General features: G+C 46.8%; 2 protein-coding genes across 3 annotated transcripts; both read right to left on the minus strand.

Annotated features, from left to right (window-relative positions):
• Positions 1-2,056: 2,056 nt before the first annotated feature.
• Positions 2,057-18,207, minus strand: CABLES2 (Cdk5 and Abl enzyme substrate 2). Of its 2 annotated transcripts, XM_066586516.1 has the most exons (10): positions 17,796-18,207; positions 16,662-16,733; positions 15,824-15,916; positions 14,598-14,675; positions 12,467-12,575; positions 8,789-8,945; positions 6,752-6,852; positions 6,491-6,597; positions 6,187-6,391; positions 2,057-4,362 (listed from the first exon to the last, which is right to left on the minus strand). In XM_066586516.1, the coding sequence occupies exons 1-10, from the start codon at positions 18,185-18,187 to the stop codon at positions 4,222-4,224; spliced, it is 1,455 nt and encodes a 484-aa protein (XP_066442613.1). In that variant the 5' UTR covers positions 18,188-18,207; the 3' UTR covers positions 2,057-4,221. The 2 variants fall into 2 exon arrangements, with proteins under 2 accessions (XP_066442613.1, XP_066442614.1); XM_066586517.1 differs by lacking the exon at positions 16,662-16,733.
• Positions 18,208-35,238: 17,031 nt separating this feature from the next.
• RBBP8NL (RBBP8 N-terminal like) lies at positions 35,239-84,184 on the minus strand. The gene is made up of 14 exons (XM_066586198.1): positions 84,057-84,184; positions 73,168-73,300; positions 60,509-60,551; positions 59,181-59,276; positions 58,922-59,034; positions 55,015-55,099; positions 50,581-50,729; positions 49,251-49,333; positions 47,740-47,897; positions 45,623-46,430; positions 44,389-44,473; positions 43,803-43,873; positions 42,575-42,680; positions 35,239-36,176 (listed from the first exon to the last, which is right to left on the minus strand). The coding sequence occupies exons 2-14, from the start codon at positions 73,286-73,288 to the stop codon at positions 36,079-36,081; spliced, it is 2,016 nt and encodes a 671-aa protein (XP_066442295.1). The 5' UTR covers positions 73,289-73,300; positions 84,057-84,184; the 3' UTR covers positions 35,239-36,078.
• Between the last annotated feature and the right edge of the window lie 59,995 nt (positions 84,185-144,179).

Genomic DNA, 144,179 nt, shown 5'->3' on the forward strand with positions numbered 1-144,179 from the left:
GCCTGTTTACTGTGAATGGCGGCGGGCGTTTGGAAGACATCACCGCCCCGCTCTGCCCCATTCGCAGAGCGACTATCGCTTCTGTGTGAGAGCACCCTTTTACATAAATCGTTCCAATCTAGAGAATCTGAACGATAACGCTGCGCAACACAATTATTGTAACAGATCAGCAGATCGGCGGCTCATAGTAACTTTAGCGCGCTGAATTCAAATATGAGATCCGTTTTTTTTTCTGCCACATAAAGGTTTTCCAGTTATGCGGAATAATGTCATCCAATTGCTATTGTGCTATTTTTTTTTTTTAAATCTGCCTCTACAATTACTTCAGTCGGCTCGCCATTAACCTTGCTTAACCCCTTCCCGCTCCAGGGCGCACGTTTACGTCCTGGCAGTGGGGTACTTCCCACAACAGGGCGTAAACTTACGTCCTGGGATAGCGCAAGATCACTTATGATCCCTGTCAGTCACAGCCAGGCTCCAGCTGCAACAGCGGGGGTGCATCGGAGATGCTCCCCCTGCTCTTAACCCCTTCGCTGCCGCGATCTATGTAGGGGTTCACAGAGGGAGCGCGCTCCCTCTGAAGTTGCAGGGCCCTCGCGATATAATTGCAGAGAGCCCAGCCTGTTGTCATGGCAACAGGATGCCAAACACTGGCATCCTGTATTGCCAGTGTCTGTGATTGCTGCCATGTCTTATCATAGCGATCAGCAGTGCAGTGTTGTAAGTCCCCCAGAGGGACAGAAATTGTGTAAAAAAAAAAAAAAAAAAAAAAGATAATAAAACTGAATAAAAAAGTAAAATGTAAAAAAAATAAAAAAAGTTACATTAGCATAAAAAAAAGGTAAAAAAAAAAACAACAAAACCCCACATATTTGGTATTGGCGAGTCTGTAACGACGTGTACAATAAGCTGCACATGCTTTTGACTGTGCGCGGAAAAAGGCATTAAAAAAAAAAAAAAAACACTAAAAAACTGAGGCAAAATGCTAATTTTATAACGCAATAAAAGTGATCAAAAAAGCCGTATGTACCCCAAAATGGTACCAATAAAAACTACAGATCGTCTCGCAAAAAATAAGCCCTCACAGAGCTCCGTACATAAAGAAAATAAAAAGTTATAGGACTTTGAATGAAGCGATTTAGAAAAAAAAAAGATTTCCAAAGTGGAAAAACATTAAAAAAAAATGTAAGAATTTTGGTCTGTTGTAATCATAACGGTCCGCAGAAAAAAATGTAGTGCGTCATTTATGCTGCATGATTAACGCTGTAAAATAATCTATGGCAGAATTGATGCGTTTTCTCTCCCTGCTATCATAAAAAAAATAAAAGTTTTACAATATAGTCTATGTACCCAAAAGTGGCACCATCAAAAACTACAATTCGCCACGCAAAAAAACAAGCCCTCATACGGCCGCGTCAACGGAAAAGTAAAAAAGTTATCGCTTTTGATAAAAATGGAGAAGAAAATCCGGCAAAAACTGTTGCGTCCTTAAGCCCAAAATAGGCCGTGTCATGAAGGGGTTAAAAAAAAGAATAACCAAAGGGATTGCACAACTATTACGCTGACTGAACACTAAGGGTCGGTTTATGTAACATATAGGGGATGTTTCCACATAGTGAAAACACAGCGGATCATCCACCAGGAAGTTGTAATTAATGAACTGGGTTCTTACAGGTCATTGGGTAGACTAAATCATAAAACAAGAATACATGTTTAGTATCGCTGCGTCCGTAAAAGTTCGAACTATCAAAGTAGCGCATTATTTACCCCGCACAGTGAACGTCGTTCGAAAAAAACATTTAAGAACGCCAGGAATGCCCTTTTTTGATCACCCCATCTCTAAGAAAAAAATGCAATAAAAAGTAATCAAAAAGTCGTATGTATTCCACAATGGTACTAATGCAAACTGCAGGACGTCCCGTACAAAATAAGCCCTCGCACAACTATGTGGACAGAAAAAAAAGTTATTGCACGCAGAAGATGGCAGTAGAAAATAATTTTGAAAAAATTAAATGTCTTTGAAAAAAAAAAAATAAATAAATAAAAAGTGGTCCATCAAAAAAAAGAAAAAAGGCTGCATAAGTTTGGTATCGTAGTAATTGCAACTGTAATTGCAGTTTGTGGGCCGCAGAAACAAGACGCACCGAAAGATGGCAGAATTTCTTTTTTTTTTTCTTCATTTTACTCCATTTAGAACTTTTAAAAAGTTTTTCCGTACATTATATAGCATCATTAAAAAATACAACTCGACCCGCAAAAAACAGGCCTTCATACAGCGGCAGGAGGTTTTAATTTTACAGAAACGTATGAATTACTTTCTGTAACGAAAACGGAGCGACGGATGAGGATTTGTTCTCTTATCGTTCCGTTTCTGCAGGTATAAAACTGACCGACGGAGCGGCCGTGCGAACAGGCAGTATCATCTATGAACGACGGCCTGTTTACTGTGAATGGAGGCGGGCGGCAGGAGCGATCTCCAGATGGCTCACCTCCATTCACTGGGCGATGATCACTCCTGTGTAAAAGCCCAGGAAGATCATTGCTGGGACGACTGTTGGGTATCTGCGCCCGACAGGTCGCCCCGTGTTAAAGGGCCTGGATGAGCAGGGCATCATCAGATTTGAGGCATGCCGGGAGTCGTAATTGTGCAACTGCTGGAGACGACTATGCTACAGGATTTCTCCTTCAACCTACCCGCTACTAGTTCTTGATTCCCCTCATCTTATTTCCCTCTCATTGAGGTGCGGATCTTCTCCTCGGGGGTTTTATTGCCAGAGAAGACAGGACCTAAGACAAGACTGCAGCATGGAGGCAGTCTGTTATGTGCACCATGAAGCCAAGTACACGGAAGCTGTGAAGTGCCACATGGACCACCCAAGGGTCGGGCATTATGGACCCATAAGCATTCCAGTGGCACTCTTCGTAAAGCCAATACTTCCAGGTAGGGTCTGTGTAATCCTGATCCCTAATACGGTCACGTGTGCGATGTCTACATGCGGTCACATATGGTAGCCAGGCGAATAAACAAGGATGTCCGCAGGGCTGAGTGCCGCTGTGCAGTAGATGGCGGATGCACTTTAACAGTTTACAAACCTAACAGAATAAATAAAATAACTCCCGATACCGGATCAGGGAAGTTCAGGCACGACTCTTACAAATAAAAGTATGCATATCACTTTAAAAAGTTTTTTTTTCTTCTTTTTTTGGAATGAGACTACTTGGAAGCTGTAGAGATCTTCACTTACTGCTAGAAATCTCAGACACTGACTGCATATAGAGGAGCCCCCAGAGCAGCGCTCCTTATTGCCTACTATGTCTAAGCTGCAGATTTGTTTCTTGGCTTGTGTTCGTAAAAACGGACATATTCACAAAAGCGGATCCTTACAGAGCCTTTCCCTCTAAGTCAAGACATCTCCAAGTCCTTGAGTTGTCCTTTACTGTCTACAGTTATTTTAACTGATGGCCTATCCCCTGGACAGGTCATCAGTAGTTGGTGTACAGGGGTTCCCCGCTCGGGACCCCGTCCATAAGCTGATCGTGCGGCCCGCTGCTTTCTCTGACCATTGATGATGACGTCAGGACGGATCATCGCTGGCACGACCGGTTGGGCATCTGCGCCCGACAGGTTGTCCTGTATAAAAGGACCCTATGAAATGTGATTTGACAGAAGAGGGCGACTCCTGGGCGTACATTTACTAGTTTCTTGCCGTAACACTCCAACATCGGCATAACGTCTTACTAAGAGTAGATACGCATTAACATCCTCAATGCCAGAGTGATTTGAGAGACATTACAAAGGCACTGAAGGGTTAATTGTGCTTATTTCTAGTCCCTCCGAAGGCTAAAAAGCCCCCCTTCTTCCTTTACTGACACTAATCCCCCCTCTCTATCCTTTTGGGGGCGTCACACGCACAACACCTCATGTATAGGACAACAGATCCTATCCTGGCATCCATCCAGATACATAAAAAAACTGAATAGAATCAGAATTCAATGGGTTAAAAAAATAAATCTGGACTGCTAAAAAGGGAAGAGCGGTTCTAGAATGTGCAACTATGCAAAGATCGGACGGAATCAGATCCGGACCCTCCACCCTACGGCTGTGCGGATCCCATAGTGTCGTGACGTACTGCGGGATGAAGAGGCGCGGAGCGCCGCACAGCAGAGAGGAGCGATGCAGGAGCCCCGGAACGGAGCGCGGCGTCTCTGCCTGGAGGTCGTCTACTGCTGCTTGGTCAAACGCCGGTAATGAGGTAATACTTGGGCCTCGGGGAGGTAGAGTGCTAGCTCCATGGCCACTAGCACAGTCAGCTCAAATGCAACCAGGTCTCGTCTGTTAGCTCGGAAGCGTTCTTCTAACTTCTGCAATGAGGGGAGAAGGAGAATGTCAGCAAGAAGGTTAAACCACAGTGGGGACATACATCCAAGAGCAGCACCCCCACAATACATTAACCCTTTAACCATTCCGAGTTGCCGTTGACATCGCTGTGTGCGGGCTTACCGTGTAACGCACCATATAACGTATTGGGAACCATGTGAAAGTTTTTAAGAGTGGGGTGAGGAAAGAATAGGTGTTGTTTATTTCTTTATTTTTTTTTTGGGGGGGGGGGGGTTATTTTGCAGTGTTCATGGTACCATAAAAACGACGTCCTAACTTCATTCTACGAGTCAGTACCATTAGGATGATGTAGTGCTTTGCTTTACTACTTTAACCCCTTAACGCTCCAGGATGTATATGTACGTTATAGAGGTTTGTATGGAGGGGGATCAGGGGCCCACTGATCGGAGGTGTTAACCCTTTAAATGTCGTTGTCAATTCTTATATTTGACTTCTTACCCACCACGCACCTCTGTGATATACATGTATGTCAGAGCGGATGACGGGGTTAAAGGGCCCTATACACCTCTGGTAATCAGACAAGAGCATTCGCTTGAACATTCTTTTGTCCGCTCCTCGGGCCGTATAAAAGTACAAACAAACAATCAAACGCTCAATTATTGGCTGATCTCCTGGGCTGACCAATGACAGCTCTGCGAGGAGGAACGATCACTTGGCCCTCCTTGTAGTGTCTAAAATGGCCTGTGTGAAGGCCCGGTATTGCAATGTATAAAACACTAAGCCAATCCCCCCTGCTGACCGCGGCATCTAAATGTTTTTATGTAAAAATTGTTATAAACTTTTTCTCCTTACAACACAAGGCTTTAAATTATTGGCAGGGGGGGAGGAAACAAAAAAAACCCAAAAAACAAAAACCTATACATAATTGGTATTGCCGCATCCATAACAACCCACACTCTAAAATATTACTTTAGCCAGCACAGTAAATTCCGTAAGGAAAAAAAAAAATCCAAAAAACCCCCCACAAAAAAACCTTTTCTGATAATCTCGATAAAAACGGAAATAAAAAAAAAAAAAAAGTTGTGTCTACATCAGACTAGTACCCATAAAAACTACAAGTTTTCCTACAAAAACCAGGCCTGATGCAGTCCCATTGACTGAAAAATAAAAGACTGCTGCGGTCCCGGAATGTGGCGACACAAAAAGGATTCTTGTATTAAAATAAATAAAAAGTGTTTCTATGGTGCAATAATAGCAATAAAACATTCTAAAACCTCTACAATCTTGGCCATCATCCATATCCCTGGACAGGCCATCAGTTGGCCATCATCGTAATGACTCGTAGACTAATTACAGCACACGGCCAACGCCATAAAAGTAAATCACAAGAAACAATGATGAAATAGCTTTCTTTCCATCCCCCCCCCAGCAAAAAAAAAAAAAAGAAAAAAGAATGAAATAAAGTTATTAAATACATCATAATGAACCCAAATTGGCTCCTCTGAAAACTTGATCTCATCCCACGAAATAAAAGATTGATGAAAAAAAAGATCCAAGTTATGGCCGCTGGGGAACAAAAGGGGAAACGATTTACTGGCTCTTAAAGCTAAAATTAGTTATGTCACTAAGGGGTTAAATACGCTCTTCAGGTGACGGAGTTCTGCGTCAAATATTTTTACCTAAATTCAGAATCTACAATAAAAATAGTGACGTTTTCGGGAGGCTTTGTCCAATTTTAATGTGACTGTGGGGGGGGGGGGGGGCTTAAAGATGCGATGATAACAGGAGGGGGCAATGGTGGCCGCCGAAGTCACACTCAGGGCTCGACCGCAGGGCTATACGCTTACGTCTAGTAGATGCTTCAGCTCGGGTTTCTTGAAGTCGCTGCTGATTTTGGCGGCCAGGAGCACGCAGGCTCCGGCACACAGTTTGCGGTTCTGCTTGTTCACTCGGCCTTGCAGGACCAGCTTCTCAAAGTAAACATAGGACATGGCCACCGTGACCGGCTCCATGTTACACTCCTGCGCCATGTTCCTCATCTCACGCTTCAAGCTGGAGGCAGAGAAATAACATAATGGAGCATAGAAGAAGATGGCAGCAGATACCAGATATCCATCACCACGGCCCAGGAGCTTGCAATCTAACCCTCACCTTCTGATCTTGCTCAGAGTCAGCTTTACGTTAGGAAACTTCTCCTTAAACATCTCGTTCATGTCTTTCTTCAGATCGGACGGTTTCACGTATTCAATAACGGTTGTCTGGAAGAGAGCAGGAGGCGTCGATCTCAGGAGACAGCTGCACTTTATGGCACGCAGTAAAGACGTGTGTGGTATGTGGTAAGTCATGTGGTATGTTCTGCGCTACTTTACGTATCACATGATGGTGATAAAGACTGCAGGACAAGTTACTTACCATATAGGAAGCAAAGATGAGGACGCGCTTGTGTTTCCCGCAGGGCCACTGAGGGTCGTCCAGGATGTTGGGATTGTACTCGATGCTGTCCAACTCCGTGCCTAATATGGTAGAGATGTAAAGAACTCTGAATGTCGCGGACACCTCGCCTGGTATTATCAGGGTCATGCGGGACAGAGAGACAGGAAAAAACACCATTGTTCTTCCCGGCAACCAGTCGCATGATACATGGAGGGCCAGTCAAAAATTATCCGCACTCCAGTTATATTAAACCTCCGCTGGCCGCACCGTCTTATCAACACTTTCCGTTGCAGGTCGCCGTCTCCCTGGTCGCTGCGGTGCAGGTCTGAACGTGTTACATCACTGAATTTGTGCAAGAAAAATGGGCTGCTACACTTGGGATTTGCATGAAAGAAGCGCAACGTGCAGAGATCCGTTTTTCGTGGTCCGAGCGTCTGCTGCCGGTATTTATGGAAGACTTTGGGCGCAGGATGGAGAACGGGTTTTATCATGAAGTGCGTGTGAATAGAGTTCAAGGAAGGTGGGACAAGTGTCAGCCGTGCAGGAGCCGGACGCCCGTCCACCATTCTCAAGGGCCGGTATTGGAACATTATCAGGGAAAGGTTCAGCAACCCCCGGCGCTCGTTACTGCGAGAGGATCAGTGAGGAGCTGAAGCCCAAAGTGCAGAGGGCGCTGCCCACAGGTGTTGGGTTGTAGGACATTGCACGCCCGCACACCACTGCCCGTACTGCCCACTCTCTGCACGCCCGCACACCGCTGCCCACTCTCTGCATGCCCGCACACCGCTGCCCGTACTGCCCACTCTCTGCATGCCCGCACACCGCTGCCCGTACTGCCCACTCTCTGCATGCCCGCACACCGCTGCCCGTACTGCCCACACTCTCCAAATACGTTGTTAAAGCCTCCTCCCTCTAGTCCTGATCTCCCCTCAGACTGTTTGCTCCCCTGTAAGAAGCCCTAAGAGGATGGAGATGCACATCTGATGGAGAGCTGAAGACGGCGCGGCGTTCGTGGATCACAGATCAGACTGAAACAATCTAATGAGGGAATAGAAAGCTTGTTGACGGCCGGACAACAAGGAGCGGGAGGCAGAGAGGATGGGGAATATGATTGGGAATATTAAACCATACACAGACGGACTGTTTCAGGGGGTTTACCCCTCCTCAGTGTGCAGCAGGCTTCTGGCTTATTCTGTGAGGGCCCTGTGACGTGCGTCAGAAGCAGTGTCGTGTCTTCTTAAGGAGGACACCCAAAAAGTGTGTGGAGACACCTAGGGGGTGAGTGGATATAGGGATAGCCCCGAGAAGGCAATCACCCCGAAACAGTCTGTCTGTGCATGGTTTCTTGCTTGGTTTAATATCCCCAATCATTGAGGAGTTGTTATAAGGTCACTTCGATTTGAAGGAATGCTGCCGTCCAATAGATGGCGCTGTAGAGGTATTTTTCCATCTTTCTGATTTGCATTAATTTCCCAGAGGAGCATTGCCTTAATAAGTCTCCTTACATGCTGCTTTGCACTTGCGAATTACGCAATTTCCAACTAGATGGTGTGAGCGGAACTGCGTAAGGCAATGTAATTGATTGCCTGCAAGCTACAGCATATCACACGGGTGTACAGAGCCCGCATAATATGCAATTCCGATGCAGTCGTGTGCGCCTGGCCTAACACTTTCACAAGCACTTACAGGCAGCAAGGAGGAGACCCCAAAAGGGCAGATGATGATGAATGGATGTTCATTCATCCGCACATTCGTCTGACCTTATTATCTGCCTGTGTGAAGGTATCATCAATCACCCCAGAAACCCTCGTTGTGATTGCATCTTTCATGCGGTACCAAAAATCGGCATGCAAGCAGTTAGCGAAGAAATTGTATGGAGGACGAATGATCGCATAAACGATCCTTTGTCCCCCATACATTCTGAATTGCCTGTGAAGGACAGCTAAACGAGTGCCAATCTCATTGATTGGTGCTCATCATAGGGACAGGATCAACATCGGTAACAAGCATCCTTACCGTGGTCACCTACTGCGGACACTGGGGTAAACCGAGCGTTGGAGAAGTTCCGTTTGGAAGTGTCATGGACCGCCGGCCGGATCTGTGGCGGCTGAGGGTCTTCTTTTTGGCTGACGAGGGCGTTTGTTGGATATAAAAACTTTGCATAAGAAACGACCTGCAAAAAAAGGAAAAGAGACGAAGTATGAAAATAGTGAATCATGAGATAATCCGGGACCTCTTCCCGTACAGAGGAGGACGTGTGCCGGATGATTCTTCATGAGCTGCACAACTAAAATAAGGTCAAGCGGTCCGAAATGTATAGTAAGTAGAGATGAGCGAGTATACTTGCTAAGGCACATTACTCGAGCCAGTACTCGATCTCCCCTCCGTTCCTCCCCGCTCTCCCCGGCGGCCCCCGAATCTTTAGAGACGAGCGGGGAGATACTCGGCTAAGGCACTACTCGCTCGAGTAATGTGTCTTAGCGAGTATACTCGCTCGAGTAATGTGTCTTAGCGAGTATACTCGCTCATCTCTAATAGTAAGCACCCCCCTGCGTATACAGTGATCTCACTAGGCACAACTACCACCAGGCACGTACCCCACACAGCACATCCCACGGTGGTCATCTGCCCTCCAGTCAATTCTAGATCAACTATGGTAGGTTCTATAGGTGAAGTTTCATCCTAATCCACCACAGATAAGCAGTGTCAGGTACGTCTGGCAGCCCCTTGTCATTCCGATTAACCCTTTCCAATCCATTTATTTTTTCTCACCCATTCTCCCCAGCTCCAAATAAATTGGAGCTGGGGAGAATGGGTGAGAAAAAAATACATTTGCTCTGCACCCTCCTGAACTGACAGAGTTCAGGAGGGTGCAGATGCTCACTGCACCATGGGGGATCCTGCTTACCTGTCCGGCGTCTTCCGCATTCTCCTTCTGCCTCCCGTCTCGGCGATCATGTGACCGCTGGGGTCAGGTGGCACCTGGCGGTCACATGATCGCCGGGCTGGGAGACAGAAGGAGAATGCGGAAGACGCCGGACAGGTAAGCAGGTCCTCCCACAGTGCAGGCTCTTGGCTCGGCGTTCATGTGACCGCCGGGGGTCAGGTAACACCGGCGGTCACATGATCGCCGGCCGGAATCTATGCATTGCATAGCGCTAATTGAGCGCTATGTAATGTGTAAAGGAGAAGGCAGAAAGGGTTAAAAACCCTTTCTGCCTTCTCCCCCGGGGTGGACCAGTGCAGGAGTGCATCTGCACCCCATGTGTCTGATGATCGGGTGCAGATCCACTCCTGCACTGCGGTGTCGGGCCTGCCCCGACATCGGAGCTGTGGAGGGAAATTATGATGTCGGGGTAGGCCCGACATTGGACTGGAAAGGGTTAAATACACAGAAGACCAGACTGGAAAAGTGTATCTGGGGGAAATAGGGAGTACACGGTGTTATTACAGATGATCCCCCCTGATGTGACCCCCCCATAACTCCCTTTAATGACTCTCAGATACAGAAACTTGATATCAATGGAAACCGAAACTCAAAAGTTTTAATTTAGCAAAACTATCCACCATAAAACGACCAATCACAATGCAGCTTTCATTTCTCAAGCTGCTGAGGTACGATGAACGCTGCGTTGTGATTGATTGCCATCGGCAACACGGACGTCTTACTGTTAGAAAGTTTTGTAAGGCCCAAAAACTTTTATTCTGTTGTTGCTATGGGGATACAAGACAAAATGACTGCTAGTGAGGACAGGAGAGCGTCGTGTCCTTGATTTTCATGTCTTTCAATCTGTTATTAGTGAGAAATTACTAGAATTGGAAATTTTTAATCAACTTTCAGAAAACACAAATCCATTACTTTTCACCATGTTCCAATACAGTTTGGTGAAGCGTTCCCCGGGGGCGCACAATTTGTAAGCGGTACTCCGATTTCAAGTAAAAAGTTTGCATCTGAAAAAGACAATCAATCATCCGGCCGTCCACCGGTAAGCGTGGAAACAGCAGAGCGCGTCCGTGCAAGACTCATAGGAAGTCTTCAGTAATCCACCGTCGGAGCGAGCGGAGAATTGGACGTCCCGCCGCCGACTGTGTGGAAGGTTCTGTGCAAACATTGCAATGTTATCCCTACCGATTGCAATTGTTACCGGCCCTGAAACTGGACGACAAAGTGCGGAGACGTTCTGTGACAGTGTGCGAACTGTAATGGGAAGCGACGGTTCATGGAGTGTTTAGTGATGAAGACGCCGTCCATCTTTCAGGTCACAAACATAATGTCAGAATGTGGGGGAGGGGAACCCACCGGTCTACGTGGAGCATCCGGGCAACTCTGCCGCGGTGAATGCGTTTTGCGCTATAATCTGCAAGAAAGTGTCCGACCCCTTTTTACTCCATGAGGAAACAATCCGGGAGATCTCGTACCTGGACGCTATAGATATGGCGCCTGCCGCAAACGGAACAGGGAATCCCACCAGGATCCCCCACCGCCCCATTATCACAATGACGTCAGAAGTGAGCGGCGACCACCATACAGATGGATCAGCCGTGCCAGTGGTGATGATAGTGAACTTCTTCCTCGGCCTCCACGTTCCCGGACCTTACACCTTGTGATTAGAGTCTACATCCCCCCGTACCGCCCACCATGATCTGCGGCATCCCAGAAGTCATTGCATCCGTCAGTCGGGATCCGCTACAACGTGTATCCAAGGAACTTGACTACAGGCTCCATGTGAGTCCGGTGACAAAGAGGTCACACTGATCACCGCTGATGGGGAAAACATTTCTGATGTTGTGCAACAAAGCTTTTTGAGTTTCTGTTTCCACTGATACCAAATTAATCGGGAGTTCTGAGGGGTCACATCAGGAGATCATTTGTAATAACCCTATGTATTTGCATCTGCAGTTACTTAATGCGTTTGGTCAACTTTGCGTTTGCCCCTTTAAAAGGGTTTTCTAGGACTAAACTACTGATTACCTATCCTCATATGTCATCAATAGCTGCTCGTCGGGGGTCCGCTGCTTGGGATCCCTGCCGATCAGTTAACTGAAGAAACTGTGGCCTCTTCTCAAGCCAGTGACATCAAGTTTATTGGTTCCATGGCCTAACAGCAGCTCAGTGCCATTCAAGTGAAAGAGACTGAGCTGCAATACCGGGTACCGCCACTATACAATGTACAGTGCTGTACCTGGTATGGACTGAAGTGACTGCAGCAAGCGCTGTAGTCTCTTAAATCAGCTGATCTGTGGGGATCCCAAGCGGCGGCCCCCCTACTGATCATCTACTGGTGACCTACCTTGGGGATAGGTGATCAATAGTGTAGTTCTTCAGAATCCGTTTAAGTTTGACCAGTCCCCTAAACATGAAAGGGTTGGTGCTGCTGTGATGCCAAGTGATCAGCTATCTGTGCTGCTATTAATGAGACGATCATGGAGCATCTCAGGAGTCATTCCTTTGAGTGGGACCCTCATCCACCTCCAGTACCGAGGCCGGCCACCTCCGGTCCAGCTGTAAATGATGGCTGGGGTTACACAAACAGTGCAGCACAGCCCCAGTCTGCTGTCTCTGTACTCCCGGTCTCCATACATAGTAGTATTCCCATCGCGACCATGATTGTCCGAAATGAGATTACGACTAACTACAAAGACAACCACCGCTAACGTCCCCATCCACAGAGTCATCAGTCATTCAGCGCTTACCTCCCCCTCGGCCCCCAGCTCCACTCCTTCCATTCCAAATGTCTGGTCTGTGATGGAGGCGGCTCCGCCGGACGGATGGCGTTGCTTTATCCCTTCTACTCGCAGCTCACTGTGCGACAAAACACAAGTCAGCGTTACAACCAGAGGACACAAGGAGCCGAGCCGTCCGCATCCCCTACAAGCCGCAGCGTTCCCCGGACTGCCCCGTCAGCCCGGACCCCTGTGCCGTCTGACAGCCTGCTTTCCCACAACTCCTGACAATCACTTTGTTACGGAGGACAATGCAGTCTGCAGCGCCCCCTTCCTTCCTGCTCTGACAGGACGGAATACACAAAGGCCAAAGTTTACTTATAGAAGGATTTCAAGTCCTTACACAATAGGAGAAGGTCAATGACGGGCAACGGCTCGGCGAGACTATAAATATCTGTAAGTGACAATTATAGGAAGAGCCCGCTCCATTTAAAAGTGCAGTACCGCTGTGTGCGCACGGTGGCGCTGTAACACTTTACACTGCACTGCTCAAAATAAGTTAAGGGGACACTGATGTTGCAGGCAGCACTGAGGTCTCCAGACTCTTTCCCATCCGCCCCACAGACTTCCCAGTACCTCTCCGGCAGGGCGGTGAGGGACAGGTTCTCTGAGCGACTGTATCTCCTTCTCACTGCACTGGCTCTTCTCATGTTCCTCTCTCCATACTCTCCCTGGGAAGCGCTCAACCACACAGCAGATGGCTAGCTTAAGCCTAGATCTTCGAACCAAATAAAGATTGGGAACTCCCACCCTGCTGGATCTCCTTCCTAAAGGGCGTTGAAACATCATCGTGACCAATCACCTACCATTAGGTGATTGAGACACCCTCTGAGGTAAGTCACCCATCTTTACTTCTACCATCAGCTTATGGTTTTCCCCCTGGAGCGCTGGGGTTCTTTTTCAAGAATTGTTTTCCTGCTTTCTAACCTACATTCGGAGCCCCCTACTGATGTTCTCCCCCTTTGTCGGATGTCCGTGTCACCAGGGCCGGCGGATCCAACCAATCCATAAATTTTCTCATTGCTCACTGGGACTTTAGGGGTGGCAGACTGCCCCGCACTGGGGCAACCCGATCATGCCAGGTAAGTCACCTCCAATTCTTTCTCTGGTGCCTAAAATATTTTTACACTACCTGACCCCAGGAGCATTAACCCTTTGCAATCCAATTTTGGATTCAGGGTTTCCTAGGGGGCTTTCTCTTTCTGTCATTATACAATGGCACCATCTGCTGGCTAGAGCCAGTACTGCGGTATGGGACATGCTGGAGAGGCCCCCAACGACAGAGCGGCCAGTAATATACAGTGAGAATACCCTGCCGGACGTCTTCCGACATCAGAGCTGTACAGCCTTCAATCAGAATGTCTTTAGACGTCAGACAGTGGATTGAAAAGGGTTAAAGCAGCAATATTGTAACCACCTAATGCACACTGTGCATCGCTCTCTGGTTAGTCAGTGCTGATCACATGACGGACTCTGGCCAATCAGAAAGTATAGTGTGCTAGTAGTCCAACACTACCAACGCACTGTGGGGATTTAGATCTTCCCAGCGGTGAGGTTTGGAGGAGGTTCTGTTATGGTGTCAGATTGCCGAGTCCTTCCTCACTGGTCAGACCCCTCCGACCAGTACCACGCTCTCCTGACCGGTCAGACCCCTCCGACCAGTACCACGCTCTCCTGACCGGTCAGACCCCTCCGACCAGTACCACGCTCTCCTGACCGGTCAGACCCCTCCGACCAGTACCACGCTCTCCTGACCGGTCAGACCCCTCCGACCAGTACCACGCTCTCCTGACCGGTCAGACCCCTCCGACCAGTACCACGCTTTCCTCACCGGTCAGACCCCTCCGACCAGTACCACGCTCTCCTGACCGGTCAGACCCCTCCGACCAGTACCACGCTCTCCTGACCGGTCAGACCCCTCCGACCAGTACCACGCTCTCCTGACCGGTCGGACCCTCCGACCAGTACCACGCTCTCCTGACCCCCCACTGCGGTGCATTCCCCGTCTATGTGGACTATAAATATATTCCCTCTATACGGCGGTTGTAACATAATGACAAGGTCAATACTGAAAGGAGGAACGGAAGAAAGGCGACATCACCTCATCCGCAGGCTGGCCCCGTACGGAATTATGGAGAACGCGGCGCACAGGGATCTCTTGGCGCAGATCAGGACGATTCTAGAACGACAAGACAAGATACAGATGAGATGAGGGCAGCGCCATACGGGCACAGCGAGCGCTCATGTGGATCGGCGCTCGTTTCTCCCATTCACACGCGGCAGAGGATCGGCAGTATAGGGATGACCGATCATTAATACACCGGTCGGTCCCTGTATACGGCAGCGCAGCCCCGTACTCACACAGGAAGAGGCGACAAGACAGCATTTTTGTTGCGGCATGAAAGATCAAATCAGCCAATGAAGGAGCGTTTGCTGACGGCGGCCATATTCAGATGGGCTGATGGTTGGACAAACGAACGTTTGTGTCTAATCGTCGTCCCATGTGAAAGGCCTCATGCCAGGCGCTCGCGCTGCACCTACCTGCTGTTGCGGGTGTCGTACTGCCTCATGCTAGGCCCTCGCGCTGCACCAATCTGCTGGTGCGGGTGCCGTATGGTCTCATACCAGGCGCTCGCGCTGCACCTACCTGCTGTTGCGGGTGTCGTACTGCCTCATGCCAGGCGCTCGCGCTGCACCTACCTGCTGGTGCGGGTGTCGTACTGCCTCATGCTAGTCGCTCGTGCTGCACCTACCTGCTGTTGTGGGTGTCGTACTGCCTCACGCTAGTCGCTCGTGCTGCACCTACCTGCTGTTGCGGGTGTCGTACTACCTCATACCAGGCGCTCGCGCTATTACCTGCTGTTGCGGGTGTCGTACTGCCTCATGCCAGGCGCTCGCGCTGCACCTACCTGCTATTGCGGGTGTCGCACTACCTCATACCAGGCGCTCGCGCTGCTACCTGCTGTTGCGGGTGTCGTACTGCCTCATGCCAGGCGCTCGCGCTGCTACCTGATGTTGCGGGTGTCGTACTGCCTCATGCCAGGCGCTCGCGCTGCACCTACCTGCTGTTGCGGGTGTCGTACTGCCTCATACCAGGCGCTCGCGCTGCACCTACCTGCTGTTGCGGGTGTCGTACTGCCTCATGCCAGGCGCTCGCGCTGCACCTACCTGCTGTTGCGGGTGTCGTACTGCCTCATGCCAGGCTCTCGCGCTGCACCTACCTGCTGTTGCGGGTGTCGTACTGCCTCATACCAGGCGCTCGCGCTGCACCTACCTGCTGTTGCGGGTGTCGTACTACCTCATGCCAGGCGCTCGCGCTGCACCTACCTGCTGTTGCGGGTGTCGTACTGCCTCATGCTTTTGATGAAGTGCGTCTTCCGTAGGACGGATTGTCGGGGCGACTCGGGGACAAGCTTGGACCTGCAACAGAACGACGACACAACCATGAGCTGCCGGAGGGTCACAACAGGGAGAGTTAGTAGAAGAGAAGGATCCGGTACATGAGACCACAGAAGCTCCTGGCGGCAGGCAAAAACACAAAGACTAACCCCACCATAAGAAGTCTGCAGGTCTGGAGACTGGAGAATAAGATGTAGATGCCAGGCAGTGTTGTCATGAGCTGCTCAGAAGAATATGCTTTAGGAAAAGACTGTGCTCATGACAACACTGCCTGGCAATCATATTCCCAGAGGAGCTTCCTTTGGGAGAAGACAGTAATTGCCAGGCAGCGTTGTCATGAGAATCCTCAGAGGAGCTTGCTTTAGGAGCAGACTGATTGCCAGGCAGTGTTATCATGAGACTCCTCAGAGGAACTTGCTTTGGGAGCAGACTGCTCATGACAACACTGCCTGGCTATAATTCTCAGAAGAACTTGCTTTGGGAGCAGGCAGTGTTGACATGAGAATCCTCAGAGGAGCTTGCTTTGGCAGAAGACTCTTGGGCTGCTCATGACAACACTGCCTGGCACTCACTCAAGCACTGGCAGTCTAGTAGTCGCATCTCAAATCTCCATAGGTGCAATCAGGTGCAGTTACAGGGAGAGGTGGGGTAACACCCTGCGAATATCCCTGCCCCGAGTAACAAGACATTAGTGTGGCATTAGTATGCGGAGGAACAGGTTCGTTAGTCGTGTTAGGTGGCTGGAGCCTCGTGGCAGCCGTGATACCTCTGCATCGGTGCAAACTCTGCAATATCCTCTAGGACCTCTAGGGAGCAGCGCTGAGACAGGTGACGTCGCCTGTAAGAGGGAGGCAATTGTCAGAACAGGAGGCGGCGCTCGTCAGCGGGTGCAGAGACTGCCATCAGGGAAAGCTGGACGACCACTGATACTGCAGCCTGAACTCCCGACAGTGGGCCTGCACTACCCACGAGCAACTGAAGAGGGCGCAAAAGGAAACTGGCAGCAATACCACTGCTTGCTGTGTGACAGACCTCATAGGACTGCAAGGCTAGGCTTTATCTCCGGCATGCAGGGACTCGGCCTATTACTTGGCACAACCCCGACAAGACCAGAGGGGGGCTTCAGAGCAAAACCTAAATCCCTCCATTGCTCCCCACAGACCGCTCCCCTTTACCATAGCAGAACTTTTAATATCTAATTTTTTTAACTGCAAATTACTTTTTTTTTAGACTTTTATATGCAATAAAAACTTTATTTGATGGCTTGTGCTGTACACCGCAACACTTCAGTACTGCGGTATGTAATGATGTCCGATATGGTCCTTCAGGCTCTGCCATGGTCACCTATGCCCTGGGAGTCTTCAGCAGGCTCCGAACTGCCATGCTACCCCACCAGCACCTTGGATTACACAGTGGGGGACACCGATGGGGAGCGGGAAGAGGCCCCTCCCACTGGCTGACTGCGATTGTGGCAGTTATACAAGGAGGCAGCACTATCTGTGCCTACATCATATACAGTCAATGGCTGTGATTGGTATATCAAGCGCTTCATTGATTGGTTCTCGAGCGCCGTGGCTTAGCCAATCAGAGCCATCACTTCGTGGAGGCGGGATTTATGAACCCCCTAACCAGGCTGAAGACTACAGACAAGTGTGCCGGAGCCTCGGGAGGACTTGTAGGACTGGCACATCGCGAGAAAATTGCCCGATTCTGTGGCCCGCCTGAAAGTGGCCTAATGGTCTGCATGAAGGATCCGATCAGCCATTGACAGTGTCAGTGTGACCGACCATCACGTGACCCACCAGGTGGAGTTCCCCTTTAAATTAGAGGGGGGTTCCCCCAGTAGGAGGGGCCTGTGCAGGAAGGAGGTTTCCCTTCAGGGGGCGTGTGCGGGTCTCACCTCTGCTTCTCCGGGCCACCGCTGAGCCCCGCCAGGGAGGAAGGCGCCGTCCTGGCAGCTGGAGTCCCGGAGCCGCTCTTCCCCTCCGGCAGCGGGGAGTCACGGGACAGCACTATCCGGGGACCGTTAGCCGGCAGGAGCCGCGGGGACGGGGTGAGTGAGGCGGTGGCAGGCGGCTCCAGCACCTCCCGGGCCGGCTCCCATGCTGGCTGCGGTGCGGGACACAGGGGCCGGCCGTCCAGGGAGATGTTGTTGAGGAAGAAGAGCGCGGCCTGCCGGCGCCGGGAGTCACTGCCCCGCTTCCTCCTCTGGGACAAGTGGCCATGAGACGACTCTCCGGAGCGGCCGCCGGGGCCTGTCACACCGGGAGAGCCGCAGGTCGCTGCGGCCATTCTCTAACTGAGGCCCCGGACCGGGGAACGGCCAGTGTGCCGCCGTCCCGCCCACTCTCGTACGCCATTGGCTGGTGCCAGGGTAACGACAACAGACTCGTTTACTGATTGGAAGAGAAACCTGTTGGTCATGTCTGTATGGAAGTGGGCGTGGAGATCACGTGTCACCAGTGTGGATATATTGACGTCATAAATTAGTATTCTAATTTATGCAATGCACGGGGTGGAGTCGGCACCCGGAAGCTCCGCCTGGTAGTGACGTCAGGCGGTGAAACGTCCAAGGAGAGGTGCCGTCACGCATGGCGACCAATCAGAGCGTTGCTTTCATGTTCTGACTGGGTTAGTAAAACTAAACCTGATAGGTAATTGGTTGCTATGGGCAACAGTATTTTAAAGTAACCTTTTTCATAAAGGTAGACTTTTTTTAATTTTATTTTTTTATCCCTAGTTAAAAAGAGAAAAAAAGCAAAAAAACATTGCATTCTTTTCGCCAGCGTAGCTGTCTGAGGGAAGGTTTGCAGGATGCGATATTTTTGAATTGCTAGCATTTTATGTATAATGCTCTGGGGAAAAAACACTTCTAAGTGGAGTGAAACTGGAAAAGAGTGCGCCATTTTTGGGTACCTTGTTTTTTTGACGTAAATACTGCAGCGACAATGACAGCTTTATTTCGTGGGTCGGTACGATGACGGCGACACCAAATCTATGCGCCAGTCTGACGGCGCTCGCTCTATAGAAAATATATTGCTTTGTTTTTATGTCAGACTTTTACGGATGCGGCGATAGTGTTTTCCATTGTTTTCAATGGGGAACCTCCCCTTGCACGCTGCGTGCCGCTTTGCTGGTCCCATTAAAAGCGATGCGGGGCGTTCGAGGGAACGGCCAAAAATAGGACTTGCCGCCATTCTTTTCCCCATGATACGGGGGGGGGGGGGGGGGAAATCGCTGCATTCAAAAGACAAATCTCGCGCAACTTTCTCTGACGTGCAAAAGTGGATGAAACCAGTAGACCAAGCGGGTACTCGCCCTCCTCAGCCCGCGGATCCAGCGCTACAGCACTGCGATTTTCTTCCGTTCTGTGTTGACAGCGGAGGTCAGGTGACCACTGGCATCCAATCAGAGGCCGTAGTCGCTGCCCATTCTGGCATCAGCGCTCTCATCCCGGGCGCCATGATGCCAGGAGCTACAGATGGTGACGCTGCGGCCTCTGGTGTCAGTAATTGGGGCGCGGAATGTTTCCACTTTCAGGTTGTTTGTTCACCCATTAGCGTTTCCGCCGCTGCGGGGGACTGATGGTGGAAATGATGGCTTATCTCTGAGAGACACGGATAACCACAGTCCCGTACCTCGATGAGCTCCTGGGCGTAGCTAACTGGCCACGGGACGATTATCGCGCAAAATGTAAACGAATGACTTTGAGCAATAATTGTGCCGTGTAAAGCACAAAAATCGCTCGCTGTTCGTTCAAAGGTTTTCAAAAGCTGATTTTGCGTGAGCTTAAAAACCATGGTGGGCTTGTCATTCCGTGCAAACGCTTCACGTAGAAGGTGGAGCGCTGAGCGAGAAGCCCGCGGTCCGGCCATGAGGACTGTCAGTGTAAATGTTCTGCACGAGTGCTAACGACCTTGGCGGCGCTGGCGGCGCTCGTGCAGTTGTTTACCCGACTGTCGTCCCGTGTAAGGCCATTCTCACATACCGCTTTTTACCGCGGTGTCCTGAGCGCTGTGGTACAACGCTCCCACTGATTTTAATGGGGCTTCTCAGATATGCGCTCGACCGCGGCGTTTCTAATGCTGCGATTTTGTTTTTTAGCGCTGTCTTTGTTTTTCTGCATTTTGCGTTTCAAATGTCAACCGTTGTACCGTGTGTTCAAAAACGTTGCTTGAAATCTAGGTAAAAATGCTGCAATTTCGGGCAAGGTTTCCTGAACGCAAGTGTGAGCGGCCGAGAGGCCATAACCCTCCGGGGGTCACGGACCGACACGTAAGTTAGGCAAGAAGCCTTTTCTCTGATTTGGGATGGACTCCTCGTGGCACCCAGGAAGTGTTCTTGGGGGTCCTCCTTGATTTAGAGTCGGGTCGCTCTAGGGAGGGGGGTATTATCCAGTCCATATCCAACTTCAGACATAGAGTAGCAATGCGGATCCTGGGGTGGATGATATCATGCCCCCTGGTGGTCCCTCGACTCCGTTACATTCCAGACTGTTACAGAACCTTATTTTGTCAATACGGGATAGAGATCCATCCTCCATAAATGGGGAGATCGGGCAATCCCATGACGTAAGGAGATCCCTGACCCGCAGGGCGGCCTCTTCTGACCTCAGTAATGGGTTACAATGGTCCCTTTACCCCTTTGTGTCAGTAACTACAGAAGCAAGCCGGTCAGGCTGTGGAGCGCAAGTAGCAGACCAATTTTTTGGGGGGGGTCCCGGGGATCTAATATTCGTTCCCAATCCTCAAAGTTCAAAGAATTAAAAGCAATATGAGAAGCGCTCTGAGGCAGAGGGGATGCTTGGGGGAAGACATGGCAAAAGCTTCTCAAGTAATATAACTGCAGTGTCCTTTATTGGCCACCAGGGGGGCACCAGACATCCTCAACTACGAAAACTCACGGGAAGAGAATGGAAGTAATGTCACAGGAAGAAGAGGATCCGGCCGGCTGGAGGTGATGTGACCGGGGACTGGAGGAGCCAGGAGAAGACTGAAGAGGAATGAATAGGTAAGCGTTGTGTTTTTTTTAATTAATTTTTTAATGACAACCCCTTTAAGGCAAGGTGCAATGCCATGCAGGAACAAATCACGGCGTGTTCTATCTCCTGGCATGTGCTCTCTCATCAAAGCTCGTAGTTCTCAATGGGGCCCGCGGCAGGATCGCACGGTCTCCCATTGAAAACAATGGGAGAAACACAGGGATCCTCCGCCGTGGCTGACAGAAGCTTGCTTCTTCCCCGAAGTCATGTGAGACTGTTTTAACATGAAGACACCTTGCATCCTCAGGGAAGTCACATGGTGGGGAGCGCCATATGGGGGCATTATTCACGGCTGCATATCATGCTTGCCAGTGTGTAGTGTACTGATCTCTGAGCCCAATTTCCCCAGTTCTCCTGACTGGGCTCACTGCACCTACCCGCAGTAAAGAGGAGGTTGGATGTACTGATGGCCGCTCCATTCATTTCAGTGGGACTCCTTGAGACGGCCAAGTATATAAGCCTTCAGCTATTCGCATCAGCCCTATTGAAATGAATGGAGCTTCACTTTGCATGTGCGGCCAGCGCTCCATTCAATGTGCCATCACCGCGGGTGGGAGGAGTGACCCCACCGTGCCATGGAGGGGGCCACAGGTCCTCTGTTCTTGGGACAGGTGAGGGTCTCGGTGTTGACTCTCCCACCCTCAGGCTTTTATTTCCTATGCTATGGGTAGGTGTTAAAAGTTAATTCTGGTACAGCGCCCTTATTAATGGTTTACTGTTTTTTGTTTTTTTTTGTACAATTGTGCATTTCATGGAAAAAGCTTTTGTCCCTCCGCATTCCAAGAACCAGAAAAGCTGGATGAGGGATTTAAGTTTTTTTTAATTTTTTTATTTTTTTGGATGTGTTGACATTTTTTCTTGAATGGAACCATTTTGGGGTACGTATAACCTACGTATTTCTTTTCGGTGGTGGTGGTCGGGGGAAGCACCAATTTTTTGCTTTCTAAATGTATTTATTTTTCTTGCGCCATTCACCAGCAGATTACAGAACATTCTAACTTTATTATGTGGGTCGTTACGATTAGGGCGGCACCAGATATGTATGTAATTTTATTTTTCATGATCTTCTAAAATAAAACCTACATTTTATGGAAAAGAATCTTATTAAAAAAAACTGTTTTTGTAAAATCTGTTAGCCGGACTGAAAATCATGTTCTTGTTTGATTGGTTTTATAATGCCTTGGAGTGTGATTGCATCATGGAGCCCCAGTGCGGTGACATCATGGAGACCCTCCCTCTATCTAACCCCCTAGATCTCATGATTGTTGTTCATCACAGTATCTAAGGGGTTAAATGGCTATGATAGGAGATAATCTTTAACTTTTTGGATCCTTACTGTTGCAGTACGATGTCAACTAATTATATAGTAATGCACTGCTACAGGCAAGCGGGTTCAAGGTGACCTACTCAGGTCTACAACGAGTCAGTTGGGTAATAAGTAATTCATTGTTCTTAACGCTCAAGCATACCTAATGTTCTACTTAAAGCAGAACCTACAATTAATCATAGTTTATACATTACTTATCCTGTACTGATCCTGAGTTACATCCTGTATTATACTCCAGAGCTGCACTCACTATTCTGCTGGTGGAGTCACTGTGTACATACATTACTTATCCTGTACTGATCCTGAGTTACATCCTGTATTATACTCCAGAGCTGCACTCACTATTCTGCTGGTGGAGTCACTGTGTACATACATTACTTATCCTCTACTGATCCTGAGTTACATCTTGTATTATACTCCAGAGCTGCACTCACTATCCTGCTGGTGGGGTCACTGTGTACATACATAACTTATCCTCTACTGATCCTGAGTTACATCCTGTATTATACTCCAGAGCTGCACTCACTATTCTGCTGGTGGAGTCACTGTATACATACATTACTTATCCTGTACTGCTCCTGAGTTACAGCCTGTATTATACTCCAGAGCTGCACTCACTATTCTGCTGGTGGAGTCACTGTATACATACATTACTTATCCTGTACTGATCCTGAGTTACATCCTGTATTATACTCCAGAGCTGCACTCACTATTCTGCTGGTGGAGTCACTCTGTACATACATTACTTATCCTGTACTGATCCTGAGTTACATCCTGTATTATACCTCAGAGCTGCACTCACTATTCTGCTGGTGAGGTCACTGTGTACATACATTACTTATCCTGTACTGATCCTGAGTTACAGCCTGTATTACACTCCACAGCTGCACTCACTATTCTGCTGGTGGAGTCACATATCCTGTACTGATCCTGAGTAACATCCTGTAGACCTTTTTTATTATAAAAGTGAAAAACATAACAATAAACAGAACATAAATATCGCTCACTTGGCATAAACATAAAACAAAAACAAATCATCACTTATATTATCTGTACTTTGCCTTACTTCAGGACAAAGGAGACAAAAGCCAAAGGTCCATCTGGTCCAAATAATACACGCAGCACACTACACCAACCTGCACTCCAAAACTACACTCACTCATCCTCACCAATACATATACACTACATACTACATATAACAATAAACTCACATGTGAGAAAACATCCCTAACTCACAGGATCCAGCCTGAAATCCAAAAAAGAAGAAAAAAACTTGACTAATAACTGAAAATCCATGCCAAATAAATTATATAATAATACTACCAACCATAACAAAAGTAGTAATAATAACAACAACCCAATACCCTTTATTTTTTTGTATATATTTTTAAATTTTTTTTTTTTTTGTGATGCCCACCACCTAAAGAACAAAACCTTACATAATCCTAAACTAACCATATAACCAGACCAAACCACCACACCCCCCCACACAAAACCCCTATGGTGCAGCCTGGGAGCCACGCCTGCATCCCAAGTCCGTGCTCAATGTCTATGTCCAGGACGAGCCGAGCTGCACCAGAAAACACGCCCTGCCCGCCGCAGCCTGAGGGCCACGCTCGCACCATCAGTCTGTGCTTCATTGTCCGGGTCGTGTCAAGCTACGGCTAAGGCATATATCCCCCCAATAAGCCCCCACCCAACCTATCTATAACCCCTAACCCTATATACAAAACATATAACATCTCATATTCCATAACTGCAAACCAACACTACATATTAATACCCGAAAGCCTAAGGTTCAGTTACCTGCAGACGTACATACTTCATCTTTGACCGAAAACAAAAACTCTACTAGTGTCACACACAGCCCTCCACCAGGACTGGATATGATAAGCCGGGCACCGACCAAATAGAGAAAAACTATCCCTATAGTTAATCTGTCCCTACAATGTCCCTACTCCTTCCCTAAAAACTTACCCTTAGAGAAACTGTCCCTACCTCCCCTATTCTGTCCCTAAAAAGACCCTAACAATAAGAAAACTGTCCCTAACGAAATACAAACCCTCTCCGTAGGAGAGAGGCCTTAGTCGTGCCCAACCTCTCATAATCCAGAGAGCGCACCTTCACCAGGTCACCCAGGATGTTCCTATTCACCTCATCCACGGGGAGGATTTTCTCTTCCGTCAAAACTAGACACCGTGCATTCCAAATGTGAAACCTGACCACTAGGCTGACTAAGAATAAAGTGCATCGGTCCCTGCCACCAAGGTCCCCGAATGCCCCATAGACCCATTCCGCATACGAGAGGCGTGCCAACCAATGGAGGCTCCCACCCGATTGTATACCTCTGTATTAAAGGGGCACTGAAGCAGGAAATGCTCCATGCTTTCCAGCACGTTGCTGCACTCCTGGCGGGGGCAACCCCTATCCACCAGTGGCCTGCTCTTCAAGTTGCCCCTTACATACAGTCTCCCGTGGAAACAGCGCCAAGTCAAGTCCCAAAACTTGAAGGGGATCCTGTCAGAATTCAATAAACGTAACCCTCCCTCCAGGTCCCGACTTGGGCAGTCCTTGAGCGCCAGGGGCTTCTGGAAATGGGTCAACAGAACCCTTTTATCGAGGAGTTTCCTCGACAGAGTTCTGATCTCCCACATCCCCAGACCCCACCGACATCATCTTCAGAACCACGGTAGCGTAAGCCGGAAGATGCCCGTGTGGCGTGCGAAGATCCTTCACTCGCCCTCCAGTCTCCCATTCCTGGAAGAAAGGCCGAAGCCATCCCCAACAGGAGAATACCCACGGAGGAGCCCTCTCTTGCCAGAGGTTGCCTATATTGATCTTAACAAAGGTGTTTACGAGAAACACCACGGGGTTGACCATAGATAACCCCCCTAGTCTCCTCGTGCGATATGTGACATCTCTCCTAATTAGGTTCAACCTGTTCCCCCACAACATTAGGAAGAACAGGTTGTAGACCCGGGTACAGAGAGGCTCTGGCAAAATGCATACGCTGCCCAGGTAGATGAATAAAGGGAGCAGGTATGTTTTGATCAGGTTAACCCTTTCCCGAAGGGTCAAAGACCAACCCTTCCACTGGGCCACCTTCTGAGTGGCACCATCGAGCCTGACCACCCAATTTTGCATGGGGTAATCTCCCCGGCCAAATTTGATGCCGAGAACTTTATCTGAGTCCTGGGGCACTGGAAGGGTGTCCGGGAGACCAAATGTAGGATCTCCCCTTCCTAACCAGAGACTTTTGCACTTATCCCAGTTGATGCCGGACCCGCATGCTTCCGAGTAGCGATCCACCTCTGCCATCACGTACTATGCCTCCCCCCTCGAGGACACAAAGACGGTGACGTCATCAGCGTACGCTGCCACCCTGAGGGTGGCTTCCGGCACCGTCCGATCCATCCCGACCCCCGCCATAGGCCCACCATCAATCCTCCTAAGGAAAGGATCAATGGCAAACACGTACAGCAAGGGGCTCAGAGGACAACCCTGACAGACGCCAGACCCAACCTCAAATGGGTGGCCGACTCAACCGTTCACTAGCGGGAAAGTCTCAGCCCCCGCCTACAATGTCTTGAGCCAATTGACAAACCCCACTGGCAGGCCATACCTCAGAAGAACAGACCAGAGGTACTTGTGATTAACCCGATCAAACGCTTTGGCCTGATCCAAGGACAGCAGGTACCCCTCCCAGTGACCAGCCCTACCCTGCTCCACTGCCTCCCGGACACCGAGAACAGCACTAAAGGTGCTACGGCCTGGAACAGAGCAATGCTGGGCGCCCGAGAGGAGCCGGGGTGCAAACTTGACCAGCCGATTAAACAGCACTTTTGCCAGAACCTTCCTGTCCGTATTGAGAAGCGCTATAGGATGCCAGTTCTCAATACGGCTCGAGTCTTTACCCTTTGACAGAAGGATCAAAGCCGACCTCCTCATTGACTTTGGGAGAGTGTCCGAGGAAAGACACTCATTGAAAACCTCTGTCAAGAGGGGACTCAAGAGGTCCTTAAAGGTTTTATAATACTCGGATGTTAAGCCATCCGGATGTTAAGCCCATCAATCGCCAGTTTAACTTCCTCTATGTTGATCTCCTCTGTCAAAACATTAAGGGAGATGTCATCCCCTGGCTCAGGAACAGCTTCAGCCAGGAAAGCCGACATCACATCTCGATCTAGATCCCTCTTTCTCAAAAGGTGCGAGTAGAAGGATCTGACGACTTCCAGAATCCCTGATCTGGACCTGTTCAGAGATCCCGTACCATCGACCAGTCCAGTGACAACTTTACGATTCACTGACATCTTGCAGTTTCTGTAAGGGTCAGGTGAGTGGTACTTCCCGAAGTCCCTCTCAAAAACCAAAGATGCGTGCCTATTATACTGGCACCCTTTGAGCAAAGACTTCACTCTGGAGATCTCGCGGCTACCTCCAGTCGAGACGAGATGTTCGAGTTTCCTCCTCAGGCCCTGATAAAGACGGTACTTACTCAGGCTCCTGAGGCTAGAGAGCTGGCGGAAGAATCTCGCCGCCCTGATCTTGAACATCTCCCACCACTCTGACTTACTGCTACAAAGATCCAGTAATGGTACCTGGCTCTGCAGAAAATCCTCAAAGGACTGTCTTATGTCTGCTTCCTCCAGGAGTGATGAATTCGGCCTCCATAAGCCTCTACCCATCCGGGGGGTCTCTGCAACATTCAGGGAAAACAAAATCAGACAGTGATCGGAGAATTCCACCTCAACAACAGAAACTGGTGAAGAGATGGCTTCCTCCTTCAAATAAAACCTATCTATTCTAGACCTGCACTCGCCCCTATAATAGGTGAAACCCGCGTGGCCTGGGGTGTGCCGGATGTGGACATCCACCAGGCGAGCTTCGCTAGCTATGCTATTAAGCGCGACGCTATCATAAGTCAGCTTGCCTAGCCTCTCTTGTCACGGGTCCTCGTGACTGCGTTAAAGTCACCCCCAAAGATCACCTGCCGACTGGTAAAAAGGTACGGCTTGATCCTCATAAAGAGATCCTTGCGGTCCCGCTTGGTTTGGGGACCATAGATGTTGATTAGCCGAAGCTCTTGTCCCTTTATGAGAACATCCAGGATCAGGCACCTCCCTATTTCTAACTCAATAACCCATCGGCATTCAACCGCTGCGGTAAAAAGTACCGCCACTCCGCTATATGGCTCGGCCGCAAGAGACCAGTAAGATGGACCAGACCTCCATTCCCTCCTTGCCTTATGCACAGCTGCCAAATTTGACAGCCTGGTCTCTTGCAAAAACAAAATGTCGGCTTCAACGCGGCCGAGAAAATCAAAGGCCTCGAATCTAGCCATATCAGATTTAATGCTGGCAACATTAATGGATGCCAGCGTCAACGGAGCGGGTGCCGCCATCATTGGTGATTGAGTTAGATGGCTTTCTTCTTCCCACCCCCCTTCTCATCCGGGTCTGAGGATGACCCCTTGCCACGTTTCTTGGACACTGAAAGGTCCAGGGCAAGGGGCTCCTCAACCTCATCCTCCTTGCCACTGGGCTCTGGGCCAGCCCTCCCCCTGGAGGTCACCAAACCCCCACAAGAGGAAGGATCAGCACCCCCTGTAGGCCCCACGCTTGTCCTAGGCACCTCTCCCTCTGCCTCCTCCGAGGACGAGAGACCTTGGTACCTGTTGGAGAGCCCAACAAGAGGAGAGTTTGGATTGCCTTCCTGCACCTGGCCCATTGCAGGGGAAGATTTCCCTTCCCTTTTTTTCATTTTCTTGGAGCCCTGCTTGCGCTTTTTCTTTTGCCACTCATCCTTGCCCTCACCCACACTTTCATAGTGGGAAGAATCTGAATAAGTGGCATCCTCTTCCCTTTGGATCCTCATGACCTCCTCATCCAGCTCCCTGTCCCCTGGAGCCTCAGCCACATGATTTGCGTCCAGAGCAGGGGCCAGCATTGACCCACCTGCCACCTGAGTTTCCACCAGCTCCCTGCCCCTTCCGCGCTTCTCTTGGCGCCTTAGCTTGGCTGCCCCAGCATGTTTGTTCTTCCTTGGCTCCTGGGCTCCATCGCCCCTGCTGGTCCCCTCCCTTGCAGAAGCAACCTCACGGCTCTCCTCCGCTGGGGCCATGACCGCATTGGCGAAAGAGAGCACAGACAGCGACTGAATGGGTGACCGAGGTCACCACACAGGTGACACCTAATCTCTGCACAAGATGCTGCAAGATGACCTACCTCGCCACACAGAGCACACTTGATGACATTACAGGCTGCACTCAAATGTGAGGGGTCGCCGCACTTGTGACAGAGCTTCGGCTGCTCCTGGTGGAAGGCCAAGATACGATCCCTGCCAAGGAAAGCCGCGGATGGTATGTGGGCCACCGAATTCCCTGAACGCTTAAGTTTTACCATAAACGTCCAGGCTCCGGACCAGATGCCGTGTTCGTCCCAGTTCTTATTGGGCATATCCACCACCTCTCCGTACCGACTTATCCAAGTCATGATATCGTAACAAGAGAGGGACTCGTTACGAGTCAAAACGGTCACTCTCTTGACTCCAGTCTGGCGGGTAACCACTTGTGCAGCAAAACCGCGCCAGCCGGGCTCGTCCTTCATCAACTCGTAGTTCCCCCAAAAGAGCTCGAGGCCCTCTGGGCGAACAAAGCTGATGTCGAACTCAGACGTGCCGTAAGGATGGATCAGGGCATAGATGTCCTTTGCCCTGAAACCCATCTTCAGCAGAAGCTCCACCACCTTACTCCTGGATGGGCATGCGTCATTGCCTCTCCACTGAAGACGAGCCACGTTCCTACGGCCAATGTCCTGCCCGGTTGTCGGCAGGGACCAGATGGTCTCCCCCTTTGTTCTCGGAAGGCACCAAGACCATGTCTCTCCACCCAGAGAGACAAATCCTCAACTCTGCCCCCTACATTCATCGAGCTCTCCCCCCTCCTCAAGGCCTCCAGGAGGCGCCATTGCAAAACGCCGTCCCCAGAGCCCAAAGACAAGGAGGACGCATCCCCCCTCCCTCCAGCGGCGACACTGGCATAACTTCTACCAGCTGTTGTCGCCGCTGGAGGGGTGACTGGATCCCGGCCCATCCCCTGACTATTACCCAAAGCCCCACCCTCCTGTACAGCTGATGGCATACCTCCCATGGGGTTGGGGGCATCCCGAGCCTCCCCAGGAGCAGGGGCAGCGGTAGTACTAGCAGTTACATCCATCACACCACTCATACCTTCCTTTCCTTTCGCTGGACCGGGACCTGCTTTACCTTTGTTTTTAATATTGCACTTGCTAGATGGTTTGTCCTGGGAGCCTCCAGCGGGCTGAAGCTGGAGACCGACAGAATCAGTCCTGAGTCCTGCATTAGTCTTGGTAGGAGCCGTCTCTGCAGCCCCAGCTCTGTCTATTTTCCCAGCCATTCTGGGACTTGTGGTACTCTTCACTTGCTTAGTTGAAACTGTATTACTGTCATGATGGGTGGGAGGATTGGCAGGCTTGGCTACCACCCACTGCGCCCCCTCTACACCTGACAGGCGTTTTAGGGACACAGGAGGGACAGCCAAGCCGCCACTGGTGGAACCTGATGCCGGACTGCCCCCCCCCCCTCCCACTGGGGGGCAGCCATCAGCGCGATCACCTCCAAATTGGCTGCGACCCCTCATTCCATCTTTCCCACGGACCTTCTCTGCCCCCTTATCGCCTCCATTCCCACTACTGGCACAAGCAGAAATGGAGTTTTGGGCCGCATTAACCCTCTCTTCCCCAGTCCCCTGCACCGGACCCACTGCAGAGCCCGGGACTAGGGGTATACCAGGGCTAGCACCCCGATCTGACTTTGCAGCCGGACCGGAGTGCTTGGTGACGTACACAAACCTCTCCTGCACGGTCGTCTTCTTTATCTTTTTTTTCTGTTTCTTTTTGCCCGCAGATGTTGTTTCAGGCATGCCGTCACCAAAATACATCTTCTGCATCCTTTCTGGGGACTCCTGCAGCATAATTTGCTGCATTATGAGGGCCCCCTCATCGCTGCTGCTGTCGCTGTCATCATCCCCGTCCTCAGCATTGGATTCCTCCGATGAGGGGGGCAGGCTAACCCGCTCAGCAGGAATGCTGCTCCCTGCAGTTCCCCTCTGCTGTAGGGATGGCTGCTCCCCAGAGCATACTGGCATCCCCTCCCGTGCATCCTCCGATTCATCCGAGCTGCTGTCGTGGCTCACATGCGCCATTCCAGAAAATCGCTCATCATTTAGGAGCTTCTCTTTAAACGGGCCGCTGGCTTGCAATATTCTATACCTCTCCTCTTTGTAAAAACCAACGGCCTCCTTGCAGGCTTTAACTTTTTCTGCTGCAGCGATCTTTTTTCTTCCCCGTGGGGCTTTATCTAGATCGCTGAGGGCAGTCTGCAGTTCCCTGCGGTGTTTCTGTAGCTGCCTACCGACCTCCTTATAATCTTTTATGTTGGCAGCTATCAGAGACGCCATAGCAGTTACAGATTCACCTTCGCTGCGCTCTCCCCAGCTGACACTTGTGGGTGCCTTTGCAGCACTAACCTTGCCTTTAGTTTGGCTTCGGGTTTTCCTATAATCCACGTCCTCCCGGGGAGTCTGGGTGACGCTGCGCGGACCCCCAACTGGATCCTCTCCCCTCCTGGGGTTCATTCCTCCCCCCTCCCGACCGCAACCGGTGGGGGGGGGGGGGGGGGGCACGGGACTCCATGGCAAATGTAGCCCAGAAACGTGCACTTGTTCCTGGGCTCTCAGCAAGGTCTCCACCCAAGAAGCAGACCACACCCTGGAACCAGTAGAGCTCTCCAACACACAGCCTTACTCCAGAGCTGCACTCACTATTCTGCTGGAGGAGTCACTTATCCTGTACCCATCCGTTGTTCCCAAATGCTGTTGATCTCTTAAGGCTACATTCACACAAGCGTGAACTCCATGCGAGTTTTGTGCATTGCTTGATGCACAAAACTCGCATAAATAGGAACTCTGCGAGGTAAAAAAAAAATCACTGCATGTCCTATTTTTTTTTTTTTTGGAACTCATCGACCAATGTTTTTAAAGGGACAGTAAAGCACAGCGCATGCTGTACGGTGTGATGTCTTCCACTGAAATCAGTGGGAAACATTTGCTGACCCTCCGACGCACGTGAAACAAGGATCGGCATCTCCGAGAAGTGATGCAAGCAGTTTTGGCATGAAAGACGCTTCACATCTGCAGGTAAAATGCATGTTGACAAGTGAGATGATCGAGCCGGGTTTCTCAGCCTGATACCGCTTCCTGCCTGTGTGAAGGTAGCCTTAAGGCCCATTTAGACGGGACGAATGTCGGACAAACAATGCCTGACACTTGTCCCCGCAAGTACCCGTACACGTTCGTTTGCATAGGAGCGAGTATCGTTGCTTTACAGCGAGGTGGCTGCAGGAGATTTCTCTCCTCGCGCTCCCCCACCCCTCTCCATTGACTTAACATAGCGGCCGTTCAGTACTGAACGGCTGCTATTTACACTCATCGCTCATGCTGCATAAAATCCTGATCACTTATCGCTCAGTGTAAATAGCAGTTGTTCAGTACTGAATGGCTGCTATGTTAAGTCAATGGAGAGGGGTGGGGGAGAGCGAAGAGAGAAATCTCTTGCGGCTGCCCCGCTGTGAGGCAAGGATACCCCTCCTGTACAAAAGTTCGTTCACCCGACATTCGTCCCATCTAAGGGCCCATTTACATTTACGGCAGCTTGAGTGACGACTTTGCATAGCTACTTTAGAGTAGTTTACTTAGTGTGTAAATGAAGGTGATCACTGTATGCAGAAGACAGCGGGAGCACTGTCATCTGCATACAGCTGCTTTGTTTTCGGAGCTATCACTGAGAGCTCCGAGCGGAATACCAGCTGAATGAATACTATCAGCGGTATCCCGCAGAGAACGTGGCGCACGGCGCTGATAAGAGTCATTGCTGACTTTTAGCTTGCTAAAAGTAGGCGATGAACGAATAGTGCACAATGGCCGTGCGTTAAGACACAAGGAAGTAAGTGCGTATTGTTGTGATGGGCGGAGGTGATTTGTGAGCCGTGAAGGAGGACCGTATCCAGTATGATCAGCGCCTGTCCTGCCTGCCCCATCTCTACAGCAGGCACTGTGCAGTAAGCGGAGTGCTTCCTGCTGCGGTCTCGTCACTCTAATCATTCATGAAACACAAGGATTTATTTCCAAACATTAAATCGCATCTTACAAAATAGCGATGACACGATCGGAGGATTGTTTAACCGCTTACCTGCATAGCTCCAATGAAAGTATGATGGTCCATGAAATGAGGACAAGAGAAGCGACCCAGAGAGAAGTAGGATTGCAGCTGAATAAGAAACGTCTTATGGAGCGTAGGCTGCACTTTTGTAGGAAGAATGGGTTATGTTAAAGGGAAGTCCGCCATTATCTTCATATATGTCATTTAGTGAAGGCAGGATGAGGAAGAAAAGAGGACTACAGATACTAGTTAGAGAGTGCAGCGCTGTCGGGGCTGCGGCGTGTCATCTCTCTTGCATGCCGGCACTGATCTAAAGCACTTTCTTCTGGCCAGGGATTTAAAAATTCCCCAACCACTTTGCTAAGAGTCCATTTAGATAAGCCGATTTCTTGTTTGAACGAGAGAACAACGTCCGAGTTCGCTTGCCCAGCCTGTTTATACAGCAGATCATTCACATAAGACATCATTCCGTCATTCACATTCGCTGTATAAGTGACTGAACGAGCGCTATTTAAATGGAACGATTAGTAAACGAGCCAACGATAACTTTTATGTCTACTGAAACTTAACAAACAACAAAAATCAGAGGATTAATCATTCGTCGTCGGTCGCTGACGGCGTTTACACCGAATGATTAACGTTTATTTTGGGTCGTTTTGAACAACAATCATTCCATGTAAAGGGCCTTCAAGGACCTCTTTGTGGCGCATTGGGAAAATGCATAGATAATAGCTTAAAGTTGAACTGTGATACAAATAATGAGCTCCAGAGGGGCAGCGCAGGGACACCTTAACCCTTTAAGGACTAAGCGTGGTAAATATATGGCTCTTAGTCCTGGGCTTTAATCTGGGCTGATAGCAGATGTGCGGTGTGGGATTAAAGCCTCTGCTGCTGCAATCAAGCTGGAGCTGGTCAGGTGCTCAGCGCTCAGGCACATCTGAGGACCCAGAGGAGAAGGGAGAAGCAGTCTACATAGAGCTCCATGAGAACTATGTACTAAAGAGTGAAGGTAGGAGTATTACCCGGAGATCACGTGACTGCAGGTTGCCCTCTGTCACAGCAGAGCTGCAGAGATGAGGTCTGCGAGTGACTATTGCCACTACAGGGGGATGGTTTCCCCTGTAACTGGGGCTCCTATGGATGCGGCTCTTATGGTTGCCCTAGCTACAGGTAAAAAGCGTGTAATAAAAAAAAAGATACCCCAGAGGTCTTATATGACATCATGGAAGACATAGATAAAAAAAATATATAGTTACGAAAATAAGTTAAAAAAAAAATTACACAATAAAATAAATATACATAAAAAGAAAATAACGAACCGCCAACCAAAACCAACGCTGTATGCGCCCTGTAATCCAAAACTATACATATTATATATCAAAGCATCCGAAACAAAATGAGAACCCATTCCCTTACTTTATTTTAGTGTAAATATACTAATTTTAAAATAAAACTATAAATTAAAAAAAACATTTTTTTAGCTTTTTACCCCCAAAAACAGAAGGGAAAAAAGTCAGTGAAAAAAAGATTTTAAAAAATCGCCCTATGTGTTACAGGGGAAAAAATGCAGCAAAAAGAATTTGGGTAGCTGAAGGCAAAAAATAATAGGGCAGTAAAACAACCACATGGGTAAAATCCCTAAAAAGTGTTTTAAGGACCAAAATACCAGGGTCCCTAAAGGGTTAAATTAAATATGTTATAGACAATATATGCAGGAAATACAGGCTGGGATGTGAGCGCTTATTAGTCAGGGGGCACTTTGGAGCTGATAACTTACCACTAGGATGCGCTGTTATAGTGGAGCGGATATCTCCACCCTATCTAATAAGTGCGGAAGTCAGGAGGAAGATGTCCATAAAGTACCGTCACCTGAGATATATCATCATTAGAGATGAGCAACTATACTCGCTAAGGCTAAGTACTCGAGCGAGTAGTGCCTTAGCCGAGTATCCTCCCGCTCGTCTCTAAAGATTTGGGGGCCGGCAGGGGGCGGGGAGCGGCAGGGGAGAGCAGGGAGGAACGGAGGGGAGCTCTCTCTCTCCCTCTCTCCCCCCCCCCCCGCTACCCGGCGCAACTCACCTGTCACCCGCGCAGGCATCCGAATCTTTACAGACGAGCGGGGAGATACTCGGCTAAGGCACTACTCGCTCATCTCTGACCATAACTTTATTTTTCCATCTATTGGGTTTTATGACGGCTGATTTCTGCAGGACGTCCCGTAGTTTCTATTGGCTTTATTTTCGGGTCCATACGGCCAAGAAAGCACAATTCTGGCATTTGTATATTTTTTTTCTGTCAGCGTTCACCATGTGGAATAAATAATGCATTATTTTAATGGATTACAGACTTGACAATACCAAACAAGTTTATCTTTTTTGCTTTAATTAAAATTTTTATGCATATACTGATAACCTTTTTTTTTTTTAAATTCTTATTAGAGATGAGCAAACGTACTCGGATAGGCACTACTCGTCCGAGTAATGTGCCTTATCCGAGTACCTCCCCGCTCGTGCTGAAAGGTTCGGGTGCCGGCACGGAGCGGGGAGCTGCAGGGGAGAGCGGGGAGGAACGGAGGGGAGATCTTTCTCTCCTTCTCTCCCGCCCGCTCTGCCCCGCTCCCCGCTGCGACTCACCTGTCAGCAGCGGCAGCTCCCGAACCTTGCTGCACGAGTGGGGAGGTACTCGGATAAGGCACATTACTCGGACGAGTAGTGCCTATCCGAGTACGTTCGCTCATCTCTAATTCTTATTAATTTTTAATACTTTTATTACAATTTTCATTCTTTTGGTCCCCACAGGGGACTAGAACTTGTGATCGTTTGATCGCTTAAACAATATACTGCAATACTTTGGTACTGCACTATTCTGTATTTGAGCAAGCATTCTATTAAGCCATACTGTAGGAAAGGTTTAATAAGCAAACAGACATGGCAACACTGTGGTTCTTCACAAGGTCCCAGACTTCCAGAACAATCAGTAGAACAGAATTGACATCAGCACCTAAATGATTAACAGCTGTGATATGAGTTATCTCGCGTTGCGGACTAGTGTCAGACAGCCACCATGTACAGAGAGGGCTTGGCCACTGAGCCTGCTCCACACAAACCCTGTGCAGATACAACATCAGATGTCACCAAGGGGTTAAGAATATCACAATATTTAAAGAGGACCTTGTATCAGCGGGGCAGGCTGTATAAATTTGCAGCTGACAGCAAGCCAGAGGACCAGCTGATTAGCGAGGATCTCAAGCAGCAGATCCTCACCGATCAACTATGGATGACCGATCCTGAGGATAGGTCATCCATAGTAAAAGCCTGGACTACCCCTTTAAGACAAGCTGTGGGTCATCTTATGTAGGTCTTAACTACATATTGAGTACATTAAAATAAATAAACCTTATATACAAGTCACAATTACGGGGTGCGAGAGCTGAATTTATACCTCATACCCAAAGTGTGAATGCTATACAGATACAATGGCGGATCCGTGAATGAGAGCGCCAGTCGGGTGTCTTCTGCTTCTCCACCATGTGACAGATGCTGCCCGGTATGGTATACAGGTAATGCCATTATATTCACTGTCACTCAGGCTGGTCACTTTGGTTGTTTTCCTCGGAGGTGTCGCTTTCTGAAGACTGATCTCCGATTTTCCTCTTCTTGCTGAGGGATGTCATAGACACTGACAAAAGATAATATTGTAACATAATTGTTGTGTTCATACGGTTACATTGTAGACCGACGTGCCAAAAATCATGGGACAGGAAGTAATATTATGTAGGACCCCCTATAGCTTGGAGAAGTGCAGAAACTTGATATGGCATGGATTCCACGGGTGGATGATAGGTGTTTGGAGGGATATTGAGCTGTCTGGATAGCCACCCAAAGATCCGGGGTATTTGTAGGTGCAGGATCTCAGGTGTGAATGGACCTCTCTACCACATCCCATAAATACTTGATTGGGTTCATGTTGGGGGAACATGTGTAGTGGCTCAGAGTGCATATTAGCCTTTTACTCCCCACCTCTACATGAACCAACCTAAACAACCAATCACCGTGAATCAGCCAACTCAAATAACCAATCACCGTGAATCAGCCAACCCAAATAACCAATCATCGGGAATGAGTAAATCCAAACAACCAATCAGGTTGCGAATGGTGTGGATTTGGGGAGTAATACAGATATATGCACTCAGAGTCGGGTCCCTCCATCATTTGTCAGTCTGTTTGTCTTTAGATAAGTTTGTTTGGCTTTCTGTCTTGTCAGTGTGTTATGATTGGTTGTTTGAGTGGAAGAGGGAGGAGTAAGATAGAGAGTGAGAGAGTAGTGTGGTGTGTGTCATCGGAGAAGGAGGTGCGCGCAGGAGAGACCGGCTGATGCTCCCGCCGGGGCTAGGTCTCTAGTGCTGGAACATTTGTCTTCTCCGGGAATGAAAGTGCAGGAGATGCTGCTTAAAGGGGTTGTCCCGCGGCAGCAAGTGGGTCTATACACTTCTGTATGGCCATATTAATGCACTTTGTAATGTACATTGTGCATTAATTATGAGCCATACAGAAGTTATAAGAAGTTTTTCACTTACCTGCTCCGTTGCTGGCGTCCTCGTTTCCATGGAGCCGACTAATTTTCGCCGTCTAATGGCCAAATTAGCCGCGCTTGCGCAGTCCCGGTCTTCTTCTTTTTTCAATGGGGCTGCTCGTGCTGGATGCCGGCTCCGTGTAGCTCCGCCCCATCACGTGCCAATCAGGAGGCTGGAATCGGCAATGGACCGCACAGAAGCCCTGCGGTCCACCGAGTGAGAAGATCCCCGCGGCCATCTTCATCAGGTAAGTAAGAAGTCACCGGAGCGCGGGGATTCAGGTAAGCGCTCTCCGGTGTTCTTTTTTAACCCCTGCATCGGGGTTGTCTCGCGGCGAACGGGGGGGGGGGGGGTTTGAAAAAAAAAAAAAAAACGTTTCGGCGCGGGACAACCCCTTTAAGAGTTGGTATGGGAATGCAAGTGTTGCACGCGCCCCCACTGAACTGCATATGGAGGGGAAGTGCAGAAGTCTCTTACAGTAATGGCTAAAGTAAGAGTGATATGAGAGACCGTGTAACCCAAGCAAGTCCCCTTCAGATAACAGCGACTGAGGATGTGTGTGCTTTGGGAGAAAAACTGTTTATTGTCAAGCGTGTTCCAAAAGGTAGGATCAGGAAACGGTTCCCAAGACTCTAACTTCATGTTAAGAAGCACTAGTAAATTTATTGGAAAGTCAAATTTGGAGCGTGAGTAAAAGAAAACTGCGTATCACTGGTTTTGAAAAGCATTTTGCTTGTCTGTGAATTCATTTATTCATCGCGAATAACTGATGACTCATCTAGGGACACTGGCGTCACGATTATAACCCAGGACTCAATTGCAGTTATCAAATCTGCTAAAATCTTATCTCCCTTGCTAGGGACCGAGTTGGGTTACACTTCAGACTTTTAAGGAAAGGAGATGGTAGAGCCACTGTGAACCGCTGCCATCTTGTACCCCGCTGTGTCCTCAGCCGAAGGCCTGGTTCTCGGTAGCTGCACATGCAAGCAGCACCATTCATAGGAACTTTACAGAATGCTCATCCAACCAATTCTAGACAACTTGGGCCTGATGGCTCAGTGCATTATCCTTGCGGTATATCCCATCATTGTGAGGCTACATGAAATCCATAAGGGCTGCAAATGGTCACCAAGCAGTGAAGTGTAGTGGGCACTGATCAGTGATGTGTTTAGGTGGAACCAACCCATGCCATAAGAACACCCACCCACACCAGTCTGCACAGTGCATTCTTGACAATTGGGGTCCATGGCTTCAGGGGTTCTAGACCACACATGAATCCTACCATCCACATGGAACTATTGGTACAGTGACCCATTGGATCACGCTACATGTTGCCAGTCCTCTAGGGTCCAGTTATAACCTCAGGAGCCCAACTGAGACACTGTGCCCGGTGATAACAGAGGCCTCTGGTGGGTTTTCTGCTCCCGTATCCCATGGAAGGTAAAGAATGCTGCACTGACTTGTGGGATATCTGTGTGGGGTCTCCTGCATTCAATACGGATGTGATTTCTGACGGAGTTGCTTGTCTTTTTGTATGGGCAATTCTATCCAGATGTTGCCATCATTAACCCCTTCCTGCTATAGAATGTACAGCTACATCCTGCGGGGCCAGGGTATGTATAAAGAGAGATTGTCCGGTGATCTCTCATCATACGTCGCGGGTGCAGGCTGTTTATTAAAGCTGACACCCGCGGGCAATGGCTGCAGTCGGCCGCATGGCCGATCGGGGCTGTTAACCCTTTAAATGCCGCTGTCAATTCTGGCAGCGGCATTTAAATCCTCGTGCAGTTGTCATTGCAGCCGGGGGCCTTCTGAAAGGCCCCAGGGCTATCTTAGCATACTGCTTATCAAGCCATCCCCGTGGGGTGGCTTGATAGACTGCCTGTCAGATTGCAGTATGATGTAATGTCATGGCATTACATCATACTACAGGAGTGATCAAAGCATGGCTAGTTGTCGTCCCCTAGGGGGACTAAAAAATAAAATAACAGTAAGAATTATAAAGTTTTACTAATTGTTGAAAAAAAAAAAGTAATAAAAGTTCAAACTCTCCCTCCCCCCCCCCCTTCTGCCATATTTACAATAAAAAAATCGAAATAAAACAAAATTACATATTTGGTATCGCTCCGTCTGTAAAAGTCCGACCTATCAAAGTAACGCATTACTTATCCCACATGGTGAACATCGTCAGAAACCAAAAACAGAAATACGCTTTTTTGGTCACCCTGTCTCTAAAAAAAGTTGCAATAAAAAGCGACCAAAAGGTAGTATGAATTTTAAAAAATGGTACCAACGGAAATTACAGGACGTCCCGCAAAAAATGAGCCCACGCACAACTATGTCGACTAAAAAGTGCAGAAGATGGTGGCAGAAAAAAAAAAAAAGTAGTACAGCAAAAAAAAAACCCATATAAGTTTGGTATCATAGTAATTGCACTGACCCACAGAATCAAGTTATCATGTAATTTTTGATACAGTTTGGGCGCCATCGAAATATGGCAGAAGTTTTTTTTTTTTTGCATTTTACTCTACCTGGAATTTTTTTATGTTTTTCAGTCCATTATTTGGTACATTAATTAGTACCACTGAAAAATACAACTCGTCCCGCAAAAACCACGAGCCCTCAGACAGCGACGTCGACGGATAAATAAAGGAGTTACGATTTAAAAAAAAACTAAAACGGAAAAAAAAGGGCCGCGTCATTAAGGGGTTAAGCAGCCATTGGCGGCCACTACATGGTAACGCCTTCTATGATGTATTCCTGGTACACGTGACACTGTGGATCGAGGAATGTTAAATGTTCGTACAAATTTGGAAACGGCCCGTCCCATCGGTCTGGTGCCCGCTATCATGTCTTGTTCCAACTCCGATAATTCTCGCCGCCTCGCCATGAGCCCGCCGGCCGTTGTTCATCCTCACTCACTAGATAACACTTCACAACGTGGGGGGGGGGGGGATGCTTTTAGATGGCGGGGGAAAGCATTCGCCTGACTGTTCATCTTTAACACACCATCAAAAGGTTACTCTTTTTCCTGCAGGATCGTTCAGTTCTCTGTACTGGTGAATGAGAATAACTGAATGATCGGTATTTAAAGTGAATGAGCCAACAATGATTTTCTACTGAAATCAGAGATAAGTGAATGAATTCTCATTCATCGCTGTCCGTGTTTACACTGAATGATTACTTTCACATTCAGACGAGCCAGAGATTTTTCTTCTGATTATATGTTCAATACTCATTCCGTGTAAAAGCCCCTTTATCCAGGTGTGCGCCTTCCCAAGCCGTCCCCTGAGGGAACACCGCTACATCATCAAATTACCGCTATCCCAGGACTTTTGGCACGTCACTATACACACTGCAGTACACATTCTGACCAACAGATGGTGCTATACAAAACAAATACATTCCTTCACTGTTCTTTACTACTTTTTGGATGATACGTGATGGCGCATGCGCGTGATGTCAGTCTGGCCAGGAAAGAGTCACAGCGCATGCGCCTGATCACTGAGTGTGGTGCCAGCGTGGTGACGCTGAACGCATGATGTCTCTAGCAGGCGGAGCTGGAGGCATCACGAATGATACACCGGACCACAGACAGAGCTATATCAGGCTAGTCGGGTCACACTGGAAAATAAAAAAAGTATCGCTATACTCTTCGTATCATTGGGCAAGCACTGGTGTATCCAGCTGTTTGCCCAAAATCTGGTGACACTGTGTGTGTGTGTGTGGGGGGGGGGGGGGGGGGACTCCTGGAGGGAGAAAGAAGAAGAGAGATTCACACAGATGCTCCTGCAGGTAATAGTGCTTGTTGTCTCACAGCCACTGAAATAACTTCTACACTGCTCAGTAAGGCTGTATAATGTCCTCCATGATGCTGCTCAGTGGTTTTGCTATAGGGGTCGCAATTGATGACTGAGGCCATTTGGCCACAATGTTATCCCTGCTGACTGCCACAGCCCCTTGGGGTGACTGGTGGTCACTGTAAGTTCCTGTCATACCACCCATGATCACTCTGTACAGCATTGCCAGAGCACTGGAGACACAAGATAGGAGCCAACTGTTTGGTTCTGATGCTACCGACGATCATGTGATTGAGCATGAGTGGAACTTACGGTGCCTATAGCACTACTGGCCACATATAACTGTAAGTGGTACTATTTAAGGGTACTACTACTAAGGGGGCACATTTAAGGGCACTCTATAATTATAAGTATGCATATTTGGGGACAATGTTACTCTTCTATGTGTATGAAGACCTCAGATCAGCCATCTACACCTACCAGCTCAGGACAGACACAGAATCAGAGATACAGCCTGCAGAGGGTAAGACTGGTGCTAAATGCAGGACACAAGTCACATAGTGGCAGCCTATTCTGACAAGTCACCTAAAAGTTCGGCTATGCTTCATATCACAACTATCTGAGACCTGTCTTTATACAGAGTCAACACTCCTTTACACCGAATTCAATAGAGAAAAAGTCATTGTCAGTGCTACATATACAAACATCCACTCCGTTCACCAGGGATCTAAGTCTGTATCCAGGTGGTGTCAGCATAAAGCATACCTGAGTTTTCAACACGTCTTCTAAAACAAACCAGGTTCCCCTCACCCGCTTATATGCTGCTGTTTGCACCCTGTTTCATGTCTGTAAGTTCTGATCTCCAGAGGGTCACGTTCCCCAGTTTCTGTTGTTCTGCTGTTTGCAATCCATTTTCAGGGAGGGGTGTGTATCAAGCCTAGCATTGTGCCAGTAGTTCCCTGTCCTGACTTCCTTGCCCTGACTTCCCATGGTGCAATGCAGTCTCTTGTCCAAACACCTTGGAGGCAGTCTCACTGCCTTTCCCTCTGCTTTCCCAGGGCAATCAGCCATTTAAAAACAAACTTTCTGACCAAATGGGGAGTAAACCCATTATAACGTGTGTGTAATGTGTACACACACACACACACACACACACACACACACACACACACACACACACTGTAACAGCCTTAGAGGCAGAGACTGTGGAGATCATTATCACAGTTTCTGCAGATATGTCAACCTGCAGCCTGTAATTGCATTGGAGACACTTGTGAAGATAGCTGCTTCCCCTGTTGCTATAGAAACGCCCCTGTATCCTTGTTACTACAGAAACCTACCACACAGCGGATTAGGAGACCCCTAGAGGCAGCCACTTCAAAAGCGATTTACAGTGGTTAAGCAACAAAATGTTTAATGCCAGTATATAACAGAAATGAGGAGCCTAATACAAGCCAGTAGATGAGCAGAAGTTGTAGAAAAGTTAGTGCCCCTTTAAGTTTAGGCAGTTCCTATATCCCCCAGTGATGTTCGCACAGACTGTCCTCTTCCGTTAGTGTGCAGGCGGTGCAGTTCTTTCCTGAGGATACATTATTACATACAGGACTGCCTCAAAAATGCTAAATCATCTTGATTTTGGAGAGTCGGAGCGCGCGCCTCCCTCCTGTTATACTGTGTTTAGCTCTGGGTAAGGATCTCGTTACCTGGGGACAGTCTCTTCTTCCATCTGGCTTTATCTGGGTTCCTCTCGTTGGGGTGACTGTCTCTCAGCCTGTCTGCTGGGGTTTGTTCTGAATTTTCTATTTCTCCCTGTAAAGAAGTGAGATGCATATGAGCTCCGCCTCCGTGTTCAAACACAATATACGAGGGTGAGTCGAAAATTATCCGCACTCCTGCTGGAGAATTTATTTTAATGACCTTTCAGAAAGCACAGATACATTATGTCTGACGACATCTCTCTGACTCTCTACTTTATGCATCTGTGAAGAAGGCCCCTTAAGGATGCGCCCCCCCCCCCTTTTTTTTTCCCATTTTCGTTTATTCTTCTCCCCACTTTTAAAAAATACTAACTTTAACTTCTTCATTGCTGTAACTTTTCTTACCATCATAAATTTTTACATTTTTTGTCGACCTAGTTGTGTGAGAGCTCATTTTTTTGCGGGACATCCTATAGTTTCTATTGGTACCGTTTTGGAGTACATATGACTTCTTGGTACCGTGTTTCCCCTGAAAACAAGACACTGTCTTATATAAATTTTTGCCCCAAAAGAGGCATAGTGTCTTATTTTCGGGGGTGTCCTATAATACTCACCTGGCACCTAGGGACGGGGTTGTTGTGTATATGGGGGGACATGGCCATTCTGTATATTGGGGGGAAGGACATGACCACTCTGTATATGGGGAGGGGGAGGGTGTGGCCACTTTGTATATGGAGGTAGGGTGTGGCCACTCTGTATATGGGGAGGGCGAGGTTGCACTGTATATGGAGGGGGGGCCGTTCTGTATACTGGGGGGCGGAGGCTGTTGTGTATATTAGGGGGGACATGGCGGCTCTGTATATTGGGGGGATGTGGCCGCTGTGTATATTGGGAAATGGGACATGGTTGCACTGTAAATGGCGGGGGGGGGGGGGGGGGGGGCGATATGGCCGCACTGTATATGGGGGCGACATGGCTGCATTGTATATGGGTGTATATGGTCGCACTCCATATGGGGGTGATGTGGCTGCACTGTATAGGGGGTGGGAAATGTGACCACTCTATATATGGGAGACGATGTGGCCGCTGTGTGTGTATGTGTATATAATATAATATATATATATATATATATATAATATGGGGACGTGGCAGGCACTTTTGTATGGTGCGGCCTCAGTCTTCAGAGTGTGTCAGGTCTATACACACATTACATATATGACATCATATGACTTACGCTGTCTGACGTGTCCGATTCTTCCTCCGATTCCTCTTGTGGGTTGTTCACGTCTCTCATTTGTTCTTCATCTGGTGACACAGAACATCATACAGCTCACTAGACGGCAAGAGACTTCGACAAAGTAACCAAATTGCTGTGACTCTATTACACTGTAAAGGGCCGTTTACACGGACGATATCGCCGAAAATTCATTTAAACGAACAAAATGGAGCCATAATCGTCCGCGGAAATGCAAAAAAATAAAAATAAAAATCGCCCCCTATTCGTTCACTTCTCACTATCGCTGACTTTCAGGCAGCATAAAACATCGCTGGCTCCTCGTTCTGTGTAAACGCTCCCCGCTGCACATAGAAGGTGGAGCGCTGAGCGAGAAGCCCGCGATCCAGCGGTGAAGTCTGTCAGTGTAAACGCTCTGCAGCAGCGCTGACCTTAGCGGGGATGTCGGCGCTCCTGCAGTCCTTTACCCGACTGTTGTTTCATCTAAAGGGACATTTAGTAGCGTGGACAGTACACAGAGCCGTCCAGCAGGGACTGCTGCTTTGGTTTCCATTGGCTGCTTTGTGCTCCCCTCCTTTTCACTCACCTGAGCCTCGGAGCCGTTTGTGCCCCTTCATTAATCTCTTTGCAGTAGACCATTCTCTGTCTGCTCGTGAAATCAGATTGAAGTCCTAAAGAGAAGCACAAAGAAGGCCATATAATCACTTCACATATTTTTTTTTGTCCCAGGAACAGCGCCACCCTTGCTCATGGCTGAGTCTGGTATTGCAGCTCTGCTCCATTTTATCTCAATTCTACACTACCAGATACGGCACATTTACACGACTATTTCTAATGCTGGAAATTTTTATGATGTGGATCCAGGATTGCTGTCATTGTCACTAAGGGGCCTGGACGGTCCACAACCGGACCCCAAGGTATTAGAGCCCGGTTGTGGTTGTTACATCTGCTAACTATGTAGCTATATCACTACTGAGCTCACCGAAGTGGCGAAAACCAAACGCATAGTATAGCCATAAATGTATCTTCCTGTCTTAGCTTTAGCCACAGCTCTGTACATGGATGATAATACTTTTTGGCATGTGAGACTGGAGAGGTGCGCACTTTTTTAGGGGAAGGGCATCTTTTTAAAATCTTTTATCACATTTTGCATATTTATTAAAACTTTTTAAAATTATTTTTTGTACACATTTTACTTTTTTCCTTTTTTTAAAATTGGGGCATAGGTTAGAAGGGAACACATTATCTATGTGTTCTCGTCTCTCCCTACATACAGACCACTGATAACACAGATCTAGTGGCAACAGCCCGTGAGATCACTGTTAGCAGTGATACACATTGTGTCCTCCCTGCATACCTGCAAGCCCCGGTATACAGAGGGAATCCCTGTGATGTCATTGCTGACATCACAGGGATTCCCTAGCAACCTGCCTGTTTATGCAGGTAAATCAGTTTTTCATACCAGCGAATCAGAACGGTACGATTAGCGTTCGAATTCGAACGATCTAGCGATTATTTTTTTTAATCATTACGTCTGAACGTACCTTTAAAGGAGGACGCTAAATATATGACAGCTCAGCAAACTGGTACACTGCTGGCTGTCATGTATTTACGTGATTAAGTTAAGCTGTAATACCAAGCACAACCATAAACAAGCATGGCGCTGTTTCTGGGAAGCCAACATATTTTTCATATCTCTCTCAACCCCCCATTGGTTCCCATCAGCACTGGAAATTGATTCCAGTGTTGCCAGGACTTGTGTCTGTGTGACCCCCACTCCACCGGGGTGGAAAGAATATAATGGACATGTGAGAACTTACAATCACTTCATCTTTTGGGTCTTCTTCTGCCTCCATGTCATGCTCCTCCTTCGCCACTGATGGGTCTTCCAGCTTAGTTCCTTGATTGCAATCAGAGCATGACGCCCTGCTGGAAGGAGAGGCGTTACTTCTGGACGCTGGGTTTGGCGTATGACCTTCATGATTAAGCCTGTGTTCTTTCTTGATGATCTTCCGATAGACGTGTTGACTTCTTCTGGTGTCGGAGAGGTCGAGTGGTTTATCAGGAGCCTCGTCTTGTTCCTCGTCTCTCGTCTCGGCCTCTGCAGACTTGGATACTTTCTCTTCCCAGTCTTGCGCCCCCTCTTGGCTATTCATATGCTGACTGTTCCTCCAGTGGGCACTTAATACCTTTAGCAGGGACATTTCCTGGTTTTCTTGGCTTCCCCTCCGTAGACATTTCGGGACGTCTCCTCTTGCATTCGGTATCCTTAGTCCCTGGCTTTGTTTGGTTAGTAGGTAGTGAAGTTTCTCCCTCTGGGCCGTCTGGCTTATTCTGCTCTTCAGCCCTTGCTCTCTGACATATAACACGGCACCTTGTAGCTCGGCCATCGCCATCTTGTCTTCCCAGCTGTCTTCAGCTTGTCTCCTTTCTAAAGGCGTCTCCCGATGTTTGTCCAGTAAGATATGAGCCGCCCCCTCGTTCTGCGACCCGGGACTGCGTTGTGCCAGATGCTTTTGGACGTAGTGCTGTTTCAGGAGGGTGAATTGTTCTTCGGAGAGGACGTGTTTTAAGGGTTCAAGTGGGAAAGGAGGACCACCGGTGTCCATGGCGAGCTCCTTGGAATGTCTGTGAATGGGATGAACAAGATAGAAGCATCATGGGAAAACAATTCTACATAAGAATCCTATAATGAGCAAAGAACGATAAGCAAACGGATTATCAGTCATCGTCTGATCCTTGGCCGTGTTTCCACTGAACATCATTCATTAATGCATGATTCAACTTGAATGATACTCATTTCGTGTAAAAGGGCCCTTCTAAGTAGAGAAGCTCCAGAATTGTTATAGAATAGTATTTACTAAAACAGACACTAAAACAATTTGGGCCATATTTACACCATATACGTTCACAAGTGTATGCTGTAGTACTAAAGTCAATTATCAGGCAACCTTGTGCGGCCCTATACCAACATGCTGAACCTCTATACTACAAGGGGTTGTTTGGGCTCGTCTGGATAGGTCATCAGTAGTTGATGGACGGGAGTCCACCGCTCGGGATCCTCATTGACCCGCTAATCATCCGTCCTGCTGTCCAGTGTACGGGTGAAGCCCAGGTTTAAGTTTGTGCTGTAATGAGCTCTGTTATGGTTCCTTTAGTTATGTAATCTGCATGCTATAAGGGCGACCTCTATTGGCCACTCTACATTACTGCAATTTGTGTATTTCTCTATGGAGTGTTGTATGTGACTTCCCATTGGCTGCAGAGGTCAAGTGGGAGATCTGGAGGACTTGAGATCAAAAAGAGCTGCAAGCTGGAGAGCAATTCTGGTACTGAGCCTTCAAAGAGACTGCAATGCAGGGAGAGAGAGATGCCAAAGGAGTGAGGAGTCGGCTTGGGGAGTCGACAGTTGTTAGAGGGACAGTTGTACAAGAAAGGAGGCAACTGGTGCTTGAGAAGTGTAGCTCCATAACGAGCCAGAGCTGATGTCACTGAGAGAAGAAAGCTGCAGAGATACAGCTAGAGAGACTGCTACAAAGGATTCACATCATCCTGTAGATCTGAAAATTAGGGTACCCCCAACTGACGTCTAAAGATGTGCCACCTATGTTACAGTACCAAACACGGTGGAAATATGTAAGTGGGGTAGGTCCTCATGAGAAGGCCCAGCGTGTGCACACGGATAGTGACTATTTGTCCACCAGTTGCGGACAAGTTATTGGACAACACTTGCGTTACTTTTGAACTGTATGCGGGCGACCGCCATTGCTGGGTTAATAGAGCAATAGACCCCCGTCCCATAAACTACTGATGACCTATCCAGATGATGTGTCATCGGTCGAAACAAGCCCAGACAACCCCTTTAATAACACCAAATAGCCATGACACGCCACCCTAAAGCTTACACATGCCATCGTATAGGGAGCAGGTGACTTACAGTTCATGGTTCGGGCTGCGCTTCTGCGTGGGTGGTGTCGGCACATTGTGTCCAGTCTTGGTTCCTGTTCTCATCACAGCAATGGTTCCATGTAGCTGGTTGGATATCCTTTGCTGGTTCTGTGTACTTAGGAACAGTTTCTGCACTCCGGACATGTTCTGGAAAATAGCACTGAAATTAGATGCACAGAAGGTCCAGCCTAAATGTCACTGTACATATTACATGAACGTCTGCCGATACGGGCTTTTGCAGCGGGACGCCCAATCGGGTGTGTCCTGACTTCTTCCTGACTGCAGATGTTGGGATGGGGGGAGGAGATCAGGCAGATGGGTTTCAGCATGTCCAATCCTTCTGTTCACAAGGGAGATATATGACCTCCAGAAATGTCTGTCCGCCGCTTATTCCCCTCCCCACATTGACAACACTTGCATGCTGAGTGGAGTGTGTATGTATGTGGAGATGCCAGGAGAAATAGGTGTTGGCAGAGGGAGTGCGGGCACCACGTTCACCCGTTGGATCTGCTGCATATTTTCGGCAGTGTGATATCCAAAGTAGCAAAATACAGCAGAAGGGTTTGCAGCGGATTTTGGTGTGGATTCACCAATGAATTCAGCCCCTCATCTGGCGGATAAAATCCATGACATACCACTTCTTGATGTGGAAATGCTAATTTCCATGTCAGGATTCCACATGCGGATTTTGCCCATTGACAGGGCAAAACCCGCATGCAAACCTGCGCCAAAAACTGGGGCAGAAAGCTGCGGATGTTGACACCGTTTCTAGAGGTGGAATTCTCCATGGAATCTTTGCAGTGATTCCGCCAGCAGACGTTCCGAGGCGTTTACGGTCTGTGTGCAGGCGGCCTTAGAATATGTCTGCACAGTGGATTTTGGCGCAGATACTTTGGCTGAATCCACACCAAATCCGTGTCCCCTCCACGTGAATCCACAGCTCGGTCTGCACTGCGTGGATTTTTGCGCCATTGATTTGAAAGTTATGTTGCAAAAAAATCTTAATCCAGAGCCGCACCGGAAATTTTGCACAAGGGCGAAATACGGTTTTATAGGCGTATCCGTACGGAAAAATCTGTGTTGATTTCACAGTGTGAACATACCGTTAGACCGCCAGATAACACACTATACATAGCCTATGGGGGCATCGCAGGGATCCTGGTTACTGGTTGGACAATTACATGGACAGTAATAGTCGGACACTGTACGACTATTGGGACGCTATATGGTATAACACAAGTGGAATCATCAGTAGAAGAGCCTGCACAGGGCGTCACCCAACCATGAAGTTAGCCATCACATGACCCATACGTTTGCCACAGACCCTGGATGCCATGTAAATCTGCATCTCTGTTTCTTCTCCCATTGTGTCAGTCTTCACTGCATGGCATTCTATTCATGAACCAGTTGTTCAGGATGAATAGTTCTATAAAAGTCACGGTTCTACAGAGGAGCGATTACCGAATGATAACATATAATTAGCGGTCACACATATCATACCGTGTCAGCCTGGCGCGCTTCATTATCCACTCCCTGCAAATGCTTGGCTGCTGGTGACAGTCGCAGGACGGCGGCGCAGGTCTCTGAAGGAGGGAATACAGAAACAAAGCTTTAGAATTTCGGCAGCGCTTTTTCATGTTAATACAAATGTCTTGTTTTATGTTATAGTGACTGGAGAAACATAGATGACCGCACCACTGCTCTGACTGCCTGATGCACGCTGTACATTAGTGGCATCGGTAGTTGCTGTGACTGGTCAGCACTGATCATGTGGGAAGCAGTGACCAATCAAAGTAGATGTAGTATCTGAGACTAATGATACATACGAGTTTGTACACTATTCACCAGGCAGTCCGAGAAGCAGTGCAGACATGTTGATTTTTCAAGACCTTCCCCTGATGTTTCGATGTTCCTCTTTTAGGCCATGGGTGCCCCTGCAATACAATTGCTTGGTTCTGGTACTGTATTCATGCACTTAGCTTGCTTATGGCGCTGCGTTAATGTAGTGAGTTTGGCTTTGGTATTGTATCTGTGCTAACGTTGGTTAATGCTGTATTTACTAGCTTGGCTCTGGTGCTGTATTTATGTACTGAGCTTAGTTCTGCTGTATTATTTATGTCAAAAGCTTGGTTCTGGTGCTGCATTAATGTACTGAGCTTGGTTTGGGTATTTTATCCATGTGCTGAAGTTGATTTGTGCTGTATTTATGAGCTTGGTTTTGGTGTTGTATTTATGTCATAAGTTTGTTTCCAGGCCGTATATATTCTGAGGTCATACTTATGTCATGAGCTTGGTTCTGGTATTGTATTTATATACTGAGCTTGGTTTTGGGGCCGTATTTATGTTATGACCTTAGTTATGGTATTGCATAAATGTATTAAGGTTGGTTTGTGTTATATTTATGTAATGAGCTTGGCTCTGTTTTAATTTACTGAGCTTGGTTCTGGGGCCGTATTTATGTTATGACCTTAGTTATGGTATTGCATAAATGTATTAAGGTTGGTTTGTGTTATATTTATGTTATGAACTTGTTTCTCGTAAGTATTTATTTACTGAGCGGTTCTTGTGTGGCCATGCTGCCATCTTGCTGAATCTAACCTAAGACCAGCACTAGATACAAGGAGCAGGCATGTGGGCTTTTAACATTTAGGAGATAAGCAGTGCCAGAAGCTTCTGGCAGCCCTTTATCTCATTACCTCCGCTGACTGATATCTAAAGTGTGTGATTAACCCCATGAGACCCGGGTGGTCGTGTCAGTGCGGCTCACCAAGTGGTCGCGAGCTCCTCTAGTATGGAGGTTGTACTTGGTTGTGGGTAATGTATGACTGACCTTCAGGCTCTTGTCGCTCGGGGGTCCTTCCTGGCGTCTCCCTGTCTTTGTTCGCCGTTTCACTGCTGTTCTTCTGAGTGGTGGTGGAGAGCAGCGGTGCCTCGCTGGCGACATTTTCGGGCGTCCGGCTCCTGGATCTGCTCCTCTCACTAATAACACAGGGACAACGTAAGGCGTTATTCTTGTTCGCGTTACCGGCTGATTGTCTCGCTAGAAGAAGACCACGGAGCAGATTTAGGAAACAGAGACTGTCTAGTGTAATAGCGCTCTCACACGAGCGTATCTTGCAACATGCCGCGTTCGTATTTCACACGCAGGAGCATGCAGCAAGTACGCATGTCAACAGTCCCCATACACGGTCTTGGTGTAGAGGTATACACGCATAATACGCGCCAAGATAGTGCATGCCGCAATCCTCTTTGCACACTCATTTGGCGCGCTGCGTGTGAGAGGCACAGTTGGAGGTCAATGTGAGATTGGTAATGCGTCTAACGCTCGAAAAACCCACGAGAGTAATGCGCGGTCACATACGCCCATGTGAGTGAGCGCTCAGTGCAGACCACCTATTATTTTTCAGCGCCGTGCGGGCAGGCACGTTGTCATGATGGAAGAACCCGTCGCCCGTTAGCCCGCACAGCGCTGAATGTTAAGCAATTTTCGACGAAATGGCATGACGCCGTAAGAATGGCACGAGACCCTCACCACCTCACCTTCTGTATTCAGCTGGTCTCGCTCAGCGCGACTTTTTTTTACAAGTGCTTTGAGCAGTGGAAAAGGAAACGATTTTATGTCTGCGTGTTGTTTGTATGAACCGGCCGTTCGAAAAGAGGCAAACAACTGAAAAAGTTTTTGAAGAAATATATAAAAAAAATAATCGCTGGGGCCGAACACAACCGTCCCCAAAAATCGTGGTGGATTTCCGCTCGTGTACATCGGACGGCGCTTTCCATAGTCACCCTGTGCAAAGTGTTCATTGCGTTACCCACGTGCGGATTATCGCCGCAGATAACACAATGATATATCGCCGGCGGACAGGAGGCCTCGGTTTGCACTGTGTAACTTTTAGACAGTATTAGTAAATAAGCCTTGATGTGCGAACCCTAAAACAAACACTGTCTGTTGCCCATAGCAACCAGCGGCACGTTGTTTGTAGGAATCAGCCGTCACAAAAGAGATAAAAAACTGAACAGCTTCTTGGGAAAGAAAACAAAAACCGCAGGAACGGAACGCAACCGTCCCGACAGTGTCGGCTGGCATACCGCCCCAGAAGGGCTCCGCAGACATTCACCTAGCAACAACCGCCCCGACAGTGTCAGCTGGCATACCGCCTCCAGAAGGGCTCCGCAGACATTCACCTAGCAACAACCGCCCCGACAGTGTCAGCTGGCATACCGCCTCCAGAAGGGCTCCGCAGACATTCACCTAGTAACAACCGTCCCGACAGTGTCAGCTGGCATACTGCCCCAGGAGGGTTCCGCAGACATTCACCTAGCAACAACCATCCCGACAGTGTCGGCTGGCATACTGCCCCAGAACGGTTCTGCAGACATTCACCTAGTAACAACCGTCCCGACAGTGTCGGCAGGCATACTGCCCCAGAAGGGTTCCGCAGACATTCACCTAGCAACAACCGTCCCGACAGTGTCGGAGGGTTCCGCAGACATACACCTAGCAACAAGCGTCCCAACAGTGTCGGCTGGCATACCGCTTCCAGAAGGGTTCCGCAGATATACACCTAGCAACAACTGTCCCGACAGTGTCGGCTGGCATACTGCCCCAGAAAGGTTCTGCAGACATTCACCTAGTAACAACCGTCCCGACCGTGTCGGCTGGCATACCGCCCCAGGAGGGTTCTGCAGACAAACACCTAGCAACAACCATCCCGACAGTGTCGGCTGGCATACTGCCCCAGAAGGGTTCCGCAGACAAACACCTAGCAACAACCATCCCGACAGTGTCAGCTGGCATACTGCCCAAGGAGGGTTCCGCAGACATTCACCTAGCAACAACCGTCCCGACAGTGTCAGCTGGCATACTGCCCAAGGAGGGTTCCGCAGACATACACCTAGCAACAACCGTCCCAACAGTGTCGGCTGGCATACCGCTTCCAGAAGGGTTCCGCAGACATACACCTAGCAACAACCGTCCTGACAGTGTCGGCTGGCATACCGCCTCAGAATGGTTTTGCAGACATTCACCTAGCAACAACCGTCCCGACAGTGTCAGCTGGCATACTGCCCCAGGAGGGTTCCGCAGACATACAACTAGCAACAGCTGTCCCAACAGTGTCGGCTGGCATATCGCTTCCAGAAGGGTTCCGCAGACATTCACCTAGCAACAACCGTCCCGACAGTGTCAGCTGGCATACCGCCTCAGAATGGTTTTGCAGACATTCACCTAGCAACAACCGTCCCGACAGTGTCAGCTGGCATACCGCCCTAGAATGGTTCCGCAGACATTTACCTAGCAGTAGAAGCCTGTACTAGTAACACCCAAACCACCAGCAGACGACCCATCTTTCTTTTGGCTACCACCTCCTATGTGCAGAATTTAAAGGGCTCTCCTTGTAAGGTCTGTGGGGGCGGCAAAGACACCTTCAGGGATTATCATGGAAAGATTAAAGAGCAAGAGACAGAGGGGTACATGTTCCTAACAAGATGGTGCTCCAGCAGCAGCTCACCTGCTGTATGCCACACTTCCTCTGATGCCAACTCCTGCTCCCAGTCCAGCCAAGCACTGATGCCACAGGGAGACTCCGGCTCCACGCAGACTCCTTCCAGCCTGCATTACCATCCCTTGGTCTGCGGCGTATCTTTCTGTCATACCATTTCTGCATGGGGTCACTCCCCTGAACACACATCTCTGCACTCATCCTTCTGCTCCCAGACCATGGAATCTGTGACTTTCTTATGTTACCGCAGCTGCAGTGACTGCCATTCCTGGTCCCCAGCCAGGGACGTACCTGCAGGAGGGGGTCTTTTTCTCTCCTCCCACCCTCTGATTGAAGCACCCTGTTATTGCATTCATTTCCATTGAAATGAATGAGAACTTTGCCTGTAATACCAAGCATGGCCACTACAGTAACAACAGAGCTGTCTGCTTCCTGCAGAAATCAGCTCAGTGCATAATCATAATGGCCTGGAAAGCAGCTGATTGGTGGGGGTCTGTTGCCTGCGATCCCTGCCAATCTACTGTTGATGACTTAACCCAAGGATAGGCCATCAATCGTCTGCAACCGGACAACCTCTTTAAGGTGAGTTTCACGCACACCTTATATCTTAATGATAGGCATTGTGTGGGACATCCCTGTAGATTTCCATTCATGATTGCAAAAATGGAGGTTTTCTCCCCAATTGGTGGGACGACCAACCTGATCACTCAGTAACACTTACCTGCACAAGGAGATTTTCTTGTAAATATTGCTAACCAAGTGCAGAAAGTCTGATTACTAATTATGTCTTTTTTTTTGCTAGCGGCACAGTGAGTAGACTGGAAGCAAACATTGCTGCACCACAGACCGGTGGAACCTGCTGAGCGTCGCCTACACACCCTTCTTATATGCTAACCTATGGATGGATTTTCCCACAGACGAAGGATGAGCTATGTCCTGAATATCCAGGACTGTTACACCAAGACAGAGCAGTGTCTCTCGTTAATCCACCCATCCGTCCCGTCCAAGAATGAGCCCCCAGATTAAAAGGGGTTGTTCAGTTCTAAACTATTGATGACCTAACCATAGAATAGGTCATCAATAGTAGGTCAGAGCGGGTCTGTCACTCCCGCTGTTTGCTGGGCCAGTGCGCTTGTGCACTGAGCTGATCTCTGCAGCAAGTAGACAGCTCCGTTCCTACTGCAGTGGCTACATTTGGCATTACAGGCAATATCTCCATTGAAGCCAATGGGACCGGTACATGTAATACCAAGTCTGGTCCATCCAGCAGGAACGGAGCTGTCTACTCAGAAATCAGCTCAGTGCACGAGAGCACCAGCCCAGCTGATTGGTGGGTGTCTTGGGTGGCAGACCAAGCTGATCTACTATTGATGGCCTATTCTATGGTTAGGTCACTCATTATTTTTCAACTGAACAACACCTTTTTGTAGGACCTTTGATGTATGATCAATGGGGCATTGCCTCCTAGATCCCAACAAATAGCAAGACAGTGTAGCTCCACAGCCATCTCATTTGTACAGTGCCATACATACAAGTGTGGCTATGCCTGGTACTGCAACTGCCTTGAATGGGCAAGCTACAGTACCAGCCACAAGGATGAAACAATGTTATAAATGATGTTATGCTGTTGCAAATGTGCAATGCCCAGCATGTTGGGAGCGGTCAGGGCACGCTGGGAGTTGTAGTTTTGCAACAGATGGCAATTGGAGACCACAGCGCTGTAGTATCCGTATAAATGGCAGCACTGTAAAGTAGCGTCCTACCTGGAATTCATCTCGGCACATTTATTCTTCCTCAGCTCATCCAGCAGAGTCTTGTTCTCTTCCTTCAACATGTTAATCTCATTGGCTGCAAGAAGGGAAAAAACTTGTTAAAGTGCTGAACATGAAGCTGAACCCGCCTTCTGCGCCGTCACACTGGCACCAGCCATAACACCGAGGCTTCCATAGATTAGACATGCACCGAGACAGGCGGCACCAGAGAGAGCGGGGACGACGCATTTCACTTGGTGACTTTATTACTGTTGGGTCCACCCCACCAGGGTAGAGGGTCCCAATGCAGAGAAGGGTAGAGTAGAGTCTATCCAGGTCCGTCCTGCGGGGGGTTGAATGTTGAAACCCCAAGTGCTACAGGTGGCGCTACAGCAAGGCCCTCCTCTGCCAGGAACGGGGTTGACATAACAAGGACAGTTTCCTGGCCCAGTTTATCTTGACAATGTTTCCTACCGCAGCCCTGTAGCAATAAGCAAAGCAGGCGGTGGCGGGAAGCGAGGAGCCGATCCGACGTGCTGAGACAACAGTCGTGTTTATTACCAAACAACCTCATCCGGAATCCGGAGGCTCAGAGTCACTTAAACCGTTCCCAACAGATTAGGATAGAACTAAAGTCCCTTAAGCGCAGGTACCTGGTGCGCACGTAGCGCGATCGCTAACCCCGTTGTCCGGAGGCTAGAGGTGCTGACAAGTCTAGATGAGGTATAATTCATGGAGCACAGACGCGTCATTCCTTACATCCGGAGCAGTCTTCTCTTTATCAACTGGAGGTGCTCCAACTTCTTACAAGGCTCCCCCCTAGGACGAACCCCAAACTAATGGCCGAGTCAAAAGCCCTGAGACAGGAACCATCCGAACATCAGGACAATGCATCCGCTACACTGAGGGACTCAGACCCTCTTCTGGCACTGGCGTCACGTACTCTCCTCTGCCACTCAGAACATCCCCAATATCAATCAACTTTAACCAATGGACGGCAGCAAAGCAGCACATAAATAAAAACCACATATAAACCTTATCAACACAACTCTGTGCAAACCATCAGTGATCAACCTCTTTCCCAGAAGCGCTACCCTCTGCAAAACAGCAGGGCAGTTGCAAAAAAAATTGGTGGATGTAGCCACACAACTCCATCTTGGATCCCAGCAGAGGAGCAGGAGGCCGGAGGGCAGCAGAGCTTCATAGGAAGAAAGGCCAGCACAAAAGTTAAATTTTTGGTGCACATGCCAAAATTACAAATTTCGGTCTTTTACGCTGGACCTCAACAGTTTTTCAAAAAGTAGGTGGTGCCTAGCATTAGGAGGCGGGGCAGCGCACAGCCTGTCACGTTTACTATGATGTATGCCAGAAACTGGCAGATATAGCCAAAACTTACTCCCGTTGGGAGGCGATGTAGGGGTTTCCATCTCATGTGCAGAGGTACTAGCACGCCAGAGGAGATATGTATTAACCCCTTAATTTTTTACATATTATTAAATGTATTTTTTTTACCCATATGGCAGCAGGACATCATGGAAGACCGTTGGGGGACATTCACACTGTCATTTTTTTATAAAATTCTAGACTTTTTCCCTGTAGCTGCCGCACTCATTGGAGTCGCGTCCATGGGAGCCCCAGTTATAGGGAAAACAGCCCCCTATAGTGACATTGATTCGCCAAGTCCAACGCCGCCAGTAATCGTGTGATTGCCGGGTCCAATACAGGGAGCAGCACTTCCGCTTCCTCTGCTGACTACATGGCACTCCCTGAGCTCTATGGAAGCTGGAGGAGAGAAGATGGTCTTCTCATTCCTGTCTTCTCCTCCGGGGTCTCCAGCTGTTTGTGACACCCAAGATGAGATTTAAACCTATGCCATATATTTACAATGACGTGGGTTCAAATCCCGGTACCAAGCCCTGTATGCCTATGGTGCCAGTTTGGGAGCCTTGTGCCTCCTAATACATCTGTCACTCTGAGCCGTCACATAGTTTACTTACATAAGAAACGCCTCTCCAAGTAAATACGCCGCATTGCGGTAGAACCAGAAGCTCTATTTGCATCCCTGAATCTAATGCATCAAGATGTCTTGGTCCTATTTCTAGGTTCACTTAAAGACATTTCTATATCCTAGGACACAAACTTCACTTGATCCAATAGACAGATGATGTGTGAGTATAGGTAGCCATGTATAGGCAGATAATTGGCCAATGCTCCAACCTAAGAGGACTTGTCCAAGATTGGAAAAAAGCAGCCATGTTTTCCAAAGGCCTCATGTCCATTGGTGGGTCGGATTCTGCCCGCGGGAGCCCACAGCATGAGCTGACCCTGCCCGGGGCTGAGGACATTTTTTACCTGTCCGGATCTTCTTTCTTCTGCACTGCACAGTACTTTTTTTTAAACTCCTGGATGCGTGACACGTCTGCAGTCTGGGCCGCGGATCGGACAGCTTCCATTGACTTCAATGGATGCCGTCCGTGCGGGATCTGCACAAAAATGGAGCATGCTGCGATTTGTTTTCCGGACCAGAAGGTCTGCAAATGAAATCCGCAGCCTTTAATTAACTTCCGGACGCCCATGCATCCCAATGGGTGGCTTGATTTTCAGATCTCTCGCGTGGGTGTCCCACGTGGATTCTGCAAAATCCGCCTGTGGACATGAGGCCTAAACAGAGCACCCCACCTGTCCACAGGTTGTATGTGGTACTGCATCTCATACTCATTCAGTTTAAGGGAGCCAAACTGTGATACCACATACAACCTGTGGACAGGTTTAACACGGTTTGGGGAAGAAAGCAGCCATGCTTTACTAATTCTGGACAACCCCCTTTAAGCTCTAGTGTCTCCCACCTAGAGGACTTGATATTCTAATCATCCAGTGAGGCAAAAAAATGAGAACTGCATAAAACATTAAACAACCAATGTGGATTATTTTCCCATGATACAACCTCTTAATACATAGTAACAGTGTGTAAGGCTGTCTATCCAGTTCAGACTATTACCCTCATGGCTGATCCAGAGGATGGAAACAAAAACCCAATGAGGTGGAAGACAATTTTTACCATTTTAGTGGGAAAAATTCCTTCCTGAATCCAAAACATGTAACATTGTATCACTCAAGAAAGGCGTCCAGGCCCCTCCTACACTCTTTTATCGAGTTCACCATCACCACGTCCTCAAGGAGAGAGTTCCATAGTCTCACTGCTCTTACAGTAAAGAACCCCCTTCTACGTCGGTGTAGAAACCTTCTCTCCTCTAGATGTAGAGGGCGCCCCCTTGTTACAGTCCTGGGTATAAATAGATGATGGGAGAGATCTCTGTACTGACCCTGATATATTATACATGGTTATTAGAGCGCCCCCTTGTCACAGTTCTGGGTATAAATAAATGATGGGAGAGATCTCTGTACTGACCCCTGATATATCTATACATAGCTGTTAGAGCGCCCCCTTGTTACAGTCCTGGGTATAATAGATGATGGGAGAGATCTCTGTATTGTCCCCTGATATAGCTATACATAGCTGTTAGAGCGCCCCCTTGTTACAGTCCTGGGTATAAGTAAATGATGGGAGAGATCTTTGTGCTTACTATATTTATAACCCCAACGTTGATAACCTCTCTGGGTATTGTAGTCCGCCCATTCCATTCATTACATTAGTTGCCGCCTTTGTACCTGCTCAAGCTCTGATTTGTCCTTGAGTACCGGTGCCCAAAACTGTCCACAATATTCCTTGTGTGGTCGGATCAGTGACTTGTAAAGAGGAAGAACAATGTTCTCATCATTCGCCCCTAGACCTCTTCTGATGCACCCCATGATCCTATTTGCCTTGGCAGCAGCTGCCTGACACTGGTTGCTCCAGTTAACTTTACGAGAGTCCAAAACATACAAAAGAATAAACTCCGAGCGCTCAGATTCTACTCACTTAGAGACGAGATCTGCTGAAGATTGTGGAAGTAACAGTTTTCATATTCTTGTTGCTTCTTCTTGGCTAGTTCTTGAGTCACCGTGCAGCGGTCACAGAGACCAGCCCTCAGCCTGAAGAATGGGAGCAGAATAGGTGAAATCTGATGCCAAACCATAATAAGTAGGTCTCTTTATTTCTATATAAAAGTGGATCTGCAGAGAGCATCGAGGACAAGGAAGCCCAATAGTGATGGAAGATGAACAAACAGTAAACTCACCTGTTTTCAAGCACCTTAATATTTTCATTCAGCACTTTTTGCTGTTCCCTTAGTAAGTGGTTCTTAGAAAAGAGTTCCTCAATTCTCTGTGAGTCACTGAAATCAAGCAAAAAGTCAATTCAGCTGGGTGGACTGTTAATGTAGCAGCATTGTATACATATACACTCAATAGCCACTTTACTAGAGCGACGGCCCTCTCAGAATTCCCTGTATGGTAATTCTCCCAGTGACCCCGGAGCATAAAATCACGTGACAAGTTTTTCTGTGGATCATTTTCAGTGTAAATCCACATTAGTTGGGGGTCTCCAGCGATCTGAGCGACTTCCAACAAGGCCCAGTCATCAGTGCTGGACTAGCCGGGGCCGGGATGTCACTGCCAACGGTGGGGGGTTTTCTCATGTAACATTATGGAGGGTATACAGAGAGAGGTGTGATAAGGCAGAACATGCAGCGGAAGGGGATCCTGTGGATGGAAACTTCCTGTCACCAAATGGGTCAGGAGGATGTCAAGAATCGTTCTGATGAATAGGCACTGCACAGTCAAGAGCAGCCGAATACAATTCTGGTGCTCCAACTAACATGTCTAAATGCACAACTTGTTGCTTCTAAGCAGGGGTGCGCTACAAAGCAGACGACTAGTTCCCACTCCATAAAGGTGAGACTCAAATGAGTGCAAAAGTTGCAACACTGAGCAGTGGAAAACCATTGTGGATCCAGATTTCTGTTGCTGATGGGAGGTCAGATTTTGGTACAAGCAGCATGAATCGATGACCCCTTCCTGTCAGCTGGTCAGAACAAGTAAATAACTTTTATCTAATTTGTAGCAACTACAAGAAGCTTCCTGTTCACATGGGCCAATATTCTTGCAGAACGATTTCAGCACCTGGTGGAATTAATGCTAAGATTAATATCTGGAGTACTGAAGACCAAAGAAGGTCCAGCGTGCTAGTAGATGAGGTTATCTAATAAAGTGTCCATCTGTCCTGTTTATCATTATCATTCTGTTCTTTCTAACATTAAACAAGTCACTTTTATTTTCAGGCAAGATCATTTTACTCTTTATGTAGCCAAACCGTTTTAGGAACCGTAATGGGAGAAAACAACATGCCTGCAGTGCTCTTTTCTTCAGATAGAGGGAGCAGGAGGGTTGCAAGAAGTCTCAAATGTTTTACAGTTTATTTACATAGATCGTAATAGTGTCCTCCATAAAAATATCATTGGGACCTCATAAATACTGATGTAGGATGGCTTTTACAACTGCCAAAAAAGGTACCAAACAGTTTTCTATTTGATGGTAGAGAGCCGTAGTGGGTTAGAGTCTCACTCACCGACATTTCTCCATTGTTAATTCTGTGAGCTTTGCTTGCATACCTGAAACAGAAGACATAGTTATTAACTGTTAGGTAGTAGTCCAAGTAAAACTAGCAAACAGGAGTTGGCTGTAGACCTAACAATACAATCTTGATGCAAAGAGATAAATTAACATTTTTTTCCTAATTATTTATAGCTATGCAAATTATTTGGCATCTGAACAATCATTGATCCCCCAGTATAGTATATGTGTTTTCATATTGAAATCCTGTTAGTGATCATCTAATATACACTGAATTATCATGCATTAGGAACATCTTATGATCAGTAATGCGGTACCACGTGCATCACGATCGGCTCTCAGATAATGTGTTGACCCTTCCTCTGCACAGCAGAAGGCAACATTTGGCAGTTGTGGGTAAATGTGGTGACTTGAGTAACCTTGACCACGGTAGTTTGTTGGTGCCCGAAGGTGTGGGGTCAGTATTTCTGAAAGAGTTGCACTTGCTGGCTGTTCCTGAACCAAAGTATCAAGAGTGTACCAAGACTGGTTTAACCATGCACAGTTATCTGATAGAGGATCACAGAAGATGACAAATTTCTGCAATGCCCATGCAGCATATTTTGTGTCAACTGGGGTTCAATAGCTGAAGACCGACAAGGGTGCCTCTGCTGACCCCACATCAAGACCAACAGCGCCTTGCATGGACCTAGAAAAAACATCAATGGACCTTGGACACATGGCAGAAAGTCATCTGGAGTGATGAGTCCCATTTCCTGCTGATCCATATGGATGGCTGGATCCACATCTGGCATAAACCTTTTGAAGGTGTATCCCATGGGTTCAATAGGCTGATGGTGGTGGTGTCATGGTCTGGGTAGTGTTATCATGGCATGGGCAAGGATAGTAGGTCATCATACTACAATCCTTGAATGATGAACACTACAGGGGCCTGTCAGCTGGCCATCTGTACTCATATCTTCAGGAAGTCTTTCATGACCACAGTGCCATTGTTCAACATGGCAATGTTCTATGTCATTAAGCATGGATAACCAGGGAGTAGTTGAACAAACATGACAAGGCATTATCCACATTGCCTTGGCCACCAAACTCACCAGACTGTATACTCATTGCAGCAGACATTGGTTGAGTTTGCCACCTTGTGGAATCCGTTCCACAACTTCTGAAAGCCGTGATCGCCCAAGAAAAGGTGGACCAGCCCGTTATTGAGTAGGTGTTCCTAAAGCAGTGATCATTTAGTATACAATACGTCAATGACACAATAACTACAAATGATCAGTCAAAATTTTTGAAACACATCCAAAAACATTCCAATGGATTTTGATTGATAAGTCCTGATTTTCTTCACTGATGGCCATACCATGTACAGAGTACTGACCGTGACTATTTCTAGACTGGTCAATTGGTCGTCCATATTGTAATTTTATAATAGTAATTCCGTAAAACTTTGTCTGGACAGACAGCACTGATTATGGATGCTGCAAGACAAGCAAGTAGACATTGTACATGTGGAATTCTTTAGCAGATTTTCTTGCTTGTTTATCAAAGGAGTGGTTAATAATTAGAGTAACAGCATTGTTACTGCAAGCCAGAGAGATGGCGTGACCTTTAAAGAGCATATTACATGTCGATAATTGAAACACACCTTACTCCATCCATTAGGAAGATTATCATTAGACATAGTAAGGCTCTATTCGCACTAGTCATGCTCTTTCCATCAGGGGGTTCTGATTTTTTTTAATGTCAAGAGTCCAGTAGCCTGCAGCCTTACCGTCAGAAATACTGGAACTCCATAATGGGATCCATTAGAATTGTTGGGATATATTAAGAATAGGATCTATCATAGCTATTCGGAACACCATATGCATGTTACCTGAAGAAAAGCGCATTCCAGGCGTATTTTTTGCCCCCATTGCGGTTCCTAGAAATATTTAGTTACAGAAAGAGTATGATGCTTCATGATTAAGAAACATTGATCCACGTTTTTTTATGGGAAATTGCAGTGTCCGTTAGGATGATCACAGAAAGGTGGGCAACTCATTGATGCTTATGGTCAGTGAGATATCTGCCCATCCATAGACCCACCAGAGTAGTGAGCATCGTATGCACTCTTTGATATTCATTGCAAGGAGATCTCCCAATACTAAAGTGTCTGAAGCTGCTAAAAATGTTATTTGGGAGATTTGGAAATTTGGTATCTGCCTGGGCTGCCGTGGGCCCACTGAAGTAATGTATTCACAGGACCACTTTCCATCTACTATCTATAGGACCTTAACGACATATCACCAATAAAGTCTAATACAAGGTGTGTAATTGAATTCCTCCATACAGAAAAAGTAACACATATTGACATTCATCAATGCTTGCTGAACGTTTATGGAGACCAAACAGTGAGGTGGTGCATTACAACAGTGGCAACAGCAGCATGAAGGACAAGCCATGTTCTGGATGCCATGCACAGCAATCACATCACAAAGCGAAGGGTGTCTCCATCAGCTGGATTATGACCAGGGAACTGTGTGAGGATCTGAATATCGGCTCCAATGTTTTGGAAGCAATCATTCTCTGATCTGCGTGGATGTACTGATGGAGACGCTCTCCATTTCATGGTGTGACAACTGTGCATGGCCGTCTGGAACGTGGCTTGTTTTTCATGCCGCTGTTGCGACTGTTGAAATGCACCTTCCGCCACTTCACTGTGCCAACAGTCTTCCTAAAAGTTCATCAAGTGTCAATGAAGGTCAGTGGGTGCGATTTTTTTTTTCTGCATGGAAGACTTCAGTTACACGCCTTTATTTTATACGCACTTTCATGTCAAACACCATTTTGTCACACTGTCCCTCTGCGACCAAATTTACTAGATATTGGCGTCAAGGTTCAAACTCTATCGCCATTCCAGTAACATCCACTTCTGAGCCTGTGTGCCAATATAGTAAGATAGGAGGCATTTGTTTTGGAGCGACCCTCTTATGGTACTTGTGAATCACCCAGACTCTAGTAGCGAGGGATCGCCTATGAGTAGTGTTGCTCGTCATGATTGGCCGAGCAATTAAATTGGGCCGATTTTTAGCAAACATTGTGTGTGTGATCTTCTATGAATATGGCTCAGTTGTTACAAGGACTTTAAATAATTCCATCCACATGTTGCCCCTGGTCACTGCAAAGCAGCAGTGCTAACAAAAAGTGAGCCACCACACCCGTCCTTACTGCTCAGGAGGAGGAGAAGAACAGGAAGAATAAACACAAAGCGAATATAAAAACAACATGCAGATGTTGCCCTTGGACATATTTTAGCCTGCAACTCCAGCACTGCAAGGCATCAGTGCTAACAACTGAGCCACCACACTTCCTCTACCTTCCCCAGAGGAGGAGAAGATGGAGAAGAGCTAAATAATAAACACAAAGAGAACATACAAACTTCATGCAGACGTCGTCAATAATCAACCATGAGCCTAGAACCACAGTGCTTGCCACTAAGCTACCAAGCTGCTTTATTTCTTTGCCTCCTTCTCCTCCTTATCACTCTCCTTTTCCTTTTCTCATTCCTCTCTTCTTACTCTGACCGCTATTATGGAGTTGGGAAGGAATTTTTTTCCCCCATAGTGAAAGTAAATTGACTTTCGCCCACTGTTTTTTTTTTGCCTTCCTCTGGATCATAGTAACATAGTATGTAAGGCCGAATGAAGACAATGTCCATCTAGTCCAGCCTGTCTATCCTACTGTGTTGATCCAGAGGAAGGCAAAAAAAAACCAAGGCCAGAAGCCAATTAGCCCTTTTGGGGATCAACAGCGGGTTGGGGGGTTCGAACAAGCTGAACTGGATGGACATTTTCAGCCTAGCATACTATGTTACTATGTTCTTCTCTTTCCCCATTGGAGGAGGAGGAAAAAAGAGGAAGGATAAGGGGAAGGAAGAGCAAAAAGAAGGAAGAACAAGCATGGTAACACCATCGTTAGCACTGTTGCTTTGCAATGCAGGTGTCCTAGGTTCAAATTTGTCCAAGGGCAAGATCTGCATGGAGTTCATTTTATGTTCTCCTTGTGTTTCTTTTTCTCCTCCTCCACAGAAGGCAGTCCAATCCTGGTGGCTCAGTTGTTAGCACTGTTGCTTTGTAGTATCGGAGTTGTAGGTTCACATTTGACTAAGGATGACATCTAGATGTGTTTTTTGTTTTTTCTCTCCCTCGCAATTTTTACTCCCAGTGATTCCAATGGGATTTAAAATCCACTGTCCTAATTCACGATATTTTTTTTAATCGCTTAACACCATGTATAAAGTCGCCTCCAAATAGGGTTGTCTTCTGCTGGACCTTTTGGAGGAGCTTAGACATAATGTAGATGGCCATGGTGGAGAGTGTTATTTTCCGATCTAAACAAGTGAATTGCTTTGTGGTTGTTCTGTCGGATCTGCTAATACCCGTTGACGGGGCGGGTTTAGGAACACAACCGTTCCCTTTACAAAGCCTGTGAACATTTGCAGTGATCACTTGATTTTTCCTGTTTCTAATCCGAGCAGTCATGTGTTAGGCAGATTATAAACCTCCGGTGTTTGAAGCTCTCTGCCACACACATTGCTAAATGTCTGCTCATTACTGGGAAAATATTCTATGCCTTAACGACTGGAGACACGTGACAAACCTGTCTGTCGGGTTTCGGGCTTTTTACACAATTCCATCAGCTATTTGCACTTCAACTTATACTGTGTTTGTGTTCTAAGAAAATGTGGCATTCAGAAGTCAAGGAAACTTGTTAAATTCCATGTACCTGGCCTTGATTAAACATCTGCTTGCTCATCACAGATGATATTGGGTGAAAGGGATTATGTCACGTATTACCTGAAACCAACAAGACTATGGACGGACAGTGAAATAAGAGGAAGCGCCATGGTCTTCTTTAAACTGCCCTAACAAGACCCTGGTCAAGCTGGAAAAGACGGTTTGACCTGAAAGATGTGTCTGGAGCCCTACAGCAGGGATATCCTGAATAGATACGGGGGGCAAGTGGGTAAAAGTACCACCACAGAATGCCAACCTCTCATCAGATGACCAGTGTCCAAACTATTTCCTAGAATGCAAAGAGATCTAGATGGTCCTAGATTGGAAATAGATGCATAATAGATGTTCCACATGGAATGAAATGTGTGAGTTTTCAAATATCTATAATGTTCTAGATAATACATTCAATAGCTGCCTGGTTCTAGAATGGGAAAGTCCCGTAAAGCTTGAGGTGAGACATCAAACGTTTCATAGATCTATAACATTTTACTTGATACATTCTGAAAAGTACTGCCAGGTTCTAGAGTGGGAAAGCCCTGTAAGTATTTAGGTGAAGCAAAGTTTCAACAATCTCTAATATTCTAGATCATACATTCTGAATAAGAGCTGCCTGGTTCTAGAACAGGACATCTCTGGAAGGTTGTAGATAAGACATCAATGGTCTCAAAGATCTACAAGGTTCTAGATTATTTATTCTGAATAAGAGCAGCCTGGTTCTAGAACAGGAAAGCCCTGTAAGATCTTAGATGAGATATCAAATGTTTCAACAATCTATAATGTTCTAGAACATACATGCCGATTAAGAGCTGTCTGTTTCTACAACAGGAAAGCCCTAAATGGGTTTAAGTGAAACATTGAAGGTTTCCGAGATCCATAATGTTCTAGATTATAAATTCTGAACTAGAAGTGCCTGGTTCTAGAGCAGGAGATCCCTCTAAGATGTAGATGTAACACTAAAGATTTCAGCAATCCATAATGTTCTAGATGATACATTCTGAACTGCCTGATTTTAGATAGGGAAAGCTGTATAACATGTAAAGGAAACATTAAAGGTTTAAGCAATCTATGGATTAGATGATACATTCTGAACAAGAGCTGCTGATCCTAGAACAGGAGAGCCCTGCAAAAGCTTGCAACACTCTATAATGTTCTAGATAATGCATTCTGAATAAGAGTTGCCTAATTCTAGAGCAGGAAAATGTAGTCTAGACTGAAAATCACTGCAAGAGTTTAGATTAAACATCAAAGGTTTCAAAGATCTACAATGTTCTAGATTACACATTGAGCAAAATCAGCCAGGCTCTAAAGCAAAAAAAAAACAAAAAACAAGAGTCGAGACTGTAAAAAAGTGATAATGATAATGAATCGTCTATGGTTCACGAACTCTGGTGATTTGTTTACAGGCTGCAGGCCTGCCTGTTTACGGAACACCACAGGCTCCTGCAGCCAATGACAGAGCTGAGTGCTCGATCGCTGCGCTCTGTTATTGGCTGCAGCAGCCTGTGATGTCCCAGACATAGCCTGGGGCAGCCAGTAAACGTGATGTCAGAAGGGAACCCAGAGATGAGCGCGGGACACAGCAGGGAGCCAGGAGAGGCGAGTATATGCCAGTCATTTTACTGCATAGAGAACAGGGTTTTAACCAAAAAAAAAAGAACTACTCAGACAACAACCTCTTATATTTTTTTGAACAGTTCGCTTAAATAATAAAATGATGCAACTCTAATATATATATTTTTTTTCAATCTCTATGCTTGCTGTCTGTGAATGGGAACATTCTGGAATTTTGTGTTTGAACAAGCTGGTGAGCTAGGCTATGGCAGCAACAGTATATATTATTCTAGCTATAACAGGGCATCTGCAGCCAGATGAATTCACTCATTGGCACAAATTTTAGGGCTCTTTTACACGAGGCAACCTGTTTTTACATAGGAACGATTATTGCTCAGTCAATGCAAGTGAAGCAGGCAAGGGATCGTTCCAGCCCGCTCGCCTCCATTCACAGTAAACAGGCAGTTGTTCATAATGATACTGCCTGTTCACACGGGCCGATCCGTTGGTCAGTTTTTTGCATGCAGAAACTGAGTGATGCATGAGGAGCGAGCTAATTCTTGAACGTCATTCATTCAGGACATGCATTTACACTGAATGATAATCGTTCACATTCCCGCTGGATATGGGAATCTGAATGACTTATTGGCCCGTATAGAAGGGCTCTTACTCTACAACATATTTCATACCCTCTTATTTCCCTGCATTGTATTCAGTAGTACTAAGAATACCTGCAGAGAAGTAGTAATGCACATAGGACTGATTAAAACCCAGCATTAGAGATGAGCGAGCGTACTCACTAAGGCAAACTACTCAAGCGAGTAGTGCCTTATGTGAGTACCTGCCCGCTCGTCTCAAAAGATTCGGGTGCCGACGGGGGGCGGGGAGCAGCGGGGAGAGCGGCACCCGAATCGGGGGAGAGCGGCACCCACTACCCCCTGCTCACTCCCGCAACTCACCTCTCTCCCCCGCGGGACCCGAATCTTTTGAGATGAGCGGGCAGGTACTCGCATAAGGCACTACTCGCTCATCTCTACCCAGCATGCTTCACAGCAGCTTTTCATCTCTTGAATCCATTGTATTAGGGATATCATAAGGACTACTGTGAGGCATCTTTAAGACTTATTCCTCTGTGTGAAGTGTTGACAAGAGTCACACTAATCAGAAATATATGTAAGATTTTAGAACACAACGCGTTTCATTCCAGCCTTCCTCCTTTTAGTCTATTGTACTAAGAATAGCAGAAGGACGACCTTTGAGACATCTTGGAGTCTTATTCAAAGCCTTTACACCAAGCAGTAACACACAGACCATATTACACAATGCATCACACTCAAGACAGGAAAGAGGCATTCAACAGCGTCCGAAGAGCGATCGCATGGACCAGGCTGATGTGAAAACGCCACCCTGATTCCACTTCCTGATTGCAACCAGCGGGCTGTAAAAATCACATTTTTTAACTGCAACTGAGCTCCTGACGGCCCAATGTCCACGGGCGGATTTAAATTGTGTCCTGTGCGCATGATCCGCAGTTCAAGCCGCCCGTAGGGAGACATGGGCGTCCGCAACTGAATTAAACCATGTGGATTTGATTTGCGGAAATCAAATCGCAACATGCTCCATTTCAGCGCGCTTCCCACAATGGAAGTCAATGGCAGCCGTCCGATCCGTGGCCCGCCCGCAGGAAAGTAGGAGTTTGAAAAAAATGCCTCTACTGTGCATGTGCGGCAGCAGGGTCCTCGGCTGCGGGCAGGGTCAGATTCGGCTGCGGGCTCCCACAGGCAGAGTCCGACCCACCTGTGGACATGAGGCCAGACTCTCTTTACTATTAGAGGATGGAAACATTTTTGTTTAGAACTATAGAACTTCTCCCAGCTGAGAATTTGATACAATTGTATCCGGTGTAGATCCAAACTGATACATTGTATCAAGTGAATGTCAAATGTAATAAACTATCAGAACAGGAGAGAGATTAAGGCCGCCTGCAGACGGGTGGGTGGGATCCCACGCCTGCAGGGACCAGCGGGTACTCACCCGCACCCGCCTGCTCCAGCTGTTTGATGTGCCGGCTTGCCGCGCAGCCGGCGCATGCGCAGACCAGAGCCAGCGGCGGGTGAGTGACATTTCTGTGCAGGGCTCTGCGAGCGCCGCACAGAAATAGAGCATGCCGCGATTTGTTTGCTGCGCGAGATTTCAGGTGGCCAAACCGCCGCCGTCTGCATAGGATTGCGTTTGTTAACGCAATCCTATGCAGGCTTTCAGCGGCAGAAATTCCGCTGGAAATCCCGCCGCGGAATATCCGCTCGTGTGCAGGCGGCCTAAGGCTGCATGTCCACAGGCGTGTTTCTGCTGGCGAATCACGCTGTCTGAGGCTTTCCATAGCGTTGCTTTGGAAAGCACAGCCGCGGCGTCCACGAGCGGATAATCATAGCGTTTCTCCACTCGCGGGATTCATATCGCAGCATGCTGTGATTTGCCGCGATTCTCCATCTGTCAGAGCAGAGAACCGTCAGCTGTCTCCTGCTTTCCGGCGGCGGCTGCCGCGGTTGGGATCTGCCACGGGATATCGCTACGCCCGTGGACAGGCAGCCTAATGCTCTTGATGTGTTTTGCTCACAGAGGATTGTCTAGACTGGATACAATTGTAGCAAACTCTCATCTATGGGAAGTATAAGATTTCTACATTCACTGGCAGCAAGCAGAGAGCCTAATAAACATACGCTCCACTATGATAACCGAGTGCTTAAAGCTACAGTAACACCATGCTTCAGGCGGCATGCGACTGAGTAGTGAGGCAAGTCTATTCATGAGGCATTCTCCTCCGACCTGTCTACTCGCACCGCAGAACAATGCGGTCTCATCACCGGCCTTACTCGTTTAACCATTATAGTCCCGCGCATTTTGTCTTTCCCAGGACATTTTTCTCAGGGTGCTCCAACATGTCTCATCCTGTCCTTGGAAGACAAGACGAATCATTACTCCTGCCTGTGGCCACAGAGACGACTCTGGAAGTGGTGAATGAAGTTGTAAGATACGATTAGCGAAGATTATACAATATAATGTAATACGGGAAAGAACATTATTAAAGGTTTTTTTCCCCACTATGGACATTGGTGCCTCATCCAGAGGATAGGCGATACATGTCAGATGACTGGGGGTCCAACGATAGAGACTGGCACCCCATATGAATGGAATGACACTGCGTATGCTCAACTACTAGGCCATTCATTTCTATGGGACAGAAGGAGATAGCTGAGCACATTGATCTCCCTCCATCCCATAGAAGTGAATGGAGCAGCCGTCAAGCATACACACTGTCATTCCATTCCTATGGGGCATTCAGGTATGCCAGTCTCAGGAGTGCTGGGGGGCTCCAGTGGTGAGACCCCCAGTGATCAGACATTTAACATTTGTTCTGAGAATAGGGAATAATGTTTTTAACCCCTTCCCGCCCCTGGCTGGGAAGCAGTTTCCTCCCAAGAGCATATACTTATGTCCCATGGATGGCATGGACTCAGAGGCCGAGTCTGTGCCATCTTCAGCGAAAGATGCCTGTGATTGACAGCCAGGCTCCTGCAGCAACAGCAGGGATAGGTGAAAACATACAGTCTTGCTGTTAACCCTTTGCATGCTGCAATCAATGTTGATCATGGAATGTAACGGGTCCACAAAGTGAGGGCACTCTATCTGTGACGTCATCAGCCCTCCGCTATGTAATTGTGGGGGGATGATGGGTTTACATGGCAACCGAACACCAGACAATGGCGTACAAGTTTGCCACTGCCAATGATCACTATAATTAGCGATGATACATTGCAGTATAGGATGTATTATCATAGTGATCACAGGATTGCACGTTCAAGTCACCTACAGGGACATAAAAAAATGTTTAAAAAAATATGTAAAAAATAGTAATAAGACTTGTTTGTGCACTTTCCTCTCTTTGTTGAAAAAAAAAACACATTTGGTTTAGTCACATCCGTAACGATCCATACAATAAATTAAACACAGCAAAAGCTGTAAAAAAACTACAAAAATGGAGCCAAAATACTGTTTTTTTAATTCACTTGGCCTCCCATAAAATAGAATAAAAGTGATCAAAAAAGCCCTACGTACCCCAAAACGGTACCAACAAAAAGTACAGCTCGTCTCGCAAAAAACAAGCCCCCACAGAGCTCCGTCCATGGAAAAATAAAAGTTATGTAACGTTGAACACAGCAAAGCAAAAAAAGAGTTTTTATTAAAAGGGTTTAATTTTACATTATATGTACCCAAAAATGGCAATGAAAACTACAGCTGGCCATGTAGAAAACAAGCCCTCATACGGCCACAGCGAAGGAAAATAAAAAGTTATGGCTTTTGAAAACTGGGGATGAAAATTCCCCCAAAAACTGCCATGTTCTTAGAGCCAAAATAGGACATGTCACTAAAGGGTTAAAGGGGTTTTCCAGGGAGAATATTACTGATGAGCTATCCTCAGGATGGGTCATCAATAGTTGATCGGCTGGGGTCCGTCATTGAAATCAACATGAGCTGTGCCTGCAGTTACAAGCGCCGGCCACTACACAGAGGTTGGAGCAGAGACTTCTGCTCTGACCTCTGTGTATTTGCGGTGCTGACAGCATGCGCCTGCTCAGCTGATCAGTCGGACCGCAGCCAATCAACTATTGATGACCTAGTCTGAGGATAGCTCATCAGTAGTATTCTCCTTGGAAAACCCCTTTAATTGGAGAACCCCTTTAAAAACAATATTGGAAAATTGCTCCACCTTAGGCCCCAGCACACTGGCATTTTCTATAGGATAAAGACCTATATTATTCATTGTGACATCACAGAGTTCTTTCAAGCAGACACAGACGGTGTGAAAGAACTCATCACATGTATTCTTCGGATCTGTTTATGGATTAGACTCCCCCATTAAAGTCAATGAGGCTAGACGAACGGCCCTCCTTGTGCCACCCTTGTGCAGTCTGTGTGAAGTCCGTTTTTCTTGAGATATGCACACGAAAAAAAGGAATTGGGACTGTTTCATTAGTTTTGGCTTCAGGCATGAAAAATGGATGACACATAGAAGTAAAGCTACTGACACGGAACGGCACATGTATGAAAATATGACATTTTCTGCCGATGAAACATGGACAATTTTTTAACACAAGTGTGCATCAAGTCTTATAAAGTAAGGGCCATCTAGTAATAGATCTCTAGTTATGCGATCGCCTTATGATTGGTGGGAGTCCAACCCCCACCAATCATGAGAATATATGGATTGCAGCACTACATCCTCCTTTAAAGCTGCATTGAAAGGAACGGGGTCGGCTGCAGTTTCCGCACAGCGGGGGCATCACTATGCATAGGAAAACACTGAATCTGTACTGCAGCCCCTCCATTCTCAGGATCGATGGGAGTTCCAAAGCTCGGACCCCCACCAATCATAAAGCGATGGCATATCCTAGCTACATGCAACTACTAGAGTTCAGCGAACATACTCTGCCAAGCTTAATGCTCATTCGAGTGTTAGCGTACTCGATGGTGCTCGTTACTGGAACGAGCATCAAATCGTGTTCGACCCCGCCCCAGTGAGGGAGAGAGGGGGAGAGAGGAGAGAGAGAGAGGGGGGAGAGAGGGGGGGGGAGAGAGAGGGGAGAGAGAGAGGGGGGGAGAGAGAGAGGGGGGGAGAGAGAGGGGGGGAGAGAGAGGGGAGAGAGAGAGGGGAGAGAGAGGGGGGAGAGAGAGGGGGGAGAGAAAGGGGGGGAGAGAGGGAGAGAGGGAGAGAGAGAGAGAGAGAGAGAGAGGGAGGAGAGAGAGAGGGAGGAGAGAGAGAGGGGGGAGAGAGAGGGGGGAGAGAGAGGGGGGGGAGAGGGGGGAGAGAGAGGGGGGGGAGAGGGGGGAGAGAGGGGGGGAGAGGGGGGGGGGAGAGAGGGGGGAGAGAGGGGGGGGGAGAGGGGGGGGGAGAGGGGGGGGGAGAGGGGGGGGAGAGGGGGGGGGGAGAGAGAACAACACATTGCTGCAGCATCATCATACTATGGACACAACATGGAAACACATAGTCTGCAGGGACGCTGCAAAAGCAAAAATGGTACATTTTTCATGCAGTCCACTTGCAACGTTGCTTCATTTTCTATGTGAGCCGCAGTGGAGCATACACATTGGTTGCAAAGTCTACATACCCTTTAAAGAATAACTTGCTAACAGCATTAGCATCAGAGCTGTTCCCTATAGTCGCAGAAGCTAATAGTAGCTTGCGGGACTGGCGGACCATGTGATGTTTGTTACAGGAGTGAGCCGTGATCACCAGATTCCCAGGCAGGTTATATATATGTAGCCTCACCTACTACTTCCTTGTCATGGATCTCCTTCAGTCTGTGCAGAGCTTCGGTAAAGCTTTCGTTTGCCATACTGCCACTTGCGCGTGTCGCACTTTTCGTACACTGATTCTGGGTTATAACCATTCAGTTGTTGCCCTTAGAACAGAAGAAGATAAATAAAGTTATTTAGATGTTCCCCAACTGCTGACTTGGGGTCTCCTTTAGCTTATAAGCATCCTGCGAGCCCGATTGCTGACAGCCATGTTGTATTTCATAAAGTGCATCTTAGTATTTTGCATCATACCTTGTTTCCCTGAAAAGAAGACATACCCTGAAAATAAGACATAGCACGATTTTCCAGAATTTTTGAGGTTGCAAAATTATTTTTCAGGCTTTTTAAGGATGCTTGAAATATAAGCCCTACTCCAAAATTAAGCCCTGCTAACAGTTAATTAAAAAAGTCAATTTAAATAGTGTCCAGGCAGCTATACATGTAAAAAAGTTAAACCTTTTTGAACAAAAATTAATATAAGACACTGTCTTATTTTTGGGGAAACACGGTATGTTATTAGAGGTCAGTTTTATCTCCCTCAACCTCCTGCAGGCTATACATCCTCTTTCCCGGCTTGGTTCATGAACTATACTGTTTCCGTTAATACATAAAATAGAAAACAGAGAGGAGGGATAGGAGGGGTATGTAGCTGCAGTCTCTCACATTCAGTGTGCTGTGAGAGGGGAAGAAGAGGAAGATATCACACCATATGCTGTGCTAAGGGAAGGGGAGGGAGATATTACAGCATATGCTGTGCTAAGGGAAGGGGAAGAAATATATCATACTATATCCTGAGACAGGGGAAGGGGAGGTGCAGCATGAGACAAATATTTCACTATATGTTGTGAGAGGGCAAAGGATGTAGCAAGAGGGCGATATCACACTGTATGCTGTGAGAGAAGAAGAGGAGGTGCAGCAAGAGGGAGCTATCACACTATATCCTTGGGGAGGGGAAGGGGAGGTACACTTGGAGGGTGACATCACATCATATGCAGCAAGAGGGGTAGTGAGGTGCAGCAGGAGGGAGTTATCACACTTTATGCTATGAGAGGGAAAGAAGAAGTGTAGCAGGAGGGAGATATTGCAGCATGTGCTATAAGAGGGGTAACAGAGGTGCAGTAGGAGGGAGATATCCCCCTATATGTTGTGAGAGAGGAATCAGATTTGCAGCAGGTGGGCAATATCACACCATATGCTGTGAGAGGGGAAGGGGAGGTGCAGCAGGAGGGAGATATCAAACTACATGCTGTGAGAGGGGAAAGGAAGGTTCAGCAAGAGGGCAATATCACACCATATGCTGTGAGAGGGGAAGAGGAGGTGCAGCAGAAGGGAGACATCAAACTACATACTGTGAGGGGAAGCAGAGGTACAGCTGGACAGATATATCACACTATATGCTATAAGAGGGGAAGAGGTTGTACAGCAGGAGGGAAATATAACATCATATGCTGACATCTCGCTGCATATGAATACATACAGCTCCCATTTAACTCACTTGTCTTCAGTTAACTTGTAAGCTCCCCCTAGTGGTGGCTGCAGTAGTCAGAATTGTATCATCTAACTCTTTAGTTATGTGATGAGACATTAGCCAGAACAGAATTTACAGCTGAAAAAAATAAAACTAATTTTTGGGCAGGGGTCAGATGACGCCGCTCACGTTTATTACCCTCCATCATTAGCATCTTGGTGGACCATTTGGTGAAAGATTGTATTTCACACCTTTGCCAACACCTTGTGAAATTCTTAGTCCTTCTCACACTTTGAGTCTGATACCTTGTGGTTTAGTGACTCAGCGATGGCTCCAGGGAATCCGGTTTCAGACATGAATGTGTTTGGTGGAAATCCTGTTATATTGCCAGGAACTTTGTGCCTGAACACGCTGCTGGATGCCAGCATATGGCAGTAACAGTAGACATTATTTTGGCAACAACAGGGATTGCAACCTGATGGTTGTATTCGCTCCAAGCATTGGCATACTTCGTACATGTACAACGCGTTTCACTCCCTCTTATTTTCCATGCTCCTTTTTTATTATTGCATTCATTGGTACCAAAAGCACCTGAATATCTGAATGTCTCAAGACATCTTCAAGACTCTTATTTCTTTATGCAAGGACTTACACTAAGTAGTAATACACATAGGACAAATTTAAACCAAACGCGTTTTACTCCGGCTCTTCTACTTTTTAGTTTCTTGGGCTAAGGATATCAGTAGGTGTCCTCTGCAGAAAACTTCAACCTTCCTATTTCTCAATGTAAAATGCAGCCTGGATTTACAACAATCATTAACAGATGACGAATTTGAATACAACGCGTTTCACTCCAGCTTTTCTTCAGTCTATTGTGATAAGGATACCATAAGGACTACCCTTGAGACATCTTCAACCTTCTTATATCTCTGTGTAAAATGCAGAGAGGATTCACACCACATAGTAACACACATGATAAATTTGAATACAACGCGTTTCACTTCAGCCTTTCTTCTCTTTAGTTTATTGTGATAAGGATATCATCCCGGAGATATCTTAAACCCTCTTATTCCTGTATGTAAAATGCAGACAAATTCCATGCCAAGTAGTAACGCATACGGAACACATTTAAACCTAATGCGTTTCACTCTGGAGACAGAAGGACTATCAGAAGGACTACCCTTAAGACATCTTCAACCATCTTCTTCTGTTATGTAAAAGACAGACAGCTTTCATAACAAGCAGTAACACACATGAAATATTAGAACACAACGCATTTCACTCCAGTTTTTCTTCTTTTAAGTCTATTGTGATAAAAATTTTAGAAGGACTACCCTTGAAACATCTTCAACCCTCTTATTCCCCTATGTAAATGAAGATAAATGCCAATTAGTATCAGATACAGGACACATTCAAACACGACGCATTTCACTAATCTTTTTCTTTAGGCTGAATGTACACAGCCAGGCTGGATTCCGACTGTGAAATCTCACAGCAAAATCAGACCCTGTGCCCCGGCATTGACTTCCACATACCGGTCTTCTTTCTGCTCTGCGGATGTGCCGGCTGGTGCGCTGCCGCACATGCGGAGTGCAGAGAGTCGCCCCAGCAATGATGCGGATCCGCTGCGACTCATCGCAGGACGGTCGGCTTCCATTGACTGGCTCGCACTAGAATAGGACATGCTGCGATTTTCCACCGCTAGCGCTGTTGATTTCCGCTTGTGGGCATGGGAAAGCGTTTTCCAAAGCATGTCCTATGGGGAGTATTTGCTTCGGGATCAAGAGGCGAACACTCGCTTCAGATTCCGCAGTCCAAATACGGCTGAGGGCATTAGTCTACTATACTGCAGACTATAAGCTGTACGGAGTACAGTTGTGGACAAAGTTTTGAGACCGAAACGAATTTTGGTTTTCACAAAGTTTGCTGCTTCAGTGTTTTTAGATCTTTTAGGGCTCGTTCACACAGCCGTGATTTCACCTCTTATACACGATGCTCGGCCACATAGCACACGGTGGATGAAGTTAATGGAAGTACATTGATTTTCATTGATCCCTTCACATTGTAAACATTGCGTGTAGATGCACACGTGAAAAAGATTACAGCATGCTCTATTTCACAGGAACAGCCCTATGCTTCTCAATGGGGAACATATGCAACGCTGTCCGTACGCAACGCACGGTGTATCGGCGATGTTGCATAAGCAATGCCGCTATGAGACAGAGCCGGGAATTGGAAAAAAAAAATCCCACTGTGCATGACCGCGTACTTGAGATACTCTGCCATGTGCAGTGCACTGTCACTACCAACTCATCGCCGGCTCCAGAAGCCAGTAGAACGTTGTGTTAACCACAAGGCGTTTTACGCATACAGCCTTAGGCCGTTTTCACAAGGCCGAGAAAATCGTGCGAGATTTGTGCGTTGCAAGACGCGCAAATCTCGCATGAATAGGAACCCCATTCTTTTGAATGGGGTCATACACAGAAGAGACGTGGGAAACAAATCGCGGCACGTCCCACCTTCGGGTGTGCTCTCACATCGCATCTCCTGTTGTTCTCAATGCGGCCGGCAGCGGCATCGCACCACAGGCCAAGTGCATGCGGAACAATGCGAGGACCTACTGCTGTGCACCTGCTTTCTGAGGATTGACCACAGCAACTTCTCCCAACCATCCGGGAGCCATGTGGTGATGAACAATGCCTTCTCCAGTATGATGGAGCACCATGTCACGAGGCAAAAGGGATGACTAAGTGGCTCGGTGAACAAAACATTGAAGTTTTGGGTTCATGGCCAAGAAACTCCCAAGATGGCCATCCCATTGAGAAGCTTTGGTCAATCCTCAAATCGTAGGAGGACAAACATAAAACACAGAAATTATGATAAAGGCCGCCTGCAGACGGGCGGAAATCCCGCGGCGGTATTTCCCGCGGGATTTCCGCCACTGAAAGCCTGCATAGGAGTGCATTACAATACGCACTCCTATGAAGACGACCGCGGTTTGGCCGCGCGAAATCTCGCACGGCAAACAAACCGCGGCATGTCCTATTTTTGTGCGGGGCACGCACTCACCCGGCCGCCGGCTCCGGTCTGCGCATGCGCCGGCTGCGCGGCAGCCGGCACATGAAAGAGCCGGGGCCGCCAGGCGCGGGTGAGTACGCGCTCGTCACTGCATGCTCTCGGGTTGGGTCCCGCGGCGAGAATTCTCGCCGCCGGATCCGACCCGCTCGTCTGCAGGCGGCCGAACTCTGAACACTAATTAGGAAAAATGGGTCATCAGTCAGGATTTGGCCCAGAAACAAATACCCAGCATGTCGGGGGGAATGGAAGAAGTCTTGGAAAATGAGAGTCATCACTTTAAGGCCAGTTTCACACAGTTTCTGAAAAATTTGCGTGAGATTTGTGTGTTGCGTGATGCACAAATCTCGTGCGAATATGAACCCTATTCTTTTGAATGTGGTCAGATACATGATGTAGGAAAAATGTAAAAACTTCTGAACGCTTATAATTGTACTTCAGTAACCATAGAAACATCTGACTAAGGTCGGATGCCCACAGACAGATCATCGCTGCGGAATTCGCGGTCCGCAGCAATGTCCGTTCATAGACATGCCATGTTAAACGATGCTCCCCTGCCTACGAGCGGAAAGCAACTGCTATTTTCCGCTCGCGGGGGAGAATCGCGGCACGTTCTATTTTGTGCGGAAAAATCGCACAGACGGCTTCTACTGCAGTCAATGGAAGCCGTCCATCCCGCGATACTTCCGCTGTGAGCACTACGGAAGTATCGCAAGAGTTAGCGTCATCCCCCAGCGCCGATGCGCCATGCGCTGCACTACCGAGACACTTGCCTTGGATCCGGGCAGGTATGTGTCTCTGGGGGGCGACGGGTCTGATTCCGCTGCGAGATTTCGCAGTCGGGATCTGACCCGGCCGTGGGCATGAGTCCTTAAGGAGTCTTAAATCTTTTGGCCGTGACTGTAGGTGAGCTCGTCCTGCGCACCTTGTGTGTCATTCGCCTCATTGTGAGGAGAACTTGTTATTTCACTTTATGTTGACTGTCTGGTTGAACTTGTGGGTATTAAAGGCCAACCGCACCCTATATATAAAGTAATGGCACACGGAAAACTGTACCGTAACTCACGGAGATACCCTCAGAATCTCCCTTTACTCCAACATCCTCTTCTCCGCATACATCTGCCATTATTCCAATTAACCCCGTGATATAAAACAATTATCCCAAAGTCGTTGTGAATGTTTTGATTACTTATGACATTTTACAATGATTACACTGATAAGCAGCAGAACATCTCCGACGGCAGCTAAGGTCACGGAGGCGTCATCATCAGCCGGCAGCTAAGGTCACGGAGGCGTCATCATCAGCCGTGACCGAGAGACTCGAGAACATCTGTGAGAAATGGGAATAACAGTAATAGTGCCATATGGGGCCCAATAATACCATCTCGCACCTGCACAATGATGCTGGATGCTCTAGAGTACTGCTGGTTCCTCTCATTCGGGAGGCTTATAGGTAATGGAAGCCCCAGGGTAATCGCGTCATTTGCTCTTCCTATAGTACAGCTGCCAATATTACAATATAGACTGTATGGCCCCTTTATTAGACCCCCCTCTAGTAGCGCGTTGGACCTCTTTCCTTTGGCCTTCAGATCCGCAGCAATTCGTTGTGACATAGATCCCACTCGCTGGGGAAATCATTCTGCGGGAATATCGGCCCCTGCGGACAGGAAGCTTCTTGTAGTTTCTGCGGATTAGATGGCGGTGCTGATATGTTCTGACCAGCTGACAGGAAGGGGTCATCGATTCATGCTGCTTGTGCCAAATTATAACCCCCAACAGCAACAGAAATCTGTATCCATCTGACCGGGAGATGTTTTCTGCTGCTCAGTGATACAATTCTTGCCATCTTTGGTCATTGTAGTCTCTGTTTTGACTCATTCACACGGGCATATTTAGTTTCGGTCCGTGTATTCAGCTGCTTTTGACTCAATGCTTGCCTGTTAGTTGGAAAAATTCTTGACATCCTCCTCTGACCCCTTTCGATCCTGAGTTGTTTCCATCCACAGGATCCCCTTTCGGTGGATGTCTTTCCTCCATTACGCCATTCCTGGTATACTCTCCACACCGTTAAATGAGAAACCACCACATGATTGGAAGTGAAATCCTGGCCCGCCTAGTCTAGCACTGATGGGCAATTGCTGGATTTTCCCATCTAAGGTGGATTCACACTGAAACTGATCACTGAACCGTGGAGAACTCCTGCAGCATCGGATTCATGTGTTGACCTAATAGTGGTGGCACAGCTGCCATTGTTTAAAGTGCTCCTCAAGTCCCTGGGCAAAATTTGGCCAAAGACCGGTGGGGGGAGTTATATTGCTTGAAGCCACCCTCCTTTTTTCCAGTCCGCCCACTGATCTGTCTCTTCCTGAGACCCCTCTTCATTCTTCCAACATGGCTACGGCACATTGATCACTGGTGATGCATGGGTAGTCTAAGACACTACAACATGCTCTGATTGGCCAACTCTGCTTCCTGCAGAAATCAGCTCAATGCTCTAGCACTCTGACTCAGTAAACGGCTGATCAGCGGGGGGTCTTAAGTAGCAGACCCCTGCCGTTTTACTATTGATGATCTATCCTGATAGGCCATCAACAGTTTCCAACTGGACAACCCTGTTCGAATGATTCAATTCGGATTACTTGTAGCCACCACTAGAGGGAGCTTAGCGTATACTGGGTTATTATTGAGTTCAATGTATAAGCAGTATACAGTGAGCTCCCCCTAGTGGTGGTTGCAGATAGGAAAAATGTAATCATTAACTTTATGACTATGCAGGAGATTTGAAGCTCTGCATCAGCAAAACAGAGCCCTAAGCTATAGAAAGAACTATAAAGCACTTAACAGCACAGAATTTAGGACCGATTCACGTGAAATTATTAAAGATGTGTAGAAAAGGCGGCCGTTTATGTGTCATAGTATTGATAACCTATTAACACTGTATTGTCAGCAGCTACCACTCACCTGTAAACCATACCTCTATACCTTGTATACTATGTCCCGCAGTGAGGTATTACTGTAATCGCTGCCAATAATACCGCCCGGAAAATAAACAGATTGTCTGGTGTACAAAACAGCGCTGATTAAATGTTGAATAAATGTTGTATATACAAGCTGTTCCCGTCCGAGGAGAGGAATTCCGCTCCACCAGTATGAGGCTGTGACCTGAGCGCCACCACCGCAGCTCATTACTAGCTGCCGGACCGCGGATGCTGGTTATAATACCTATGGGTAGTGGATGGCTGGATGATCGGTAGAAGACTGACCGCTGGGACCACCACTGATCCCAACAAGGGGAGTCCTGAAGGTCCCTGAATCAGTGGAGTGATGGTGACACATAGGTGCTGCCACCCCATTCATTTTAGTGGGACTGCGGGAGATAAGCCAAGTTCAAGTGCTCGGATGTTGCATCTCCGGCGGTCCCATTGAAATGAACAGAGCATTGGTGCGCAGTCATGACTATTACTCCATTGATTCGGGGACCTTTGAAACCCCATTCTCAGGATCAGTGAGGGTCCAAGTGGTCGGGTGCCCACCAATCACATGATTATCCTCTATCCTTTGGATATATGGCTTTTATTCTGTACATGACCCCTGTGACGTGGGTCTACGGCGGGCTCAGCGGTCACACATGACGTGTTGCTGGTTCATTAGCTCTCCTGAGTGTTTCATCAGGTTTCATTGATTACGTTTAAGGCCCTGCAGACAAAGACTGTTTATTCTTTCCCCGTTTGGGTGGCAGGGCAATGCCATTCCTTCTGAGAAATTCCACCTGCTCGGAGTGCGAGAGGACAAAGCAAGTCTTATGTGGCAGCCTATACTCCTGCATTCCTGTGGGGTAACACGGGAGAAGTCACTGCCAACCTCTTTCTGTACAGTCACATGCCTCCTGCAGCCATTAACATAGACAATAGTTAACCCTTCGTCACTGCCCTTAAGGGGTTCTCCAGGGTTAGAAACAAATGGCTGTTTTCTTCCAGGAACAGCGCCACAGATGTCCATGGGTTGTGTCTGGTACTGCAGCTCAGCTCCATTTAAAGTGAATGGATTATGTTCCCAAACCAGTTACAACCTGTGGATGCAGATCTATCTATCTATTGCATCTTTCTACACTATCTATTTATCTCATATCTATCTATCTTCTATCTATCATATATCTATCCATTTCATATCTCTCTCTCTCTCTCATATCTGTCTATCCATCTAATATCTTTATTAGAGATGAGTGAGCCTACTCGGCCACTCCCCTTTTTCGCCCGAGCACCGCGATTTTCGAGTACTTCCGTACTCGGGCGAAAAGATTCGGGGGGCGCCGTGGGTGAGTGGGGGATTGCCGCGAGGAGTGGGGGGGGGGGAGAGGGAGAGAGAGAGAGCTCCCCCCTGTTCCCAGCTGCTACCCCCCGCGCCGCCACGCCATCCCCCGGCGCCCCCTGAATCTTTTCACCCGAGTACTGAAGTACTCGAAAATCGCGGTGCTCGATCGAGTAAATACTCGAAACGAGTACGTTCGCTCATCTCTAATCTTTATCTATCTACTTCATATCTATCTATCTATATCTATCTATCTATCTCATATCTATCTATATCTCATATCTATCTATATCTCATATCTATCTATTATCTATCTCATATCTATCTATTATCTATCTCATATCTATCTCTCATATCTATCTATCTAATATCTATCTCATATCTATCTATCCATCCATCCATCTATCTCCTATCTATAATCTATCTATATATCATCTATCTATCGCATATCTATCTATCAATCATCTATCTCATATCTAATATCTATATCATATCTACATCTCATATCTATCTATCTATCATCTATCTATCTCATATCTAATATCTATATCATATCTATATCTCATATCTATCTATCATCTATCTAATATCTATATCATATCTATATCTCATATCTATCTATCATCTATCTAATATCTATATCATATCTATATCTCATATCTATCTATCTCTCTTATCTATCTCATATCCATCTATCTATCTATCTATCATCTATCTCCTATCTATCTATATATCATCTATCTATCTCATATCTATCATCTATCTATCATCTATCTAATAACTATCTCATATCTATCTATCTCATATCTATCTATCTATCTATCTATCTATCTCATATCTATCTATCTATCTCATATCTATCTCCTATCTATCCATCCATCTATCTCCTATCTATCTATAATTTATCTATCATCTATCTATCCCATATCTATCATCTATCTATCTAATATCTATCTATCTTTATTTATGCATCCATCTATCTATCTCTCCATCTATCTATCGCATATCTATCCATCTATCTAATATCTATCTATCTCTCATATCTATCTATCTATCTATCTATCGCTCATATCTATCTATTATCTATCTATTTAATATCTATCTCCTATCTATATATCATCTATCTCATATCTATAATCTATCTATCTATCTATCCCATATCTATCATCTATCTATCTATCCCATATCTATCATCTATCTAATATCTATCTCCTATCTATTTATCCATCCATCCATCTATCTCCTATCTATCGATCTATCTAACTATCTAATATCTATCTCATATCTTACTCTCTCATATCTATCTATCTCATATCTATCTATCTATCTATCTATCTATCTATCTATCTATCTATCTATCTATCTATCTATCTCATATCTATCTATCTCATATCTATCTATCTCATATCTATCTATCTATCTATCATTTATTTATTGTTCATTTTTCCACCCAATTTCATGCCAGTCATTGCGGATTTCCACAGCTGTGGATATTTGTGCAGATTCGATGTAAATTTCACTCCCGCATTCGAAGAGGTGACATCCACAGGTACAATCTGCAGTACAACTGGGTGAGCTGTAGATTTAATATCCACACTGCAGGTTAATTTACATTCTGGATTTTTTCTGCAGGGAGTGGATGAGATTTCTTGAAATCCGCAGTGTTTATGTAACATGTGGACGCACCCTTACAGTATTTTGCTTTTTTATTCCTGGGACACGAAACCCAGCATATCTGTGACAATACATATAGCATAGGGGCACCCGCAGTCACCGGCGGCATATATTGGGCACCATTTCACGCATTCTTCGACGCTCGCCCCACCTACCCCAGTCCTCAGGTTCTCCATCCATGACCATTACATCCTGCTCTGTGACCTGACCAGGTGTGCTACTCTCCAGCCCACACCTTGCAGTCCTGCCATCCCTGCCTCTTGCATTCTATTCACCTTCAGTGTCACAATGTAGCTGCAGACTCTAACTGTACATGCACAGCACACGTCACTTACATATCTCTCCTCCGGCACCGCTCCAGTCCTCCAGGCCTTGGCGTCTACCTTCAAATTTAGGAAATTGGAGTAGCCTCCACAGGCTGATATGAGCCGTCGGTCCGACCGCACAGACACCAAACACGCAAATAAAATAAATTTGTCTTTTTCCTTTTTTTTTCTTTCTTTTTGACAAACCTGTTGAACAGGTTTCAGTTCCTTCATCCCTGCAGCAGGAACGAGGCAAACCATAGTCAGAGTGGTCAGACCGGTCCTGCTGTTTCCCAACAAAGCTGCAGAACTCGTATGGTGCCGGATGAAATAGAGATACGATTGTAGTGCGGAAATCCAGAGGAGGAGACTTCATGGAAGCGCGGCGACTGCGAGACGTAATGCAATCTGTGCGGCAGGCTGGAAGCGGACAGGCGGTTTTTAATGCAAATTTTTTGTGCCAAAGCTGGGAGCGGATCCGGCCGAAAGGATAAAAGGAAGCCGGATTCTTCTCTTTTCCACATCATTGCCTTTACTTGGCTTTAAAAACAGCATGCGTGATCCAGCCAGAATTAAAGTGGCTTTCCAGTTGTAAATTATTCATGGCCTATCCTCCGGATAATTCATCAGTAGTTGATTGGTTGGGGTCGGTTGCCCGTGCTCCTTGCTCAGTTGTTTGCTGGGCCAGTGCACACGTATATTGAACTGTTTTCTACAGGAAGCAGACAGCTCTGTTCTTATTGCAGTGGCCAGGCTTGGTACTGCAGGCCAAGTTCCCATTGTAATAAATGGGAACTTTGCCTGCAATGCCCAGCCTGGTCACTACATTAAAAATGGAGCTGCCTATACAAGTGGATTTTGGGGTGGATATTTACAGACAGTGGGATATCTAGCAGCGTCTTGTGGAGTATTCTGGTAAGCACCCCTAAATAAGTGCTAATCATGAAGCTCAGTGCTCATGCTGGGTTTTACACATATGGGGGGCAAATAATTGTTCATCTCCCATTCAGAAGCGTATTACAGCTGCCTTTATGTGTCCATAACATAGATGAGTGTGTCAGGCTGACGGCGAGTATCTTGACTCGAACCGGGAAGACAATTCTGGCACTGTGTATTTTTTTCTGACAGCGTTCATCATGCAGGATAAAGAAGGCATTAATATGTCGGACGTTTACGGATGCGGCAATACTAATTAATTTTTGTATTTTTTTTTTAAAGTGGAGAAAAAGGTTTTGTTTTAATTTTAAATATTTTTCAATAATTAAAGCAAAATTACTTCACTTATTTTTTAGTCCCCATGGGGGATTTGAACTTGCGATTGTTTATTCACTTATACAGGGTGGGCCATGGAAAAGTAACTCAGCAGCACACTGTTATGAAAGCTGTCTAAAAGAAACTCTGTCTTTGCTGCCCATAGTAACCAATCACAGCACAACTTTCATTTCCTATACTGCTAAGGTAAAATGAAAGCTGCGCTGTGATTGGTTGCTATTTGCAACAAGGACAGATTTTCTTTTAGACAGCTTTCATAAGAGTGTGGTGCCGGGTTACTTTTCTGCCGCCCACCCTGTATAATATATTGCAATACTTCCATATATTGTACCTTTGCAGGCATTCTATTAAGCCCTGCCAGGGGCACGGCTTAATAGGTGGAAATGCCTGACAGTCCTGGGGACCTTCACAAGGCTCCAGAGTGCCATGACATCCACGGCAGCCTGCGATCTCACTGTGGGAGGAAATGTTTGAGTGACAGGGGAAAAACGCCCCTTCTTTCAGGCCATTAAAATGCCGCAATCAGAATTGGCAGTGGCATGCAAATGGTTAATGCCTGAGATCAGAGTTATCTCTGATCGTGGCAATTGCGGCCGGGTGCTACCTGTTAAAGAAATCTGACGCTCGCCGTGTATGGATTGTGCTTGACCCCCAGGCCTGCTTCATACATCTCCATCAGTGGAGGGTATATATGTACGCCCTCTTATGTGAAGGGGTTTTCTGCCTTTTTTTCAACTGATGAACTATCTTCGGCATGGGTCATCATTAGTTGATGGATGGGGTCCGCCACTTGGGACCCCCGTAAATCAGCTGCATTGGACAGTGAGCTGGACACTTTCATCACAGGAAGTGAGATTGCTGGCCTCACTCCCATTAAAACCAATGGGAGCGCCGCGCTGCTACTCCACTTCCTGCTCCTCTCCTGGTCAGGACTGGATGTGACATCCTATGCAGACCGCTGATGACAATATCCAGCCCGCTGCACTGGCCAGTGGGCCTTACAGCTGATAGATGGACATCCCGAGCGGCGGACCCCCATCCATCAACTTCTGATAGAATAGTTCATGATTTGAACAAAAAGGCAGAAAGCCCCTTTACATAATAGTTCATTCTGCATTGACACATTGGCTGTAAGGAGGTGAGTCCCAGAGCTGAGTGAAGGCACGTCCTACCCCGAGCCGCTGCTTGTTCTGCACCCCCTGCACTGGTGCCTCTGATGCGTCTCAGATCCGCATCACGAATGTGTGCAATACCGCTGAGCATGTAGGGTGATGCGCAATTAAATATTCACACCCTGCTCACAAAAACCGGTCCGTCAGAACATAAGAGCTTATAAACTGCACCAACCGCATGCCGGGGCCGCAGGTGGAGCAGATCGACAGCACAAGACGGAATTATATAGGGGATGAACCCGAAAGGTGGTAGTACCAAAATCTATCGTTATCCCCCTATCCACAAGATTGGGCGGGACATTATGGTCGGTGGGGGTCCCTGTGATCCTAAGAACAGAGGTCTAGACAGTCCCAGCATTAGGGGATTGGAGGGGGATTCTGTGTGCCACCACTCCATTCCTTTCAATGAAAGCATTGGAAATTGCCAAGTACGAGCGCTCAGCAATCTCTGGAGCGGTTATTGTAGTGAATGGAGAGGTAGTGCGCATACTCCTCCTCCGCTGCTCCCTGCATGCAGGGACCCTTGAGACCCCTGTTCTCAGGATCATGGGGACGCTCATCTATATATATAAAGCTGAAAGCCCTCACTGACTGACTGACTGACTCACTGACTGACTCACTGACTGACTGACTGACTCGCCAAAAGTTCTCCAACTTCCCGATGTCGTAGAAACATGAATTTTGGCGCAAGCATAGATTATCTCCAAAATAGGAAAAGTAATTGGGTCCCAACTCGATTATTCAATTCTATGCGCAAAAGAATTGGCGTCGAAATTTTACGTGCGGAATGTAATTTTCTCACTTTCCGGTGTCATAGAAACGTGAAATTTGGCACGAGCATTGATTATGTCATAAATAGGAAAAGCTAATGGGTCCCAACTCCATTATTCAATTCTATGCGCAAAAGAATTAGCGTCCAAATTTTACGTACGGAATCTAATTTTCTCACTTTCCGGTGTCATAGAAACGTGAAATTTGGCACGAGCATTGATTATGTCAGAAATAGGAAAAGTTCATAGGTCCCAACTCCGTTATTTAATTCTAGGCACAAAAGAATTAGCGTCCAAATTTTACGTGCGGAATGTAATTTTCTCACTTTCCGGTGTCATAGAAACGTGAAATTTGGCACGAGCATTGATTATGTCATAAATAGGAAAAGTTTATAAGTCCCAACTCGATTATTCAATTCTATGCGCAAAAGAATTAGCGTCCAAATTTTACGTACATAATCTAAATCTCTCACTTCCCAATGTCATAGAAACATGAAATTTGGCACAAGCAATGATTGTGTCATAAATATGAAAAGTTAATGGGTCCTAACTCAATTATTCAATTCTAAGCGCAAAAGAATTAGTGTCCAAATTTTACGTATGTAATCTAATTCTCTCACTTCCTGATGTCATTTTATATAAAGGAAGCGTCGCATGGTTACCTCCACGTGGTGTTTTCTGGGTAACGCAGAGAACTATGCAAAATGGTGAACATATCTTTTTCCTCAGTATCTCTAAAGTAACCACGACTTCATAAGCTTTTCCGTGTGAACACCAGATAAACACCAGTACCAAATTAACTCGGGTGAAGCCGGGTATATCAGCTAGTCAATTATAAAAATATCCCCAATCATGTGGATAGGGGTTAAAGTTAGATTTTGGTAGAAGCCCTTTAAAAGTGACCCTCCAGTCCCAAAACAAAAATGCTTTTGGGAGGGGCTTATATTACCCAATGCCCTCCTTTATTGCCGTATAGCCACTAATCCGCCAACTTCTGGGGCCCCAAGATGTGTATCGGTAGTCTAAGATGTTACACGTTGATCTGATTGGCCAGTGCTACTCATGTAAGCCAATCAGCAAGCAGCATCTCATTACTGATGCACAGTGTACATGGGGGAGTATAAGAAGTGGTGCAGCTCTCTTGGATCACTAAAGTGAGACCCAAACAATAAGCCAATCCGCAGCTGTACAGAAATCAAGGAGGGCACCAGGTAATATAACCCCTCCCACTTGTCCTGGGGCCAGAAGGTTGCGTTAAAGCTCCTGGACCTCAATGTAACAGACACATTGTTCAAAAATGTATCCAAATCTGTTAATAAACGCAGCGGTATTTATCCGTTCCGTCCCCTGGTAATTCTGCGCTGCAGCACCGCGGTCCTCACGCTCATTGTTTTGGAACGGCTATCACTTGACTGCTGCAACCAATCAGAGGCCACAGCGGTCATGTGACATTCTCCTTGAATTATGGCTTCCAGCATCTGAGTGATGATGTTAGAAAAACGCCGCCTCACTGCTGGCAGCCAATCCAAAACAAAGAGCGGGGAACCGCTGGGCTGCAGCGCTGGATCGCCGGGGACAGAACATGTAAATACCGCTGCTTTTATCATCTTACCAGTTTTGGATACATTTTTTTAAAAATGCATCACGTCCCTTTAAAAGGGATTTCTTGACTTTATAGTTTACTTTGTATTGCCTCCTAGTGTTCATAACTGGTACTGACATTCCATTTCATTTATAACTCCATGTGTAAAGAGAGCGTAACTACAGTAATAGCCAATGTAAAACTGAGCAGAGACAGCAGAATTTGCACCTGATCTGACTAATGCCCCCTAGGGGTGTGCCTTTTAGCTGCTGGATCCCAATGCTAAATTTGTAACAGCACCCTCCAACTACAATGCTTCATTCATGGGGTAGTGAGACCTTATAGGCCATCGAAGGCTCCAGGGCCTGGGGGGCAAAGCGACATTTTACTTGAAAAAAAATTGCGAGTTTGCAAGTGCGATATTGGTCCAAGTTTGTGATAGACCGCTATTAAGTCTCCTCTCAGCTTTTTGCAAGCTAAACATTCCCAGATCCTTTAACCGTTCCTCGTAGGACATGATTTGCAGACCGCTCACCATCTTGGTAACTCTTCTCTGAACTTGCTCCAGTTTGTCTATGTCTGTTATATAGTGGGGTGCCCAGAACTGGACCCAGTATTCCAGATGAGGTCTGACTAAGGATGAGTAGAGGGGGATAATGACCTCACATGATCTAGACTCTATGCTTCTCTTAATACATCCCAGAATTGTGTTTGCCTTTTTTGTTGCTGCATCACACTATTGACTCGTGTTCAGTCTATGATCTATTAGTACACGCAAGTCTTTTTCACATGTGCCCAATTCCTCCCATTCTGTATGTGCTTTTTATGTGCTTACAGTTGAAGCCCTTCCCCGAAAATTAATATCAAAGTATATAAAAAAAAAAGGACCTGCGCTCCTTAAGGAAAGTAAATCCTCTGGTGCCAATAGTAGATACAACCTCCATTTATTTTGTACGACGCGTTTCGTCCTTAGGACTTTATCAAGTACATACACATTAAAATACAACACTTTATATAGGAAATGCATTTACCTCTCCTGATGGGGATCCATGGCTGCCTCCGTGTCTCCGGCGCCCACTGACGTCCGCTCTGCGTCCCGCGTCAGATGTTACGCTTAGGCACGCATGGATCCCCATCAGGAGAGGTAAATGCATTTACTATATAAAGTGTTGTTGTATTTTAATGTGTATGTACTTGATAAAGTCCTAAGGACGAAACGCGTCGTACGAAATAAACGGAGGTTGTATCTACTATTGGCACCAGAGGATTTACTTTCCTTAAGGAGCGCAGGTCCTTTTTTTCTTATATACTTTGACTGTTTGCACACGGATCCCCAGAAGGATACGGTGATAGAATCTTCTGGCTCTCCTTGTCTCTAGCCTGACAGGATAAAAAGGAACTCTGGAGGAGGATTAATTATTTATTCAAAGCTTACGTGGATATGGGGTGTTAGTGGGTCCCTATTCAGGGTCCTACTAAACACCGGGTAAGTCTACATCTTACTTATCTAGCCAAAGAGGCCACATTTACTGAATTCTCTCTGCGAGCGCTGTCCTTATACTTTTTTGTTATATCTTGCCGAAAATTAATATAGCGCTTGCCGGAAGCCCATTGCTTTCAATGGTGCCGGGTCCATTGAATTCAATGGGCGAACATCGTTCTCCTCTGCCACAGCTGTAGCACAGCTGTGGCAGAGGATAGCGGGCAGCGCCCCTGTGCTTGAGGCCTTTGGGCTTATAAATGCTGCTAGCAGCTTTTTTTCAGCCGTGACACTGGCTTCGGTCAAGTGATTTTTTGTGCGCATCAGTTTTGCGCACAAAAAAAAATAAAAAAATTGCACGCAAAAATGCCGTGTGACTAAGCCCTTAGATCGCTTATAAAAATGTGGAACAACACTGGGCCTAGGACAGAGCCTTGTGGTCCCCACTTGATACATTCTTCCACTTGGATGTGCAGCCATTTATGACCACTCTTTGAGTACGATCACTCAAGCAGTTGTGAAAAACTATATCCACCGCATTTCCTGATCAACCCAATCGGTGATTCTGTCATAGAAGGAAATTAGATTCGTCTGGCATGACTTGTTTGTTACAAACCCATGCTGGATCTGGTTAATTACTCCATTTTCATCCAAGTACTTGCATACATGCTGTTTAATAATTTGTTCAAAGATCTTTCCCGAAATAGAAGTCAGGCTCACAGGCCTGTAGTTTCCTGGATCCACTTTCTTCCCCTTTTTGAAGATAGGGACAACATTTGCCTTTTTCCAATCTCCTGGGACTTCTCCTGTTCTCCAGGAATTATTACAGATTATGGCGAGTGGTTCAGCAATTACCTCCACTGCTTCATTTAGTAGCCTAGGATGTCAATCATCTGCACCGTGAGACTTGAATTCATAGAAGTTGGCTATGCGTTCCCTCGTCATCTCTCTCTCTCTTTTAAAGGTTTGGCCTGATCAACATAATTTTTAACCAATTCTCCATTTTCATCTCATATCCAAACTAGAGGTGGTACAACAGGGTAATAAAGCCTCCAAGCCCACCTGTATCACATTTTGTATCCAAGCTAGAGGCGGTACAACAGGGTTCTAGAGCCTCCATGCCCGCTATATCACATCTTGTATCCAAGCTAGAGGCGGTACAACAGGGTTCTAGAGCCTCCATGCCCTCCGTATGATATCTTGTATCCAAGCCAGAGGAGGTACAACAGGGTTCTAGAGCCTCCATGCCCCCCGTATGACATCTTGTATCCAAGCCAGAGGCGGTACAACGGGATACTAGAGCCTCCATGCCCACCTGTATCACATTTTGTATCCAAGCTAGAGGCGGTACAACGGGATACTAGAGCCTCCATGCCTGCCCGTATGACATCTTGTATCCAAGATAGAGGCGGTAGCACAGGGTACTAGAGCCTCCATGCCCCCCGTATCACATTTTGTATCTAAGCTAGAGGCGGTACAACAGGGTACTAGAGCCTCCCTACAAGGGGTCGGTTCTCCATAATAAATTACTCTTTTGCTCTGATACTGTAATCACTGATAACAATGTTACAATCTCACAGAGGAGGTTTCATTCATCCGACAACTTCTAGGGGAGGGATTGGTTGTACAAAGAGTGCATTCGCAGCGCCAGTTCTATAAATGGTCTCAAATGGGAGAACCATGACAGTCTGGTACACCACCGCCCCCTAGTGGTAGTTATATGATATTACATTCTTATATAATGATTAATCTTTTTGTCCAGTCATATTTGTAGCTCAATAAAACTGTATACATTATATTGTATTACTTGCTGGAGATCGGCGTAGAATTTTTCAATATCCTCCTCCATTACATCGGTTGTGGGCGCATAAACTTACAGAATTGTGATCGAGCGAGGATTCCCATTGATGCGTATGGATATGATCCTATCCCTTATAGCACTGAAACAATGGACAACTTTCGCGACTGCCTTGTTTGCGATGAATGCCACTCCATTACGTCCGATGGCGTCGTAGGCGGTGTAATGGACCCAACCGGTCCATGCTGAGCCGTTGCATTTCATTTTCTATGATTTCTAATTTGCCCCTGTTCATGCCACGGACGTTCCACGTGCCGACGTTGTGAATCTTTGAGATCAGCAGACCGGTGTCCTGGTGGTTTTGTCCTGCCTGCGTCATTAATACCCAAGTTATTCGAGTTTCATCCTGGTTCTTTCCTGGTGGCTTGATCGGTTCCTCCTGCCTGTCAGCTCCATATTAGAAAGCATTTGGTTTGGATCCATAAAGTATTTCGGCAGTGGTAGTGGAGTAGTTTGCCATTTCTTTCCCCACCCCTCCCTATGTATCCGGGCTTGGGACTGGCGGGCAGCTGTTGCCATCAACGCTGCTGGGTTAAAGCCCACATTATGTGAAGATATATGGGATGGAGATGAATATGTGGAGTCTCATGGGTAGAGATACATGGAGGGAAAACACAACAATACAATCCTCACAAGGGTTTTCTATAGACCACCAAATGTAACAGAAGCCACTGAAAATACATTACTGGCGAATCACAAGGAGGTAATTATTATGGGGGACTTCAACTATTCGGATATAAACTGGGAAGCCGAAACCTGCAGATCCCATAAAGGTAACAACTTCCTGTCAATCACTAAAAATAATTACTTTACCCAACTTGTACGACTAAAGGGAAAGCCATTTTAGGTTTAATATTAACTAACAGACCTGACAGAATTACCGGATTGCAGGTTGGGGGCACCTGGGAAATAGTGACCACAATATAAAACTGGTCTTTCAAGAGAGAGTTGTATAGGGGAGCTAAGAAAATACTAAACTTTAGGAAGGCCAAGTCTGACCACGTAAGAGATGCCCTAAACCTTAGAGACTGGGACAATGTCAGAGGCGTAACTTGAAGCTCCCGGGCCCCGAAGCAAAACCTGTAACAGGGCCCCCAACTATAATGCTTTATTCATAGTACTGGGCTCCCTATATGGAGAAGAGAGGCCTTATGGGCCCCCTAAGGCTCCTGGGCCCGGGTGCAGCCGCATCCCCTTAATCCTCTATAGTTACGCCCCTGGACAATGTCCTCAAAAATACGGATGCAAGCAATAAATGGGAAATGTTCAAAATCATCCTAATTACTTACTGTGAACAGTCATACCTTACAGGAATAGAAGGGTTAGGAATAGGAGAAAACCAACGTGGCTCAATAAAGATGTAAAGGGGGCAATAAACAAGAAAAATAAAGCGTTTAACGTACTAAAACAAGAGGGCAGTGAAGCAGCACTAAAAACCTATAAAAGAGAAAAATAAATGATGTAAAAATCTGATAAAAGCAGCAAAGATGGAGACAGAGAGACTTATTGTCAAAGAGAGTAAAACTAACCCTAAACTGTTCTTCAACTATATAAATAGTAAAAAGATTAATACTGAAAGCGTTGGCCCTTTAATACATAATGTAGGAGGAATTGTAGAGGGTGATGAGGAGAAAACAAATCTATTAAATAGCTGTATTCACAGAGGAAAATAAAGTATCAGAATAGATGCGGAGTGATAAAGTAAACTCCACTAATGTCATCAGTCTAACCCAGGAAGAAGTGCAGAGCTGTTTTAAAAAAGATTAGAATAGACAAATTGCCGGGTCCGGACAGCATACACCCGCAGGTTTCAAGAGAAACAAGTAATGTAATACACAAACTCTTGTTTCTTACATTTAAGGACTCTATAGTGACTGGGGTCAAAATGTGAATCTGGAAACTACAGGCCGGTAAGTCTGACTTCTATTGTGGGTAAAATGTTTGAAGGGTTTCTAAGAGCCGCTATTCTGGAGGACCTCAAGGAAAATAGCTGTACGGCTCTATATCAGGAGGTAAGTTCTAGACTAGACTGGGGAGTCATAGGATCTTGTGTATCTGGACTTTTCCAAAGCTTTTGATACTGTGACACATAAAAGGTTGGTAGATAACATGAGAATGCTTGGTGTGGGTGACAGTGTGTGTAAGTGGGTAACTGGTCAGTGATAGAAAGAGGATCTTGATAAGTTGCTGAAGAAAAGTGGCAAATGATAAATGTAAGGTTCTGCACATAGACAGGGAAATACATGTCACCATTACACACTAAAGGCCCAATTAGACGGGACGAATGTTGGGCACACGTCCCTGCATGTACTCACTCTGTTGCTGCTGCACAGAAGCTAGTATCATTGTATCGCAGCGGGGCGGCTGGAAGGGATCTCACTCCTCGCTCTCCCCTGTCCCTCTCCATTCACTTAACTCAGCGGCTGTTCAGTATTGAACAGCTGCTATTTACACTGAGCAATCAGCTCATCATTAATCGTTTATGCTGCATATGCTTAACAGTTTGGGACATAAAGAACATATCAGAGCTGTAGCGGGTACAAACGCAGGCAACTAAAGTAGTAAACCGAATGGGGCGGACTACAATACCCAGAGAGGCTATCAAAATTGGGGTTATTTAGTTTAGAAAAAGACAGCTGAGGGGCGCTTTAAGAACTATGTATAGCTATGTCAGGGAACGATACAGAGATCTCCCATCTATTTATACCCAGGACTGTACCAAGGGGGTATAAATGGGGAAAATTGGCTTTTACCGCACATTTTTTCCCCCTCCCTCCGGATCACCATTGGGGGGGGGGGGGGGGGGAGGGGGAAAAATGGCTGAACTGGATGGACATATGTCTGTTTTTAAACTTACATACTATGTTACTATGTATGTCTTGTGCCCGCACTCAGTAATAATGCCCCACATATGCCCAATTTAGTAATAATCCTCTCATAGGCCCCACCCCCTCCACTCAGTAGCAGTGCCCTTATATATAGTTATTTCGGAGTTCTCTTTGCAGGGGCAGACTGGCTATTAAACCCCCGGCCAGGTCCTGGGACCAGTGGAGGGAAGGAAATTTTTTAAGCTACTGGTGAAATGCCCCCAACACAGTTATACGTACTTGTGCCGCTCCTCCCTCTGCGCCCACACAGCTCACCCACTGACTTCTGGGTAGAGCGATCATATGATTGAGTGGCTAGTAGCTGCAGCGATCAGGGCCTCGCTTTCTGTCCGCATTCCGTGTGTATTTTTGCTGACTGACTATTGAGCGCCCACGAACCCGCTGAATTAAACTGATGTATTCAGACATGCGCTTTTTTCTTGCCGCCCAATATTGCACATAAAAACAACCATTACAGCCAGTCCTATTCTGTTCATGAACCAAAATGGCCCATAATGCTCTATGGCTGCTCAAACAGATGCAGTGTACATGCATTAGCATCCGTATTCACTGCATTTTTTTGGCGCAACCTGTTTTCTTGCTTTTTTTCCACACGTAAGAAATGCAGTGAACATGGACGCAACACAGACGCAAAAACCGCACGTACGGTAAGAACCAAATATGCATCAATACCGCACACACACACGCATTAGAAAGGGCGCACTTTTCATGGTCCAAACTTGCATATGTGTACCGAAAGCCTTTAGTGATTAAAAAAAACATATGTACCCCAAAATGGTACCAATAAAAACAAGCCATCATACGGCCGGGGCAATGGAAAAATAAAAAAGGTCTGGCTTTTGAAAAGTGGAGATGAAAATCTTCCCGAAATTATCATGCTCTAAGGTCCACAACAGGCTGTGTCCACCGATCAGCTGTTATCGGGGCTGCCTGCTCATGCACTGAGCTGATTTTTGCGAGAAGCAGACAGCTCCGTTCCCACTGCAGTGGCCAGGCTCAGTACTGCAGCCAAATTTCCCATTCATTTCATAATAACATAGGATGTTAGGCCGAAGGGAGACAGTGTCCATCTATATCAACCTGTTTCCACCTCCCCCGCCGTCTTTGTTGATCCAGAGGAAAGCAAAAAAAACCCCAATGAGGCAAAAGCCAATTAACCCATTTATTTCAGTGCTTGCATGAGCACAGCAGCACAGGTAACTCGCTAATAGAGTTTAAGAAGGGCCTGGATGGCTGGATGACCCCCTGCCAGATGGCGGAGGCCCCCTGGTCGTCCGCGGTACTCGTGGGTGCAACAGATAGGCAACGGTACCTCCTTTGACATCAACACCGAATGGAACAATGCTGTGGGTCGTGGTCATTCTAGATCGGCGCTACGGACCCTCATTGTGCAAGAGAGATAACTAACTAACTGGATGCCTTCTTGAGTATAATAATATTATATGTTATATCGCTGATTACTCAGAAGGGTCGGTGATCCGAGGATTAAGATGATTGCCAGATTGGAGTCGGGAAGAATTTTTTCCCCCTGAAATCCAGAAAAATGGCTTCTCCCTCATGGAGAGTTTTTTGCCTTCCTCTGGATCATCACTAGGGGTGATAGGCTGAACTGGATGGAGACACTCAATGTCTTTTTTTCAGCCTGACACACTATGTTACTATGTAACAGTTGATCATTGGGGGTCCCGGATTACAGACCCCCAACGATCTATTATTCCTGAAGATAGGCCATCAATAGTTTACGAATGGAGAACCCCTTTAAACCATTGATGCTACAGGAGGTACAGTTAGTCCTGGGGGCTTGTATGAAGCCGTACCGGCTCTATGCAATGTGGCTGCCAGTGTTTTTAACAGCTGAGATCAGTCCGCAACAACTGCAATCAGAGTGAATGCTGATCGTGGCTGTTAACCCTTGAAATTCCGCAGTCAGTTCTGGTATCCCAGGGTCCTGAATGGCCCACCGCAATGAGATTAGCTCCATGGTTGATTGCCATAGCATGCCTGGGACGTGGCTTTATAGTCCGCCTAACAGCACACAATATAATGCAATACCATGGTATTGCATTATATTCTATGAGCAATCAAATGATCTCAAGTTAAAATTTCCTATGAGGACTAAAAAAGAAATTGTAAAAATGAGTTTTATTGAAGTAGATTTTATTTAATCAGAAAAAATAAACGGTATTAAAAGTAAAAAAAAAACCCTTTTCCCATATTTATAGTTTTAAAAAAAGCATATTTGGTATAGCTGCGTCCATAAAAGTCCGATCTATTAAAGTGAAGTATTATTAATCCTGCATGGTGAACGTCGTCAAAAAAAACCCAAAACAATGACAGAATTGTGCTTTTTTTTAGTCATCTTGTCTCCAAGAAAATGTTTTCATAAACAGCGATCAAAAAGTCATATTTACTCCAAAATGGTACCAACAGAAACTATGGGACGTCCCACAAAATAAATCGAGCCCTCACACAACTATGTTCTTGGAAAATCCGGCCCCGAGAAGAAGTTGTCATTTTGCTGTAAAACTCGTCCTGCAGCTCCATCTCAGGCAGGTCTGTAAATGATGGGAGTTGTGGTGATTAGATGGACGGTCTTGTCACCGGAGGCCCTAAAACTGGTTCCCCCCTTGGCCTATAAGAGGCTCTCGGAGGCTCCTTGTGTGTAGTGATCTCTTCTTCCGCTTGTGTAGAGCTTGTTGACCACTAGACGCCTCTACGACGCAGAGAAGAGATTTCACTCCGTTACCAGAATCTGAGAGGGGGCACATTATTGGGGTGTGAGGAGCGGGAGGGTCGTATCGACGAATTGTCCTGCACCGGGCGTTCTGACCAGACTGTTAGGGGGTGTTGGGACCAGTGGATGTGTGAGGGCATACAAGGTGACCAGGCTCAGGACCCCCGACAGACCACCAGTAGAGAGGAGCGTCTGACCAGAATGTTGGGAGGTATTGGGACCAGTGGATGTGTGAGGGCACACAAGGTGACCAGGCTCAGGACGCCCCCTACAGACCACCAGTAGAGAGGACCGCCTGGCCAGACTGTTAGGGGTTGTTAGGACCAGTGGATGTATGAGGGCACACAAGGTGACCAGGCTCAGGACGCCCCCTACAGACCACCAGTAGAGAGGACCGTCTGACCAGACTGTTAGGAGATGTTGGGACCAGTGGATGTGTGAGGGAACACAAGGTGACCGGGCTCAGGATGCCCCCTACAGACCACCAGTGGAGAGGACCCTATGACCAGACTGTTAGGGGGCGTTGGGACCAGTGGATGTATGAGGGCACACAAGGTGACCGGGCTCAGGGCGCCCCCTACAGACCACCAGTAGAGAGGAGCGTCTGACCAGACTGTTAGGAGGTGTTGGGACCAGTGGATGTGTGAGGGAAAACAAGGTGACCAGGCTCAGGACGCCCCCTACAGACCACTAGTAGTGAGGACCGTCTGACCAGACTGTTAGGAGGTGTTGGGACCAGTGGATGTGTGAGGGAAAACAAGGTGACCAGGCTCAGGACCCCCGACAGACCACCAGTAGTGAGGACCGTCTGATCAGACTGTTAGGAGGTGTTGGGACCAGTGGATGTGTGAGGGCACACAAAGTGACCGGGCTCAGGACACCCGCTACAGATCATCAGTAGAGAGGAGCATCTGACCAGACTGTTAGGAGGTGTTGGGACTAGTGGATGGGGACACACAAGGTAACCAGGCTCAGGACGCCCCCTACAGACCACTAGTAGAGAGGAGCGTCTGATCGTCCGATAAGCACCAGCATCTCAAACTGTTTCGTTATCTATCATCCAGAGACATTTGATCTTATTACATGTACAGTGTTTGACCCCCACCATTGCCTCTTTTTGCAGTGATGTCATGAACTATGAAACTGGACCCTACGGAGGAGAAACAGGGTTTTCTTCAGTACAATTAAAGCAGGATAATGCTCCTCCGCACACACAAGGGGGTCACAGGAGCCACCACAACACTGCAATACTTTCATGGTTCACCAGATTCATCGCCAATAGAACATGTGTGGGACCATCTTGGATACCAATTTCTACAGCTTCCGAGTTTACATGATCTAGAGGCTTAGTGACAGGAAATGTGGAGCAATATGCTGCAAGATACCATACAGAACCTGCATGTCTCCATGCCTGCCCATATCACATCTTGTATCCAACCTAGAGGCGGTACAACAGGGTACTAGAGCCTCCATGCCCACCCATATCACACCTTGTATCCAAGCTAGAGCTGGTACAACAGGGTACTAGAGCCTCCATGCCCACCCATATCACACCTTGTATCCAAGCTAGAGGCGGTACAACAGGGTACTAGAGCCTCCATGCTCGCCCGTATCGCATCTTGTATCCAAGCTAGAGATGGTACAGCAGGGTACTAGAGCCTCCATGCCCACCCATATCACACCATGTATCTAAGCTAGAGGTGGTACAACAGGGTACTAGAGCCTCCATGCCTGCCTGTATCACCTCTTGTATCCAAGCTAGAGGTGGTACAACAGGGTAGTAGAGCCTCCATGCTCGCCCATATCACATCATGTTTCCAAGCTAGAGGCGGTACAGCAGGGTACTGAAGCCTCCATGCCCACCTGTATCACATCTTGTATCCGAGCTAGACGTGGTACAACAGGGCACTAGAGCCTCCATGACTCCCGTATCACGTCTTGTATCCAAGCTAGAGGCGGTACAGCAGGGTACTAGAGCCTCCATGCCCACCTGTATCACATCTTGTATCCAAGCTAGAGGCGGTACAACAGGGTACTAGAGCCTCCCTACGAGGAATCAGATCTCCAAAGTGGCAGCTTCATTCCACCCTGACAACCCCTTCTAACAAGCCCTCGGACATCTATGTGATGGATAAGTAACAGAATCATGATTTTTTTGAAAGTGAGGAGGAAACACGGAACATAAAAAAAAGGCTGCATCATTAAGGGGTTAAATGGGCTGTACGAAGTATTACAGTCATCCTGTTTCCACAATATCGAGGATAACTTTCTGATTGGTGGGGTCCGACTGCTGAGACCCCCTGGATCTCCAGAAGGGTTCCATTCATTTCAATTACAGCGCCGGAGATTGCGGGACGCTTGTACTGTACAATGTCCGTCCCTCCCATGCGCAACCACTGCTTCATTCATTGGGACCCCCATTCTTGGGACTGGTGGAGTCCCAGCGGTCAGACCCCCACCGATCAGAAAGTCATCCTCTTTCCTGTGGATTTAGTTGAGGAAAAACAATAAGGTTTCGAAATCAGTCCTTATTTTCGGAGGTGACGCCAGTGGAGCCCTTTGGACCGGGCGGCCTGCATTGTTCGCAGGTGTGGGAATGTTCCCCAGCTCCGCCTGCCTGTTCTGCACATCTGTGTCCGGCCACTCAGTCGCAATCTGCGGTTTTTGGAGTGTTTTTCGCATTGTCCTTTGAGATCCACCTAAATGAGGCTTTATCAGGCCAAGAAACACTCCCTGAGATAAGACTTCAAACAGAACAAGCCTAAATACACCTCTTAAAAGCCGCAGAAAATGTCCGTTCATAAATGTTTGTTATGCGATTGGCAGATAACAGCGAGGATCATTGTCCAACGCCATTGTAGCGACCAAAGCACTTCTCATATCAGATAAATGGATGACTTATTACTGCGTATCTGAAGCAAATGTCTAATTGTCAACTAATCTTCCTCTGTATACTCAGCGGCCGGAGCTGTTAATTAGGCCTGACCCCTGAGACGTCAATCCTGTTCTCGCACTTTGGGCGATTCCTCTCCCGTCTTCCGTCTTTTATTCAATAACGAGGCGATGAAATGAGGACGTGTTATTAGGACGGCGCAAAACGTTATTAGGGTGGGAGAAACTCTCAGACTTAAAAAATATGGGGATTTGTGGCCACTAGGTGGCGGAATAACACAGTTAAAGGGGAAGCTCATCCGATTCTGAGGGTCTCCAACTTGTAGTCGCGGTCGCTTCCTGTAAAGTGTTCAGCGGGAATACTTTGCTTCACTTTCAGATTTTAAGTAATTTTTTATTCTGCGAAGTTGAAAGATTCTTTCACTAGGAGAGAGCAGTGCATTGTGGGAGTTTGAGGGGCATAACTATAGGGGCTACAGCAGCCACACCTGAAAGGGCCAAATTCCACCTCCACCAAGTAAGGCTGGATTCACATGGGGGGCTACAATATCGTATCGTGAAACTAACACTCTTAGGCTCCTTTGCGCTATGAACGAGGTAGATTGGCGCATTGTAATGTACGTTTAGCGCACACGTGTCCATCTGCACGCAGCAGATGAACGCACCCGGATTTACATGGCTATTTAGCCTTATGGGGTCCTTATGTGTTCTTTTTCTAGCAAAACTTTGCAACGTACCTCCCATAGACTTCTATGGGGACCTTTGCTGTGCAGAAAAATAGAGCGTGCGCTGGCAAAAACCGGAGATGTGTGCGAGCCCGCTGAGATCAATGGGTTCTATGGTCTACGTTTTGTCTGCGCAAATTTTGCAAGCCCTGAAACGCTCGTGGGAAGGAACCCTTATGGCTTATTTGCACGAATGCATTCGCGCAAAATGTGTGAGCGCAACACGCATTGGATAAAACCAATTGATTTCAATGGATTCGGTCACATGAGCATTTTTCACGCGCATTTCGGTCGCTGACAATAGAAAATGGGATGGGTGGTGTCCTGCACAGATATAAATAAGCCCAGCAGTGTAAAAAGTATAGTAAAATGCGAGCGCACAAAAGCACGTGATAGCGCTCAATTCATAAGCTCGTGTGAAAGAGCCGTTACAAATCCGCAACCTGTGGCTTGCCGCCTGTTCTAAAACTATAAGGGCTCCTTCACACGGGCGAATCACAACCAGGAGTGGAGCGAGCGGAGAGGAGCTATAATGGAAAGGTTCGTACTTCTTCCGTATTTGCAGGCCGCTCCTGGTTTTGGGGGTGAATAAGCCCCAAGGGCTCGTCCACGCGGGTGTAAGAGTATTTCGGTCATGTAAATACACTGCAAATTATTTCGCCTGCTCCTGCGGGTTTGTTTGCCCGCAAATATACTGCGTATTGGCGTGTGCGTCAAATATCCGCCCATGTATGTGTGCTAGCTCATTCTTTTCAATGGCCTATTGCATTGAACATAGCCTTTGTCAGATGAGCGTATGTTGCAATTTGCTCGCTCCTGCGCAATTTTTTGAGCGTATTTGCGCACTCAGGTGGAAGAATCCCACCGCCCTGATGTAAATGGCTAATTAGCCTAAAGCAGTGTCGTGATCCCGATATGCGCAGTGTGCAAATGTGCGTGTTTGCAAACCTCCCTGAGACCTCTATGGGGCTCTTTGGTGCAGAAATACACAAATTCGAGTAGGTCCAACGCTCTTGTGGCCGCGGGAGCAAAAAACAAAAGTGAGACTGAACCCATTAAAATCAATAGGTTTTATTCTCCGCATGTTACGGGTGGAGTTTTTTTCCGTAGCAGACCCGATTCACAACAAATGTATTCCAAACCCAGTAGCATTCAGGTCCGAGCGTCACGAACAAGATATAAAAACAGGGATAGGCCAGACCTAGGCACCAAGAAGGAACCCCAGACACCCGAATAGCTGTATACACTTTACCCATAGCTACTGCACATAAGAATCCTCCCAGTGTGAAAACTGATAATCATTCGCCTGGACCGTCACAATCAGCTTTTAACCCTGAATGCCCACTTGGATGAGATCATTAAGAATAGGCACGTCTTGAGCTCCTGAGCCCCCACTAACTGTGACACCACTTCCCCGATACGCCAGGCTGCAGAGAACGGCAATGTAAAGGCGGTGTGAACCAAAGTACTCTTGTGATCAATGGGAACATGCGGAACTATCTGCAGAATTGTTCCAATAAGGAGGAATAAATTGGATGTCTCATGTCTCTGCGCCCCCGCAAACCTGACTAATAGAGATGAGCGAACGTACTCGTTTAGGGCGATTTTGCTCTCGAGCACCACTTTTTTCGAGTAACGGAATACTGGGGCGAAAAGATTTGGGGGGCACCGGGGGTGAGCGGGGGGTTGCAGAGGGGAGTGGGGGGGGGGGGGGGGGAGAGAGCTCCCCCCTGTTCCCCACTGCTACCCCCTGCTCCACCACGCAGTCCCCCGCCCCCGGCGCCCCCCAAATCTTTTCGCCCAAGTAGTCAGTTACTCGAAAAAAGCAGTGCTCAACTACAGAATCGCCCTAAACGAGTACGTTCGCTCATCTCTACTGACTAACCAAAAATTCTTTAGTCACATCCGCACATACGTGTAACTTTAACATGAAGGCCACTCCTGCCAATCACGTCTGTGCTACCAAAGAGGATACCCGATGTCTATGTAAAGTAGCTAAAAAATCCAAAGTTGCCCCCAAATGCAGGCAGAAATACACCAGTAAACCCCACCCGATCCGTCCACACCTTCATATGACTATGCCATGTGAAAACGGAAACAAAGTGTTGCAGCAAAGCTACAAGTTGTCTTGAGTACTTTCCATTAATTGGATCCCCATGCTCTTGGGCGATTGGGCGGAGATGCTAGAAACGGTAGAAACGGGACATCTGAAAACAAGGTAATGTGTCAGCAATACTATTCTCAACACCCGCTATATGATGTGCCTGAAGCCACCAGTTCATCATCAAACAACGAAGAACCAAATGAGTAACAACGCTAAAACAGGTAGAGGGCTGGACGACCAATTATTCAACGCTGCACCACCGACGTGTTATCCGTCCAACATTGTACCAGACGATTTCTCATCTTTCACCCCACAATTCAACAGCGACAATCGGGAACAATTCCAATAATGTCAAATTTCTAGTCAATCCCAATGTCACCCATTGATCATGCCAACGAGCTTGGCACCAAAACTCCCCCAACTCTGCATCCAAGCCTACCGCTCAGGACACATCCGCTTGCAGGTTAAGTGCAGCATTGGACATCCGGTCCTCCGAGCTCAACAAACGCCCCCTAAACGTCGGCAAGAAAACTTGCCACACCAACCGGTCTTCCTGTAAACATCGCATTATTGTAATAGGATGAAGCGTCTTACGCACTCCCAAGGGCGTAACTATAGAGGGTGCAGGGGATGCGGTTGCACCCGGGCCCAGGAGCCTTAGGGGGCCCATAAGGCCTCTCTCGTCCATATAGGGAGCCCAGTACTATGAATAAAGCATTATAGTTGGGGGCCCTGTTACAGGTTTTGCATTGGGGCCCAGAAGCTTCAAGTTACGCCTCTGTGCGCTCCCTTTGTTGCTTACGTTAAACGTCAGGAAAAGACCCTCCTCACAGGAATAACGCAACACATGAACACCAAGGGACCAAACAAGGGCTTATTTGGTTAAGGCAAACTGATCGATCAACGAAACCACAATTTTCTGCCGACAGACGGATTACCATAGCAACAGGATGGATTTCACTCCCCCCAAAAAAACAATTGAGTCTCTGGCCCTTCCGTCTTATCTTTTGCAATAGGAATGCTGAAACGCGCCATCAAACCCCTAAAAAAACCAAAAGATAGTCACAAACATCGGAATCACACCGACCAATGATCGTAAATCGTCCAGGGAATGAAGTACTGATGATAAATCTGTCTCGTAACAGACTGTCCGGTCTGAAAAGAGGCTACAGAGCTCAACATAACAAGAAATGGAATATCCTATAGGGTGATACTAGTCAGCGTAACACAACCCTTACATTGTACACAACTGTGGTGTACAAGAAGTAGTCGGAAAGTGAACTCAACTATTCGCAACCCGCCTGATGAATTAACTGGACTGTGCCAACGAAGTATATATGACTCCCTTATCTCCTTTTGAAATCCCATCAATGACTGAATCCCTGGTGGAAATGGCAGATGATGAAACATCCAAAATTTCCCCAGGTTTTTGTTCTGGACCAAGCTAAGGGGGAGCACTCTCAAATTCCAAAAAGCGGGACCTCGAATGGGCCAGCCGTATGACCGAGAAGGATTTCCAACTCAATGTTCTCTTGAACCGATTTTAAATTAACTGAAAATGTGAAACCACGGATGGTGCGAACGGGTGACAAAACCACAGAAAAACCACCACTAGGCAACTTGGCTTTCACTCCCCTTGGTGTATCCTGCGAGCCGCAGTTCCATCCAGTGCATCGGCATCACCCACTTTGGCAGGCTGCTTAGATTCTCAGAAGTTGTCGGAGAGACGATGAGCGCCCCACATATCGAGCATTCGTGTTAAATTTACGAAACCAAGGACCAGATGTCCTCAAATTCATCTTTCCACATTTCATCCCTAGTTTCACTGGACAAGTGAGTAGCGAGCGGAACCAATCTGCAAAAGAGCGAATGATAAGAAATGAAAACAGAACTTTCCGGTACTTTGGCTGACTGCGAAGTAGACTTGCCTGGAGGAGTGCGTTACAGACAAGCTTCACCATTCTCATTCCAACGAGCTACGAAACATTTCAATATTGGCATAAAATATGCTTCACGAGGAACATTTAAAGATGCCCATACTGTTGCACAGATTGACTGACTACTTGCTGGTGTCTTCACAGACTCTGGAGGATCCTCCAAGGTGGGGGCTGTAGGTTCTACTGCTATGTCTGGCGTTCCAACCCTCTGGGGTGCTGCATCCTGGTGATTCCTTCGCCCGCTAGCACCACTTGAGGTCCAATGGTGCATGAAATGCCAGTGATGCCATCTTTGCTGACGTACCAGCATTGAAACATCCGTGCTGCTAGAAGAAGAGAATGTGGACATCACTCCAGGACTGCTTCCAGTCACTCAGCACCCTCTCTAGTCACCTTGTCCAGCAATAATTCCTCCAGGCCTTCAACCATGATACCAGACCATCTTGACCTTTCACTGAGCAGAAGTAAGATGGCAATTTGTCATCCTGCTCCAATAATAATATAAAAATATAACCCGTCATATGCACAAATTCCCCTCGGCCCCTATTCTTACTCAGAAAACCATGCAGTCACGGGGTCTTTTCTTATGCAGTGCCTGCAAGCCTTTTTTTGCTGCTGCATCACACTGTTTACTCACGTTCAGTCTGTGATCTATTAGTATACCCAAGTCTTTTTCACATGTGCTGCTGTTTAGCCCAATTCTTCTCATTCTGTACGTGGTTTTTAATAATTTTTCTTGCCCAGATGTAGAACTTTGCATTTCTCCTTGTTAAATACTATTCTGTTAGTCGCCGCCCACTGTGCAAGCTTTTCTAGATCTTTTTGAATCCTCTCTCTCTCTTCTCTAGTGTTAGCTATCCTTCCTAGCTTTGTGTAATCTGCAAATATGATCAGTTTTCTCTCAATTCCCTCATCTAGATCATTTATAAAAATGTTGACCAGCACTGGGCCCAGGACAGAGCCTTGTGGTACCCCACTTGATACATTCTTCCACTTGGATGTGCAGCCATTTATGACCACTCTTTGAGTACGATCACTCAGACAGTTGTGAATCCACCTCACAGTTCCTTGTCAATCCCACATTTGGTCAGTTTCCCAATAAGGATGGTATGAGATACTTTGTCTAATGCTTTACTATGGTCACAATATACCATATCCATTGCATTTCCCTGATCAACCGCGGATACGTTTCCTGTCCATCTCCCCCTAATTCGGTCATCCCTCGCCCCTGGCTGCTCCTCTCGCCCCCCCCCCCCCCCTCCACTGGACATTTCGCAGTTACAAATTTGTGTCATTCTTGTGGTTTACAAAATAAACAATACGTTTTAAACATTTTTCTTCCTTTACGCGCTTTCCCCATTCGCCCGCTGCGGCCGCGCTGGACTGTTTGTGTTTTCTTTGAAGCTCTGAGTTTGTCTTTATTGTTCTTGGAAGCAGATCAGAAAGTCGCTCCTAGTTCATGAGTTGGTAATCCCTCTCGGAGAGACGTCTCGGGATGCATGTTGTGTCGTTTTCCTGTCAGACCCGCTGTTTAGTGTCAAACAGTCCAGTATTTGCCCGTGCTGCCCCTTGTGGTGCCAATGAGAGGGTATGTGCCCACCCTGCGACACTGACCCTTGATTCAGTTCATCCTACACTACGCATGATGTGATAACGGACGGGACGCTTCATGCCTTCACTGTTCTTTTATGATTATGGAAACTTGGATGCCTGCAGCACTTCTGCTCCAGTATGCCCATGACAACACTTCCTGGCAGGTCAGCACTGTCATACAACAAGGTGTCATAATCGACATCAATGTTCATATACATTTAGACCTATTTAAAGGGGTTTACTGAGACCAAAATATTGATGGCCCACCTTCAGGATAGGTAATCAATATCAGATTGGTGGGGGTCTGCCGCTCCAGACCCCTGCCAATCAGCTGATTGAAGCGACTATGGCCTTCAGGTGAATACCACGAGCACCTTAGTCTGTAGCAGGCACAGCGCCGTACATTGTATAGCGGTTGAATGGGACATGAAATGTCCGTTGGCCACAGATGTGGGACATCACGCCGACTTGTCTCCTCGGTGCTGATTCGCTGCGTTCACACTTACCGTATTTTGCCGTGGATCCGCAGCAGATTTTAAGGCCCAATGCACACGACCGATACGGATTTTCTCATGTGGATTTACGCTGTGGAAGAACTGCGATTGTAAAAAAAATTGTTGTGATTGATCGCGGATTTTCACGTGCAGAAAAAAAATGCATACGCCTACGTCTCTATAGCAGCCTGAAAAGTATCCACCTCCAATATCGCAGTACATCCGCAGTGTCATCGCGAATGTACTGCAAGAAAAATCGCATCCATAGAGATCTATTGAGCCCTCTCACGTGTGATCCGCGCTAAAATAGGACATGCTGCCATTTTTTTCATGCGCGTGAATTTCCACAATAAGGCCGCCTGCAGACGGGCGGGTCGGATCTGGCGGCGAGGATTCTCGCCGCAGGACCCGAGCCGAGCGCCTGCAGGGACCAGCGTGTACTCACCCACGCCCGCCGGCTACGGCTGTTTGATGTGACGGCTTGCCGCAGACCGGAGCCGGCGGCGGGTGAGTGACATTTCTGTGCGGGGCATGCCGCGATTTGTTTGCCTCGTCATATTTCGCGCAGCCAAATCACGGCCGTCTGCATAGGATTGCGTTTGTTAACGCAATCCTATGCAGGCTTCCAGCAACGGAATTTCCGCTCGTGTGCAGGGGGCCTTAAATTTCAACTTTCTGTATTGAACTCATTGGCTTCTATGGCTGCATGCAACAGCGGAAATCCGCCCGCATGCATTAGCCCTAATTGAAGGGGTGAAGTCTGCTGAGGATTAATGGCGAATTCTGCATCAATAGTACAGATTTTGATGCGCTTCTTGCTGCGGATTTTGGTGCAACTTTTCCAATGTAAAAAACGCCCACCAATTCCGCTAAGCAGTCATGTGGACAATGATCCAGCCTGTAAGCACTACAGAAACTTCTGGGCCTGGTAATATTCTATTGGGGGGTGGGGGGGGTGCGTTGGGACCCCAAGTTGGGTAAACAGCCCTGGGACTTCTCCTAATCCACCTGACCGAAGGAGCTGCCGGCTTTAGGTAACTTTAACCCTTGATATCTTGGCACAAGAATAGGGTCATGAAGTGTTCCACATCTATAATGTGCAGTAATGAGTTCCAGGAGAGCACCATAAGGGTAGAGGGAGTCTTACAGGCCATTCAATGCTCCCTGGGAAAAAATGATATGCAAATGAGTCATGGAATAATCCTCCACAGCGCCACCTATTGAAGGTTTCTAACTACAATTGCATAATATAACATATGGTCCAAATGACAAAGCGCTACGTTGTCCAAATAATACTTTCATAAAGTTGCCAAAATATCAATACTATACAGTTCTGTACCCCCATACCCTGCAGAAATAATATACTGTACAGTGCTGAAATAATACCGCCATTTAGTGCAGAAATAACACATTGTATTATGATGAAATAATACTGATACTTAGTGCAGAAATAATACACTGTACAGTGCCTAGGGGGCACTGTACACAGGGCGAATATCGCCCAAATTCTCACTGGAAACAAAAGATTCTGCCCCACTGTTAGGAGATAGTGAGTGCTGGCCCCCACTCCAGAAAGCACATGAGGGAGCACGAGAGGGCCTGACGACCCAGGGGCCAAAGACTACAGATCGCATGTAAGAAGAAGGAGTTTGTCTTCCCGCAGGGGCCTCAGTCCCCAAAGAGGATGACAACTCTGTGGACGTGTAAACAACGAAAGCTGCAAGATATGTAAGAGCTGTCCATCGATTTTAGCATTCGCACACTAAAGAGACTGCGACGGACGAGTTCGGACAGGGATTGTATCTTCCCAAGGGGGCAGCAGCCATACTAGGACTGTAGTTAATTGGGAAGTGACGCTATGAGAGTTATATTATGTTTGTGGACTGTGACGGGGGACAGGGCACTTTGGAATAGTAGGCCAGAGGCGTAACGTGAAGCTCCTGGGCCCCAATGCAAAACCTGTAACGGGGCCCCAACTATAATGCTTTATTCATAGTACTGGGCTTCCTATATGGAGAAGAGAGGCCTAATGGGCCCCCCAAGGCTCCTGGGCCCGGGTGCAACCGCATCCCCTGCACCCTCTATAGTTACGCCCCTGGCTAAGGCACTAAGAAGAGGCGGACGTGTACGTGGCGCAGTGCTTTGACCCCGCATGCTGCGGATTACCAAGGGAGCAATGTGATCATTTTGTTAATGTGAAATCCCAGTTTTGGACATGTAACGCCTCAGTACGCCCCCCTCCCACGGAGTGATGATAATACAAGTTCCGTTACGTAAAAGTTGACTTTTGTAGTAAAAGGAATGCTACGTCCATCTCTGTTTGTCACCGCCGCGCCATCCTGAACTGTGTGGCACCACCACTCACGACATGATGGGTCAGCACATGGGCGTGAAAATCGCCTTGTGAATAAGCCCTTAGGCACAGAATGGAGACCACCAAAATGACTGAAGAGGGGGTCCGCGCTCTACTATGTAGCCCCTCAGTAATCGCTCTCCGACAACCCTGTTTAATGTCTCTCTGATTTGTAGGTCGGCCCCACGTAATCTGTCTTTCCGTGGAGCGACGGTGGAGCGGGCCGCCGCCGGGCACAGAGGGGGCTCGGTTTCTGGTTTCATCTCCACATTCAGTCATTTCCTCGGAGTGTGGGACATCACTAATGATTTAATAGACTTGGCAGCTCTGGTTTTATTGCTTACTTGTTCATACTGATATAAACACAACACAGAAACAGTTGGTGGCAAATCTCCCAGACCGATTAGCCGGGCCTGGAAATAACACACCGCAGGGATCCTTGATCCGCTGGAATTTATATGAGTCTTAATGGGGTCTGGAAGGTTTTGTCACTCGGGGTATCTCGATTCATCTTATAAAGCGGAGTGAGAGGCCCGAGCGCAGAGTGCTCGCCTGATGCCCGCCGCTCCACCGCAACGCACATCTCAGCCCTTTATTGGCACTCATGAATTAAGGGCTTGGGCTCTGACGAGCCGATGCCAGAATGAAAACGTCTTAACTGATGATGCCGAGGGTGATATACAATGGAAAGAACCTGTCCGCCGAGCGGCGGCTCACCCGCACGTCGTAAATGACAGATGGATGGTATATTGTGTCTAATGGAATACTAATATTTAATTTTCTGGAGTGACGGAGCTTTTCTAAAACATGAAAACATGGGAAGGCACAACTTTTATGGTTTCAGCAGAAATTACAATGTTACCTTGCAATAACAAGACTGAGTTATAAAGTTATAAGGTTACCGGATAACGAATTACTGTAACTACAGGACGAGGCGGGTTGTTATATCAGGAAACTGCAGAATACAAAGTATCAAAATGACCTGTGGAATCAATATAATGGAGAAGACAGATAGATAGAGAGATGATAGATACATAGATGGATGGATGGATAGATGGATAGATAGATATGAGACAGATAGATATGAGATAGATAGATAGATAGATATGAGACAGATAGATAGATATGAGACAGATAGATAGATATGAGACAGATAGATATGAGACAGATAGATATGAGACAGATAGATATGAGACAGATAGATATGAGACAGATAGATATGAGACAGATAGATATGAGACAGATAGATATGAGACAGATAGATATGAGACAGATAGATATGAGACAGATAGATATGAGACAGATAGATATGAGATAGATAGATATGAGATAGATAGATATGAGATAGATAGATATGAGATATATCTATAGAATATATAATACTACAATACTACCTCCTATGTACAAGAATATAACTACTATAATACTGCCTCCTATGTACAAGAATATAACTACTATAATACTGCCTCCTATGTATAAGAATATAACTACTATAATACTGCCTCCTATGTATAAGAATATAACTACTATAATACTGCTCCTATGTACAAGAATATAACTACTATAATACTGCCTCCTATGTACAAGAATATAACTACTATAATACTGCCTCCTATGTAAAAGAATATAACTACTATAATACTGCCTCCTATGTACAAGAATATAACTACTATAATACTGCCCCCTATGTACAAGAATATAACTACTATAATACTGCCTCCTATGTACAAGAATATAACTACTATAATACTGCTCCTATGTACAAGAATATAACTACTATAATACTGCCTCCTATGTACAAGAATATAACTACTATAATACTGCTCCTATGTACAAGAATATAACTACTATAATACTGCCTCCTATGTACAAGAATATAACTACTATAATACTGCCTCCTATGTACAAGAATATAACTACTATAATACTGCCTCCTATGTACAAGAATATAACTACTCTAATACTGCCCCCTATGTACAAGAATATAACTACTATAATACTGCTCCCTATGTACAAGAATATAACTACTATAATACTGCCCCCTATGTACAAGAATATAACTACTATAATACTGCTTCCTATGTACAAGAATATAACTACTATAATACTGTCTCCTATGTACAAGAATATAACTATTATAATACTGCCCTCTATGTACAAGAATATAACTACTATAATACTGCCTCCTATGTACAAGAATATAACTACTATAATACTGCCTCCTATGTACAAGAATATAACTACTATAATACTGCCCCCTATGTTCATGAATATAACTACTATAATACTGCCCCCTATGTACAAGAATATAACTACTATAATACTGCCTCCTATGTACAAGAATATAACTACTATAATACTGCCTCCTATGTACAAGAATATAACTACTATAATACTGCCCCCAATGTACAAGAATATAACTACCATAATACTGCCCCCTATGTACAAGAATATAACTACTATAATACTGCCTCCTATGTACAAGATTATAACTATTATAATACTGCCTCCTATGTACACGAATATAACTACTATAATACTGCCACCTATGTACAAGAATATAATTACTATAATACTGCCCCCTATGTACAAGAATATAACTACCATAATACTGCCTCCTATGTACAAGAATATAACTACTATAATACTGCCCCCTATGTTCATGAATATAACTACTATAATACTGCCCCCTATGTACAAGAATTTAACTACTATAATACTGCCTCCTATGTACAAGATTATAACTACTATAATACTGCCCCTATGTACACGAATATAACTACTATAATACTGCCACCTATGTACAAGAATATAATTACTATAATACTGCCCCCTATGTACAAGAATATAACTACTATAATACTGCTTCCTAAGTACAAGAATATAACTACTATAATACTGCCCCCTATGTACAAGGATATAACTACTATAATACTGCCCCTATGTACAAGAATATAACTATTATAATACTGCTCCTATGTAAAAGAATATAACTACTATAATACTGCCTCCTATGTACAAGAATATAACTACTATAATACTGCCTCCTATGTACAGGAATATAACTACTATAATACTGCCCCCTATGTACAAGAATATAACTACTATAATACTGCCCCTATGTAAAAGAATATAACTACTATAATACTGCCTCCTATGTACAAGAATATAACTACTATAATACTGCCCCTATGTACAAGAATATAACTATTATAATACTGCTCCTATGTAAAAGAATATAACTACTATAATACTGCCCCCTATGTACAAGAATATAACTACTATAATACTGCCCCCTATGTACAAGAATATAACTACTATAATACTGCTCCCTATGTACAAGAATATAACTACTATAATACTGCCCCCTATGTACAAGAATATAACTACTATAATACTGCCCCCTATGTACAAGAATATAACTACTATAATACTGCTCCCTTTGTACAAGAATATAACAACTATAATACTGCCACCTATGTACAAGAATATAACTACTATAATACTGCCCCCTATGTACAAGAATATAACTACTATAATACTGCCCCCTATGTACAAGAATATAACTACTATAATACTGCCTCCTATGTACAAGAATATAACTACTATAATACTGCCCCCTATGTACAAGAATATAACTACTATAATACTGCCCCCTATGTACAAGAATATAACTACTATAATACTGCCTCCTATGTACAAGAATATAACTACTATAATACTGCCCCCTATGTACAAGAATATAACTACTATAATACTGCCCCCTATATACAAGAATATAACTACTATAATACTGCCCCCTATGTACAAGAATATAACTACTATAATACTGCTTCTATGTACAAGAATATAACTACTATAATACTGCTTCTATGTACAAGAATATAACTATTATAATACTGCTCCTATGTACAAGAATATAACTACTATAATACTGCCCCCTATGTACAAGAATATAACTACTATAATACTGCTCCTATGTACAAGAATATAACTACTATAATACTGCCCCCTATGTACAAGAATATAACTACTATAATACTGCTCCCTATGTACAAGAATATAACTACTATAATACTGCCCCCTATGTACAAGAATATAGCTACTATAATACTGCCCCCTATGTACAAGAATATAAATACTATAATACTGCTCCTATGTACAAGAATATAACTACTATAATACTGCCCCCTATGTACAAGAATATAACTACTATAATACTGCCCCCTATGTACAAGAATATAACTACTATAATACTGCTCCTATGTACAAGAATATAACTACTATAATACTGCTCCTATGTACAAGAATATAACTACTATAATACTGCCCCCTATGTACAGGAATATAACTACTATAATACTGCCCCCTATGTACAAGAATATAACTACTATAATACTGCTCCTATGTACCAGAATACAAGTACGTGATTACTACCTATTATGTACTAGAAGGATTGGTGTAATGCAGGTATAACTCTCTCCTGAGAACACACATATAAGCGGTCCTCTCTCCCCATCCTGCCTATTGGTTCAGTGCACACTCAGCAGTGGGTTTTGCCTCCGCTGCCTTTCTGCAGGTGATGTATTGCGGTCACTTAGTATAAGTAAATATGCGGTACGTTCGCTGTGTGGTCCACTTATATATATTCCCCTATTTCCTAAACATGCAGCGTTCAATAAGCCGTGATAACACTTAATAAACATTGTTCCGTCGGGCTCGCAGTTTGACATGCTCTTGAGTTAGTGAGCAAACATCTGCCCCGGACATGGAGGATGTATGACAGGGCTGGAATAGTTCTGACTGTACATCAAAGACCACAACAGATAGAACCGCCTTGGATGTTGTAGGAGCGGGTGTGGGGTGGAAACATTCTGCTGCAATGAGGAGATTAGTACAAACAATAAAATATTACATTTCTCCAGAAAGCCTTATTATAAATATTTTGGAGACTTTTAGAGGAGGTCTTGGAGGAGCTGCTTTATCATGCCCAGAATATTTGGCGTAAAGACGGAGATTCCTTAGAATAGGAATGGAAGGCCAGACGTAACACACAATAGTGGGTGGCAGGAGCCCAGAGGAGGAGGCATGTCCAGTGCTGATACCAGGGGCATATGGACGTGAGAAAAACTAAGGACACTGTATCATTGTTTATTTAGCAAAAAGTAAACCTGAATGCAGAAGCAGTGTGTGAAAAACACCAAGTACAGCCTTAGGCTGCCTTCACACTGGCGTCAAAATGGCGCAAGCTCTGCGCGTTGCGCGATGTAGAAATCTGGCACAAATATAAAGCGCATTCTTTTGAATGGGGTCATACACATGAGCGATGCTATGCGGGAAACAAATCAAGGCAAGTTCTATTCTGCATCGCACCGCCCATTGTTCCCGATTGGACCGGCGGCAGCATCACACCATGTGCTAGGAACACGCGATGCAATGTGAGGTCTCCCACTGAAAACAATGGGAGAAATTCCGGAGGATCCCTGCCTCCCTGAAGTGATGTGAGGCTGTTTTACCACAAGGATTTCCCATAGATGGCGATATAAGGGCGAGATTCACAGTCCCGTATCGCTCTCACCCTTACTGCATACGTAGGAATTAAGAGGGTAAGCAGCAGTCAAATGCCCCTGATTAATTTATCAGCAGCAATTGTGACCACCTCTATAAAAGCAGATGTTTTGGCACTTTGCTGGTCTGGAGCATTCAGACGTGTGTTAACACGATGCCAACTAGGAAAGTCATCAGCAATGATCTTGGAGAAGCTGCCCATCAATCCGGGAAGGATTATAAGGCCATTTCCAAACAATTTGGAGTCCATCAGTCTACAGTGACAAAGCTTATTCACAAGTGGGAAAACATTCAAGACAGTCGACAATCTCTTGTGTCACGCTGTCTAGAACGGAGGATACCGGTGGAATATCCCTAGCCAGGGTTAACCCATTGTGTACTGGGTGAGTAAACTCTCACATTCTTGTTCCATTTAGGACAATAATAACACCCGAGGCACAATTCTTACTTCTTGTCTTTTAATCTCCCGTGAGTGGACATCTCAGCAAATTTTCCCCAAGGTCAGACCGTGCAGTCCTCAGAAAAACTGCAAAACCCCCAAGAACTAACTACACCCCGCTGTTGCAGCAGGAGCCCAGCTATCACTGACAGCTGGTTCCCACTGCTGGACAGCACGAGATCTCTTCTGATCTCGCGCTATCCCGAGGACATAGGTTTCCGCCCTGTTGCAGGAATTCCCCGCTGCAAGGACGTAAACTTACGTCCTGGAGCGGGAAGGGGTTAATGCCCAGTGCTACGTTTGGCGAAAAACAAGCCTAGTAGATCAGCACAAACACCTCATACCAAAGAGTAACCATAACGGTGGCGGAGGGGTGATGATTTGGGCTTGTTTTGCAGCCACAGGACCTGGGCACTTTGGTGTACAGAGGAGTTCATGGTCGACTCAATGACTGCAAAGTACTCTAAAGGCCTATTTAGACGGGATGAATGTTGGGCAAACGATGCCCAAAACACGTCCCGGCAAGTACCCGCTCACGTGCTTTAGCACAGGAGCGAGAATCGTTGCTTCACAGTGGGGCGGCTGCAGAAGATTTCTCTTATTGCTCTCCCCCGCCCTTCTCCATTCACTTAACATAGCGGCTGTTCAGTACTGAACAGCTGCTGTTTACACTCATCGTTCAGGATTTTATGCAGCTTTAGGGCTCATGCCCACAGCTGTGACAGACTCCGCCAGCGGAATATCGCAGCGGAGTCTACCACGGCGCCCCCCCCCAAACCCCCATACTTACCTCTCCAGATTCGCCGTACGCGTCCCACATCAGATGACGCGGTGGGCGGGGCTGCGTATTCACACGATACTTCCGCTGTACTACAGTGGAAGTATAGCGTGACGGACTGCTTCCATTGACCCCTCTAAGAGAAAGCCTGTGAGTCCCGTTTTCCCCGCCCACACACAGTAATTGACAGTTATATATAAAACCGCCAATAATTGTGAGGAGGGGTAAGCAGGACTCACAGGCTTTCTATATAAGTGGGTGGGAGAAAGAAGCAGGTGTCACAGGATTTATCTATGAGTCCAGACATTATTTTAAAAGGGTTATCCCACTGTGATACCCCACCCCACCCCACCCAAGGGAAGGGGCATCGCCAGGTTCACAGATGGGTCTACTGAGAGGGACTGGTTGGATGAGTCAGCTACGGCTGAGAAGGAGATAGAATGGAGAGATGGCTATGCATTTTGGTAAATCCCTTTAATGATAGTGAGGCCTACTCCATACACCGGCCCACCAGGGACTGGTAATCTGTCCTTGTACAATTGGTACAATTCCTTAAATATGGACACAATCACAGTGAGGCCTACTCCATACACCGGCCCACCAGGGACCGGTGGTCTATCTTGGCACAATCTCTTCAATATGGACACAATGTCGGTGAGGCCTAATCCATACACCGGCCCACCAGGGACCGCTGGTCTATCTTGGCACAATCTCTTAAATATGGACCCAATGTCGGTGAGGCCTACTCCATACACTGGCCCACCAGGGACCGCTGGTCTATCTTGGTACAGACCCTTTCGTATCATGTGTCCATGTTGTCCAGTTGTTGACCAGCAGGCCTCTACGCTATTCAAGGTTTTGTCTACACTTTATAAAATGTCTTTTATTAACCCATTAAAAACCAGGCTGTCTCTATAGTATAGATGTACGACTCCATATGTGAAACATCTTGGGAAGCCCAAGGCCGAAGACACTTGACGGGATCTGGACAGGATGACGGGCGCAGTTTTTAATAGCTGATGACTTCAGACAATTTGTCCAGGAAAACAATGGTGCCGGAGCTGGTGCGGCGGCCTCCTTAATGCTAACAGCTATCAGTGTTCCCATGTCAAGTTGAGGTTACCCACCAGAACTTTCCCTGTTCTCTGTGGCACCACATCACACAGAACTGGTGTTGTTCTTTCCGAGACACGGGGGCAGGGGGGTCCGGCTCGTAACAGGCCCCTCCAGCTCCCAGTATTCCCAACCAGCAGGAAGGAGCTGGTGGACTATGGAGGAGCCAGTCTGACTGCAGCCAGATCTGCAAACTGCAGAGAGATAAGCTCCCCTGACATAAATTACTTTACACCCTGACAGGGGGACACTGACCAGGACTGCCGAGGGAGAGCCAGGCCCACTCAGATGCTTTACAATGGACGTCACATGGGAAGAAGACGAGATACTTGTGGAACGTTAGGGGGGGCTGCGCTGTTCACCTTGGGAGAAGGCGCTGCGGAGTCAGGGAGTCGGAGACAGACAGAAGAACGCCAATAAAGAGACAATGTATCTAAACCCAGAAGATGGGAAATCAATGGAACAGTTTTCAGCTAAATACATATATATCTTAAAACCTTGTAGCAGATTGTATTAAGGTGCCCAAGAGGAAGGTCGGCAGAACAAGCCAATCCCGGGGCAGTTGGACGATTATCTCATGTGTACAGGGGTGTTCTGACACAGTGCAGGCCTTTGGTTAGATGGCACCCTGGGCTGAATTATTTTGGCGCTTCCCCCTACGTCATAAAAAAGGCAATATATATTGCACTTATAGGCAGTCTACCTGTATTGTGCTTATTTCCAAAGCAGCAAGATAGCAGCATACCCTCATAACAGCTCAGTGAATAATGTACCCAAAGCAAGTTTATAACATAAATACGGCCCCAGAACCAAGCTCAGTACATACAGTCCCAGAACCAAGCTCAGGACATAAATACAGCACCAGAACCAAGGTCAGTAAATAAATACAGCACCAGAATCAAGCTCGGTACATACAGTCCCAAACCAAGCTCGGGACATAAATACAGCACCAGAACCAAGCTCAGTACATACAGTCCCAGAACCAAGCTCAGGACATAAATACAGCACCAGAACCAAAGTCAGTAAATAAATACAGCACCAGAATCAAGCTCGGTACATACAGTCCCAAACCAAGCTCAGGACATAAATACAGCACCAGAACCAAGCTCAGTACATAAATACGGCCCTAGAACCAAGCTGAGTACATACAGTCCCAGAACCAAGCTCAGGACATAAATACAGCATCAGAACCAAGCTCAGTACATACAGTCCCAGAACCAAGCTCAGGACATAAATACAGCATCAGAACCAAGCCCAGTAAATAAATACAGCACCAGAACCAAGCTCAGTACATACAGTCTCAGAACCAAGCTCAGGACATAAATGCAGCACCAGAACCAAGCTCAGTACATAAATACAGCAGCAAAACCCAAGCTCAGTAAATAAATACAGCAGCAGAACCAAGCTCCTAACAAATACAACACCAGAACTAAGCTCAGTACATACAGTCCCAGAACCAAGCTCAATACATAAATACAGAACCCCAGAACCAAACTCGTAACTACATCAAGAACCAACCTCATTAGCTAGATACAACATCAGAACCAAGCACATAACAAATACAGTTGCAGAACTAAATGATTGTGTTGCAGGAGCGCCAATGAACTGACAGCGGCGCCTCAAAACATCAGAGGAGAGGAGAGCGAGCCAGGAGGAGGATGATTCATGTAGATCCACAAGATGCTGCCACAAAGAGGAAGAAGATCATCTGGGCGGGTGGACCTAAGGAGGGAGATCGCCTCCAGCCTACATCCACCTGATGCCCCCCTACAAGCTGGTGGGCAGCACCCTGTGTGACTGCAGGGGTCGTACATAGCTAAAGCCAGCCATTGTTCTATCCCCAATGACAGCAGTTGGTGGAAACAAGGATCAAGTATGATAAGCAATGTCTGCTAGTGGTGTAATCCCCTCAGCTCGATGGAAATAAGCGCAGGCACGGCCGAGCCCAGTGTGCATGTGTATGGGGGGGTGGAAGGCATATCTGTCGGTCCAGACCTTTACTTTTAGGTTTCTTTCTTAAAGTTCTCGATACTTCAGTGGGATTTTGATGAGGAACTGCGGATGGAGTTAATGCATCTTCAATTTCACATCAACACCTGCAGGTAATCCGCAGATTTTGGGGTGGAATTTAACGCGGCTCGCAGTTCATCCTTTCTGCTAATTCTGTCCGTGTGAAAGGTCACTTAGGTCAGATTAGGCCATCAAAAATAGATTGGCATAGGTCTATTGGCATAGTTCAAGCACCCGAGCTGCTCACTAGTGCACTGAGCTGATCTCATAAGGAAGCAAACAGCTCCGTTCTCTCTAAAGTGGTCAGGATTGGTATTACACCTATTCACTTCAATGGGAACTGGGCCTGTAATACCAAACCTAGCCACTGCAGTAGGATTAGAGCTGTCTGCTCTCTGCAGAACTCAGCGCAGTGCACAAGCACACTGACCCGACAAACAGCTAAATGGCGGGGCTCCTGGACAAGCAACCTGCACTGATCTACTATTAATAGTCTATACCGAGGAAAGGCTATAAGCAGTTTACAGTTGGACAAGCCTTTTAAGTTGCAGACATTCTTTTCAGACCCTTCTTCATTCTGGATGGGCTGGGAGACAGCGATGTGATCGCCATTATAGGAGTTGCCATCCTGAGCTTGTATGCCCTCTATAAGGTAGAGGAGTGTAGGGCATTCTAGGTAAATCTCCAGTGCAGAACCCTAGGAAAGCTGGGTGACCCTCTCCTGAAGAGAGATCTTTACGGGTATTTTTGGTGGTGGGGAGGGGGGGTGCTGACTTTGTTCCCTTGGCTCATGTATTTCCCTATTACGGCCCTTCTTCTGTGGAATAAGAGTTTCTTTGTATCTTCTCACAAGTTCAGGAATTTAACACATAAAGCGGCGTCCTCCCCCAGGGTCAGCTCGTTCCAGCCCATCTCACCCTTCCTTTTACTCCCTTCTTCATGTTCTCATTACATGCCCGCAGCCCCCATCTCGTTAGGTGCCTAATACAGGGAAGCTGATGGCGCCCCCTGGACCCTCTAGATGGACATTCGCCACTGCCTTCCCTGCAGAACTGGTCAGAGGGACAATAATGTGTCTGATCACACGGACCCCGAACCGTAACATTATATATACGAGGGGCACCCAAAAGAGACTGCTTCCTACCAACAACTTGCCGCTGGTTGCCATGGGCAACAGACAGTTTTTGTTGTAGGGTGCGTTCGCACATCGGGGCTTATTTACTAATACTGTCTAGAAGTTAGTGCAAACTTAGACTGAACAGTCCTAGAGCGCGCCGCGTTATCACTGAAGGGTAAATCCGTAGACTTGGAAGACCGTCCGGTCCAAGCTTAGTTGGCTTAGGTGATGCAAAAAATTGCACCAAAATTTTGGCTCAATTCAAGTCAATTTGGAGCAATTTTTGGCCCAATTTAGGCCAAGGCTCTTTTTTTGGTCAAGTCGGGAAAACTGTCAGAAAGTGTCTAAAAACACATGATAAATGTGGCGCAAGCGTGTAAGACGGTCCTCTGGCGTGATTTGCCCCAGAAAGCCCTGCAGTGTATTTTGGTGCGGATGCACTCCACAACCCGCAGCGTATTTTGCGGTGTGTATTACCAATGTCACATCAGCATCAGCAAAACGCCGCGATTTTACCGCCATTATTGCCGCGCTTTTTAATGCCCCCCATCATTGTGATGGTGTTGATGAGGTGCGTTAAAACGCAGCAAAATAAAGCAGGCAGCGCTTAAAGATCGCGGTGCGTTGGAACGCATGTCTGCGAGGCCCCATTGCAATGAATGGGAACGTTATACCGTAATTGCTGCGATGATCAAAATGCTGCGGTAATCGCGGTAAAAAGTGCGTGTGTGAGAGCGGCCTTATACAGTGATTGGCAAAATGATTGGTTCTTTAACCCTTTAGTGGGGGGGTTTTCATCTCCACTCTTCAGAAGCAATATAACGTCTCCATCTTCCCGTCGCGGCGGCCGTACGCGGCGTGGTTTCTGCGTGTCGAGCTGTAGTTTTTATTGGCAGACTGTTTTGGGTATATATAATGTATTATATAACATTCATTTTTTTGGAAGGGCAGCGGGAAACAAAAACCTCAACTCCGCCATTGTTTTGGGGTGAGGGGGGAGGGGTTACAGTGTTAAATCCTACAACATGGATGATGCGATACACTTTTTCTGCGGGTCGGTACGATTACGACAATATCAAAATTATATATTATTTTTTATCCTTTTGCACAACAAAAAACATTTTTTTAAATATTTTTGCATTGCTGTTTTTCTCTCTCCGTGGGCGGAGCTCCGTGAGGACTTGTCTATATTGTTTCCATTTTGGGGAACGTGCAGTTTTTTTAGACAACTTTTATTGCATTTTTTCAGGAGCCAAAATTAACAAAAGTGCTTTGGCTCCATTTTAGAGTTTTTTTCTATGATTTCTGCTGTGCAGGATAAATAGTGCGCTCAGTGTATTGTACGGGTGGATACGGATGATATCCACATAACACGCGGGGTTTTATTTATTTTTTATAGCGGAAGTGCACCAAAAGTTTTCTTTTTAATTACCATTTTTTAACCTTTTTTTTACTATTGTTATTTCTTACATTTTCTATGTCCCTGTAGCAAACCTGTAAAACTCTGATAATACATTGCAGTACTTCTGTACTGCAATGTATTATCACTATTAGCTATCATAGGCCGTGGCAGATGACATCACAAAGGGAGCACGCTCCACCTGTCAGTCCTTTCCATGTCCTGACCAACACTGATCACGGCACGTAAGGGGTTAACTGCACGGCTCAGTGTTCTCCGTGGCCCGGCTGCTGCCGTCTTAGCTTCTGAGCTCCTGGCATCCATAGGACATGCGGGAACCCCTTCACAGCCAGGACATAAGCGTAGAAGGGGTTAACGGTTGGGGATGATTCTTGCTTTTTATTTGTTGTTGTTTTTTGGGCTTCCCGAGTTACAAACTTTTTCTTCTGCCTTTTTGCACCTTTTTGACATGCGTTTTTTTCTTTCTTACAGAGAAGCGTTTGGGAAGATACGTGAAAAATAAACGCCACATCCGGAGCGCGATGCACGAATGCCGCAGACCCCGAAAATGAAGCAAATGGCGACCAGCAGAAATAGTCCTTGTTTAGTGTTTTTCTGAATGTAAAAAATTCTGCAGAAATTGTAGATAATTAATTCTCTTTTTCCTTTTTTTTGCTGCCATTTTTGGGTGACATTTCTCAGTCACAGAGATGTTTGGTTTTCCTCAGACGGACGTATTCGCGCCCGCAGACAATACAACCACTGATTTAAGGGGCTTTGTTCTCATTCCCGTTTTTTTATGCGCATTTCTCTCGCATAGGACCGCCTCTATTTCCCTGTGTATTTGTGAGACGTCTATGGGAGGAGCACAAAACGCAAGAACATGCGCAATTCTGTGAAAAAGGGAACAAATCTGGACCTCATTGGGCTAAATAGCCTTTTATATCGGGATTGGGGTGTTTTCCGCACACAAAGAGTACAGCACTATGCGGCGCTACGCAAATCAGCGTCATTAACCGCGCAAATACATTGCTCTGCGGCGAACGTATTTGTGCATACACATATTTACGTTAGCGGGTGTTTTATATCATTCTAGTATGACATCGCACGTACAAACCTGACATTTTCCTGAGTGAGCTGTTTTGCCAAAAAAAAATACATCATATCGCTTCACGTGGGAAAACCGCATGTTGCAGTAGGAAAAATTAAAAATCGCGTCTACATGCGCGTGCAAAGCAGTTGTTTTCTTTTTGCTCGCACAGAAAATAATGCGTGATATCGCTCAGACGACAGGACGGTCAGCTCTATAGGGTTTGTAATAACCCATTAGGCACAAAGGGTTAATCACTCATGTAGGTTAACCCTTTGTGCATAATGGCTTATTACAGCTCCCAGGGTCTCTGCATCTCCCAATCGCACGGTTTTCCCGCCCACGTAAATATGGCCTCAGGATAAGGATACGCTCACATGTCCGTCCCGGCTGCCGGCTGTAATTCTGTCCATTTTACAGCAGATGAACGGAATTAAAATGGAAAGAAACATTTTAATTGTTTTTTTTTTAAAAAACGGAAATCTTTCAGTTTGGTTCCGTTACGGCTCCGTTTATTTTTCTGCAGACCGCGCTATTTGTTCTGTTCTAAAAAAGAAAACTAATGAAATGAAAGAAAACGGAAATCTTTCCCTTTTTTTAAAAAATCCATGAGGAAAACCAAAAACGTTTATTTCCATTTTAATTCTGTTCATCTGATGTAAAAACGGACAGAATTGCAGCCGGCAGCCGGAACAACAGTGTGAGTGCGACCTAAAAAATGTTTCGTTTTTTAAATTATACCGTAAGGGCTTTGTCGCACGAGCGTGTCGTATTTCTGTCACATAATACACAGCCCATTTACGTAACGGAGGGCGGTTTCTGATGGCCATGTGCGCAATTACGTTCTCTAGTATGCAGCTTGGTTGCACCTGACCGAGGTTTTGCTTTTTTCCTCACCAGCTATTCAAACTTTGCGCCATAGTGCAGGAGCTTGAAAGAATCAGCGGGAAGACAGGAGCCGCCCGATCTTTTCTCAGCCGTACTGTTAGTGGTTTGGTTTTGTTCCATTATGCGCATAACAGGAAAAAAAACGTTCCCGTGAAGCAGCCCTGAATCTGCGTGTTCCCGGCGTATTTCGGCTTCTTCTCGCTGTAAATACACAAGTGATCGCTGCGTACGTACAAGCGCGGAAAAATAATTACGTGGAGTTTTTGGACAAAAAAAATTGGATCAAAACCTCACAGAAATAGAAGTCATCGGTCTGAATACGGGCGTTCACGACATTTACCAACAATCCGAGTGTAAACCCCTCCCCCCCCATAGCATCCTTTATGGGGACCATGGAAAAAAATTAGGAGAATTAGGAAACGCCGGCTCTAAACATTTATGCGCGTTTTTTTTTCTTTTTTTCAAGGATGTGAAAAACAGATGCAAAATTAAAGGAAATCACAAAAATGCAGGAAAATCACAACGAAATTGCACAAAAAATGGTAGATTCTTAAGTTGTAATCGCGGTTTAATAAATAAGGTACAAACAAACCAGTCATTTGGGGTTTCCAGATGTTTGCTGTCATTTTTAAATATTTTTTATTAGCTAAGAATATGTTGGTGTCGATGCGAGTCCTGCAGACGTCTATAAACGTAGCGATAGAGGGAAGGATGCCTTTATAACAAGCTGGATACAAACGGGTTTTGCTACATTTGATCTCCTCCGGATACAATAGTAACGGTCTGCAGGGCCCATTCTTCTTTCTCATTCAGCCCCCCCCCCTTTAGTTTGTTATACAAGTAGCTGTGAGTCCAGTATGTAGCAGAGTGCAGCGAGCGCAGTCCCTGTTACTATCACTGGGGTGCAGTATGTAGCAGAGTGCAGTGAGCGCAGTCCCTGTTACTATCACTGGGGTCCAGTATGTTGCAGAGTGCAGCGAGCGCAGTCCCTGTTACTATTACTGGGGTCCAGTATGTAGCAGAGTGCAGCGAGCGCAGTCCCTGTTACTATCACTGGGGTGCAGTATGTAGCAGAGTGCAGCGAGCGCAGTCCATGTTACTATCACTGGGGTCCAGTATGTAGCAGAGTGCAGTGAGCGCAGTCCATGTTACTATCACTGGGGTCCAGTATGTAGCAGAGTGCAGCGAGCGCAGTCCCTGTTACTATCACTGGGGTGCAGTATGTAGCAGAGTGCAGCGAGCGCAGTCCATGTTACTATCACTGGGGTCCAGTATGTAGCAGAGTGCAGCGAGCGCAGTCCCTGTTACTATCACTGGGGTCCAGTATGTAGCAGAGTGCAGTGAGCGCAGTCCATGTTACTATCACTGGGGTCCAGTATGTAGCAGAGTGCAGCGAGCGCAGTCCCTGTTACTATCACTGGGGTGCAGTATGTAGCAGAGTGCAGCGAGCGCAGTCCATGTTACTATCACTGGGGTCCAGTATGTAGCAGAGTGCAGCGAGCGCAGTCCCTGTTACTATCACTGGGGTTCAGTATGTAGCAGAGTGCAGTGAGCGCAGTCCATGTTACTATCACTGGGGTCCAGTATGTAGCAGAGTGCAGCGAGCGCAGTCCATGTTACTATCACTGGGGTGCAGTATGTAGCAGAGTGCAGTGAGCGCAGTCCATGTTACTATCACTGGGGTCCAGTATGTAGCAGAGTGCAGCGAGCGCAGTCCATGTTACTATCACTGGGGTGCAGTATGTAGCAGAGTGCAGCGAGCGCAGTCCATGTTACTATCACTGGGGTCCAGTATGTAGCAGAGTGCAGTGAGCGCAGTCCATGTTACTATCACTGGGCTCCAGTATGTAGCAGAGTGCAGCGAGCGCAGTCCATGTTACTATCACTGGGGTCCAGTATGTAGCAGAGTGCAGTGAGCGCAGTCCATGTTACTATCACTGGGGTCCAGTATGTAGCAGAGTGCAGTGAGCGCAGTCCATGTTACTATCACTGGGGTCCAGTATGTAGCAGAGTGCAGTGAGCGCAGTCCCTGTTACTATCACTGGGGTCCAGTATGTAGCAGAGTGCAGCGAGCGCAGTCCATGTTACTATCACTGGGGTCCAGTATGTAGCAGAGTGCAGCGAGCGCAGTCCATGTTACTATCACTGGGGTTCAGGATGTAGCAGAGTGCAGTGAGCGCAGTCCATGTTACTATCACTGGGGCTCAGGATGTAGCAGAGTGCAGTGAGCGCAGTCCATGTTACTATCACTGGGGTCCAGTATGTAGCAGAGTGCAGCGAGCGCAGTCCATGTTACTATCACTGGGGTGCAGTATGTAGCAGAGTGCAGTGAGCGCAGTCCCTGTTACTATCACTGGGGTGCAGTATGTAGCAGAGTGCAGCGAGCGCAGTCCCTGTTACTATCACTGGGGTCCAGCATGTAGTAGAGTGCAGCGAGCGCAGTCCATGTTACTATCACTGGGCTCCAGTATGTAGCAGAGTGCAGCGAGCGCAGTCCCTGTTACTATCACTGGGGTGCAGTATGTAGCAGAGTGCAGCCAGCGCAGTCCATGTTACTATCACTGGGGTCCAGTATGTAGCAGAGTGCAGCGAGCGCAGTCCATGTTACTATCACTGGGGTGCAGTATGTAGCAGAGTGCAGTGAGCGCAGTCCCTGTTACTATCACTGGGGTGCAGTATGTAGCAGAGTGCAGCGAGCGCAGTCCCTGTTACTATCACTGGAGTCCAGTATGTAGCAGAGTGCAGCGAGCGCAGTCCCTGTTACTATCACTGGGGTGCAGTATGTAGCAGAGTGCAGCGAGCGCAGTCCCTGTTACTATCACTGGGGTGCAGTATGTAGCAGAGTGCAGTGAGCGCAGTCCCTGTTACTATCACTGGGGTGCAGTATGTAGCAGAGTGCAGCGAGCGCAGTCCCTGTTACTATCACTGGAGTCCAGTATGTAGCAGAGTGCAGCGAGCGCAGTCCCTGTTACTATCACTGGGGTGCAGTATGTAGCAGAGTGCAGCGAGCGCAGTCCCTGTTACTATCACTGGGGTCCAGTATGTAGCAGAGTGCAGCGAGCGCAGTCCATGTTACTATCACTGGGGTCCAGTATGTAGCAGAGTGCAGTGAGCGCAGTCCATGTTACTATCACTGGGCTCCAGTATGTAGCAGAGTGCAGCGAGCGCAGTCCATGTTACTATCACTGGGGTCCAGTATGTAGCAGAGTGCAGTGAGCGCAGTCCATGTTACTATCACTGGGGTCCAGTATGTAGCAGAGTGCAGTGAGCGCAGTCCATGTTACTATCACTGGGGTCCAGTATGTAGCAGAGTGCAGCGAGCGCAGTCCATGTTACTATCACTGGGGTTCAGGATGTAGCAGAGTGCAGTGAGCGCAGTCCATGTTACTATCACTGGGGTCCAGTATGTAGCAGAGTGCAGCGAGCGCAGTCCATGTTACTATCACTGGGGTGCAGTATGTAGCAGAGTGCAGTGAGCGCAGTCCCTGTTACTATCACTGGGGTGCAGTATGTAGCAGAGTGCAGCGAGCGCAGTCCCTGTTACTATCACTGGAGTCCAGTATGTAGCAGAGTGCAGTGAGCGCAGTCCCTGTTACTATCACTGGGGTGCAGTATGTAGCAGAGTGCAGCGAGCGCAGTCCCTGTTACTATCACTGGGGTCCAGTATGTAGCAGAGTGCAGCGAGCGCAGTCCATGTTACTATCACTGGGGTCCAGTATGTAGCAGAGTGCAGCGAGTGCAGTCCCTGTTACTTTCACTGGGGTTCAGGATGTAGCAGAGTGCAGTGAGCGCAGTCCATGTTACTATCACTGCGGCTCAGGATGTAGCAGAGTGCAGTGAGCGCAGTCCCTGTTACTATCACTGGGGTGCAGTATGTAGCAGAGTGCAGCGAGCGCAGTCCCTGTTACTATCACTGGAGTCCAGTATGTAGCAGAGTGCAGTGAGCGCAGTCCCTGTTACTATCACTGGGGTGCAGTATGTAGCAGAGTGCAGCGAGCGCAGTCCCTGTTACTATCACTGGAGTCCAGTATGTAGCAGAGTGCAGTGAGCGCAGTCCCTGTTACTATCACTGGGGTGCAGTATGTAGCAGAGTGCAGCGAGCGCAGTCCCTGTTACTATCACTGGGGTCCAGTATGTAGCAGAGTGCAGCGAGCGCAGTCCATGTTACTATCACTGGGGTCCAGTATGTAGCAGAGTGCAGCGAGTGCAGTCCCTGTTACTTTCACTGGGGTTCAGGATGTAGCAGAGTGCAGTGAGCGCAGTCCATGTTACTATCACTGCGGCTCAGGATGTAGCAGAGTGCAGTGAGCGCAGTCCATGTTACTATCACTGGGGTGCAGTATGTAGCAGAGTGCAGTGAGTGCAGTCCATGTTACTATCACTGGGGTGCAGTATGTAGCAGAGTGCAGTGAGCGCAGTCCCTGTTACTATCACTGGGGTTCAGGATGTAGTAGAGTGCAGTGAGCGCAGTCCCTGTTACTTTCACTGACAGCTCAGTGTCTTGGCAGATAAGGCTGTGTGTGTCCTCTAGACTCTCCCCACAATCACTCGGCCCTCCTTGGCGTCTTCTGGTTTTCTTTTGAACGTCTCCTCATTTATCTCTGGGCTGAAGAGACCCTGCTTAGAGCTCTGGGGTCTAGAAGTTGTCAGCGGGGACCCCTTATCTATCCCAAATGTTTACCTAACCCTTTGTCATGCTGCCCTCTGAACAATGACCCGCTAATCTGGAAATGCAGCATCAAATCGTACAGCAATTACTGGACTAGAAAGGTGACAGTGCTGAGCGCAACACCCTAAAACCGTCACCCTGGGAAGTCGATGTCACCATTATCGCTGGATCGGGCGGTTTGTAGGATGATTGCGCCGTGTAAATGCAGGCGGTGATAGAAGGATCAGCGATAAGTCAGTGACCGCCATCTTTCATGCGGACCGTAAGATCGGCGTCGGTCCGCCGCTGCGTCCTTCCATGTGAATCAGTCCTCTATGAACGACGGCCTGCTTACAGTGAATGGAGGTGGGTGGCCGGAGCGATCTTCCATTCATTGAGCGATTCCTGCTCTTGTGTGGGATCAATTATTGGTGGGACGACTGTCGGGTGCCAAAACCTCCAATGGTAGTCCCATGTAAAAGCACCCTAACCACAACCCTGTAACCCCAAGCGGCTAACTCTCATCTCTAACTTTAAAATTGTTTGGTCATGAAGGTGCAAACAGCCTTGGTGACTAAGGGGTTAAGGATTTGCGGCAGTAATCTCCGCGGGTGATGAGCGCTGTAGTTCCCACAGGTATCTTCATCACCTCAGTGCTGCTCTCTATAACCATTGCCTGTTGGGACAATGACAAATCACGCTGTCAGAGATCCGTCAGCCAGCGCCCGTCCGGGGTCCCCTCCGCTGCGGAGCAATAAGCACGGCCGGGTTCCTGCGCCAATATACAGGCTGCCTGCTGCGGAACAAGAGATGGGCTAATAGGAAAACTTCTCTAAAGTGACCCTCTGCTAAATTCTCGTGTCCCCGATCCTACTGGGTTACCGCAGCCCCCGCAGTGATGAGAATGAATGGAGCGCTGGTCGTGTAAGCGCACTAGCGCGCCATTCACTTTCAATGGGACTGCGGAGATAACCAAGTGGCGCCCGCTCCGGGGTGTCCGTCAGCCCCAAGGAAACGGATGGAGTGCTGACCGCACAGGCTCAGCCAGCACTCCCTTCATGCTGACGACACGGGTGTCCCATTAAGCTGGTCTAGCGCGGCCGGAATAGAATTGCGGAATCCGCGACCGTCACCCGCTATGGACGATCCATTCCGCACACATTACAGATAGAACATTCGTATATCTGCTCATATGAACGGATAATGATTGCAGCACGTTTTATTTTTGTGCCGATTCCTCCCGGACGGATTCCATTGAAGTCAGTGGAAGCCGTCTGACCCGCGGCACATTCACAATTGATGTTGTGCATAGGCTGCAGGTACCCGTGTCATCGTCTAGCGACGGCATGGGAAAAACAAACATTCAAAAAAAATTTGTACTGGGCATGACCAACGGCGAGCATCCGTGGGCGTCCGCAATACAAAGAAAATAAGGTCGCCGGCCAGAGATGGATTCCGCTGCAGGTTCTCGCTTGCGGAATCTGATTGACCCGGTCGTGTAGGGCTGGCCTTATGGAGATCAGGGGGGATATCGACCCACATCAAACATTATCTCCTATCCTGTTTGAATGATTAAGAGGCATCACCATGACTCCAAAAACAAGAAGAGGCAGGGAGGCAGTACTATCTGTATAAACATCATTTATAGGGAGAGACAAGGAGACAGTACTATCTTTATCTACATCATATACATGGAGAGACAGGGAGGCAGTACTATCTGTGCCTACATCATATACATGGAGAGATAGGGAGACAGTACTATCTGTATACACATCACATACAGGGAGAGACAGGGAGGCAGTACTATCTGTACCTACATCATATACATGGAGAGACAGGGAAGCAGTACTATCTGTATACACATCACATACAGGGAGAGACAAGGTGGCAGTACTATCTGTACCTACCTAATATACAGGAAGAGACAGGGAGGCAGTACTATCTGTACCTACATCATATACAAGGAGAGACAGGGAAGCAGTACTATCTGTACCTACATCATATACAAGGAGAGACAGGGAAGCAGTACTATCTGTACCTACATCATATACAGGGAGAGACAAGGAAGCAGTACGATTTGTATATAAATCACATACAGGGAGAGACAAGGAGGCAGTACTATCTGTATCTACACCATATACAGGAAGAGACGAGGAAGCAGTACTATCTGTATATACATCACATACAGGCAGAGGCAGGGAGGCAGTACTATCTGTATAACTATAATTTACAGAGCAACACAAGGAGGCAGTACTATCTGTACTTACATTATATACAGGGAGAGACAGGGAAGCAGTACTATCTGCACTTACATCATACAAAGCAATTGACAGGGAGGCAGAACTGTCTGTATCTATATCATAGACAAGGAGGCAGCACTATCTTTACCTAGATCATATACAGAGAGAAACAGGGAGGCAGTACTATTTCTACCGACTGATACACACAGAGAGACAAGGAAGCAGTAATATCTGTACCTACTGATATACACAGCGAGACAAGGAGGCATTACTCTCTGTACCTACATAATACAAAGCAATAGACAGGGAGGCAGCACTGACTATATCTGTATCATAGATAGGGAGGCAGCACTATATCTACTTAAATCATATACAGGCAGAGACAGGGAGGCAGTACTATCTGTACCTACATCATACACATGGAGCAACAGGGAGGCAGTACTATCTGTACCTACATCATATACATGGAGTGACAGGGAGGCAGAGCTCTCTGTATCCACATCATATACTGGGAGAGACAGAAGGGTACAGGGAGGCAGCATTATCTATATCTATATCATAACTGAGCAAAAGGATTTTCAGCTCTCCCTAGTACTGACTCATACAAGACTAGCAATTATTAGCAAATTATACCGTGTTTCCCCGCGATAGTCTCCGGTGGTGCTGCGGCAAGCTGCAGTGTCCTCCGCGCTGACATATCAGTTTCTTTCTGGTAATCGGAGCTTTGAATATCCCCGAGTGCTGTGATTGGATCGAGCGCCAGCCAATCACAGCCAGCGCTCGATGAGCCAATCACAACGAGCGCTGTGATTGGCTGGCACTTGATCGAATCACAGCGCTCGCTTTGCTGGAGGCAGGGTATTCAAAGCCCCATCTCCAAAAAGAAACTGATATGTCAGAGTGGAGGACACTGCAACTTGCCACAGTGCCACCAGAGACTATGGCGAGGCATCAGGACGCCGCAGACCAGGTGAGTATTGATGTTTTTTTCATGTAGGTTAGCTAGGGCTTATTTTTAGGGTAGCTCTTATTATCGGGGAAAACCAGTAGTACCAGTGCTTCTGGTGGTGTAATGTGCCACTGACTGATATAATAAAGTTAAAGCGATTGGAGTTGTAAGCACATGGCTGCTGTTTTAGGTCCTGTGATGAAATCACGTTCATTGCTTACATGCGCGTGTCACACACACACGGCTCTGCTACTTGAGAATCACACATAGCACACACGGCACTGCTAGATGCGTGTCACACACAGCACACACATGGCTCTGCTACATGAGCAACACACACAGCACACATGGCCCTGCTACATGCACATCACACACAGCTCACGCAGCTCTGCTACATGCGCATCACACACAGCACACATGGCTCTGCTACATGCGCATCACACACAGCACACATGGCTCTGCTACATGCGCATCACACACAGCACACACGGCTTCCCTACATGCACGTCACACACAGCACACACGGCTCTGCTACATGCAAGTCACACACAGCAAACACGGCTCTACTACATGCGCGTCACACACAGCTCTGCTACTTGCGCATCAGACACGGCTCTGCTACATGCATGACAAACACAGTACACACTGCTCTGCTACATGCGCATCACACACAGCACACATGGCTCTGCTACATGCACGTCACACACAGCACACACGGCTCTGCTACATGCACGTCACACACACGGCTCTGCTACATGCACGTCACACACAGCACACACGGCTCTGCTACATGCAAGTCACACACAGCAAACACGGCTCTGCTACATGCTCGTCACACAGCTCTGCTACTTGCACATCAGACACGGCTCTGCTACATGCATGACAAACACAGTACACACTGCTCTTCTACATGCGCATCACACACGGCTCTGCTACTTGCATGATACACACAGTACACATGGAGGTCAGAGCCCAGGTGACTGATTACATGACGGTGACATCATCACAAGTCCTGTCAGCACATGGCTACTGTCAGGCTCTGCATGTTTTATGCTTTAGGACCTGCGATGACATCACTATTATGTGATCATAGGCGGAGAATGTAACACACTCACTCACAAACAAGTGATTGTTAGCACTTTGATGTTGGTCCTCCTGCCACCATATGATAATCCATTGTAAATCCATATTCTCATAGAAGATAATAATAGTGGAAAGAACATCTGTCACTCCTAGTTAGCGTGTATACACTGTACATGGAGGGTGACACTGTACCCTTCTATATGACGCAGTCCGTGTCATACAGATGTTGCATATTCCCATTATCACATGAACGTCTTGTGCCCTTCTCACTGCCAGGCTCATGGAAATGTCAATTTCCTTGAACAAACAATGTTGCTATGTTCGTCACCTAAACAATAGAGTAATACAGCACTTCAGCGGCTGCACAAACAGCACTTCCTATTTAGTGGGATCGGGCTGACTGACACGCCGGACTCTGCTACATTATCAGGATGTTGTTGTAGTGGTCAGTTTGTAGGCAGACAGGGATTTATTAGCTCCTAGGCCTCCTGTATACAGCTGTATTGTGGCTCTGTGTAACATCCTGCACAAAGTCCTAATACAATATCAATAGAAGTCTATGGATTCATACTACCAAAAATGCCCCCCCTTTAATAGCCCCACCCCTTTGTGGCCTGGATTATGGGACAATCTGACATTAAAAGAGACCGATGACATATTGGTTTAAAGCATTAAATATTGATTGACCATTGCTAAGTGGACCATTGTGATATCACTACTCTGATGTCACCATTGTGATGTCACTGTTCTGATGTCACTATAGTTATGTCATTGTTCTGAAGTCACTCTTCTGAAGTTACCAGTGTTTTGTCACTCTTCTGATTTCACCATTCTGATATCACTGTTTTGATGTAACCACTGTCTTCTCATTGTTCTAATAATCATTGTGATGTCACTATCTGATTTAACAATTGTGTTGTCACGGTTCTGGTGTCATCATTATGATATCACTGTTCTAATGTCACCACAATTATGTCACTCTTATGATGCAACCATGGTATTATCGCTTTTCTGATGTCACCATTATGATGTCATTGTTTTGTCACTATAGTGATGAAATTCTTCTGATAACCATTCTGATATCACTATTCTGATGTCACCATTGTAATGCCACAGTTCTAATGTCACCATAGTGATGTCACTGTTCTAAAGTAAGCATTGTGTTGTCACTGTTCTGATGTGACCATTATGTCACTGTTCTAATGTCACCACTGTGATGTCACTCTTATGATGCAACCATGGTGTTATTACTTTTCTGATGTCACCATTATGATGTCACTGTTTTACTGTCACCATAGCGATGGAATTCTTCTGATAACCATTCTGATATCACTATTCAGATGTCACCATTGTAATGCCAATGTTCTAATGTCACCATAGTGATGTCACTGTTCTAAAGTAACCATTGTGATGTCACTGATTTGCTGTCACTGTTCTGATGTTACCATTCTGTTGTCACAGTTCCAATGTCACTATAGAGATGTCACTCTTCTAGTATAATCATAGTGATGTCATTGTTCTAATGTTACCATTGTGATGTCACTTTTCTAATGTCACCATAGTGGTGAAACTGTTCTGATGAAACCATTGTGTGTTCTGGTGTAACCTTTGTTACGTCACTGTTCTAATATCACCATAGTGACGTCACTATTCTCATGTCACCCTAGTGACATCACTGTTCTCATGTTACTGTAGTGATGTCACTGTTCTCATGTCACCGTAGTGACGTCACTGTTTTCATGTTACTGTAGTGACGTCACTGCTTTCATGTTACTGTAGTGATGTCACTGTTTTCATGTCACCGTAGTGACGTCACTGTTTTCATGTTACTGTAGTGACGTCACTGCTTTCATGTTACTGTACTGATGTCACTGTTCTGATGACCCCGTAGTGACATCACTGTTCTAATGTCATCAGTGTGGTTTTAATCTTCTTCCAACCACTCCTGGACCAGCATAGGTCTTACGTAGGCATTAGATTTATAAAGTCATTTAACAGCCATGAGGCCCCTCATCCCTTTTAACATGAGGAGGGGGGAGTCTTCTGTCAAATTCGATAAACACTAGTTGGCTGCTTCTAATAAGAAGCCGGTCTAAGGTCTATGGCTTATTTGGTCGGGGCTCCAGATTGGATCATGACTGTCCAAATATTTACATGGGGTTGCTAATTAGACCTATGTAAAATAATCTTTGTCCCATATAGGATATTGGGTGAATTTCGGATGTGGTGGCAGACAGGCGGGCACATGACGAAATGGGAATAGAGACCCCAGACAGGGAAGTCCTGTCCCAGTGACCTGGATTTCTCAGGACAGTCAAAACCCCCCTGGGTGCGACTGACAGACTGGATATAGTTGGTGCTGGTGATAAACTCGTTAAGTTAATGTGTTGAAACAATCAGGACATAATTGAGGTCTGAGACACTTAACACAACAGACTAATGACTCCGGGGTAAAAGCCAGGAAAGACTCAGCTAAAATGCTTCATTCCCATAGACATTCACTAGGCGGAACCCTGAGGACGCCGCCGACGTAGCTAGAGACCGTAACTTTGAACCTCCGACCACTGCGGACAGATTGATGCTGCACTGAAACGTTCTTGTTGGGTTCGGACTTCTTGTCCTCCGTCTCTTCTCAGAACGAGGCGACTCACCTTGACCTGCTAAGAACCCTGCCATTCACTACGGAATACTACTCAGCGCCTTCTGTCAAGAGTCATTCCCATCCCTCCCCCAGAACATGCTGCTCACCAAAACTGAAAGAGGGGCCCTAGCTACCAGTACGAGGCCCACCTTAACCCCTTAGTGTCACGGCCTATTTTGGCCCAAAGGAGACACAAAGATTTTTTGGGATTTTCATCTCTGCTTTTCAAAAGCCATTACTTTTTACATTTTCCGTAGATATGGCCGGATGAGGGCTTGTTTTTGGGTGGCAAACTGTATTTTTCATTAGTACCATTTTTGAGTACATATAATGTATTGTAAAACTTATTAATTTTTTTGGAGGTCTTGGAGAGAAAAAACAAATTCTGCAATTTTTTTTTAACAGGATTAGGGCTTATTCATATAACCGCATATCGGCTGGGTTTTCACGGCCAGCTGATATACGGCGTCCCTCTGTGCAGGGGGAGGAGGCTGGAAGAGCCAGGAGCAGTGCACTGAGCTCCCGCCCCCTCTCCGCCCCTCAGCATTATTTGCTATGGGAGGGGCGGGGCAGGAGCGGAGCTAAGTTCCAGGATTTAGCTCCGCCCTGTCCTACCCCCTCCCATTGCAAATAGTGGCAGAGGGGGCGGGAGCTCAGGGCACTGCTCCCGTCTGTTCCAGCCTCCTCCCCCTGCATAGAGGGACACCATATAGCGGCTGGGCGTGAAAACCCGGCCGATATACGGTCGTCTGAATAAGCCCTAAGTCATGTAGCATAAATAACTCAATTAAATTTCTTCTGCGGGTCGGTACGATTATGACGATAACAAAAGTATTTTAGTTTTTTTTAGTTTTTTTCACTTTTGCACAATATATATATATTTTATATAGTTACATTAAAGGTCCCATACGTTTTCTACTCCCCCATGGACGGAGCTCTGTGAGGGTTTGTGTATTGCATGACGAGCCGTAGTTTTTATTAGTACCATATTGGGGTACTTCCAGCTTTTTTGATAACTTTCATTGCATTTTTTGGGGAGGCAAAAGGAACAAAAAAAGGCATTTTGCTATGTTTTTTAGCATTTTTTTGCAGTGCAGGATAAACAGTGTGTTCATTTTATAGTACAGATCGTTTCGGATATGACGATACCAGATGTATGGGGTTTTAAAAGTTTTTTATTTTATGCAAGCAAGGGGGCACAAAAAAGGTCTTTTGGCTCACAGCAACCGTGGTCTATATTACAGAGAAGTGCCCCGGGGCGGGCTGGTGAAGACCCTGGCCATCAAATGGGGCGTAGTGCTCCGGGATAAACCCCAACAGATGCTTCCTGCCGTTGAGGCCTGTTCCTTCACGGACCTGTGTACTTACCTGGGTACTTACTGACTGGTCTGTTAGTAACCCATTCCTCTCTGACAGTGGATATGAAGGCTTGTTCTGCCGTGGCCAGAGATCATGGATAGCCGTCGGGGCGCTCTTACTATCGTGCATCTGCGCCTGATAGGGGTAAAATGGGGTAAAATGGGCGTTAGCCCCTTTCCACACAGCTGGGAAAATCGTACGAGATTTGCGCGAGACGCACAACTCATCTGCGAATGTGAACCCCATCCGTTTGAATTGGGACATATTTATGAGTGATTGCTTTTCCCGTATCGCGGTCTTGGGAAAAAAAATGGCGGCATGTCCTCTCTTTGGGCGTTCACTGGGAACACCTCGCCTATTGTTGTCAGGTTCATGTGAGTGCGAGGTGAGGCTTCCCATTGAAACAATAGGAAACACTTGCCGATCCTTTTGCGCCGCTGAAAGTGGCGCTGGAGGACCGCTACTTCCCTAAAGTGATGGGAGGCATTGTTGACACATCCACGGGGGCATCGCACGTTCCTGAGCGCAATATCAGACCACGTTTTACCCCCCCGATATTTCGTTTAGCCTTCGCCATATCATCATCCCGCTTCCGTTTTCCTATCGGAGTTTAGAAGAGCCCCCGACAATACGTGCAGCGAGCGCTGGGGATCAGCCATGTACTCCGACTCCCATCTGCTAGGCTACAAGTGAAAGGATGGTGGAGGTTGTAGTCCGAGGCGCCAGTCTGCAGCAGGTTGCAGCGAGGGGCAGCTGGGTAGTTGCTACATAGTGTATGGATGATGGTGGTTGTGGTCCCCGGAGGTCGGTGTAGTGCAGCTCAGTGCGGAGATGGGGAACGGCGAAACGGTAGAACTTATGTTTATTAGGAGACAACTGGCAAAAACAAGGCAACGTCCAAAACAGCCCAATTCACCTTCACATCCAGGATTCAAAGGGTTAAATGAAGCAACCAGTTCCTTCCCGTCTTCATTCGTTCCTTTCTCTCCTTCACCGCTGCACTCTTACTAACTGACCAACAACTGCCCCGTCCAGCGGGTATTTATGGGCTCTGGGTCCTCCCATGAACATAGAGCTCAGGGGCTAGACAGAGGTCTAGTCTACCCTCTGGTTCTGGGCTTGTTGGTCCTCTAAGGTCCAACTGCATTCTAGCAGTTTTCTTAAAGGGAAACACAACTAAAATCTATCTATCTCATATCTATCTATCTATTAATCTAATCTAATCTAATCTAATCTATCTATCTATCTACAGATTAGTAATGAGTGAACATTGCCCTTAGCGAGTACCTGCCCGCTTGAGGGTGCATTCCCACGAACGTATATCGCTCAGTTTTCACGCCAAGCCGATATACGTTGTCCTCGTGTGCAGGGGGGGGGGAGGATGGAAGAGCCAGGAGCAGGAACTGAGCTCCCGCCCCCTCTCTGCCTCCTCCCCGCCCCTCTGCACTATTTGCAATGGGGAGAGGTGGGGCGGGGCTAATTCTTGGAACTTAGCCCCGCCCCACCTCCTTTCATTGCAAATAGTGCAGAGCCGATATACGTTTGTGGGAATGCACCCTGAGAGAAAAGGTTCGGCTGCCATTGGCGAGCAGGGAGCTACAGTGGAGAGCGGGGAGGAACGGAGGAGATCTCACCCCCCGCTCCCCCCTGCTGACTGACGCAACTCACCGCTCCCCCGCGCCGGCACCCGAACCTTTTCTTCTGAGCGGGCAGGTACTCACTAAGGGCAATGCTTGCTCGAGCAATTGCCCTTAGCGAGTATGCTCGCTCATCTCTAAGGGTGCATTCACACGAACATATATCGGCTCTGTTTTCACGCCGGGCCGATATACGTCGTCCTCATGTGCAGGGGGAGAGGATGGAAGAGCCAGGAGCAGGAACTGAGCTCCCGCCCCCTCTCTGCCTCCTCTCTGCCCCTCTGCACTATTTGCAATAGGGAGAGGCGGGACTGGGGCAGGGCTAATTCTTGGAACTTAGCCCCACCCCCGTCCCACCTCCTTTCATTGCAAATAGTGCAGAGGGGCGGAGAGGAGGCAGAGAGGGGGCGGGAGCTCAGTTCCTGCTCCTGGCTCTTCCATCCTCTCCCCCCTGCACACAAGGACAACGTATATCGGCTCGGCGTGAATATAGCCGATATACGTTCGTGGGAATACAGCCTAATACAGATACACTTTCATGGTGACTGGGTCACTACATAAGTAGATAACAGGCAAATAAATCAGCTGTAAGGGCCCTTTTATACTGAATGATGACTGTTCAGATTCTTGCCGGATCGCAGATATCTGAGCAATCGGTCAGTGTAAATGCCGGCACAATCTGAGCGATCAATGATAACTAGTTTGGCATTTGGATCATACAGGCATAAAAATCAAACGCCGATCGGCCCATGTGAACAGGCAGTCATTAGTTTATGAACGACTGCCTGTTTACTGTGAGTTATGACGGGTGGGCCAGGCGATCCCCGGCCGGCTCCGCCTCCAGTGATTATCGCTTCTGTGTAGAAGCAGAGGAGTGATTACTGTTCGGACAGTTTTTGGACGTTTCTGTGCCCAACAGTCATCCCGTGTAAAAGGGCCCTAAGTGATCTGGAAACCTATCACTAATCCCAGATTCACATGAGCAAATGCATATCTACGTGGAAGACCTGCGAATGATTGCGTATGGATGATATGCGTGCGGTTTTCCATGAAGATGTAAGTGTATGGACAGTGTATCATCGGCGCAGAAGAAAGATCGCAAGCAGGGAATGACATCAGAGGGTTGCCCAACCCCTGGCAGCACTCTTCTATCGCTCAGGCGACCGTCCAGACGACATTCCCTTGTGCTGTCATGGTGAGAGATGTTCTGAGAGCCTTCAGGATGGGATGCCCCTCTCTTGGCTCAGCTGGTTTATACTACCAACGCTTCTTTCACGTATCGGCCGGCCGATGTGCGCTGTGATCTGACGCATCGGATCAATAGATTTGGAACAAATAGATATTGACAGAGTATAATAGTGCAATTTAATGATGAGTCATCAACTCTGATGGTCATCACAGCTAGAATATGTCCTAAATGTGGACACACAGGGGCGTAACTAAAGGCTCAGGGGCCCTGATGCAAAACGTGAGCTGGGGCCCCCCTCTATCTGTATCTGTACCTGTACCCATACCTAAACCATGCTGCACAGAGACATAACTTGAAGCTTCTGGGCCCCAATGCAAAACCTGTAACAGGGCCCCCAACTATAATGCCTTATTCATAGTACTGGGCTCCCTATATGGAGAAGAGAGGCCTTATGGGCCCCCTAAGGCTCCTGGGCCCGGGTGCAACCGCATCCCCTGCACCCTCTATAGTTACGCCCCTGTGGACACACATTACTCCCTAGTAATTATAACAACAGGACAGTATAATCTTTCTTTGATCAGTCCATTTATATCATACGGACAAACCCAAGTGCCCTCAATACTTAAGGACCATTTAGACACAACGAATATCGCTCAAGATTTGCTAAAGGCAATCTTTTTAGCGATAATCATTGTGTACTTTTACGCACTCCGAGAACTGCTGTGTTCTTGGAGCGCTCAGCTGATGTACAGCTGAGCCCCCCAAGCGTGATATGCAGAACACAGCTGGAGCGCTGTCTTCTGCATACTCCTGCTGTGTTCACAGAGCGCTCAGCTGGTATACAGCTGAGCACTCAGAGCGCGGTATGTAGAACACAGCTGAAGCGCTGTCTTCTTCATACTCCTGCTGTGTTCTACCAGCTCAGCGGTATCCCGCTGAGAACTCAGCTCGTGGCGCTGATAAGGCTCATCATTGTCTTTCAGCTAGCTGAAAGTTAACGATGAGCGAATCATGCACGAGCAATGCACGATGGCCGCACGTTTAGACGCTGCGATTATCGCTCAAAAGACCGCTTTTGATTGAATTTTGAGTGATACTCATGTTTCAGTGGGGTATTAGAGTCAGATAATGTAGCCTCTCTTGGTGGTTCAGGTGTCCCGCACAGCTTGGGGAGCATTTACCAGAAAAAAGGAAGGCAGTACAGTTCCAAGCTCAAAAGCAGCAGTGGTCGGCCACTTGGAAGTTATAGCTCCAGCTTAGCTGTTTTTAAGTGTGCACACCATAGTCCTACCCTAGAGACCGGTCTCTATTTACTCTTGTTAAGGTTCAGTCACTGCATCAGTGTTTGCAGGTTCCTGTAAGTGAGCAGTGCTGACCCGTCTCTCTGAAGACACTGGTGACCCGCTGCTCTCAGCTCTCAAAGGGCTAGGGCCAGCTCCAGCTTTACGCAGACCGTGAGAGTCTCAGTGAGCCCATTTGCAGTGTGTCACAGCACATGCGGCAGTAAATGTGCAACAGCACATACAGTGACCATATGATGGTAGATGCCGGCTCTACACAGGTGCTTTGCAGACCATATTACAGTAACATTATATCCAGTGATCACAGCTGATGTCCACTTCGACTGGAGTCGTTCAGTTCCCCTTTTCTTCTGTATCTGGCCCAGACTGCCATGACAACTTCTCCTTGCCACAACCTATCTTTATGGAATTTGACACACATCTTTGGCTCCTCTCTTTGCCATCACACCTCCTATGTTATCTACACATTTACACAATCCCCCCTTCTATAGAAGCCATGATAGTAATAATGCCACCTGTGGTACCCCACACATTAGTACTATCCCCATTTTTATGCTCTCTGTAGGCCCCACACAGTAAGTGCTGCTTATAGGGACCCTCACACAGTAAAAGTGCCCCCATGTAGCAATAAAACCTTATGCCCCCACTCAGTAATAATACCCTCTTTTGTCATCATTCACTTATAATGCACCCTTTCAGAAATAATGCACTTGTTTTCTCCCTTCTAGAAATAATGTCTGTTTGCCTCTTTTTAGAAGTAGCGCCTTTTATTAATAATGCTCCCTTTTTAGTAATCATGCCCCCAACATCCCTTTGTAATTAATAAAAAAACAAAACACAGGTAAACCCACCTCATTTATCGCTCCTCCTACCTTCCTCATTGTGATCCATCTGCAGGTGGAGTGGGCCCCCTGGCTCAGTGGGCATGGGCATCTGCCCAGGTTTGTCATGTGATGACGGCAGCCTTGCTTAGAGCCCTCTTACATGGGACAACCTGTTGGGCGCAGATACCCAACAGGCCGTGCCCACGATGATCGCTCCTGTGCTTTTACAGAGAAACGATCATTGCTCAGTAAATGAAGGCAGAGTGGGCCGGAGATCGTTCCAGCCCACCTGCCTCCATTCACAGTAAACAGGTCATCATTCATCGATCGCCTGTTTACACGGGCCGATCATCATTCAGTTTTTAGGCCGATAGAAAGTGAACGACAAATTATAATTATAAGAGAACAAATTCTGATTCATCGTTCAGTCGGGGCATGTATTACACAATTTGGCCACTAGATGCCACTGCAACATCGAGTTTTACCTTAGTCTTTATAAATTTGTTAGCTATAACAATTACTTTTGCATTTTCTTGACGCATCCCCACAGGGTAGCCCCTTTATATAGATATCATGGGCAACAAAAGACCCCAACATGTTCCCTTTTGTTGGAACCAGGACAGACGTTTCAACACCTAAGGACCAGGTATTTCCCTTCCCTGGACAACTCTTTAAAGGCAATGATTTCCTAATCTCATACTACCCCCTTAAAGGTCTATAGACAATGCATTAGTCAACTGTGGCACAGAACAATTTATGCTTCTTCCATTGGGTTCCCAGTTCTCCCATCGGGAGGATGCTAGTGTTCAGCTAATCTAACCTTGTGGTGATGGCCCTAAAATAGCAGAAGAGCCACATGTTACCGTAGCCGGTTGTACAGTAATTACTATTATATCCCGAACTGAACAATTTATCTGTTGATCATTTAGGTGCCAGTAGACCAACTGGCTGCGGGACCAGGACTTGGTGGACAGCTGGCACAGGCGGCACCGTGAGCACAGCAGCCTGTTTCCTGTTATAACACAGAAGAAGCACTCGGGGTTTATTAATGACCTTTCACTTAGTTGGTGAACTTTGGTTTATTGGTGCCTATTTTTATTCTGTCTTTAGAACCTTTGAACTTTGCTCTAGTTCATACGGGGTAATAATTCAGACTCTCGCATAAGGGACTGTAAAACCTTCCTGACATCTTGTCTTGCCGTTAACTGTTGCGTTACTGGTAGAGATTAACTGAGAGTGGTCTGGGCCCTTGTATAATAAAGTTGGGGGGGGGGGGGGCAGTTGGCACCCACTATAGCCATGATAGACTTCCGCTGTTGCACTTTAACACCATCTTTGCCACTTCAGGCATCTTGTCTACTGGTCAAAGAGGAGAGCAGCTAAAAAAAACTCCTCTTGCCCTGGAGGACCTGGTTTGCCTATGTATTAAATGGACAGCCTATTGATTTAATTTTCCCTGTGGTGGCGCTCTAGGGCTCCCCTACAGAAACCAGCTGTGGTATCAGCAGCCAGTCACACTGTGATCAGGGTACTTTCAGTGGACAATATTGTCCAAAGTGGAGAATAGCCTTGTCCAGATGGTGGATGCATGTACTATGTAGCTATAGTCTCTCCGTGTGCTGTAACGTGGTGCTCTGTACAGTGCTATGATGCAAGGTAGTCTACCCTTGAGGTACTGGTTGTAGGGCAGAGGACATCAGAATATGACTTCTGATGGAGCACAGTGCCATGGATGTTTGCTTTTAGTTTTTTTTATTAAATTATTCTCAACATTCAATTTTTGTTTCTTCCAGTGTAATTCATCTTTATCACCTGCAGATGTCACTATGTTGAAGAAGACAGAAAAAAAGAAAGAAAGAAAAAAACGGACGTGCACCAGTAGTAGTGACCTACACCTCCAAGAAAGAAAGAAAGAACTAGAGAAAGCTGAGATAGAAAATAGATAGATATATTTAAAATGGATCTATCCGTCTTGCTATCTTAGTATCTGCCTAAACTGATAGATACATTTAACACCTATCTTTCT

This window comes from Eleutherodactylus coqui, chromosome 13 (genome assembly GCF_035609145.1).
Source record: "Eleutherodactylus coqui strain aEleCoq1 chromosome 13, aEleCoq1.hap1, whole genome shotgun sequence".
NCBI classification, from domain to species: domain Eukaryota; kingdom Metazoa; phylum Chordata; class Amphibia; order Anura; family Eleutherodactylidae; genus Eleutherodactylus; species Eleutherodactylus coqui.

Coding starts and splice junctions, on each gene's coding strand:
- CABLES2 (XM_066586516.1), bottom strand. CDS start 18,187: ATGGCCGCAGCGACCTGCGGCTCTCCCGGTGTGACAGGCCCCGGCGGC. Junction 16,734..17,795: donor GGTGGCCCGGAGAAGCAGAG/GTGAGACCCGCA, acceptor TCCCTCTTACAG/GCGACGTCACCTGTCTCAGC. Junction 12,576..14,597: donor GGGGCCAGCCTGCGGATGAG/GTGATGTCGCCT, acceptor TTTGTCGCACAG/TGAGCTGCGAGTAGAAGGGA.
- RBBP8NL (XM_066586198.1), bottom strand. CDS start 73,288: ATGGTTATAACCCAGAATCAGTGTACGAAAAGTGCGACACGCGCAAGT. Junction 55,100..58,921: donor TCAGCAGATCTCGTCTCTAA/GTGAGTAGAATC, acceptor CCCTTCTTGCAG/CCAATGAGATTAACATGTTG. Junction 43,874..44,388: donor CAAACGGCTCCGAGGCTCAG/GTGAGTGAAAAG, acceptor CTGTGTCACCAG/ATGAAGAACAAATGAGAGAC.